Below are 144,179 nucleotides of genomic sequence, written 5' to 3'. Positions count from 1 at the left end.
TGTTAAACATTTCTTGCATCTTCTTGATCTTTGCCTCCATTCTTTCTCTGAGGTCCTAGATCATGTTCACTATCATTTTTCTGAATTCCTTTTCTTGAAGATTGCCTATCTCCATTTCATTTAGTTGTTTTTCTGGGGGTTTTTATCTTGTTCCTTCATCTGGTACATAGCCCTCTGCCTTTTCATCTTGTCTATCTTTCTGTGAAGGTGATTTTTGTTCCACAGGCTGCAGGATTGTAGTTCTTCTTGCTTCTGCTGTCTGCCCTCTCTCTCTTCTACTTCTTATGAGGCCACCAATTCTATTAGGCAAGGACTTCCATCCTTATGACCTCATTTAACCTTAGTTGCCTCCTAAAAGCCCCATCTCCAAACACAGTCACATTAGGAGTTGAGGCTTCAACATAGGAACTTGCAGAGGACACAGTTTAGTCCAAAGCAAAACGTAAGCAGCTCCTCTCTCTTCTCTGCATGGAACTTTCAATTTAGTCACCAGAGAACCGGTAATGCATGAAGCAATAACAGTGAGTAAGGAAGGTAGAATCCAAAGCTCAGAAAGAGGAGGGCTGGAGTACTCAAAGAAGACTTTATAAACCTGAGACTCCCTTGGGATCTTCAAGCTTACTTGCAGATTTTCTAAACCCTGAATTCAGTCAGGATTCCCTTGCTCAATGGCTTCCATTGCTCTAAAGAAAATGTCCAGACTCTTTTAGCACTGCCTTCCACCCCCCCAGTTCTACCTTCTAGCCTCTTCTCTTGCCACTCTCTGATGCAATACCACTGAGCTGCTTTCAGTCCCAAGTAACTCTCCTTCACCTTTAGGACTGTGCCCATGCAGTTCTCTCTACCTGGAAGACATCCACCCAACATCTCACATCTCATCCTCTTACATCATTTTGTACCTGCCAGCTCCTCTCATCCTTGAGGTCTCAGTTTAGAGGACACTTCCTCAGAAAACCTCAGAGAGAACAGCATCATGAACCCTCAAACACCTGTCATCATCTGCATTTGGTAATGGAATATCATCAAATATTCTGCCAGTGTTCAAATTCCCCTAATCATCTCATAAATAATTTTAATAGTTTATTTGTATGAATCAAGATACAAAGGTCACACTTTGCAAATAATAAAGTTATTCCACTGAATTATTACATATATAATATTTATCCTTTGCCCATCCCTTACCACATTGGTTGAACCACAAGTTATTATCTGCCTCTGAACACACACCCCCAGGCCACCTACCTGGGATGAAAAATTCCAGTTCACATTCATATCTACAGAGCTAACCCCTAACCACAAACTACTACTGACATAATCCTCACAAACCTAACTCACCCAAATTAAGAGACAGCCCAGATATATCTCCAATATGTCATTTTCAGCACAATCTGACTTCACTGTAGGGTTCTTCAAGAACTAGAAAATTGACAATTGCTCTAAAGGAAAAGAAAGGAAAGGATGTGTGATGCTCCAGTTGGCAGCTCTAGGTTCTACCAGCACGGGCTTTGAGGACATTTACTATCAGAAAGTTTATAATAAGCCAGATGAAATGTTTGTGCAATGCACCCCGTGATACTTACTGTTCCAAAAGCTGAATCTAAGTTTAGGTGGATTCCAAATTCTTTCCCCTCCCGAAATCCTCTAAAAATAGCTTCTCTATTACTTAGGAAATCTGTCTTGCTCCTGAACACAAATATGCTTTGATTTGATTCCAACATAAAAAGGCATTACTGACCAAAAGAAAAACAGAGATCTTATTGAGGGACATGGATGGGTAAGGAACTATCTGAACTATTTACTATTTATTGTCCTTGTGTTTTAGAATGTACAGAATGCTCCCCTCCCCCCATTTCTGTGTTCTACATTGAAACACAGTGGAGAGGGGGCTTTGCCAATGAAATTTGGTGAGTGTAGGAGGAGGGAGGTACAGGCAGTGTACCAAGTCCAGCTTGGTACACAGAACGTGCTGGAGAGAGAAATGCTGAAAAACAGAGAGAATAGGGGAGGATTTATATTTCCATGTTGGCAGTTGATCACATTCAGTCTTATTCAGTGAAGCTGCTTCAGTGGCTGTTGCCATGGGAACCAGACATGATTAAGTAGTTTATTGGATGCAGCTTCCATGGACTGATGTTCTAAATCTGGGTCAGGGTTTCACCCTCACTTTAGGTGTTCCAAAGGTACCAAGGTATTTTCTTCCAACAGGTGTGTTTATTTCACTATCAATGTACACCCAAAACATCTGAGATAAAATGGCTAAAATTCATGAACCTAATATTTGTAGGATTTTGGTTATTTTGTCAGGAATAAAATAATTTAGTGTATTTTCCAGAAGGAGGCTGTAATTGTAAATTTTACATGTGTGCATGCTGAATTTTGCATCACAATGTAAAAGGGATCATCTCACTTTGTAACATCACTAAGGCCATCACTGATTTGCAGTGTTTTCTTTCCGCACTGGGCTGGTTCAGAAAAACATTCATCAGTGTAGTGACATTGTAGTTACCTTTCTAAGATCTCCACATCTCTCATTTGTTTAAACCGGCAGTTTTCTAGTGAGAGTCTGGCCAGACATCTCGTCTCCCCAACCACCTAATGAGGTGTAGCAACATTGCTTTTCTCCTCATATTCAGCTCCCTTAGTTACTCACATGACACACATGGATAGGAAGCTGACAGATACTGTGTATCCGGGATTCTTTCCAGAAACACTCTACAACAGTCAGTGTGTGGAAATCAGCACACACCGAACAGTAGCAAATAGCTGGGAGCTGGGGCAGTGCTTTCTAAAAGGCTGCGTGCAGACCTGGGCTTTGCTGCTTAGAAGCTGGGTGACTTGCTTCCTTTGCCACAACTGCTTCAGAATTACTGGGAGGCACTGCCCAGATTCCTCTTCAGACCAAAAGGACTCCCAGCTGCTGGAAGTGTTTACAGCTAACAGCCGGGACCCTCTCCAGAAATTGCCTTCTCCTAAAAAGAGCGAACCCCTCAGGGCCATGCTTCCTTCCTGGGTATCTCACAAACATCTGGTTCACGGAAGGGCAATGGGGAGAAGGGGTGCTATGAAAGCCTGGGCCCCTCACTCCCACCCACCTTGCTCCAACTCCAGACCCCTCTGAAGGTTCACCCATCTAGCACTGATAATACTAGAATCTTTCTCATAAAGATGTTTTGGAGAATATATTATCAGCGTATCCAGCACATCAGAAGTACACCATGGATATTAGCGATTCACATGGCTTTCAAAATCCTTGGCTGGGGCTTCCCTGGTGGCGCAGTGGTTGAGAGTCCGCCTGCCGATGCAGGGAACACGGGTTCGTGCCCCGGCCCGGGAAGATCCCACATGCCGCGGAGCGGCTGGGCCCGTGAGCCATGGCCGCTGAGCCTGCGCATCCGGAGCCTGTGCTCCGCAACGGGAGAGGCCACTACAGTGAGAGGCCCGCGTACCGCAAAAAAAAAAAAAAAAAAAAAAAAAAATCCTTGGCTGATTTACATGATGGAAGGCATTGCATTTCCCTTAAGCATGGGTTCCTCATAGGTACAAAGGTCTTTATTGGACAATATCTGGGACTGTCCTTCAACCTGTAGTTTGAAGTTTGATCCAGAGCTGAGATTTTCAATTTGAAAGCAGTGGAATTTTTTTTTTTTTTTTTTTTTTTTTTTTTTTTTGCGGTACACTGGCCTCTCACTATTGCGGCCTCTCCTGTCGTGGAGTACAGGCTCTGGACGCGCAGGCCCAACGGTCACGGCTCATGGGCTCAGCTGCTCCACGGCATGTGGGATCCTCTTGGACCAGGGCACGAACCCGCATCCCCCGCACCGGCAGGCGGACCCCCAACCACTGCGCCACCAGGGAAGCCCAGCAGTGGCATTTTTAAAAACTGAAATCTCACGTGGAAACCATAGGTATGTATACACATAATAATAATAATAAATAAAAAGTATAGGGCACTTGCTATGTGCCAGGTACCATGATTAGCACTTTACTTTTAGGATATATGTGCATGCTTGTGCAATAATGAATTCACTGAAACTTCCCAACAACCCTGTGATGCATACACTACTATCATCTCTTGTACTTCTTGCAAAACCTCTCCAGTGCATTCAACATAGTACAAAAGATGGTGGAATTTGATGACTATGACTATTTTCTCTGAATAATGGATACTTTGAATGCAGCTTTGGGTCACAAGATTTTTTTTAAAAAGCAGTAAATAGAATATGTGTAGCACAAATAATCTAAAGTAATAACCACACACACACACACACACACACACACACACACACACACACACATATTCATTCGAAGCTTTAGCTGTGTAGCTGAGAACAGTTGTTGAGAAATGCAACCGTTCTTTCATATTCCAAATAGTCCTGAGAAAGCAATTTGAAAGGGGAAGGGGAAGGAAGATTAAGGAAAGGAATGCATACTACTTTATACAAAAACATGAAATTTTGTATTCATTGGAGAGAGAATTACAGGGTGTGTTAGGAAAATGGTTTACTTCCTCCTTTTGGGTTTAGACTGTAGGGACAATTAATGTCTGTCATTGGGAGACTGTGTATTTCTGTTTGCGTGTGTATGAGCTTTCAGTTCCCTAATGGGCAGCTAGGAAATTAAGAGATTTTATCTGCAACTACACTGGTAGGGAGATTGGAGTTCAGGGTTAGGACTTAGGGATCCATGGCCATTCTGGACTCTTCAAAGAGACCTAGAATACCAAAACCTCCAAGAACTGAGCTGACACTCATGCCCCAAAGATGTTGACCCAGGCCAAATAAATCATCCTCTGGACCATGTACCACTCAGGGAAGAACACTGATGATGACCCAAAAATAAGTCCTAGGGGCAGGGCCTGGGGTTTTGAACAAGCAGAAGAGCTATGCATGGCAGCAAAAGAGAATCTTTTACAAAGAGTAGAATATGAGTTGGTGGGATGGATTTAGGAACTGGGGTGTGCCAACAAGAAATCCCAGTGAAGAATTAAACTTTTCGGAAAGATTTTCCATGAGCTAGAGGAAAATTCTTAACCTCATTATAAATGGCTTCCTTCTTATGTGGTCTAAATTCTCCTCAGCAGTGTAATAAAATCTGATATACCTACAAACCTTGAGAGTTGTAGTGATATGGGGGCACAAGATGTGGGAGAGAGACAGAAAAAGCATGTGGTGGTCAAAGGCAGAGAAAAGAAGAGCAGGCCTCTCAGACTTAGCGGGCTGCTGGGCTCCAGTGATCTGGATGCCAGGAACTTCTTGAGGGTCCTAAAACAAAAGTGGTTGCCCTTAAGGGTCCAAAACACTGACCTTGAGTTATAAGTAGGTTTGGTTAAACTTTTTTTTTTTTAGCAGAGAGTAATTAAGGGTCCATTCTAAATATTGCTATACAGAACTGAAAATATTTGTTCAATATTTCCTGTGGTGAAAATGCGAAATGATTTTAGCGGTTGATCATAGAAGTTGTGGAAACTGTGTATTTCTTAAAGAGAGAAATTTACTACACACGGGTCCAACATCACTATCTGGAAGCGTTCTTTATGTACCAGTTCAATGAAATCCAAGTATATTTTTTGGTAGATATTGTTGTGTGGCTGGGCGTTTAGTTAGCAAGAAAGAGAAGTGATGTGGGATAGGAAGCCAAGAGCTACAACTTCAACCCACCACCAGCCAGCAGGGTACTCTCGGGCATATCTCCTTGGCCTCTTGGAGCCTCAGATTTCTCTTTAAAATGAGCTTTGAAAATTCCACTATTAGAGATTCATTATTTTGGCCTAAAGTGTTTCTTCCTGCTAAAATACACATACTCCTATGAGTGTTGTCAGAAACCACTATCAGGTATTTATGGTAAAGTGAATTTATTCAAGAACAGGCTTTGGAAAGGGTTACTGATGTGGAGAAAGAGCACAGAAAGGGGAGGACGGTCAAGCCAACATACATTTTTCATTAGAACTAATCAGCTAAGAGGGAAAAAAAAATGAAGAGTTTTGACAGTGTTGCCTTGTCAAGGTAAGAGGGAATACATGTCACCACAGTAAGAGTTGAGTTTTACTAAATATTTGTCCCACTGAAAAGCAATTGCTAGCTGTGCTGATTAAAATCCCGGAATACAAAATTATCATCCTTGGGTTTCTTCCTGGGTTGTGGTGTGATTGCCAGTTATGCTTCAGAGTAGGACAATTAATTCTTTTCTTTCAGATTTCCCCTTTAAAAGGTATGTCTGATGATCATTTTCTAATTAAGTCATTTATTGAGAATGTAAGAAAGTTCTACAGTGTTTTATCAACTCCAAAGTAAAAGATTGGTCAATGATTTTTTTTAAAAATGAGAGGACTTCCCTGGTGGTGCAGTGGTTAAGAATTCGCCTGCCAATCGCCTGTCAATCCCTGGTCGAGGAAGATCCCATATGCCACGGAGCAACTAAGCCCATGTGCCACAGCTACTGAGCCTGCATTCTAGAGCTTGTGAGCAACAACTACTGAGCCTGTACACCACAACTACTGAAGCCCATGCACTTTAGAGCCCATGTGCCACAACTACTGAGCCTGCATACTGCAACTACTGAAGCCTGTGCCTCTAGACCCCGTGCTCTGCAACAAGAGAAGCCACCGCAATGAGAAGCCTGCGCACTGCAACGAAGAGTAGCCCCTGCTCGCTGCAACTAGAGAAAAGCCCAGGCACAGCAATGAAGACCCAGTGCAGCCCCCCACCCCCCAAAAAAAGAGCATTGAGGATGTAATCCCTTAGGTCTCTTCCAGCTCTGAAATATTTTGGTTGTGTGTCATGCCTTACTTCATGAAAGTGGAGTTATTTGAAGGAGGTCATGCCCACAGGACCCAGTTAAAGGAAGAGGCACCGAGCTCAGGGCTGGCCAATTTGGCTGACCCATCAAGAGCAGAAATGCACCCTCTCTGAATTTTTTGAGCAATAAAAGGAGAGCTATGTCTTATAATTAGTAGCATCTCATAATTTCTTCCAGAAGTTCAGCAGACACTGTGAATTAGAGATGGAACTGATGTAATTTTCTACATAGAAGTTAAGCTGGGCAACTCAATGCAGGGCTCAATATAAACAGCTCCCTTTAGAAGCAGCCAAGAATATGGTCTTAACAGATACAGCATGCTTGGATCGTTTAGGACAATCTCTTAGATCCTTATAGTTAAAAAACCAAACAAAACTTCTTCTCTTGATATCATATAAATTTTTTAATTGAGTCTTGAATAGAGACTAGTAAATTGTCAGGAGAAAATATAAAAGGTATTTTAGCTCTAAAACAAGCTTTATTCCTCATAGAAACAAATGTGAACAACTGAGAACATTTCCTCCTCATGGTTTCCTCAGGAACAGATGAACCTGGGATCTTTGACCCTTGTGGTATCTGTGACTCACTCTTTATATTCAAAAAACATTTTAGTTGTCTGAAGAAGATTTTCCAATACAGGTCTATTCCCTGAAAAGTAGATTTCTTCCCAGAGAATTTTATCTATCCACTCACTGTTTTATGATTTATTTTGAAGGACTTGAAACAGTTTTGGTTCCTTGGGGGATGATTTGAATTCACTTAACAGAATACAGGCCCCTTTGTGAGCTAGAATTTCAGGATCTGTAACTCAGTAAAAGTGATTTATGGCTTTTATGAATGTTGGAAAGTAGGAGCTTCAGTGGATTAAATTCTACTGAAAACTTGCTGGTGATTTGTGATTTATTAACAAAATAAAAGAGAAGCTGTTTAAGGTATTAGAACAGAATTCAAATTCCTGGGTAAGTTTTAGCCATGTAAATGATAACTTCAATTGCACAATTATTAGAAGATCTATTTTCAGCTCAGTGTATATGATGACACAAAGTTTTGCCATAGACATAAAAGTGAGAAGTTTTACTCTAAAGACTATAGTTTCTTAATGTTGATATTTTCTATGAAAGTAAGAATTTTAAAGTGCCAAGATCTAATCTGGAGTTTTGTTCATGTGCTCATACAGAAGAATTTGAGTTCAAACTTTCTTTTCCTACTCCTTCAAGACAATGTCCATCTCATGGGATTTTGGTCTTAGAGGAGGAAAAAAGAGAACAATAATAAACTCCAATGAGAAACACAGGAAATGAGATGTCGTGAGAAAATCCTTCCAGTCCCTGCATGTTAGGTTGACTGCAGCTGTGTCACAGAGGACCATGACCACAGCAAAACAGGAACTGTTTTGCTAAACACTTTCCACTGAAGAGGTCCCAAGAATGTCCTTACTTTTGGTTTCAGATGTGGAGTCACTTTATCCATTTTCAGATATGGGTGCTATTGTGTGGGCTTGGTCACATCCAGCAGGATCCCCAGTTAGGAGAGAAGTAGTTCATTGTTTATGTGGCCTCTGATTTGTTTCAAATCTAACAAGTTGCATAAAAGTCTTCCAATGTCCTCCTTTTGGAAAAATTGGGCTGGCATTATAACTATGGGAATAACTGTGATGGTGGAAAGGAAAAAGCTGCTAAAAAGAGAATAAAGGGAACAAAGAGGCATACTTCAGGTAGGATAGTCAGGGGAAGCCTCTCTGAGTGGACAATATTCAGTTAATACCTAAAGGAAGAGAAAGCCAGAATAAGAAAAGTATGGGAAGAGCTTCTAGGAAGAAAAGACAGCATATGCAAAGATCCTGAGGCTGGACAGCCTGGTGTAATGAGCCAAAGAGAGAGTGGTTTGAAATAAGCTTGGGAAGGTGGGTGGGAGCCAGGTCCTGTAGCAGATTGGAGGGCACTGCAAGTTTATATTTAATTCTGGGTGTAGTAGGAATCCATTGAGGGAGGTTAAATAGACCATGACATGAACAAATTTTTATTTCAAGATGCACCTATTGTCTTATGTAGAGAATGGGTTGTCTAGGGCAAGGAGATTGGGTGGTAATGAAGGACAGGTTGATAAAATCAACAGCACTTCCGGTGAACCAAATATAGAGAGCGAGGAGAAGGATGCATCAAGATACAATGAAGTTTCTCGCCAGGGTGTCTAAATGAGAGATGATGCAATTTACAAGACAGGTAAGGCTTAGGTTGGGGCAACAAGTTGGTAGGAGAGGAACCAAAAGCACCAGGAGATACATTGTGATATCTCTGAAATTCTCTAGTGGAAATACCAAGAAGGCAGTTGGATATAGGAATCTTGAGTTCCAGGAAGAGATCATTGCTGGAGATATTAATGTTGGCATCTAGATGGTATTGGAGCCATGGTACTGGATAAGATTATGCACAAAGAGTTCAGAAAAACAAGAGAAATAATCAGGAACTCCAAAATTTAGAGGTTGGATATTGGAAAAAGAACTTACATAGATGGCAATGAGATGGGAAACAAGGAGAAAATGATATCCTAGAAACCAGGAGGAGAGTATTTCCAGAAACAGTAGGGTGGTCAACTGGGTTATGTTGCTTAGAGATCAGTAAGTACAAAAACAGAAAAATGTCCATCAAATTGGGCAACAAGGAGGTAGGTTTGATGAAATGGTGGGGGCGAATCCAGGTCAGAGGGAATGGGGGAGGTGAAGAAGTAGAAACAGCATGTAGAGGGCATTTTTCCAAGAAATTTGACTCTGTTGAAAGTAGTTTAAAAACTCTTTGCTTCCCTACATATTATGAAAGAACAAAGCTCTAAGGTTCTTGCCACATTACAATCTGCTTTTCCCTTCCTGTTTTGATTGCAAAGTTCTCTTTGCTTCAATTTTCAATTAGCACTGACTGGAAAGTCACCACCTTTCAACACAGCATGAAACCTGGACATTATTGTCCTGTAAAGTAACTACTAATTACACTGGCAAAAGTAAACTTCCTGAAAGACTGTGTCCTTGCTGAATAAAGATGTCATTTAGGCAACCCTGATTTCTTGTTAGAAGCTTAAAATATCTTTCTGTCTCAGAAAACCAATTAATTATTCAGAAGAAATATTCCCCTTATAGTTCAGCCAAGAAATTGAAAATGACCTTTTAAGGTCATGGAGCAGTTTGTCTCCTGTTGTTGGTGCAGGAATAACTTTGGAAGAGAAGAAATTGGTCATTCTTCTAGCTTCTGTTCAGCAAGATGTGTCAGGGACTATCTCAAGACTCCCTACCCCATTCCCAGCTCCAGGATCCAATTATTATTTGACATTTCCTTAAAATGCTCTTGGTTCTAATATTACATATCTCCTTTGTCTCTTCTTTTCTCCTTTGAACCTTATTTTTCCTTTGCTTAACTGAGCTCAGTTTCTAAGATGACCCCAAATGATACCCCACCTCCTAGTATTCATACTTGTGTGTAGTCTCCTCTCTCACTAATAAGGCTGACCTCTGTGACCAATAGAATATTATGGGAACAACAGAGGATGACTTCCAAGGCTAGGTCACAAAAAACATTGTGGCGTCCACCCTTCCTCTCTCTTGGACTGCTTACTCGGGGAGAAGGCAGCCACCACGTAATGAGAACAGTAAAGCAATTCAGGGAGATGTCCCCATTGGGAGGATCTAAAAGTTCCTGCCTATAAGCAGAGCTATTCGAATGTGCCATCTTGGAAATGGATCTTTCAGCCCCAGCCAAGCCTTCAGAAGACTACAGCCCCAGACAACATCTTGCTGCAGCCTCCTATGAGACCTGGAGTCAGAACCACTTAGCTAAGCTGCTTCTAAGTTACCCACCCACAAAACTGTGGTATAAAATTGTTTTACAACACTAAGTTTTGAGTTTACATAGGAATAGATAACTAATGCATCACTGAAACTGAATTACTGAATCCACTTTCAGACAACAGAAAAAGTACAATGAAAGATTTAAGGCAAGGAAAAAGGAGAGAAGATAAATTTTCTGGGCATATGTATGTTTTGGGAAATAGGAGAGGGCAGAAGATACTAATACATAGTTAAGTAGGTCCTGATAAACTGCTTTTAGATCAAACCTCTAATAAAACCTGTACTTCTTGTCAGAGCTTCTTTCCTTCCTTCCCTTTAAAAAAATATTTCATTGAAGTAGATTATCATGGCAGATTAAACATAGTCTTTTCTAGGGAAGTCAGCCACCATGTAAGGTGTCTGACTACCCTTAGACCACCATGCTGGGAGGAAGCTCAAACTATCTATCTGAAGAAGTACTTGAAAAGAGAGAGGTGCCTGAGCTGTTCAGTCATCCCAGCTAAGGTGCCAGACACGCGAGCAGAGAAGCCATCTTGGATATCTGGTCCAGTCAGCCTTTCAGCCAACTCCAGCCCCAGCTGCCAACTGACTGCAACTGCATGAGAAACTCTGAGCAAGAAACTCCCAGTCAGCCGACAGAACTAGAGAGATAATAAAATGGTTGTTTTAAGCCACCAAATTTTGGAATGGTTTGTTCTGCAGCAAAAATAATTAGAACACTGAAAGAGGAAATTGATCAGAGAACACTAGGAATGCCTGTTTATTCTGGTGATCATTAGTTTATAATGATGCCATTTGTCTGGCTGTGTTACTTTCTCTAGCTCAGCTTCTTAGTTTCAGGAAGAGGGAATTGATAGTAGCACTTATGCAAGATGATTATGATAATGATGGTAAAGATGATGATGATTTAGTAGCTAAAACAACAATTTATTATTATCTTCTAGAATTTTGGGCCTGATGTGCTCAACAGGGCAGTTCTTACTTGGAGTGTCTCAGATGGTGGCAGTCAGAGGGCTTCTTTTTCTACCCAATCTCTCCACATGGCTAGCTTGGGCTTCCTCACAGCATAGTGTTTCAGGGTACTCAGATTTCTTACATAACAGCTAGCATCCCTCAGAGCAAACATTCTATGAGACACAGGCAGAAGCTGCAAGGCTTTGCAAGATTATTATTTTGCCAATGGCATGAAGAGACATTAAACACCGAAGGAGTGATAAATGGGCACATAACAAGACTCGGTTTGATTTTAAAAGGAGAAAAGGAATCCAGAAAATGGAGCTGTGGTGCCCAAAGACTTGTTGTCTAGAGCCAGTGTTGCCCAAAGAATTAAGTTATTTAAAAAAAAAGTGCACACTGCTATATTTTAAAAATAAATAAAACTGTGCTGAAAGTAAAATTTTTTTTTAATAAATAAGATAAAATCTTACAAGATTTACAGAAAAAAAAAAAAGCTAGTCACAGACCATTAGCATTTCTCTTCTGAACTCTTGTTTCATCCACACTTCTGTGTCTTCTATTATAGTTACTTGGGCACTTGAGTTATCCCAGCTATGAAATGGTGACATCCAATAGGACAAGGGCTGTCTTATTCTTTTGAACATCATAGTAGCTTCATGCCCTATGCTTTAAACAGGTCTTCAACAAAAGTTTGTAGTGCTGCTAGGTATTTGGTCTTTAAGAAGAAACATCAACATGCTCTTATTAATATTTTTATTGATCATGAAGCGGAGTGCTGGAAGCTTTCAAAACAACTAAAGATATGCTTTCCATCACTGTCATTGGTCACTATGATGACTTTTCTTGGTCAGGTTAACTTCCTCAGTCTTGAGGTAGCTCTTGACTTTGGTGCAGACTTTTAATGGAAAATACTTCAGACTTGGATGTTAAGTATACCACTTAATAATGAAAATGCTTATTCTTCAGGGAGGTAGGGAAAGGCAGGATGGTTTTTATCAATATGAGCCTTTGGCAGGGCCTCTGGCTGGCAACAGGATGGCCCCTGAGAGGTTAGTGAAGGAGTTTTGGAGCTAAGTGTCCCTAGGCTTATCAAGTGGATGGTTTCTACTGGATAGTCAAGAATAAGGGGGGTTATTATCAGAACATGCACGGACATGCTATTGAGAGAGTTCATAGGACTGAAGTTTATTTTCTTGACTTGTACCACCCACTATTTTGAGGGTGTTCTACTTGGAGAACAAAGTGTGAGACTCATTGTCTGGTGTTTCTGTAGAAGCAGTCTGTGTTGGCAAATAAGTTACAAACTCCACAACAACCACTCCCAAATGATTAAAACAGGCCTAAACCCATCCTATCTTGCAAGTAGCTACAATTTCACAAAACAAAAGTGAGAAAAGTAAATGCAGACCAAGCCCAAGCTTTCATCCTATGACTGTGTTGACTGGGCATAAAATAAGTACTACAGGTGCCTACAGAGCTGGGTTTTTAATCTCACTAAATACCCAGAAACTCAGAAAAGATTTGGAGCAGAAACAATCAAATGTAAATACCTTACCACATCCACCAAGAGCTTAGGGGTAGAGAAAACTGGCTTTCATTTCATTAAAAAGGTAAAAGACAAAACGTTATTTTCTACATACCTTGAAAAAAGTTTTTATAGATAACTTATCTTGAAAACCAAATCAACCATAATTCTATAATCTCAGATAAAATAAATGTGTAGGATATTTTGTGACTCTCTCATTCAACTTGGAAAACTTTGTGTTTTGTCATTTAAAGAACACTTTAAAGATGTACCAATATGTCTCTTCCATATGTAGTTTTTAGTAGCTTTTAATCCTTTTGTTATTGAAAAAAGTGGCATTGTGAAATTAAAACAGGTAGATTTTTATCATGTGGGGAAGGAAAAATACTTTTCCCTCTACCCTTCTACATTCTTGGCTGAGACATCCCCTGTAATAAAAGAGAGATTAAGAGGAGAAAAACAGATTTAATTTAACTTTGTACATAGGGGGAGCCCAAAGATAAGAGACCTTCTGACAGTCAGGCTATGGAGGTTTACATGCCATCCTGAGCTAAGGAGAAGGAAGTAGGGGTCTGGGACTTCAAATGGGAAGAAAACAATTCACAGAAATATGGGAAGAGCAAATGTTTGGTAAACCACCATGCCATGCATTTAAGTCTATTTTAAAATTTTTTCTTCCAGTTTTATTGAGATATATTTGACATACAGCACTGTATAAGTTTAAGGTGGACAGCATAGTGATTTGTCACACATACATCATGAATTGATTATCACAATAAGTTTAGTGAACACCCATTATCTCATATAGATAAAAAATTAATGAAATAAAATTTTCCTGTGATGAGAACTCTTAGAATTCACTCTCTTAACTTTCATATATAACATACAGCAGTGTTAATTATATTTTCATGATGTACATTATATCCCTAGTACTTATTTATCTTCTAACTGGAAGTTTGTACCTTTGACTGCCTTCATCCAATTCCCTCTTCCCTCAACCCCACCTCTGGTAACCACAAAGCTGATCTCTTTTTCTATGAGTTTGTTTGTTTTTTAAGTATAATTGACTTAAAACATTATATTACACAACATAGTGATTTGGTATTTCTATACATTTCAAACTGATGACCACTGTAAGTCTAGTTATGTCTGTTACTATACAAAGATCTTACACAATTATTGACGATATTCCCCATACTGTACATTTCATACTTGTGACTTACTTATTTTGCAACTTACCCTTAATCTCCCTCACCTATTTCTTTCTTCTCCTCTCACCCCTTTTGTCTGGCAACCACCTGTTTGAATTCTGTATCTATAACTCTGTTTCTATTTTGTTTTATTTTTTTAGATTCCACATGTAAGTGACACTCACACATTATTTGTCTTTGTCTGACTTATTTCACTTAGCCTAATACCTTCTAGGTCCATCCATATTGTCACAAATGCCAAGACTTCGTTCTTTTTCATCTCTGAGTAATATTCCTGTGTGTGTGTGTGTGTGTGTGTGTGTGTGTGTGTGTGTGTGTGTGTATCACATCTTCTTTATCCATTCATCTGTTGATGGGCATTTAAGTTGCTTCCATATCTTGCCTATTATGAATAATGCTGCAATGAGCTATCTTTTCTAATTTTCATTTTCTTCAGATAAATATCCAAGAGTGGAATTGATGGATCATTATGGTAATTCTAGTTTTAATTTTTTGAAGAATCTCCATACTGTTTCCCGTAGTGGCTGCACTAATTTATATTCCCACCAACAGTGCATGAGGGTACCCTTTTCTTCATATCCTTGCAAATACTTGTTATCGCTTGTCTTTTTGCTAATAGCCATTCTGACAGGTGTGAGATGATATCCCATAGTGACTTTAATTTTCATTTCCTTGAATGCAAGGAAAGGAAGTGATGCTGAGCATCTTTCCATATGCCTGTATGTTTTCTTTGGAAAAAATGTCTATTCAGACCCTTTGCTCATTTTTTAATCAGGTTGGTTGTTTTCTCAATTATTTTTTTGTTTTTTAATTTGTATGAGTTCTTATATATTTTGAATATTAACCACTAATCACACATAAAGTTTGCAAATATCTTCTCTCATTCAGTAGGCAGCCTCTTCATTTTGTTTAGTTTCCTTAGCTGTGCAAAGGCTTTCCAGTTTGAGGTAGTCCCATTTGTTTATTTTTGCTTTGTTTCTCTTGCCTGAAGAGACATATCCAAAAACTATTACTAAGACCAATGTCAAAGAGTGCTCTTCCTATGTCTTCTTCTAGAAGTTTTATTGTTTCAGGTCTTATGTTTAAGTATTTAATCCATTTCAAATTTATTTTTGTGCATGGTGTGAGAGATTAGTCCAGTTTGATTCTTTTTCATGTAGCTGTCCAGTTTTCCCAACAACATTTATTTAATAAGATGTCTTTTCCCCATTGTATATTCTTGCCTCCTTTGTCATAGATTAATTGCCCAAATAAGTGTGAGTTCAGTTCTGGGCTCTCTATTCTGTTCCATTCATCTATGTATCTGTTTTTGTGCCAGTACCATACTGTTTTAGTTGCTGTAGCTTTGTAGTATAGTTCCAAGTTGGGGAGCATGATATCTCCAGCTTTCTTCTTCTTTCTCAAGATTGTTTGGCTATTCTGGATCTTTTGTGTTTCCATACAAATTTTAAATTATTTGCTCTAGTTCTGTGAAAAATGCCATTGGTATTTTGATAGGAATTGCATTGAATCTGTAGATTGTCTTGGGTAGTGTGTTCATTTTGACAATATTAATTCTTTCATTCCATGAGCACAGTATATCTTTCCAACTGTTTGTGTCATCTTCAATTTCTTTCATCAGTGTCTTAGAGTTTTCTGAGTAGACATCTTTTACCTCCTTAGTTAGATTTATTCCTAGGTATTTTATTCTTTTTGATGTGATAGTAAATGGAATTATTTTCTTTATTTCTCTTTCTGATAGTTCATTGATAGTGTACAGAAGTGAAACAGTCAGGATCTAATAAAAAAAAATGCAAGAGATTTCTGTGTATTAATTTTGTGTCTTGCAACTTTACCAAATTTAATGATGAGTTCTAGTAGTTATTTCGTGGCATTTTTAGGTTTTTTATGTGTAGTATAATGTCATCTGCAAATAATCACAGTTTTACTTCTTCCTTTCCTATTTTGATTCCTTTTGTTTATTTTTCTTTTCTGCAGTGGCTAGAACTTCCAATACTATGTTGGAATAAAAGCGGTGAGAATGGGCATCCTTGTGTTTTTCCTGATCTTAGAGGAAATGCTTTTAGCTTTTCACCATTGAGTATGATGTTGGCTCTGGGCTTATCATATATGGTCTTTATTGTGTTGAGGCATGTTTCCTCTATACCCACTTTCTTGAGGGTTTTTATCACAAATGGATGTTGAATTTTGTCAAAAGTTTTTGTGCATCTATTGAGAAGATCGTATGATTTTTATTCTTCAATTTGTTAATGTGGCATATCACATTGATTGGCAGTTATTAAACTATCCTTGCATCCCTAGGATAAATCCCACTTGATAATGGTTTATTCTCCTTTTAATGTATTGTTGGATTCAATCTGGAAATATTTTGTTGAAAATTGTTGCATCTATATTCATCAGTGATATTGGCCTATCTTTTTTTGTGATATCTTTGTCTGATTTTGATATCAGGGCAATGCTGGCATTATAGAACAAGTTCAGAAGCATTCCTTCCTCTGAAGTTTTTTGGAAGTTTGAGAAGGATAGGTGTTAACTCTTTCTAAATGTTTGGTAGAATTCACCGGTAGAGTCATCTGGTCCTGGAATTTTGTTTGCTGGGTTTTTCTTTCTAATTCAGTTTCTTTACTGGTCATATTTTTTATTTCTTCATGGTTCAGTCTTGGGAGATTGTACATTTCTAGGAATTTGTCTATTTCTTCTAGGTTGTCTATTTTACTGGCATACAATTGTTTGTAGTATTCTCTTATGATCCTTTGTATTTCTGTGGTATCAGTTGTAACTTCTTTTTCATTGTTGATTTTATTGATTTGGGCCCTCTATCTTTTTTTCTTGATGAGTCTGGATAAAAGTTTATCAATTTTGTTTATATTTTCAAAGAAGCAGATCTTTGTTTCATTGCTCTTTCTATTGCTTTTTAAGTCTCTATTTCGTTTATTTCTGCTCTGATCTTTATGATTTCTTTCCTTTTACTAAATTTGGGTTTTGTTTGTTCTTCTTTTTCTAGTTCCTTTAGGTATAAGGATAGGTTGTTTATTTGAGATATTTCTTGTTTCCTGAGGTAGGCTTGTATCACAATAAACTTCCCTCTTAGAACCTCTTACGTTGCATCCAATTGATTTTGAATAGTTGTATTTTTATTTTCATTTGTCTCCAGATATTTTAAATTTTCTTCTTTGATTTAGTCAGTGACCCATTTTGTAGTTTAGTAGCATATTGTTTAGCCTCCACATGTTTGTGTTCTTTGCAGTTTTTTTCCTGTAGTTGATTTTTAGTCTCATAGCATTGTGGTCAGAAATGATGCTTGATATGATTTCAGTTTTCTTAAATTTACCAAGACTTGTTTTGTGGCCTAAGATGTAATCTATCCTGGAGAATGTTCTATGGGCACTTGAAAAGAATTATATATACATATATATAAAATCTCCATCTAGGCCAGTTGTTTTACTGTTTCCTTATTGATTTTCTGTCTGAATGATCTGTTCATTGATGTAAATGGGGTGTTAAAGTCAGCTACTATTATTGTGTTACTGTCAATTTCTCCCTTTTTTTCTGTTAATATTTGCTTTATGTATTTAGATGCCCCTATGTTGGGTGCATATATATTTACAACTGTTAAATCTTCTTGGTTTGATCCTTTGATCATTGTGTAATGTCCTTCTTTGTCTGTTGTCACAGTCTTTGTTTTAAAAGTCTATTTTATCTGGTACAAGTATTGCTACCCCAGCTTTCTTTTCATTTCCATTTGCATAGAATACTGTCTTCCATCCTCTCACTTTCAGTTCTTGTGTGTCTTTAGATCTGAAGTGAGTCTTGTAGGCAGGTCTTGTTTTTTATCCATTCAGATACTCTATATGTCTTCTTATTGGAACATTAATTCATCATTACATTTAAAGTAATTATTGATAAGTATGTACTTATTGTTGTTCTGTTAACTATTTTGGGATTCTTTTTCTTTTTTCCTTCTTCTTTTGTTCTCTTCCCTTGTGATTTGATGACTATCTTTTTTTTTTTTTTCTGCACTGCACAGCATGTGGAACTTCCTTGACCAGGGATCAAACCTTTGCCCCCTGTAGTGGAACTGTGGAGTCTTAACCACTGGACTACCAGGGAAGTCCTTGATGACTATATTTAGTGTTATGTTTGGATTCCTTTCTCTTTTTGTGTGTGTATCTATTATAGATTTTTGGTTTGTGGTTACCATGAAGTTTATATATAACAATCTCTATGTATACATGATTATTTTAAGTTGCTGATCTCTGAGTTTAAATGCATTTTAACAGGACTGCATTTTTACTTTCCCCTTCCACACTTACTGTTTTTGACCTAATATTTTCTATTTTTTTGTTTTGTGTATGCCTTAACTACTTATTGAGAATACAGATGATTTATTCCTTTTGTCTTTTAACCTTCCTACTAACTTTATATGTGTATGATTTACTACATTTACTGTATATTTGCCTTTACCAGTGAGATTTTTTCCTTTTCATAACATTCATATTTCTAGCTGTAGCCCTTTCTTTTTTGCTTAGAGAGGCCTTTTAACTTTTCTTTTAAAGCTGGTTTGGTGGTGCTGAACTCTTTTAGCTTTTGCTTGTCTGTAAAAATTTTGATCTCTCCATCAAATCTGAATGAAATCTTTGCCAAGTATAGCAGCCTTGCTTGTAGGTTTTTCCCTTTCATCAATTTAAATACACCATGCTACTCCCTTCTGGCCAGGAGAGTTTCTGCTGAAAAGTCAAGTGCCTTGGGGGTTTTTTTTTAGATGTTTAAAAAACTATTTATTTATTTATTTGGTTGAGCCGGATCTTAGTTGCAGCAGCCAGGCTCCTTAGTTGCGGCTTGCTGGCTTCTTAGCTGCAGCACGTGAGCTCCTTAGTTGCAGCAGGTGGACTCCTTAGATGTGGCCCACAGGCTCCTTAGTTGTGGCATGTGAACTCTTAGTTGTTGCAAGTTCCCTGACCAGGGAACCTGGGCCCCCTGCATTGGGAGAATGGAGTCTTATCCACTGCACCACCAGGGAAGTCCCTCCCTTGCTGGCTTTTAATATTCCCTCTTCATTTTTAAATTTGCCATTTTAATTACTATGTGCCTTGCTGTGTTCCTATTTGGGTTAATCCTGTATGGAACTCTCTGTGATCCCTGGACTTGGATGTGTGTTTCCTTTCTCAGGTTAGGAAAGTTTTCAGCTATTATGTCTTCAGATATGTTCTCTGCCATTTTTTCACTCTCATCTCCTTCTGGGACCCCTATAATGTGAATGTTAGTATGCTTGATCTTGTCCCAGGGGTCTTTTAAACAGTCCTTATTTCTTTTTATTCTCTTTTCTGTTTTCTGTTCAGCTTGAGTGGTTTCCAGTACTCTGTCTTCCAGCTCACTGATCTGTTCCTCTGTATCATCCAATCTACTGCTGATTCCTTCCAATGTATTTTTTATTTCAGTTACTATATTTTTCATCTCTGTCTGGACCTTCTTTATATTTTGTAACTCTTTGTTAAAAACTTCTAACTTCTCACTCTGTTCATCCAATCTTCTTCTGAATTCTTTCAGCATCTTTAGAATCATTACATTGAACTCTTTATTGGGTAGATTGCTTATTGCCACTTCCCTTTGTTCTTCTTCTTGCGTTTTATCTTGTTCCTTCATTTAGAACATATTCCTCTGTTGCCTCATTTTGCCTAATTTGCTGTTTTTATTTCTATGTATTTGGGAGGTTGGTTACATTTCCCATCCTTGGAGACATCTTATGCATCTCTGTAGCACACTCCTCTCTAGTCAGTAGAGCTGTATGCTCTAGGGGTGCCCCTTATGTGGACAGCATAGGTCCTTTTGTTGGGGTGGGTTTACTATTGTGGGTGGCCTGGTAATTGTGACTGGCCCTTGGTCTGATTGGTTGCCAGGTCCCACCTTCTGCAGGAGCTGCCAAGCACTGGTGGGCAGGGCTGGGTTATGAGGCAGCTAGTTGCAGAGCCCGGGGGTGGGGGCGTGTCCTGGGGCTAGTGCTGGCCTACTGGTGGGCAGAGCCAAGTTCTGGGGTGGGTGGTTGTGGGGCTGAGTTTCTGGATCCAGTATCAGCCTGCTGGTGGGCAGGGCTGGTTCCTGGGGGCACTGACTGAGAGGTCCAAGTTTTCTCAGAGCTGGTATTGGCCTGCTAGTGTGTAGGCTTGTTCCTGATAGGGCAGGCCATGGGGCTGCTGTTGTCATGGTGAGTGTGGACGGGTCCTTGGCCTAGTGCCAGCCCACTGTGAGCAGAGCTAGGTTCTGGGTTCTCTGCCTAGAGGGCCCAGGGGTTCTGCAGCTGGTGCCAGCCTGCTGGTGGTCAGGGCCAAGTCCCAGGGACTCCTGGAGCTACTGCCAGCTCATTGGTGTATAAGTCTGGTCTCAGGGCTAGGTCCAACCCACTGGTGGGCAGAGCTGGGTCCCAGGATCTCTGGATGCTGGGCGCTAGGTATCCTGAAATTGATGTATTTATTCACTGGTGCATGGGGCATGGGGCTGGTGCGTGCCCACTGGTGGGTGATACTGGTTCCAGGGCTAGTTCTGGTCCACTGGTGAGTGGAGCTGGGTCCTGGGATCTCAAACTCTAGGGCCCTGGGTGTCCAGGAGTTGGTATTGGCCAAGTGGTTCATGGGACAGGGTCCCAATGGCTGGCTGCAGGATTCTGGGGGAGTCCCAAGGATAGTGCCAGAGGACTGGTGTGTGGAGCTAGGTCCTGGGCCCTCTGGTACACAGGGCCAGGTCCTGGGGTGCCTGTGGTTTCAGGGGGTCTTAAAGCAACTAACCTACTGGTGGGTAGTGCTGTGTCCCTGTCCAACTATCTGCTTGACCTAAGGCATCCCAGTACTGATGCTGACAAGCTGGTGGGTGGGGCTGGGTCCAGATACTAATAAGCTAGAGGGAGGATTCCAAAATGGTGCTTCTCAGGATCAGTGTCCTTTCGGTAGAAAGAGTTCCCAACAATGACTTCCACCAGTGTTCATGTCCCCAGTGTGAGTTCCAGTGTGAACTCCAGAAGGCATGTGCTCCAAGATCAGCAGGTGGGTCTGACCCAGGTCCTTTCAAATTATTGCTTCTGACCTGGGTTTCAGAGTGTATGAGTTTTGTGTGTGCCTTTAAGATGGAGTCTCTATTTCCATAGCCCTCTGGCTCTTTGAAAAGTAAGCCCTGCTGGTCTTCAAAGCCAAATATTCTGGGGATTTGTCTTTCCTGTTCAGGACTCCCAGACCCAATGTGGGACTTAGACCCCTCGCTCCTTGGGGAGAACCTCTGCAATTATAATTATCCCTCCATTTGTGGGTCACCCACCCAGGGTTATGGTTCTTGACTATACAATGCCTCTGCTCTCCTACCTGTCTCATTGTGGTTCCTTCTTTAAATCTTTAGTGTTAGAAGATCTTTTCTGTTAGTCTTCTGGTCTTTCTTATCAATAGCTGCTCTATAAATAGTTATAATTTTGGTGTGCTCATGGAAGGAAGGAAGCTCAGGGTCTTCCCACTTTGCCATCTTGGCTGCTCTCTACAGTTAAGTCTTTATGATGAAAAAATTTTAAAGTTATGTTTGGTAATAACACTCTTCCTGGTACAGGCTCTCTATCTAAATTCTTTTATGCAGTTAAGGAAAGGTATAAAGCTGTTCTTGAGTCTGCTGGGTCTTGATTGCCTTCAGATCGAAAAAATCCATATGGCAAAGTGGCATATTCTGGAGTGGCCTGCCCAGAACCACATCAATGGCAATAAGCACAAATCAGATAAATACCTCTGGAAGCTAAATATCCTCATTAATTAAAATGAATCTTAATAGTTATGAACTAAATGTTCAAATAAAACTTCACCTAATTAGCTTTCCATTTGTTTGAGCAATAATATTTTTAACACATTACATTGCAATTGTTTAGATTCTAAGCTATGATTATACGTTTTTTTACTGTATAGAAAATCTTATATTTTATTTTTTATTAAAGTATCGTTGATTTACAATATTATCTTAGTTTCAAGTGTATAACATAGAAATTTTTAATAGATTATACTCTATTTAAAGTTATCTTTAAATATTGGCTATATTCCCTATGCTGTACAATATATCCTTAGAGCTTATTTGTTTTATAATAGTAGTTTGTGCCTTTTAATCCTCTACCCCTATCTTGCCCCCCATCATCCCTCACTTTACTGGTAACTACTAGTTTGTTCCCTATATCTGTGAGTCTGTTGCTGTTTTGTTATATTCACTCATTTGTTTTATATTTTAGATTCTGCATATAAGTGATCACATACAATATTTGTCTTTCTCTGTCCAACTTATTTCACTAAGCATAATGCCTTCCTGGTCCATCTGTGTTGTTGCAAATAGTAAATTTTCATTCTTTTTTATGGCTGAGTAGTATTCCATTTTGTGTGTATATATGTATACCACATCTTCTTTATCCATGCATCTGTTAATGGGCACTTAGATTGCATCCATATCTTGGCTGTTGTAAATAATGCTGCTATGAACATTGCGTAACGTACATCTTTCCAAATTAGTGTTTTGATTATACACATTTAATGCAAATAGCTATCCTTTTTAGCAACTGAGATTGTAAATAGGAGGACATTTTCCCCAAATAAGCAAGATGTATGGGATCTGCAAGCTCATATCAAAGATTTGTGTAGGTAAAAATGACATGGTATAATTTAGTTCACCCTAATTTCTACTTGACTTGGGAAATTTATAGAATTTATCTCTGAATTTGTGACTTCTGCATCCAGCTCTTACAATTTTTTTTTTTTTTTTTTGGTGGGAGAGGGAGAGCACAGAACCCACTTGCTTCCAACATCTTTGATGGGTTGTAAATATCATTTTCTCTGCTTACTAGCTATAGAAATAACATAAGAAGTTAGGTGATTTATCTAAGTTCTCCACAAATGTAATGTGGGAAAAAGTAAATGAAATTGGAAGCAAAGATATTGAATACAGTCCTGATATTTGTTATTTACCTTCTGTGTAAATATTTTCCCACATTTTGTTTGCTTTCATGAGTCATTATGCTAAGGTGACTGCATAACAGTGGGGTGTGAATTATCAGTTAGTCTCTGCCTGCAGGGAGGCAATTTAAACTCAGTATTGCAGCACCAGGTCATGTGCAGTGACAAATTGTTTTGTTTAAGAAATGACCCTACAATTTTAGGTGCATGTAATTTTTGATGACTTGTCTTGGTTTCACCTTCAAGTTCTGTGAGTGTTCTACCATCTATTGATAGAACTCCTGAAAATATATGAACTAACCCAAGAACATCAGATGAGAGATGGATCACAGATGCCAAAGGCCTACAGAATGATGTATTCTTTGAGCATTGATCCACTGTGTCTAGACTGTGGTGAGCCTTGCTGATCAAAGAGTACTTGCTACTCAAAGAGACTGGTAACATCAGCATCCCGTGGGAGCTTGTTAGAAATTCAGAATCTCAGACCCCAGACCTGCTGAATTAGAATCTGCACTTTAACAAGATCCCCAGTGATTCAAGGGTAAGTTAAAGTTTGAGAGGCACTGCTCTAGGTCCTAGATTCTAGGGCATTCCATAATTATATTTGATTTCTGCTAATTATCCAAGTGACCCATGACAATCCTCTCTCTCTCCCTTCTACCCACTTCTCTTTTGTTCTCTCCATCTCTTCCTCTTCTACCTCTTTCTCCTCCATCTTCTTTTCCTCCTCTTCCTTCTTCTCTTCCTCCTCCCTCTTCTCCTCCTCCCTCTCTTTCTCTCTCTTCCCCCTGCCACCCCCATCCTCTTTCTCCTCTTTCTTTCATCTATAGAATATATGCTAGGAAAATAGAGACTTTTAACTCACGCATACATATGCATATTCACAAAACCAAATAACTCAGCTTATATGGAACATGAATCTGTAAAGGAGCTGAGACTGGGTCTTGGAAGAGTGGTGAAGAATGTGGGGTTATATTTCTTACCACTGAGTTTGAGATGCTCTCTCTTCAGTGCAACAGAGTGAGGAAGGAGAATGACAGGTGGAAGCCAGAAGGTGTGGGGTTTGCCTCCCTTCTTTCCCAGCCCTGAGGTAGAAAAAATGTGGGCTTCAGGCTGGACTCTTACAACTAGCCTCCTATTTGTATTTCCTGAGACAGAAGATAGGTGGGCTCCAGGTTAGGCATTTACAATGAGCCTCCTGTTTGCTCTCCGAAATGGAAGTAACAACAGAAACAGGGTAAATAGCCAACCTTTGTCTCCTATGGACACCTTAAGATAGCCATCATGGCAAGGGCAAAGAGGGACAAAACCTTGTTTGAATAAAGGATCAAGGGATCTCTACTTCCCCCCTCCTTGAGGCAAGGGAGACACTACACATGCACAGAAAGGCTCCTTGGGGATCAAAAGTCAGGGGACAATGCCAGGCCGTAGTGAGCCTTGCTTCCCCCAGACGCCTTCATGTCAAGATTTATCTTGGCTGAGAGGTGCGCACCTAAGGGGAAGGTCCTGAGACAAATTAGCAGGGAGTGGGGGAGGTGTGGGGGAGGAAACAAAATGATTGGCCAGAAGGAAGACAAAGACCCGGAAAATTGCCTCCTTATAAAGGATTTAAACTTCCTAAAGGCACAACTCTCTCTCAGGGTTAGCCTGTGCGTCTTTCCGCATGTACACTGCTTTTCCAATAAACTTTTTACTTTTCTCATTACTTTCTGCCTCCTCGCCTGAATTCTTTCCTGACAAGCCAGGCAAGAACTGGGGGTTTAGGCCCTGGCCGGTGGCCTCCGTGGTCTAGCAGTTAGGACTCCCTGTCCAGGAACTAAGATCTTACTTCCAGCTACTGCTCGCTGCTGCTTTCTGCAAGCTGCCGCTTACTGCTGCATATGTCCAAAATCAGCCTGAGGTCGGTCACTGAGGTCTCATCACTTACTCAAGCTTTTGAAGAGGAGGCTAGACATTGTGACTCTGCCCCCCTTGCTTTCTTTTGTTACTATTTTATTTTGAAATAATTTCAAACTTAAGGAAAATTGCAAAAATGATGCAAAGGACTCCTATACATCCTTTATTCAGATTCACTATTTTTAACATTTTGCCATATTTGCACACTCTCTCTCTTTCCACACACATACACATATATGCAAATTATTATTATCTGAACCATTTGTTAGCAGGTTGAATCCATCATGCTTCTTACCCTTTCATACTTCAGTGTATATTTCCTAAGAACAAGAAGATTCTCTTCAATTTGGCTTAAATAAAATTTTTCATTTCTTTCCTACATGGACTGATTAATTTTTTTGTCAACACTACATATGGGAGCCCCACAAAGATATAAGACTCAGAGAAGTGACCACAGCAGGACTACCTTTTAGACAAAGAGACAACAAATTTGTGAAGAATTGACAAGACAAAGGGGTTTGGCTTTGGGTAGTAAATCGGTGAAGAAGTAACAATTTTTTTAATATAGGCTTTCATCCCTAAATTCCCTATCTCTGCTGATAAGGATGCCATCTACCCTCCTGATAGAGGGAAGGTGTCTTTCACAGGGGAGATTCATCTCTTGCTTTCAGGGGGACAAAGAAGAGTGTCCTCCTTGCACCACCGTTTCTCAAGTACCTTTAATTCAAAATAAAGCAGCATATTTTGGGGTGCATATACTATTATATTTGCATGGTGGAAATACTGTATAATGTCCTCAGTTATGCATCTCATCCCAACTCAACATTCAGTCATGTTGCACAGGTAGATGAAAAATGGCCATGGTGGGTGAGAGTATTTGTACCATGGAAACTGGCAAATGCTACAAATCAGAATTTTTTTTGGAGAACCAACTGTTAAAGCACTGACTTATATATTCTTTATTGGCTTTTCTCCCTCCCCTGTCCCCTTCCCCCTCCCTCACAATACTTTCTGAGATCACCTTGCAAATAAGCCATTCGCACACAATTCTTTGTCTCAGAGAAATGCAAACTAAAATAATAGGAAAGAAAAATCAGGTGATTCCAAGCTGACACTGCTGTTGGAACAATGAGCTATAGTCAGGGAGGCTGGCCTCTTAGCACAGAGCTGGCCATTGAATATCCACCCTTATAGATGAGTGCAGTTTCTAAGCAACAAAGAACTGTCCTGAGCCCCATAGTCACTGCAAGGGAACCTGAAGTAACTCTCAGCCTGGTGAAAATTTATATGAAGTGAGACATTTTGGGGGAAAGAAGCTGATGTGGAATTCATCAGAGAAAGGAATTGAATCTCCTACTCAGTAAAGCTTGTGGATGTTGTGTGTTTGAACTTCACGGGCTTCAGTGTGCTTTAGGTCAGTGCTTATCAGACTTTTAGAAATTTTGATCTAACAAAGTAAATTTTTAAAAATTCTGGATTTAGACAGAGGATTGCCATTTTATCATTTTGCCCCAAAGAGAACTTTATAAAATGAAACAAACTCTTGTTTTTTCAAAGGATGTTTTAACCTTTAAAAAGTAGAAATAAATGTCATTCATCACAGGATATGTTTTTATGAGATAAACTTGGCTTCATGAAGAACTAATGACATTTCCTTTGCATTTCTCACTTTTCTTGTGGCTGGTAAACATGTCTTCAGGAATCCACATGGACTTTGGGGCAATCTCTCTTCTCATCAAGGTTCTGAAGGTTTACAGTATAGAAAAAGAAAGTCTCTCAAGTGAACAAAAACAAAGGAGGGGGGACTTCCCTGGTGGCACAGTGGTTAAGAATCCGCCTGCCAATGCAGGAGAAACGTGTTCAAGCCCTGGTCTGGGAAGATCCCACATGCCAAGGAGCAACTAAGCCTGTGAGCCACAACTACTGACCCTGCATTCCACAGCTACTGAAGCCCGCATGCCTAGAGCCCGTGCTCCACAACAAGAGAAGCCACTGCAATGGGAAGCATGAGCACTGCAATGAAGAGTAGCCCCTGCTCCCCACAACTAGAGAAAGCCAGTGTGCAGCAACAAAGACCCAACACAGCCAAAAATAAATAAGTAAATTAAAAAAAAAAACAAAAACCAAAGGAGGGAATGAATGAGTTAATGGAAGGGATGCAGTGGAGGCCATACTGTCCATCTTTCAGAGATTGTTCCCTTTGTTTCCCTCTTTATATCTGTTCTGCCTGTGTCTTCCTCTTCCCATTGCCTTCCCCTGTTGACTCATCTCGACTTGGCCTGGTTATTTACAAACTCCTGGCCTACAGATCACTCACTGAGGACTTCCTTCTTAGTATCTGTTATTGGATAAACTGTGTCCCACAGAAAGATATGTTCAAGTCCAATTCCTGTATCTCTGAACATGATCTTATTTGGAAATAGGTACAACCAAGCTAAGATGAGGTCATTAGGGTGAGAAATCCAATACGACTGATGTCCTTAGAAGAGAAGAAGAAACAGAGATAGATGCACACAGAGGGAAGACAATGTAAAGACAGACACACAGGGTTAGGATGATGGCAGCAGAGATTGGGGTAATGCATCTACAAGTTAAAGAATGCCAAGGATTGGGACTTCCTTGGTGTTCCAGTGGCTAAGACTCCATGCTCCCACTGCAGGGGGCCTGGGTTCGATCCCTGGTCAGGGAAGTAAATCCCACGTGCCACAACTAAAGATCCCATATGCTGCAACTGAAAAAAACAAAGATCCCTCATGCTGCCTCTAAAGATCCTGCATGCCTCAATGAAGATCCAGCACGCAGCAATGAAGATCTCCCGTGCCACAACTAAGACCCGACACAGTCAAAAAAAAAAAAAAAAAAAAGGAAAGAAAAGAATGGCAAGGATTGCTGGCAACACCAGAAGCTAAGAGAAAGTCATGGAACAGATTCTCTCCTAGTGCCTTTTGAGGGAGCATGGCTCTGCTGGCAACTTGATTTTGCACTTCTGACCTCCAGAACTGTGACAGAATAAATTTCTGTTCTTTTAAGTCACTAAGCTTGTGGTACTTTGTTACAGTAGACCTAGGAAACATGTGGCATCCTAACTGAAGTTGCTGAGAGAAGCTTGCCTCTGATTGGGTGCCTAACCCTAGTCCACTTAGAGGCCAGCCTAGCTTTGCTTCCCAGCCTAGGTAACTATGAGTGGGAAACTCTGACCTACATGTCTAATACAGGAAAGCTGGCAGGACTCATGGGAAAAAGGCCAGTGAAGGTGCCCATTCCTGGACGACGTAGAGGGGGAAGCAGGACTTACCTTCAGTAACCCCTTGGGTTGAAGCTTGAGTTTCAGGAGGGCACAGTGAACTCCAACAGAAAGTTTCCCATTTCTTCAGCCATAATAAAGTAGTCTCATTATTTTATCCTGGAGGAAAGGGAAACTTTCTGGGGTCGAACACCAACCACTGAAATAATGTTGACCAATAGTGCCTTATTTTGACGAAATATCTCAGTTTCTCCATGCCAGCCATTCTTGCAAGATATGGTTCTACAGAGGAAGAAACACTGGTTAATGACTACTAACTACTACTTAGTTAGTTAATGACTACTACTAACTACCCCAAGACACAAGTATGCCAAACAAAATGGGCTATTCATAAAATTATTAATCTGGGACCTTTATGGTAGTAATAAACAGAATAGAGATTTAAAAAACCAAAAAAAACCCACACCAACACCCAAAGATGTGTCTGGCATATTGTGTTTTCCTAATCAGATTGAAACAGCTGAAATGGGAAAAATCACTTTCTGGGGATTTTTTGCCGTTCTTGGAATTCCCTCACACTGCAGCTGGGAAAATAGGCCTCATGACTTGCAGATCCAAGTTATGAATCATTCCCCCTACATAAATAAATAAAATCTGAATTTGAGCCAGACCAGTAACTCCATTTTCTTTCAATCTGGGAGCTGTGGTGTGGTGTGCTGGTAAATAACCCCAAACCAGTTCTCCTGGGAGAAAGGCCCTGATTTGCAGCATTTGCTGGTTTCAGACTCCCACCGTGGCTGATTTCAAGTCACCAACCTGAAGACAGTGAACTTGAAGTTGGGAGATGTGTACCACCTACACACAGCTAGCTCCTGCACAGGATTCCTTAGGGGGTTGTTTAATAGTTGTACCTGACATCTTTAGAGAACTTAAAATAATTTGTTTTCTTTCTTTTTTTTTTTTTAAGTATTTATTTATTTATTTTGGCTGCGCCAGGTCTTAGTTGCAGCACACGGGATCTTTTAGTTGTGGCATGTGGACTCTTAGTTGTGGCATACATGCAGGATCTAGTTCCCTTTCCAGGGATCAAACCCAGGATCCCTGCACTGGGAGTGTGGAGTCTTACCCACTGGACCACCAGGAAACTCCCAGAATTTGTTTTCTTTATACCAGGTGTCTCACATAAGAACTCCTTCACAGTTGTCATTCTTTTAAAATTCTTATACTTGATGAGGTAGATACTATCTTAGTTTTATAGGCTATAAAATTGAAAGCCTAAGAGAATGAGTATAAAGTCAGGTAAGGATGTTAGGCAAGTTATTTAACCTCAGTGGTTTTTGTTTCCTTTTCTGCAATGTGGGTTAATAATAGTACCTCAAACACAGTTGGGAGGATTTTCTAAGATGATGCATGTAAAATTCTTAGCACATTGCCTGCTGTGCAGTCATTCTCTATTTCAAATGCAATAAATATTCAGTGTGGAACATTAAAAAGTACCAATATGCAAAAAAGAAGAAAATTTAAAATACTTCTCACTGTTAGCAATCTTGGTGCAGAATTTTGGTTCTGGCTTAATATGATTTATGAAGGGCAATCCAAGCATAGAAAATACTTTTTCAATGATGAAACATTTGAGCAATTATTAAGTGCAATTCTGTTTGGATCATGATGGAAGCTTAAGTTGCATATGAATGTATGCAAATTACTTCTAAAAATAAATTAGAGTAAGAACAATAATGTCATTGTCACTCTGAGTATGATATGATGTTCTCTCTGGAGTGGGAGTCCTAAGAAAGAACATGAAGCCAAGGTCCAGGCCATGTAATAACCATGGATGGGACATCCATGGGTGCACATGGTGGCTGTAAATTATATCCCTGGTGAATGCTGCAAGAAAGATGGGGAGAGAACTGAGTCAGACAGATTCACAGTTAGGGAGAGCTAATGTGTTTCTTCCAAGCCGAGTCATTTGTGAGACCTCCCTGGAGCACTGTGTTGGAAAGGATAGTGGAGCCTCTCCTCTGGGGGTGGTGGGGAGGGGGTGCAGGGGAGCTGTGGGCTATTTTCAAATCACAGTTATCTTCCTGATTTGACTGAGGATTTTCAGTGGATTTCAGGGGAAACAAGAAGTGATTTTTTTTGGCTGCACCGCAGCAGCATGAGGAACTTCCCAACCAGGGATCTAACCTGTGCCCACTGCAGTGGAAGTGTGGAGTCTTAACCACTGGACTGCCAGGGAAGTCCAGGAAGTGATACTTTTTTTGTTCTGAAAATTTCACAATTTTTTTTGTGTTCAAAACAAATTTCTTGGGACTTCCCTGGCAGTCCAGTGGTTAGGAGTCTGTGCTGTCACTGCTGAGGGCATGGGTTCAATCCCTGTTTCGGGAACTAAGATCCTGCAAGCCATGTGGTGCGGCCAAAAAACAAAACAAAACAAATAAATTTCTTATTTTATCTGTGTTACCACAATTTGTTTCTGTAATTCAGTAGAAGATGAGCTTGTAGTTTAGTTTGCTTGTTTGTCTTTTCTATTGTTCTCAGGCATGATTAAAAAATTAACACATATTCACATAGAATATTTGAAAAACTGAGAAACACACAAAAAAGCAACAACATCACATATTTCCACTACTTTTTTGTGCATTCACTCAGCCTTTTAAAAGTAGTATACCAAAAATATATTTCTATAAACACATATATACATACATCAACAAATACTTTTATTAAAAAGTGGGCTCATACTATATAACCTAGCACTTGCTTTTTTTACTTAACAATAGACTATGAGGGACTTCCCTGGTGGTGCAGTGGTTAAGAATCCACCTGCCAAAGCAAGGGACACTGTTTCGATCCCTGGTCCAGGAAGATCCCACATGCCACGGAGCAACTAAGCCCGTGTGCCACAACTACTGAGCCTGTGCTTTAGAGCCTGCAAGCCACAACTACTGAAGCCTGCACACCTAAAGCCTGTGCTCCACAACGAGAGAAGCCACCGCAATGAGAAGCCCACACACCGCAACGAAGAGTAGCCCCTGCTTGCCGCAACTAGAGAAAGCCCTCACGCAGCAACAAAGACCCAAACGCAGCCAAATAAATAAATAAATAAACAAAAAAACCACAATAGACTGCGGACATCTTTTTACGTGGGTACATAAGGAATAATCAAATTCTTTTCATGGCTGTTTATTTCTCATGTAAATAAATGAGCATTGTTTATGCAACCATTGTCAAACATCCCATTGAGGGATGTCTACTTTGTTTCTACTTTTTAAATTTTTGTTTGTTTGTTTGTTTTTGTGGATTTGTGTGTGTGTGTGTGGCAATTTCAAGCTACGTTACATGAATACTCTTGGTATATCTTTATATGCCTGTAAATATATATTTCTAGAAATATAAATTCTGGGTTGGTAGCTATGCACACAAATTTTTCACAGCTATGATTCAAATACTCTCCAAGAGTGTTATCAATGAACACCCTTAGCATTAATGTGCCAGATTATTCATTTTCTCACATCCTTCCAAAACTGGGTGTTATAAATTCTTACTTCTATTATTGATAAGTTCCTGTGATTTCTCCTTATTAAGGATTCTTGGAAACCCAGGAGGCTGAAGGTCACAGAACTAGATGTGGTGGAATGGATTGCTCTGTTGGCTGCTAGGAGAGTTTTGGCTTCAGAGTCAAAGAGGGCCATTCTGGGGTCTGGGCAGAAAGAGACTCATGCTTGCCCTTAGACCAAAGGATTATACAGAGTGTAAGCCTGTGGTGGCATAGTAAGATGGCAGATCCCTTCATTTTGGCTCAGGCCAACATCCTTTCTACTAGAAACAGGATGAGGAGGGGTTGCATCTCTAAGAATAATTTAGTGCCAAATTTAAAAAGTCATGTGAGATTAAAGATGTGTGATTCTGAAATCCCTTCAAACTCTACTAAGGATTAGATGGCCCTTCAGGTGGCTGAGTCTAATTACAAGAAAGAGTGGGCTTTAGAAGTCAATTATTTATTTACTCAGGCAACAGAAGTTATCAAGTTCATTTGATAGGCATCATTCTAGACACTGGGCTTCCAAATAGAATAAGGTAAGATTCAGTAAATTCAAGGAGTTTACAAATTAGTTGGGGAGGGTGGGGGAGACTGAAAACCAAAAGCTATACCAATCAAGTTGTGGTTGACATTTGCCTATGCAAATTTACCCATGTAAATTTTTGTCACACCCACAAAAACAATAACTAAGATGAAAGCAGGAGGAAAGAAAAGCCTTGTAAGGAAAGGCTTCCAAGATAAGGCAGATAACTTGATGGCTTCTTGAAGCTAATTTTATAGTGGTTCAAGTGGGTGGGTATGGGCAGAGGAGAAGGCTTCTCTGGAGCAGATCTTTTTAAACTTTGTGTTCAGTGAACCCCTAGTAATCTTGTTAAAATGCAGATTCTGGTTCAACAGGTCTGGGGTGGGGCCTCGAGACTCAGCAGTTCTAACATGCTCCCAGGAAACATCAGTGCTGCTGGTTCAAGGACCACACTTAGAATGGCAAATTTCTAGGCTGAGGTGGCCCTAAATCCTTTGGTATAAGTGGGAGGGAAGGGGGTGGCTTGTATCAGAGATAAAGCTTTAGTGTTAGGTAGAATCCAGCTAATTGTGGAGAGCCATTGGGATACTAAAAAGAGGAGTGCTTAATTGGGGGTGGTGTTGAAATCTAATCCAGAAAGGCAGAGTATGAGAATACATCTCCTACCCTTTCCCTTTCTTTGTCTTCTCCTCCTCCTCTTCCTCCTCATCTTTCATTTAAGTCATAAAAGTGGAGAATTACATGAAGCAAGCAAAGAGGAAGGCTCCTCTGTCTTGAAGACAAACAGAATTTCTGGCTATTACAGAATTCTTAGGTCTCTGAATTCCTTAACATTTCCAAGATGAGTTTTGATCTCCTACAAAAGGAATTTTGGCTGTTTGCCTTATAAAGTGGGTGCCTGCTTTGGCATTAATGTTACTGAAAGAGAAAGTTACCATCCTCTACCTGGGTGGGACCCTTAGTTCCTACAGAAGAACTCAAAGATATATTGTTACGTATATTCCTTAAGGAGGAACCAGGACCCTGCCCCATCCCTGCACTATTGTTTCTTGATTGCCCTTCCTTTGTTCCTGCACTCCCTCCCTTAAATGGATATGGGACTTCCCTCGTGGTGCAGTGGTTAAGAATCTGCCTGCCAATGCAGGGGACACAGGTTCAAGCCCTGGTTCAGGAAGATCCCACATGCCACTGAGCAACTAAGCCTGTGCACCACAACTACTGAGCCCACGTGCCACAACTACTGAAGCCCATGTGCCTAGAGTCCATGCTCTGCAACAAGAGAAGCCACCGCAATGACAAGCCCACGCACCACAACGAAGAGTAGTCCCCACTCGCCGCAACTAGAGAAAGCCCGCGTACAGCAGTGAAAACCCAATGCAACCATAAATAAATAAATAAATAAATAAATAAATAAATAAATAATAAATAAAAGGGATATGGAAAGGATTTGTACCTGGGAGTGCCCCACAGGGTCCTGCTCAATTCTATGATTTGAAACATGCATTGATGACTTGACAGTGGATTCTCTGGACAGGGATCTGGGATCTAAAAGAATAATGACTGATTTTAATAAGTTTTATGAGACCATGGTGCCATTTTCTTAAAGAACCTTTCTGTAATAATCTCCCAACTGGGAACTTCTCTCCCCAAATCCAGTAAAATAAACATCTCTGAAACCAACTAATTAGTTGTATTTACTAATGCTCATTTCTTTAGTTGGCTGGGTAATAAAATAACTTGGGAGATTATTTCCATTTCTGATGGACTTTGGTTGACTCCACACACTATAACTGAGTCCTCTAACCATGAATCATAGATATAATATTTGTGTTAAAGGTCATTTATTCAGATTTTTAAAAAAATACCTGGTAGTTAACTAAATCTGGTGAAAAAAAGATGGCCTCAGAATTCTACCATCATTTTCATAGGTCCTTGGGGTTTTCTTCTTTTCCTTAAGGAAAGTATTTTGATTACTTTTATTTTTCTTCTTATTTTTTGATTTATTTTTTATTCTTGATGTCTTAGCATTTTTATGTATAATCACATTAATTGATTGCATGGCCATGTTGATGAATTCCAAGTGGATGATCTCCACCCTCTCTCCATGCCCCGTGGGTTGGGATTTACATTTGTTCTTTTAGCAGGAAAATGCAGTAAGGAGCATAGCTATGGCATCCGCCTCTTTTCATAAAAGGAAAATAAGGATCTCTTTAACCCAGCAGGACTAGGATAATCAGTAGTTCGTTTTGTTGTCCTGGAACCCAGACTCCAGGCCTATCTGGGCCAGGCAGGACATATGACATGTCTGATTAGTACAGTGGGTGAGTAACAGGGAGTTGGCTCTGTGTTGGGTTAGGGTGTGCATTCAAAATTAAATTTAAAAAAATCACTATATATCTACAGTTGTGGGTCAAATATATCATATGACTAAATGTCATTATTGGTAACTGGACACGGTGATATGGCTGCAAGGGGAGGTCATGGTATGGAACATGTAGCAGTGAGTCCCTACTTCTCCAATGGGTACACGTGACATTGTTTATTATAAAATATTGACATCTGCCTTGACAAACTAATTAATATTTTTTCCTGAATTTTTCAGTTATTCCTATAAGCATGTTTATACCTGCTATGTGCCAGGCATTATGCTGGGATCAATAATTCTTGCTCTGGAAGGCCTGATTACAGGAGAGCAAAACAGAAATGCAACAGATAAAAGCAATGAAGTGTTAGTTCTCAGGCTTGTTTTCATTTTATAGGTAAAATAACAAAGGTATGGTGCGAGATAGCATAACAGGGAGTAGAATCATCACCTCTAAATCACTCACATAATAAATGCACCACCAATGCCAAGAACCTCTGCCTTCCTGACTCCAGTTCCAGCATTCTTTGGCCTGTTGCCAGCCTGAAGTGAGCAGCTGGGCTTGTGAGCCTGGTGTGTGGTAGTAGTACTGTTAGTGTTATTTTGTTCAGAGTAAGAATATGCCCTGAAAACAGCAGCTTATTCTGTGGAGAGTCATCAATATTTTCACTAAAATGATGATACCCAGTCAAATGTGGAACAATTTGAGCAGTAAAGGGAACTCCTTTGGGGCATTCATTTTAGAGCCAAATGCACAAGACTGAGAGTCATTTGGAAAGACAAAAAATAGTAATAAGTGGAACAGGCTGAAGACAAAATGTTCAGTGTTTTCTGATATAATATTTTTTGTGTGTATTAAAAAAATTGAGGGACTTCTCTGGTGGTACAGTGGTTAGGAGTCTGCCTGCCAATGCAGGGGATGCGGGTTCAAGCCCTGGTCTGCGAAGATCCCACATGCCGTGGAGGAATTAGGCCCGCATGCCACAACTACTGAGGCCCACACGCCTAGAGCCCATGCTCCGCAACGGGAGAGGCCACTGCAATGAGAAGCCCGCACACCGCAACAAAGACCCAATGCAGCCAGAAAATAAAGAAATAAATAATTTTTAAAAAATTGAAATACAGTGTTAGTTCAGATGTAATACATAGTGATTTGACATTTGCATACGTTATGAAATGATCACCATGATAAATCTAGTAACCATCATCCCCATACAAAGTTATTACAATATTATTGACCATATTCCTTAAACTATACATTAATATCCCCATGGCATATTTATTTTATAACTTGAAGTTTGTACTTCTTAATTCCCTTCACCTATTTCATCCCTACCCTCCCGCCTTCTGAATCTATGAGTCTGTTTTTGTTTCCTTAGTTTTTTAGATTCCACATATAAGTGAGATCATACAGTGTTTGTCTTTCTGTCTGACTTATTTCACTTAGTATAATACCCTCCAGTTCCATCCATGTTGCCGCAAATGTCAAGATTTATTTTTTCTGTTTTTAAATGGCTGAGTAATATTCTGTTGTATGTATATATATCACATTATCTTTATCTGTTCCTCTTTTCTTAAAATTTTATTTATTTACTTTTATTTTTGGCTGTGTTGGGTCTTCTTTGCTGTGCATGGGCTTTCTCTAGTTGCGGCGAGTGGGGGCTACTCTTCATTGCCGTGCACAAGCTTCTTATTGCAGTGGCTTCTCTTGTTGTGAAGCATGGGCTCTAGGTGTGTGGGCTTCAGTAGATGTGGCATGCAGGCTCCATAGTTGTGGCTCACGGGCTCTAGAAAGCAGGCTCACTAGTTGTGGCACATGGGCTTAGTTGCTTCCCGGGCCAGGGCTTGAACGTGTGTCTCCTGCATTGGCAGGCAGATTCTTAACCACTGTGCCACCAGGGAAGCCCCTATCTGTCCCTCTCTTGAAGAATGCTTAGGTTGCTTCCATATCTTGGCTATTGTAAATAATGCTGCTATGAACATAGGAGTGCATGTATCTTTTTGAATTAGTATTTTTTGTTTTCTTCAGGTAAATACCTAGAAGTGGAATTGCTGGATCATATGGTAGTTCTATTTTTAATTTTTGAGAAACCTCCATACTCTTTTCCACTAATTTACATTCCCACCAATGGTGCACAATGGTTTCCCTTTTTCCATATCCTAGCCAAGACTTATCTCTTGTCTTTTTGATAATAGCCATTCTGACAGGTGTGATGCACTATTTCACTGTGGTTTTGCATTTCCCTGATGATTAGTGATGTTGAACATCTTTTCATGTGTCTGTTGGCCATCTGTATGTCTTCTTTGGAAAAATGTCTAGTCATGTCCTCTTCCCGCTATTTAATCGGGTTGTTTGTTTATTTGTTTTGTTTTGATGTTGAGTAGTATGAGTTCTTTAAGTATTTCAGATATTAACCCCTTATCAGATATATCATTTACAAATATCTTCTTCCAGTCAGTAGGTGGCCTTTTTGTTTTGTTGATAGTTTCCTTCACTGTGCAAAAACTCTTTAGTTTGATGTAGTCCTGTTTGCTTATTCTTGCTTTTGTTTCCCTTGACTGAGGAGATAGATCAAAAAAATATTGCTAAGACATATGTCAGAGGTACTGCCTATTTTCTTCTAGGAGTTTTGTGGTTTCAATATGATATAACTTTTGCTACTGAGCTTTACAAGGTATTAACTCCTGAAGATTCCATAGGACAGAGGACTTCCAGAATTACAATTATGTTACACATGGTAATTTTTCTTTAGAGATTGCTTCATTATATCCAGTTTTAGCAATATGCTAGTCATTTACAAACAGTACTTCACTACTCAGGATGTTTCTGTAGCATACTACAGTAGCTAAACATGAAAATTTGAACTAATCCTTGAATGGGGTTGCTGGCCCACAGATGACTTATTTATGGATGAAAAGTTAATTTAGTCAAAATCGAATGAAAGACTTTCCCAGTCATTCATGAAAAAATGGTTATTCTACTGTCCCTTTTTGTGGAGGAGACTCTATGTAGTAATTGACAAATCTTTCTAGATGATTCCTCCATTAAATTAAAAAAGATTTTTTGAAGCTCTCCCTTTTTGATTACATACATTTAAAATATGGATAAGGAGGGCTTCCCTGGTGGTGCAGTGGTTGAGAGTCCGCCTGCCGATGCAGGGGACACGGGTTCGTGCCCCGGTCCGGGAAGATCCCACATGCCGCGGAGCGGCTGGGCCTGTGAGCCATGGCTGCTGAGCCTGCACGTCCGGAGCCTGTGCTCCACAACAGGAGAGGCCACAACAGTGAGAGGCCCACATACCGCAAAAAAACAAAAAAAACAAAAAAACAATAAAATATGGATAAGGAAAGCTAATGGGTAAATAATAGTATCTATCTAAACAATTAGCTTAATTGCCACAATTCTGTGAGTTAGGGTGGACATTACCTTATTTCATCCATTCTACCATCCCCTTTTTAAAATATAACCTCTCAAATCACTGATGGCCAGGCAGCAGCCCTGACATTGTTGTCATGCCTTAGACACACTTGAATGCGGTTGTTTTCCCTGAATACCATTTGTAGATGGAGTAGGTGTCCAGGCTATTATCTGTAGACCTTTGTTGATAACTTCTCTTAGGATCAAAAATAACAATGGCATCAAAACTTGCCCAATGGCTATCAGTGGTTTATGTCCTAGAGATAATATCTGAGCACTTAGAAAAATGTTGTGTCACTAATGTTATTGGATAATATTGTTTAGAAAACAAGGGCATTACAATATTATTTATGGTTGAACTATAAATGTGAAGAAGTTTGAAAAATACCTAAACCATTTATTTCACTTATATTTTCCTTCTCATATATATGCACAAGAATAATATGTAATAAAATTTATGTCTAAATAGGTATAAAAGAGCCACGTAGTGGCTGTGGGCCAAGGTCTTTGTTGACAGGACAGTACCCAACTATCCTGTTGCAATGTGAAAGCAGTCAAAGGCAAAAAAAAAAAAAAAAAAAAGTATAAAAGGACACTTTCAGTAAGTAAAATGAAACATTATAAAATATAAGTATTTTGGCATAGTTTAAAGGGCAGCACTTTTTGATTCTTAGTATTGTCTTACAAATCAACTTTTTAGGTTTGATGAAATTGGTAGTTCTTTCATAGAATAGAGGCACAGAGAAAGTCTAGGAGGGACACAGGCATTAGGTAACAGCAGGTACTGTGTACTGTGTGCTGGGTGCCTTCTCAAACTTCATTTGAAATAACCTATGGTACTTAAATTTCCACTTCATTGATGAAAAAACAGGTCAAAGAAGGCATTTTGAGCTTCCCATTTGAATCTTTCCCACTACAGACATTTTGATCTAATGGTACAGTTGAGAGCTTGGAATGTATACACCACAAAAGCTGCAGCCAATTTGAAATTGGTTTAAAGGTTCACATTTGCAGCACTTAAATTTCTTTGGAAATCAGCAATTTCCTTGGTTTCCTCCATGTAGGGTTGATCTCATATGAAAGAAAAATTAACAGCAAAAATGAACTATAACAATTGTGTCACTTATATGATGAATAAGTGGCACCTCCTATAACTTGGGAATTGCTCATGGACTCATGTAGAGGGAATGAAAGGCATGGACCTTACCTTTGAGGAACAGGGCCACCGGTGAGGTGAATGAAACACAAAATTGATAGCCTTTTGAGTCTGTAAAAAGATTCTGACAGTACAGCAATTGTGAAGTATCTCAGGAGAATACTCATAATATTTTCATGGGTTGATCAAGAGATAAGTACAAATGAAATGATCAGTCTTTTATCCAAGTCATAATGAGTATTTCTGGGAGAAGGCTCAGCACAAAACAAAGCTGTTTAAAATCACCAAAGTAAAATGTGCTTTAATGTAAATATTGTTGGAGGAACCAATACTTTGTGACAAAAATATAGGCTTGCAAAACTAGACTTGGTAAAATAAGGGCCACAAAAGTAAACTCACAATGGTAGAAGCTATAGCTGGTTAAAAACAAAAAAGAAAATGATACCAACATAAAGCATTTTTTTTGCTGTAAAATTTATATGAAAAAAACTGAACCCAGGGCTTCCCTGGTGGCGCAGTGGTTCAGAGTCTGCCTGCCGATGCATGGGACATGGGTTCGAGCCCCGGTCCGGGAAGATCCCACGTGCCGCGCAGAGGCTGGGCCCGTGAGCCATGGCCGCTGAGCCAGTGCGTCCGGAGCCTGTGCTCCGCAACGGGAGAGGCCACAACATTGAGAGGCCCGTGTACCGCAAAAAAACCCCCAAAAACAAAAACTGAACCCAATAAAAATAATTTCAATAAAATAAAAATGGAACTAGCAACAACTTAACTCTACCTTCTAGAAAATTTAAGTAAGAAAGTAAATGGGCTTAATAGAGTTTTCTCCAGAATAAAGCCTCAAAATTCGTCAATAGTGGTAAAAATTTTTCCAAAGACTTATATTTAATCACAGATAGTGAGGGGTAGGATTTACGTTCAAGTCTGGGACCTAAGTTTAGAGGTTTTTCCACCAATGCCACTACCACCTTTAAAAAATGAAGGTATAAAGTGAGATCATGCAGCTGATTTTAGACAAATGAGATAACATGTTTCATTATTTAATCAAATAAGATAATGTAAAATATTTTTAAATGAGGTAAGATCCAATTTAATCTCATTAAACATTTCTCGGAATAGTTATGACATTCCACAGAGGTAGGAAGAAGGAATTTATTGTTTATATTTTACTCCAATATCTCAACCAAACAGGGTATACATGATATAATCTAAAATATATTGCATTATTAAAGAGTTTTTAAGCAAGGCTGTGTAAAGTGGCAGCTCCAGGAGTCCCTTCTTCCCCTGCATGGGTCCAGGTTTCTCTGTTCTCATTTTTTCAATTATCCAATGCTGCTGGCTTATTTTATATCTTCTAGAAATTCCTCAGTTTCTGGCCCTCTGATAGCAACTTTCAAATATGTGTAATTCTCCTGCTATTTCAATAGGATTTGGGGAAGGAGCATGGATTAGATCATCAACTTGGACTATAAACATTAGGCAAATAATAGCTTGATTAAATGGTGATTATAGGAAAATAAAGATCTACTATAAACATTTAAAAGAAGCAAACTCATGTGAAAGAAATTCATCACTGAAGTGTGACTAACAGCAGAGGAATGAAATCAACTCCAAGCTCTTATGAAATGTACAACAGCAGACTTTATAGTACAAAATTGGGAGGAATTTTTCTTTCTTTTTTTTTTTTTTTTGTGGTACGCGGGCCTCTCACTGTTGTGGCCTCTCCCGTTGCGGAGCACAGGTTCCGGACGCGCAAGCTCAGTGGCCATGGCTCACGGGCCCAGCCGCTCCGCGGCATGTGGGATCTTCCCGGACCGGGGCACGAACCCGTGTCCCCTGCATCGGCAGGCGGACTCTCAACCACTGGCCACCAGGGAAGCCCTGGGAGGAATTTTTAATTCCTTAAGAAATTTGGGATTAAAACGAGTGCCATCAAGAAACCATTGCATTCTGTGCCTCGCACAAAGCAGGCACTTAGTAATTATTTATTAACTGAATGGATAACAGACATGCTCTGGGATCTAATCCAAGCTCAAATATCAAATTCCGTCATGAATGATCCGATTTATAAAACTAGAAGCTGTCTAAAAGCTAGAGCTTATCTAACTCAAATGCCTTTTCAATAGGACCACAACTTGCTGCTCGAGCTATCTCTTAGAGTCCTTCAACATCTCTTTTTAAATTTTTAGTATCTCACTCGATTTAAATGAAATCTGATAACAATCTTCTATTACGGGTGAACCAGCAGTTAACCTTGATACTGGAAAGTAACAGTTTAATTTGGGTGAGTAGCAAATGCTGATTAATTTTTTTGGAACCGTCAAAGGAGAGAACAACTCTTGCCTTTTTTTTTTTTTTACTTGGTAGGGCCAATTTTTTTCCCAGAAAATAAATGACTACAACTTTTGCAGAGAGGTTCTTTCTAGCTTCCAGAAAGCTTCCTTCAAACTTTACGTACAAATAACCTGGGGATCTTGTTAAACGCAATTCCAATAGACAGGTCTGAGAGGGTCCTGAGAGAGCAAATTCTGATAGCCTTCAGGTGATACTGCCGGTCCGAACACCATACTTTGCTTAGCAGAGGTATAAACTCTCAACCATCTTAGGTCACCTAATTCTCCTTCTTAACGCTAAAGATTTGATCCAAGTGTGCTTGTTATTTTGTAACGAAAGAAAGTTTCCACAGAACGTCAGGCCTGTTAATTTCCCTCGTTTTCCAATGGGAAAAAAACGCAGTTCAGGATCGCAGCTCCACCTTCCAAACTAGGTTGTCCTAAGACGGCTTAGGGGACCAAGGTAGGCATCTATGAACCCAGGGCAGGTCTCTGCGACGACTCCCGGCCAAGCGAAAAACCCAGCGCCGGGTATCGCGGGGAGGCCCGGCCGCCCTCGGCCTCGGACGCAGGCCCTTTCCAGGAACGCGCGGGCCCGCCCCCCGCACGCGGCCGCCCATTGGCCCAACGGCGCCGGGCGTGACGTCAGTCCCCGCCCCGCCACTTCTCCGGCCCCGCCCCGCGGAGTGGCCTGGCGGTTTGGTCTGGAGCAGCTGAAACCGGTTTGAGCGGAGCCGCTTCCTGCCGCTGAGCGCCGCGGTTGGCCGCCTGGGGGAGCGCTGGCGAGGCGCGGACAGCGGGCGCCCGGCACCTCGGCCCGCGGCACTGCCTCTCGGGCGCGGCGTCGGTGGCGGCGCGGACCCGCGGACCCGGCAGGTGAGGCGGGAGGTCGGGGGGCCGGGCGCGCGGTGCGAGGGCCGTGGTGGCCGCTCACGTGGCGGCTGAGTTGTCAGGGCGACCCGGCTGGGGGACGCGGGCGGAGTGGGGGGCGAGGCATGGGCAGGGTTCCCCAGCCCGGGCGGGCTCTGCCCGTCGGGGAAACAGCGGCCTGGACGTTCGCCCCGGTAAGTCGGTGGGTGACACATGTTTATTGTATTTATCCTTTGCTGCCGCGATTCCGCTGGGCTGCTGGTGCTTCGTTCCCCTCCAAAAATTTTGCAGCGTTTTCGATATACGAGAATGCATAAACCGTAGGACCACCATGAGTATTAAAAGAAACAAGTCTCGCTCACCACCACTCTCTGGCTTTATCCATAAGTAATTCATAGTGTTTTGACAACTGCTTATTTTCTGAAATTGCCTAACCAAGTAGTCTAGGGTGTGCTTGTATAATTCAGTTATTCCAAGAAACCGAAGTGCCTTAGTCTCTTAGGAAAAGGTTCCAGGAACAGTCATCAGTGCCCTTGATACAATTTTAAGACAGTTTCCCCTTCTTATAAAGCTCTTCTTTTTCCAAAGCTCTTCAAATTGCCTTGATGACTTCTGGGAGAAAGCCTTCATCAGTTAGGTGCTTCATCGGCCCCCTCTTATCCCACTGCCCGGTTAGAAGGAAATTAGGCGTGAATTCAGCCACGAATTGTAGAGAAATCTTTCATCATTGAGGTAGCTGCCTAGTCTGTAACACATAGAGGAACTGATAGAACGAAGCAGGATGTTTGGACTTGATGTTTTCTTCATACTCTTCTTTAGCCCTTCCTATTTCTGCCCAGTTCCTATCCACTACTCCCCCCCTACCCCCTTGTGTGTCTTGCTACGTTTCTGACAGTTGTGACTTAGCTAAGAAATAAATACAAATTATCAGTCCTTTTTCCAACTCCTAACATTCTGGATACAAATAACACAAGATAAAACAAACAGGTAAAACTACACGGTGGTTCAGTGGTTCTCAACTTCATTAGGGAGAACCAGTATTCTAGACAAAATAAGATTAGGAAAGTTGGACTCCAATAATGACCACAAAGGAAATCTCAGTGTCAGAGTGAGTAAAATTTGATATGTACAAAAAGTAAGTTGATGAATCAAATCTTTGTGTATAACTTAACCAGGAAAAATAAACGAAATGCATATGAAAATAATATCAAGATGAAATGGAAAAAATTTGGAATAGTTTTATGACATTGTTTAGAAAGGTGATTAAAGAATTAACCGGCTTAATGAAATCTCCAGAACTGCTTTCTTAATAAAAATCCATTCATGTCTGTGTACATTTGATTAAAATACTGGCTCAAAATATACTGGGGTCTGAATAGTGGGGTCATAATGATCCTCCAACAGGATGAGCAGGAATTAACTCAGGAAAATACAGGCATTTCATATATTGTTTTCCTATAGTCAGTTAGGCTGTTGGAGCCTAGGAAAGAGCAAGGAGAATTGGAAACAGCTTTTTTCTTTGAAAAAGTATTTGAAGGAAAACAGTGGAATGTTTTTGGCTAGAAAAAAACACATTTTAGCTGAAAATATGTGTGACTTCAGTTTAGCTCTAAAGTAAATGTTCCTGTACCTTTGTTTGCTTAAATCTCCCTTTTGTTCCCCAAGCTGGCAAACCAGTAAAGGAATGTGTTGGGATAGTTTACTTGACAAAAAGAATCGAGTAAAACTTATTTCAGGTAGTGTAAACTCTGAAATATTTTTTAAATGTAAATTACAATGTCATTTTGCAAATTATGTGAGTCCTTAAAAAAGTTAAAAGTAGTGTAAAATGCTATTCAAAGTCCCAGATGAGAATGCTGTTTAATGCTTATCTTCAAAAAGCACAAAGTGGAGGTTATGTTTAAGAACCAGACCAAACCAAAAACCTATCTCAGAAAGTCTGTACGTGAGGTTATAGGTGAATTGGTTAAATTACATATGCAGTCAGCTCATGTATGTAAAAATGACTAGCATTTTTCATCTTATTCTTGTTGTATGTATATCTAGAAGACCTCCCCTGTCCAAGTTGAGATTTTCTTTGCTTGTTTGGAAGAAGAGGAAGTGTTGGTTGTATAAATTTTTCGTTCCACAACAGAACAGTATTTTACTTTGGTGGTAGCAGGGTGCCAAAATTGTACGCTTCAATTCTGCACCAGAATTTTGGCCTCTGTCCACGATCAAGTAAACTGCTGTAGGAGCAGCTCTGCAGGCTCTTATTTGGTACGGTATTAAATTTGGGCAATGGGGGGAATGGAAATTAACCAGATTATATGACTTAAGGCAATCCAAGTTGGAGATGATGCTTTGTTGAGGACTGGGGAGGTTGGGGGGGGGGCGGTAATTTTGTGCTTGTGTATGTAGCTTTGGTGTAGTAAATACTGGATACTGCAGCTGGTTCCAGTCAAGTTACTATAGCCACTTTTACAAGCAACCTTAAGAATGAGAAGCTCAATTTTAATCAGTTGATTTCCTTTTCATTAAATTTACATGTTTCACATTTAACACAGTAGAAATTTAGAGATAATTTTGTACTAGGTGTTGATTTTAATACATAGGAATAATTACATCTGATTTCCCTAAAATTGGTTAAAATAGTTACTTAAAATTGATCAACAAATAACTGAACACCAGCTTTTAATTATGTAGATGAGATTGCTCTTAGTAACTGTGGCAGTAAACACTGGGTGAAAGTACAGGTTATATGTTGAGATGGTGGTTGTTTATTAAGCAATTTGCTGGATGATAGGGCTTTTTGCTGTGTCTCAAAATTAATTCAGTAACTTAAAAAACCAAGCTTTTGCTAGCCTTAAGGTTTCTTCTTGATATGATTGATACAGATAAATTAAATGTAAGATATAGATAAATGTAAGATTGCAGTGCTTCAATGAATCATTTTATTAGGAAAGGAAATAGTCTTATTATCTTAGGGTTATACTCAGATTCATATCAGATGTCATATTAAAAGACAACTATTAAGATATTTGGGTTAAATAGGTAAAAGGTGAGGTAACAATCTAGAGCTAATTTTAGATTTGGAACATTCTTTGGCCATGCTACAACTGGATGTATATGCTTTAAATAGATCATGTTTACTCTTAGACACAGAAAGTAGATTAAGGTATCAAGGACAGGTGTTTTTTCCTCCAGTGTGGAATCTTGGGTTTTCTAACTGAAATGGTAGAGTCGCCAGATACGGAATTCTTTAGCCAAGTGACATGAAACCACATTGACTGGTGTTCTTGCTTAGTATATATACTGTATTTACACTTTGTAATTGATGTAGGTGGGATGATGCATAGTTTATAGCTAACATTGGCTATAAACTATGATCCTCGTTGCAGCCCCCCTGTGGTTAGATATTAGAGATTCCTCATCCTCAGCCCTCTTGATATTTGGAGCTGGACAATTATTTGTGGAGAGCTGTTCTGTGCATTGTACGGTGTTGAGCATCACTCCTGGCTTCTACCCACTAGATGCCAGGAGCATCACCCACAGTTGTGGCAACCAAAAATGTCTCCTGACATTGCCAAATGTCCTTTAGAGGACAAAATTGCCTCCAGTGGCAATTGCTGCTATCGATCTATCTGCCTTGACTTGGAAGCGTGGTTAACTGTGGGTATTAGTGTTCATTAAATGACCATTGCAGAGTTGTGCATGTGTTCACAGGGAGGGGAACATAGCGAAAATGGAAGAAAGAATAGCTAGGAAAGGTACTTGAGGATTTTTTTTTGAATAAAATAATGTGTAAATGAAGATAAGCAATTTCAGTTGGTAAATTAAAGGAAATGATGTAAAGACATCATTGGAATTATTTTAGGAACATTGATGGATTGGGGGTATGAAAGTTTTTTTGGAGGTGTTGGAGTAGTTATGTACAATATGATGTGACCTTGTGTGGAGTATGTATTCTTTCTATATTTAAATTCTATAAACTGCATGAGAATTGATGTACATTAATTTTTTTAAAAAATTTCCTATCTTGGGACTTCCCTGGTGGTCTAGTGGTTAGGACTCCGTGCTTCCACTGCAGGGGGCATGGGGTTCCATCCCTGGTCGGAGAACTAAGTTCCCGCGTGCTGTGGCCAAAAATAAATAAATAAATAAATAAAACTAAAAACAATTTTAAATTTCCAGTCTTTTCTTAAGTACTTAAATTAAGGGATAATAAGGTGAATAGGTTGGTTAGGCTGGGAAAAACAGTGAAGAAATGAAAAGTAAGCTGGAGAGAAAATGTGGATAAGGAATAAAGGACATCAAAGACTTCGGGATTTAGATTTCTATAAGTAATGGAAGTGATTCCAAGCCAGGGATGTGAGGGATATTCTAATTGACATAAAATGTATTGTTGGGAAGCGATCGAGAAGCCAAAATATAAGTAGGAGACTTAGGGTTTTTAATGAAGTTTAAACTTAGAAAGAAAGTCATGTATATAAGATCAATTAAAATCTACAGGATTTGGTAATGTTGACTTGGCCAAAAATTCATTCGGTTAATGAATATGTTGTTCAATAAAGTTCTTGGTGAAAATGAAAAATGGCAGACTTCCTGCTGGCGCAGTGGTTAAGAATCCGCCTGCCAATGCGGGGGACATGGGTTTGAGCCCTGGTCCGGGAAGATCCCACATGCCGCAGAGCAACTAAGCCTGTGTGCTACAACTACTGAGCCTGCGCTCTAGAGCCTCTGAGCCACAACTACTGAAGCCCGCACGCCTAGAGCCCGTGCTTCGCAACAAGAGAAGCCACCACAGTGAGAAGCCTGCACACTGCAGCGAAGAGTAGCCCCCGCTCCCAGCAACTAGAGAAAGCTCGCCCGCAGCAATGAAGACCCAATGCAGCCCAAAATAAATATATTAAAAAAATGTCTACTTAAAACGCACGAACTTTTTGGCCAACCCAATAGATTGCAGAGTTGAGACTCTAAGTTCACGTCTGCAGAACTACAGTAATGATGGGCCTGTGGTTAATAAAGAGAAACTTGAAAAGAGTGATTTGTGAGGGGGAAGGGGTTTTTGTTATTGTATTTTTTAAGCCATTGGTTAGGTCACTTAGAAGCAGGTTCTCAAACTTGTTTCAGAACTTAACTAGTTTGTTTCAGTGGGTGGTACTTAAGTTCTTTGGTTGTTTTCTTGTTATTAAAATTGGAACCTTCTTAATTAAAGTAGAAATGCTCTCTTGAGCCAAGTTTTTTTGTCTCTAGTTGTTGGTTGTGTGTGTTTCCCTACACTATAAACATGAGCCTGGTCAGGAAAGATAGGTTGAGTTCAGAACAGCTGCTTATTAGAGGAGAAGGTATATGACAAGATAATCTTGAATTCTTAAAAAAAGTTTGGACACACTTGTTTTGCAGATTTTTCTGGTCCATACATTCTTACAGAATAGGTTAGTAACACTAGGTCCTAAAACTTGCTAGATACTTCCTAAATAATTCTATATATAAGGTATCTGAAATCTTTTGCTCACAGTTGAGATTCATTTTTGTTTTTGTGTGTTTTAACTTGTTTCTTGGTGGTAGCTATCTAGAGCTGATATTCATGTACTATAAATGACATCTTTTTCTTTCTAGCACAACGTCCTAAAATAAATCCATCAGAATGACACCTTCTCAGGTTACCTTTGAAATAAGAGGAGCTCTTTTACCAGGTATTGTAAAACTTTACTTTTAAACATTTAAAAAAAAATAAATGAGTGTTTTTCTTATCTGGATTACCTTAAATATAGAGTTGTTACTAGAGTGAGCCTAATTATTAGATGAAAGTATCTTTAGGACATGCCTGATAACAGAAATGTGCTCGGAGCATAACAAATTCAAGAAAAAAAAACTTCCCAAATAGTAAGTGTCTTAGTCTCATGTTTTCCAGGAAAGCTGTGAATTTTGAACAGGACAGATAATTGAACCGTAATTTGTTTGTTTGTTTGTTTTTTGGCTGTACTCCGCAGCTTGTGGTATCTTAGTTCCCAGACTAGGGATTGAACCTGGGCCCTCGGCAGTGCGAGCGTGGAGTCCTAACCACTGGACCGCCAGGGAATTCTCTGAGCTATGATTTTTAAGTCATGAAAATGAAGGAAATTTTTCTAGTGTTGAGGAGTTGGTGAAATATTTGGTGAAGGTAAATTTTCCCTTGTACATCTATTTTTTTAAGCTTTATTGTATTTTTTAACTGTCTACTGAAGCAGTGTGAAATAATTTTAGTGTAAGGTAACATGTCAAAACAGTATCACACCTTGCTACTTACCTGGTTAAGACTCCTCCCTTCTGCTGCAGGGGACACGGGTTCGATCCCTGGTTGGGGAACGAAGATCCCACATGCCGCACAGTGCGGCCCAAAAAACAAACAAACAAAAAAAACAAACAGTATCACGCCTGGGTTAAAAATTCCTTGTTTAATACACTCTGGCTATGCTGGCCAGTTCCTCAAATCTTTTGCATTCCTTTCCTCCTTTGGGGCTTTCTCAGATTGTTTCCTTTGTTTAGATCTGTGCCCCCACCCGCCACCCCCCTAACTCTCCTTATCCCAGCTTCCCGTATTCAACTAGGTTAAGGTCCCTGTGAAATTCAAGGTTCTTTTTTGTAGTACCTCTTATGAGTTTTATGGAGTCATATGAGTAATTTTTCTTGTGGACAGATTGTAAGCTCTATGAAAAAAAATGTGACTTTATCTTATTCATGCTGAATTCCTGTACCTAGCACAGTGCCTGGCTCAGAGCAGGGGTAAGTATGTGTTCGAACAATGAATGAATGATTCATTCTGTATGTCAGGCATCTTTGATACAGCATCCATCACAGCACCTGACGGTGTGTGTTTGTCCAAGTTCAGATTCTTAGCCAAGATGATTTTGTACAGCTCCACCTCTAGGCAAGATTCTGCAGATTGAAGATTGCTAGTCAGTTGATGGGGTTGCTCCCTTATGTCTAGTACTCACCTCTTGTCCTGTGTGTAACCTCTTCTGTGGAGAGAAGACTGCAGACCTATATCATACTTTTGTGCGTAGGCAGTTTAAGCTAGAAGGAGCTGGCCACATCAGGCAAATGTGGTGACCACAGAATTAGCCACAGAAGGGTCAGCTTGACAAGGTGGAACTCCTTCTCAAGGACTAGTGGCAGATGTGAATGTAGGTGGGAAGGAAGGGAGGTAGAGGGACAGGGAGGGGATGTTGGGGTGGATTTTCACCTCCCCCCCAGATCTCATGTCACCTTGATTTCCTCCCCAAAGCAAGGAGGAAGTGTTCTCTGCTGAAAGTGGAAAGACTGCAGAGAGAAGTGAAGTAAGAGGGAACAAGTAAAAAGAATATTTGGGGGTGCTGTTTGCAGATTCCTTTAGTTAGCATTCAGGTCTTTATAATCTTCAATAAATGAAATCCAATTAAAGAAATAGGTCTGTTCTGGTAAAAAGTTTCCCGTTTTTCCTCATAGAAACCATATTCAAAGGCAATCAGCAGAAAGACAGAGTAACATTGCAGGAGGGAATTGGTAAAATGCAGGAGCACTTATATAGAAGGAAAGTAACCACAGATTGTCCAAGTTTCACTTTTTCCATGTGGGATACATGTTCTTTCCAGAGCAGAGAGTAGCTGCTGTTTTGTATGGGGATAAGAAATAACTGACTCCATGAGGAAGGTTAATGAGACTCTCCTTTACAAAGGAAGTATAACCGGCCTGAATCAGTGATTTGATGGTAATCTGTATTTTGAGCTAGGAGCCACTGCATATGCTGTACATATGCAGAGCAACATATATGATCTTGAGAATAAATATTTGTGCCTTGTATTTAGCAAGTGTTTATCTTTTTTTTTTTTTAATGCGAAGAGGTAGTGATAACCTAAGTTAATTGCAAAAAAAAATCTGGTTACTTTAAAGGATTGGTGAGTATTTTAACATGAAATCTTTATACATAACCACCTTATGCTTTTACAGACATGTGTTTAGAACCCTGAAAACTCCTGAATGACTACCACATTTGGGATTTTAGTTAGGTTTTAGACAGTCCAAGCATATAAAATGCCATGCAGGTGGCTAAAGCCAATTAGAACTCTAGTCTTACTATAGTAGTGCCCAGAGCTTGGAAACCAAGCTACTCTCAGAGTGTGGAGGAGTTTGTCCTGAAGTTTGTTCACTTGGGCTCAGTTTCTTGTTTTTTTCTTTATGGATTTTAATTATAGTAATTCAGAATGTGTTGATATATAAGTTAAAGATATCTGCATACTTATATTCAAGAAGTTGTAGACTTTTGCTAAATATATGGAATTTAGCAAATATAGGTGATGACTATATGTTGGTTTGTGTGTTGATGACAAGTGTTCAGATGAAGTGTGATAGTCTTTATTTTAGTAAGGAATACGAGATTTTTGTCTAGTTTTTCACTAGTCTTTGTTCTGGGGACTTTTTTTTCTTTGTTTGTTGTTGTTACATTGCTCATATCCCATTGATAATTTTCTTGATCTTTAGCTTCTTGGTAGCTACTGTTTGAGTTCCTGGAAAATATCAGGTACTGGTTCTGTAGGATACTTATATGCTCCTTTAAATTGGAAGCTGCCTTGAAGGCAAGGACTGCCATTTGATCACTTTGTCTTGGTACTCATTATTGGCTCAGTAAGTAGTTGAAAAATGAAGAAAAGTCTGTCCCTGTACATTCTTCCTTTTCTCTGCCTTTGGTTCTATAGAGGTGGGTCAGGTTAATAACGTAGGTGCTAGTGTGAGTGGCACCTGGGTCCAAACCCATTTCTCCACGGAAGCTCTTCCATCTCCACTGAAAGGGACTCTGCATCCCATTAAATTAGTGCAGTTTCCTAAAACTAAAATGAGATGTTCCTACTTAACCCACTATAACTCATTATGTTTCTTTAGGAGAGGTTTTTGCAATATGTGGAAGCTCTGATGCTTTGGGAAACTGGAATCCTCAAAATGCTGTGGCTCTTCTTCCAGAGAACGAGACAGGTGAAAGGTAAGCATGGGCATGTCATAATACTGAATAATTGTGACATTCAGATTATAAACTTGGGGGTTTCTAAGATACCTTGGTATATTTTTCTTTTAATTTTTATCAAACTTATCACATATGTATAAAGAGTGAAGTCATTTTACAGAGTTTGCTGTGAAAAAACAAGTTCCTCTGTTTCTCAATTTCCACCTCGCAAAAAGTCATTTTCAACTCTCGGCTCTTGGCTGGTTCTTTTGATGCTTAATACCATATTTCTAAACAGGCTTATATTGTTATTTCTTATTTTAAAAAAATTAAGGCATTTTTTTGCTTCTCAGTACTATTCTTGATAAAAGATCTAATTTTTGCTTTAGCTTATGAAATAATTTTCTTGAGACATATATTCTTTTAAAAGTAGCAGAGGGTGGAACACATCCTTAGAAATTTTAGCTAATGTAATGAAATAAGTTTACTACTGACATTAAATACAGCACTAAACTTAGCATGGGTGTGTTGGTGCATTGGAGTGGGGAAAGGAGGATCTGGGTGCCAGTTTCAGTTCCGCAGTTAGCTGTGATCTTGGGCAGATCTCACATCTCTAAGCCTTGGTTCCTTTATCTGCATGGTAAAGGGGTTAGGATAGAATCAGTGTTGTCAACAAAGGTGGTCCTTCTCTGTATGGATATTTTGAAGTGTTATGGATTGTCAGGATGTATGCGTGGGGGTAAAGGAAAGATGAGGAGATTCTAAATAGTATACAAATACATGCAGTGCCCCCAGGGAAAAACATCAGATTAGATGATTGTTAAGCAGTGCTACTAAAAATGTGGCCTGTGGACTCAGTGCTAGACAAAAAACATTTTTTTATCAGTGCACGATGTGAGAAATACAAAGATTGAGAGCAAACATTTAGAAATGTTTATGACAGTTTGACATTGCTGGGATACCCATGCATGTCATGGACTTATCTCATTGAACTGGGTACATCATAGACCAGAAGTATTGGTCATGGGACAAGTAGAGTAACACAAGTAAACAGAAACTGGTCCTTCACAGCAGACAGTTTGAGGAGCACTGATGGCAAAGCAGAGGGAAGTAACAAGGAAAGTAAAACAATACCATAATGTAAGCTCAGGAAAAGAAAACAAAAAGCATACATAGAATACCCGTTTCTCTATTTGTCATTAGTGTGACACATTTTCTCAGCCAATTCTCTTCTGTTTTTATAAGTTAAGTTCTGTTGACAAATGATATTGGGATCACAGAAAAACGAGATGTTTATTCTCTTCTAGTGCCTATTTTTTCCTTGATTTGTGGATTAGTCACTCATGTCTGAAGTGAAACCTCATGTCTTTCTAAACTTGTTTACCTCTGCTCTGAACTCTTGAGCTGCCCTGTTACCTGTCTTAAGTCCATTCTAGCCAACCTGGTCAAAGTGATGTGAACAGAATGAGAACAGTTAACTTCTTAATTTTAAGGAAGCAGCCATTTTGACATCGCTGTACAATGAAGTATAATTGATTCATATATGGCAGATAAACAGTGCTTCACAAAGAGAAAGGAAGTAGATGACACAGTTGATATAAGTAGTTGATACAAGATGATACAAAAGGTAAACAAATCTGTTTGCCTGTAAACAACAGTCTCTTGGGGGTTTTTGATTGGTTGGTTTGTTTTTGACAGCGTGCTGGATCTTAGTTCCCGGACCAGGGATTGAACCCTTCCCGCTGCAGTGAAAACTCAGAGCCCTAACCACTGGACCACCAGGAAATTCCCCAGTCTTGTGTTTAGAACTGTGTTTCTTTGGGATTTCAGTGTACTCTGCATTTAAGTCCTCTGTTCCTCCTTTTCAGTCTCTTAAGTCTCTCTGTACCTACAGGTTTGTGGTGACAAGAGCTCTGTTGGAATTTTTTTCTTACAAACAATTTGAAGGTTGTGGTGTTATTTCCTAATAATGCAGAAAATGTGGGTCACTTATGATTTTATTTGCCCTTCTTGGAGATTTCATGGTATTTTTGTGGGGAGGATATTAGGGCAATTCAAAATTAGACAGGTGCACTAAACCTTCTCACTGCCCCTCTTTCCTGGTTTTTCTTCAGTTTCATCAGGTTACGTTCATTCTTGATGTCACTGAACAGTTCTGGTACATTTTTTTTTAAGTAATTTTATTTATTTATTCATTCATTCATTCATGACTGTGTTGGGTCTTTGTTGCTACACTCGGGCTTTCTCTCTAGTTGCACTGAGCCGGGGCTACTCTTTGTTGTGGTGCGGTGGCTTCTCTTGTTGTGGAGCGTGGGCTGTAGGCCCATGGGCTCAGCAGTTGTGGCTCACGGGCTCTAGAGCACAGGCTCAGTAATTGTGGCGCACAGGCTTTGTTGCTCCGTGGCACGTGGGATCTTCCCGGACCAGGGATCGAACCCATGTCCCCTGCATTGGCAGGCAGATTCTTAACCACTGTTCCACCAGGGAAGTCCCTCTGGTTCATTTATAACTTTGCTATATTTGCTTAGGGAAGTAAAGTAAAAAGACTCATTTTATTGCTCTCACCATCTGATCTTTTCATTTGGTGGTTCTTAACCAGGGGAGCACATTGCAATCACTTTAAAAAATGATTTAAAAAGCACTTTAACTGGTTTAAAGCACTTTAAAAGGGGGCTTTTAAAAAAATGCCGAGACCCTGCTCCTGTAAGATTGATAAATAGTGCACGAGAGAGGGGCCCCAGCACATTTTTAAAGCTTCCCACTAATTCTACTGTGCACATCTGGGGCTAGTTTCACATACTCTGGCTGGTTTTATGGGTGAAATAATACTGGAAATTTGCCTTTTTCTTTTTGGGTAGCAGAGATGGGAAATAAATTTCATCTCAGAGTTGGTAGAATCTGCCTGGAGCCCTGTGTTGAAAAGGATTCTGAGGCTTATCAGGGAGAAGTAGAAGGGCACATGTTCCGAGCATTTAGGCTGTCCTTGTTGTGCAGCAGTGTTTCTCAACCAATCACATATGTCCAGTTTATCAAACTCCACGAGACAAAGCTCCACCCCAGACCTATGAAACCAGAGTTTCCCAGGGTGGAGCCAGGGCATATGTATTTTATTATTACCAGGTTAATCTGATTGTTGAAGCTAGGACCAGGGGTGACAGCTGGTTGTGGATATTTTGTTAGAAACCAGAATTGAGTAAGAGTGAGGATAATGCCCTAAGTCTGTCTTGGCAGAGCCAGGTGGGGAGCAGTGCTAGCCATCTGGTATCATGGAAGAATATTTGGAGCTGCCTTTTAGTCACTGAACTATTCATGCTGAATTAATGTTTGGGTAATGGTCTATGACATGGGCTCTCAAACTTGTGTTCATCATCAGAGTCACCTGGACACTTGTTAAATTACAGAGTGCTTGGGCCCTCCCCCAGAGTTTCAAATTCAATAGGTCTAGATGTGGCGTGAGATTTTTTTTGTTTGTTTGGCTGTATTAGGTTTTCGTTGCTGCATGCAGGCTTTCTTTAGTTGCGTTGCGCGGGAGCTACTCTTCATTGTGGTGCGCAGGCTTCTTACTGCAGTGGCTTCTCTTGTTGTGGAGCATGGGCTCTAGGTGCGTGAGCTTCAGTAGTTGTGGCATGCAGGCTCAGTAGTTGTGGCACATGGGCTTAGTTGTTTTGCGGCATGTGAGACCTTCCCGGACCAGGGCTCAAACCCGTGTCCCCTGCATTGGTAGGTGGATTCTTAACCGCTGCGCAACCAGGGAAGCCCTGGCCTGAGATTTTGCATTTCTAACAAGCTCCCAGTTGATACTGATGGTCCTGGGACCACACTTTGAATACCATTGGCCTATGATTTGAAGCTAAAAATCAGTTATAATCATGAATTGTAGTGAATTCTTTCACTGTTGAGTCTACGCTTTAGAATTAGCATTAGAATATGTAGAATGACATAGTTCAGAGGAAGATGTTGAGTAAGATACAAGTACAAGTAAGATACAGACACTGATTGCTTGGCTAGGGAAATAGCCAGAGGCTGGGCAGGACAGAATAAGGGACAGTTGGGAACAGGCATTTAAGTTTGTGACCTTGGCCTCAAAGCCTCTTAGCAGCCATGTAACATCCCTAGCTAAGTGGAAAGTGAGAGGAGATTCAGAGGTCTGCACTGCTTGCCTTTTCTGTTTGGAATACTACTTCTGCTTCTTTGTATGGCTCATCATTTAGGTCTCAGCTCAGACAGTTCGTTCTTGTTGAGATCTCCCTCCAAAACTTCTTGTCACCTCAGAAAGGTCAGCTAGCCCTTCCTATGTATGCTGTTTGCTTATATATTTGTCTATCCACATAAACAAGCAATCTCCTTGAAGATGGAGCTCTTTCTGCCTTATTCATCACTGTGTTCCCAGTACCTGGTTCAGATTAGGCCTGGAGTAAAATTTTGTGTAGGAATAAATAAATGGTATTGATCACAGACCTTACTTGAGGGGTTTTATGAATTAATGAAGACTTTATGAATTTTAGTTTGATACTGATGCTGCTACTTTAATTCTTTTTTCTCACAGCATGTTATGGAAAGCAACCATTGTACTTAGTAGAGGAGTATCAGTTCAGTACCGCTACTTCAAAGGGTGCTTTTTAGAGCCAAAGGTATGTTTTCTTTATCTAGTTTCCAGTTTCTTTAGAAGACTTCTTTCAAAAGCAACTAACTTAAGTTTGGAAACATTAAAAGTAAAATGAGTTTGTTTAGATCAAATAAGGAAAAAAGAACTCTAGCTTAATAATATTTTAGTACCAAAAAGAAAGGAAGTAGCCTCTTCAGAGGCAAATAGTGTGTGCAATGGAATTTTTAAAAGACTAATAGTAAGTATGTTCTGCAATATTCTTATCATGAAATTGGTTTTAATGATAAGTGTTCTTGATAGGTGTGCATTTTCTATAACTTTTGTAAACTAGTTAGTAACCAGTAGTAAGGGTTTTTCTTTTTGTTTCATTTTTTTAATTCATCTGTGGTAAAGATATATTTAGAAGTGTATATAGCCAACTTTAAGTGAGTAACTTCGAAAAAATTATTTCAACGCAGCCATCTCTTAGTGGCTGCATTAACTCCTATCAAAACTGAAGTCATTCCTTTTAGATTTTTTTTCAGTGACAGTGTTGATAGACCAGGATCTTTTCTGAAGGCCTTTGGAATATCAGTTAGATCTAAATCTGCTTGCTCACAATGATTTATTTATTATTTTGGGAACATTTTCATATTTAGAAAAGTTGATTCTTTATTTTAAAGATACTTATTTGCTGAAAGGATTAGTTTCCTTCAGATTTTTACCTTTGAGCACACTTTGGGCTGCATGTGAACAAGGGCTTAGGCAGGAGTCTAGGAGGCAAACATGGATTAGATCTTTTTAAAAATTTATTTCCCTTTGGGGTCCTTGAATACTTGTTACATGTAAAAAAAAAAATTGCAAGCAGCCACTGTTACCTCAGTCTCTTAGCCACCATTATATAAAAGAGAAAAACTGACAAACCCACTTCAGCTGTCTTTTGCACCTATTACGTTTCTTATTCCAAGAATATATTGTGAATATACTCAGTAATTAAAATTAAATTACATTATAGTTGATCATTATGTTGGCTTATCTTGACAATAGTCTCACTTTAATGACTAAGGAAAAGATCATTTATTTGGCATAGGGGTTGTACATTGTGGCAAAGTTCTTTAGTATAAAGTGAACATTTGTGCAGAGTTATGTAGATCATAGCACTTGTGAGTTTGAAAGCATATTTGAGGATCCTGGTATGTGAAATTAACTAAATTTTACTTACGGGGGCATTTGGACAAGAAAAATCATGAGTCCTTTGGGCGTAGTTTCCTAAAGTAAGACTGTTGTCAACACAGGTCAAATTAAGCCAACCTACAGTATTTTCTCTTTTCATTGAAAATGTAACCAAAAGCAGCAAATCCTTCCAAAATGCCTTTTCCAAAAAATTGGCACGAAGTCTGCTTACAGTAAGAAACAAGTTTTTCCCCTTGTAATACTTGCAAAAGTTTACAGTATGTGTTGGTGAGTGTGTTTCTTTAAGTAGGTGCTCTGTATCGTGTACACATGTACCGTGTGATGCAGGGGCTGCCATGGTAAGTATGTTTTTCATGGAATAGAGTAAATAGCCACATAAAATCCCATGCATATGGCTAGAGGTTTTTTTTTTCCCACATGCCAGCTTAAAGTGACACTTCTTTTTAAAGTTGGTGGCGCTTTTTAAATGAATCATAATTTTTAATAGAATTAGAAACTTTGTCTCAATTGTGCATTGTCAAATGATAGAACTAATGTGCAAGGAATCTTAAATCGTGAAATGATGTAAATTATTGGAGTATATATTTTATGAATATAAAGAATGATTGGAAAGCAAAATGATTATGAAAGCATTGAAAAACTGAAATGGGTAATAAGGTTAATTTTACTGGGTCAAAAGTTTTAGGTTATCCAAGCAGTTGTAGAACCTAAGCTAAAAATCTTGTGATCTTGTCACTTGACCTTCAGAATTCAGCTTACTCATCTATAAAATGAAGGGTTTGAACTATAGATTTCTTACATCCCTTCCATTGCTAAAATTTTTCTATGAATAAAATTTTACCATTCATAATTTCTCTTCCGTAATTTGCTCTTTCTGGCATATTCCTTTTAGTTTAGAAGTTAAAGACTCTTGAAGTCCTTTTTCTCTTTAATTTCTCACAGCTGTATCTTCTTATGCTTTGTAGAATTAGAATAAGGTGTTAATATATTAAATTGTAAAATAATTTTTTACAGGTGACAAATATTATCTTATTTAAACATAGCAAACAAAAGTAGTAGATATTCCTGGAATGGAAACATTGCTGTGAGTCTGCAGATAACCCATTAATTTCATATCTTCACCAAAGATAATTTTTGAATTAATGTGTAATTTAAACATTTTTTAATCCATGTTCACCCCTTTTTATTTGTGGCTGGAATTAGGGATTGTTGTCTCATACTGAGATGTTAGCCACTTTTTAATTATATTGTCTTTGAAATTTTTCATTCATTTCAGTGAAATAGCTTATTTTTCAGTAACATCTGCTTTTAATTTTTACAGGTGTTAACATTCACTCATAATTAGATTCATTACAAATTCTTTTACCTTGTTCTTAACGTCCCTTGATTTTTATTTAAATCCTTTAACAAAAGAATCAGTCATCTGGTAGGCAGACAATTGTTTATTTTCGTAATAGCCCAGGTTGTCATTTTGTACAGTGGTTTCTTAATAAAATTCTTCTGCATGCTAAATACCCTCAGCTGTTAACTATGAATTTGAACCATCTGAGAGATGTATGTCGGCCTAGCCTTCTTTGCTTTACTCACTCCTAAGTGACCGTTTTTCTTCCTGGTCTTGTTAAAAATAGTGATTTTTAACTAACTGGTTCTGGCCTCTGACATAGATTAAAAATTCAGAGCCCCTTTCACATGGGCATTTTTTTTCCATTTTTTTCAAAATCGTAGAAAGGAAACAGTGAAATTTTTACAGTTTACGCTTAACAGTTTTTATGATATTTGAAAGCAGTGATATTCCATGATAGTGATAGTTTTGCTTGGTGGTCTGTTAAAAACAAAAACCCCAGTCTACCTCTTATATAATCTTGTTTCTTTTTCTCAGTGCTTGATATAGCTGAGTGATGTCAATCAATAACTGTTTAAGAAAGCAGTCATTATGACTTTTTTGTAGAAACAGGTTTTTTGTATGAGAAACAGTCCAGCAATCTTCTGATTTAATACATGCTAAAATGTGAAATAACTCTACCAGTCCTGTTAGTGGAGTACTGTCTTGGACTGATATTGTTACTTTTGTCTCCAAAGTGCTTAAAATTGTGGCAGTCTTACAGAACGGAACTCTTGTTTTTTGCCTAAGATCTTGAAGAATGACTTACTGCATTTAGCATATTAAAAAGGATTGCATGTTTTGGAATCATTGCTAAGATCTTTAATTTCCCAATGCTCAGGTGTTAAGGTTTTTTTTTTGTTTTAAAGAACATTGGTAAGCTAAAATTTAAGATTACCTACTAAAGTTTAATAAAGTAGTCACAACAATTTTGGAAATTCAGTGTGTTTTAAAACTTGGTTCATTTGTCAATATTATCACATTTTATGTACCAACCATGAATTTGTAGTGTGAACGCCAGTAGACACAGTTATAAGCCATCTGTTGAATTGACCCTTTGGACTGCTCCTCAAGACTCCATTCTGTTCAAGCCTAGTTAGCTTTATGCTATGGTTACTGGGTTTGTAAACAGGAGTGGAGTTTTAAAAATTACTGCTAAAATATGTTCCCTCTCAAGTGTTTAATCCACAGGACTATTCTTACATGATTAAGTATAGATACTGTAATCAACACTTTTTGTGAAATTCCCCTGATACCTGAATTAAAACAAAAACTTAAAACAAAAACAAAGTCTCTCCTTTCTTCTACCCACTTTTAATCCCTGCTGATATTTACTATTATGTTCATGGCACCCTTTCAAGTCACATTTGATTAGTAACTTTTATAAGAATATGGATCTACACCACTTTTGTAGCAAAGAGGATTTTTTTTTTTTTTTGAGGGGAGTGCAGGGGACATGGGAGGGGTGGAAGAAGGGAATAGATTAGTTATTTCTGGTTGCCCATTATTGCTAAGAAACATTCCTATTTTTATTATATACATTTGTATCTTTTGAGGGTTAGAAAGTTTGATGTGTGAAAACAAATTCAAAAAAGTGACAGCAAAAAGTTACAGTAAAAAACGTCTAGCAGATGCAGGATCAGATGTTTCTTGTTTTTTTAGCGTAATTCACCATATTTTAAGATTAGTACTTTCACATTTACATTTTTAAAAATGTCTACACAGTTTATTATCAATTCACAAGTGAACCCTTATAACAAGGATGTATTCAGCTAGAGAAAATGAGTTCCTGTATTATCCCAGGATTAAGGAATTGAATGTATATCTAATTTTAGTTTTCAATCTTCAAAAGTTTGCAAGTTTTAAAAAAAGATTTTAACCTCTGGTTATTTTAAATGACAGAATTATCTCTTGCCTAATTTGTTACATACTTATTTGTTATCATTTGGCTCATTTGTTATTAAATAAAATCAATATTGAAATCCTATAAAATGTTATAGAAGAGTATTTAATGTCATCTACAGATGTAATAAAGAGAGAAGCTTATATGTTCCAGACTTAAGAGTATATATGTGCCTAGACAAGGGTTTAAAGATAAGTGAAAATATTGATAGTGATTATCCCTAAGTAGTGTGATAATGGGTGATTTTTGTCTCTTTTTGCTTCTCTGTATTTTACTAAATTTCTTCAGAAGAAGAAAAAAAATACCTTGTAAGGATATAGTTTGAAAATTTTCTTTTAAAATATGTATTTAAGGATTGTATTTTGGCACATAAGTTTAATTAGACAAGTGTAGGGTTTTTTGTTTTGTTTTAAATACTTCAAGGAAAATTAGGAAACACTTCATATACTTCAGTACTTTAGGAACACACAAGAGAATTCTTGTGGTAGTTCATTCTTGCGTTTAAATTGCTGTAGACATTATCAACAATACATAAAGCTTTATTTTCTTTTTTAGTAAGAGAATTTGATAACAGAAGACAGTATTAAAATTTTTCACACTGTATGAATTTATAAACTTTAAGGCAGTAAGAGTAAAACTGGATGTTCATTCCCCTTTAATCGAACTTGTTCTTCAGATTTACCCATGCATGTGTCCTTTCCTAAAGGAAAGGGCTTCCTGTGCTCCTTAGAAACACTGGTTACTAAAATACGAGAATCTAATATTCTTCCTGTTACCTACTTACTAGTTAAATATATGTAATGAAGGACTTAATTATGCCCTCTAGTTCCTTGAGTAACTTGTGATAATTGATCTTGAAGTATTTGTTCTCAGTATTTCTACTATCAGAGAGTTTAGGCTTTTTCCGAACACTTGAGGAGTTACTTCAGTCTTCCAGTAATACTTCATTGACTTCCGACATACCAAACATAAAGTATATTTGCTGTTAACTTTAACTTACGACAGAGTATCAGTTAAAGATTAAAACTGAGTATTGTAGGCAGATTTAAGAATGGGTTTTAAATGGTTTTATTTGCCAGTTCATCTTATTTTTGTTTACTGCCTCACCCTCATTTTCTTCCAGCATTCATCATGTTTTTTGACCTGGTACATTCCTGATTTTTCGCATATAATATTGATATTAACAAGATGAATCTCTTGGTTTCATAATTAGTATAAGACTTAGGCCACAAACATCTAATGGCATCATGGGTAGAAAATAAGATACAAGAAATTATTGCAGACGTTTAACTTTTAAATTGCAGACTATCGGTGGTCCATGTCAAGTCATAGTTCACAAGTGGGAGACTCATCTACAACCACGATCAATAACCCCTTTAGGTATGGGCATTAACTGCATCTGTTTGAGGCATATGCATAAAGTTACTAATATGCTGCACAATGGCTTAGTGGGATTTAATAAATATTTATTTTAAAGTTTAAGGTCAATGCATTGTCAGTACTACAAGTTTCACTGAGCATATCATGGGTCTTACTTTCAAAACTAAACAGTTCTTAATTGCCTTTCTTCATAAACTTTATTAGAAATGCTTGCCTAGTTATTTTTAATTTCTTGAATTAGATGGGTTTATGGTGGAATATATATTTATATTTGGAGTAGTTACAAAAGTTTATAAAATAGCATTTTTTTTAACTGAGCATCCATCCGTGGCTTTGATATTACTTGCTCAGAGAACTTAGAACATTTGAGGAAAGAATTAATCCAAAACAATGATTCTTACATTTTTAACTTTGAATAGTAATAGAATAAGTTATTCTATTTGTGTGTGTTTTTTAAACTAGTAAATACTTGAATAAACTTGTATGAATGAATTCAGATTTCTTGGTTGTAGCAGACATTTTCCCCCAATACCCTGCTGGCTATGTTAAAGTTGCTATTCAGATAATTTTTGTTTGTTTGTTTGTTTAAACGTTATTTAGTTTTCTTGTGCCTAAAAATGGCATTTCTCTTCATACAAGTATTTTTGAATTTCCTTTTCCATACTGAGATTAAAATTTGAAGTTCTTTTCACATACATTAAATTACCTACTTGGTTTCATCTATAAATTGACTTAGTGCTGAAAACTCTGTTTTAGTTTCCAGAGAAAATTAGAATTTAAAGAATAAATGGCTTGTTATTTACTAGCTTAGATTAGAAAGTAGTGAGAGATTCTGCTTTACCCTGTATATAGCAAGGACACATCTTGTTTAAACAGCTATCTCATTCCATCCTCTTTATTGGATTTTCTTTTTGTATATACATTTTTGTAATACATTTTTGATAGTATATTTAGAATTTTTATGTAGTGTACTTTAGAATTAAAAGAGTGCCATACTGAGGTTGGAAATTATTAGGAATTGAATATTTAAAAAATTGCATTTTGAAGCATCTTGCAGTTAAATATATTTTCTTATTTTGAGAAAGTAGGATGATTTTGTTTCTGGTCTTTTTAATAAATGTATTTTATACTTTTGGAAAATAAAACTTCCGAACTTAAGAACTGTGTGAAATATACCAGAGAATCTTTATTGGGAACTGTCACACTTATTTTAACAAATTCAGGTTTATGTTTAAAGTAAACTGGGAAAGGAAATAGCAGGGAAGATAATTAGTATTTTACTCAGAGGGTGGGGCTTAACAGCTTTTCTCATTTAGTTGAAATTTCTGTTAGGAGGCAATGTGCAAACACTTACTTTTTGGTAATTCCTCATAGCTCTATATATACAGGTAAGTTTATGCTGTTTAAAAAGCTTTTAGTTGGCTATAGAGAATAGTTGGGGTTTGAGGAGCATTATATTTTAGGTAAGTTCAGAATACGCACTATGTAAGAATAAGCATTTTAATTGTGCCAAGACCTTTGGTTTGAAAAATCAACCAGGAGATATTGTTGTCCAGCAACTTGTCAGTCTCATGCATTGGTTGGTATAAACATTTGTCCCAGTGCCTCTAGAGCACCTCTCTGAGGAGTTTTCTTTCTCTTCCTTACAACATTGTGAATAATCACCATGAATATAAGAACCATTATTGTTTGATAGCCTCCTTAAAAGGGATTTCTTTATTGAGGGCTACAATAAATATGCTTATTCACTTTGGGCTGCTTTTAAATTCTAAATTAATTTTTTAAAAAATCCTTAAGGTAGGTAATTTCTCAATTGTTCATTCTGTATATACATCATGAATTTTAACTAGATTTTCTATTTTCCTTCAATTTTAGAAAGTGAAATTATTATTGACGATGGACAATTTGGAATCCACAGTAAGTGAGACTGAGTTTTGAAAATTTTTATTCACATGGTTGAGATGTTACCTTACATTTCATTAGAAACAGCACAGGGAAATATGACAGTATGATATTGAAAATAGAGACTAGAAGACTAGATCCAAAAAACAAATGCATTCTGTTAAATAATAGTTTCCAGTATTATTATTATTATTTTGGGCCATGCCACGTGACTTGTGGGATCTTAGTTCCCGAACCAGGAGGATTGAACCCACACCCCCTGCAGTGGAAGCAGAGTCCTAACCGCTGGACTGCCAGGGAATTCCCTCCAGTATACTTCTTATGCTTTAAAATTTTATTTATTTTTTAGTTTTTATTTGGCTGTTGACTTTAGGTATATGAATTAATATAATCAATTTAAAAGTATTGTACTTAACTGTTACTATATCATCACTTAACACTACTATGTTTGAAAATGATGTTAATTGTTCTCAACATTTAAAGTGTGAAATGTTACTCATAAGCTATGTTTGTGCATTTTGTGTTTGTATGTGCATTTATAGTAAAATCAAGATTAAGTAGCAGAATGTTCTAGTAATTATGGCTGAGTATTTAAACAATTAATTTACAGTGGAATATGCATTCATATACTTTCTGCATCAGTAAATACTTTATCCTAAGGATTCAAGTTTTTTCTTCAATGGCTGGAATTCTCACAGTGTATCAGCATTATCATGCTAAACTGCATTTTCATTTTAGATACTATACTGTAGGAGTCAAAAGGTGTAAAGGGGGTGGACAGAATGTGTGCTTGCATTGACTGTGAACCAGAGATAATTGCTCATAACCAGTTTGCATTCCTGTTGAGTACAGGAAGGAATAGGGCCTGAATGTTTTGGTTGTGGTTTTACTAAGTACATATGTTTATCCACTTTAGAAATGTACATGCTTTTGCAGTATTTGGGCAGGAATTTAACTTATTTTTCTTGATTTTGTTTGGGATTATTTATATCACATCATAAGGTAGTCTAACATACTCGAATAGTTTTATTTAGTGTTTTAGAGACTACACAAAATTTATGCTACATGTTTTGGAGAGCTTTTTTAATGAAGAAGTTGTTTTCTCATTTCTTCAACTGTAATGATGACATTATATCCTTCTATTATATGTTAGTTACTATGCATGGTTATAAACGGATGGCATTTCTTTCGTCATCTGTTGCTGTTGTCATCATCTTCCTAAATTCAGCGTTAGTTGGCCTTCAGGATAGAAAGCCATTTCTCCAACTCTGTCCATTTCTGAAAACAGTTTAAAATTAAGAGATGGTAGTGGTTTCTCTTCATGTATGAAATTTGATAGTTATGAAATCATACCTAAGGAGAAAAGCTTCTTGATTTTTTTTTTGAAGTTCTCTTGATGAAGAACTTAGGTCCAAAACAGTTGTCAGCTCCCTGGTATTTATGAAAATGTTATTACCTTTGTTAGTAAGAAACTTCAAGTTAAACAGTGCTAACAGTGTTATCACAATCATGCAGTTTATCTATGGCAGAATATGTAAACAGAGAATACATTTGTTTTGTTATTACCACCTCATATCTACGCTGCCAGCACTAGTGGAATAACTAGTTTCAGCTGAATATTTCATGTGAAACTTTGGAAGTGTAGTAGTGATCCACTGCCAGTGGAACAAATGCTAGGTGAGAAGCCATCTTGCAATATGTATTCTTTCTGAGATAGATTTGTATTACTTCAATAATATATTCAACAAGAGTATTTTAATTTACTTTAGTGCTAAAGTTTGGCTAGTTGTTAATGTTCATTTAACTTTTCCCTCTTACTTGATATAAAAGTTCTTTTTCAATGACAAGTAAGACTACTTATATATTTGCTTTGGAGAGAAATACCAGTGATAGATAACCTGAGTATATTAAACGGAATGTGAACTAGAATTGTCAATATATATTGTACTTATTGGATTGGCTTTAAAAATATGTATATTAATTACTGTTCTTCATATTTACTTTGCCAGATGGTGTTGAGACTCTGGATTCTGGATGGCTGACGTGTCAGACTGAAATCAGATTACGTTTGCATTATTCTGAGAAACCTCCTGTCTCAATAACCAAGAAAAAATTAAAAAAATCTAGATTTAGGTATGACCATGTGTATTTGTTACTTAGCCTATTTATTTTCACTAATGGTGTAGATTTCTGATCCATCTGGTTATAGCCTTTATGTGTATAAACTAAGAAAATAAACACAGATAATGTCACATTTTCTAATAAATGCGGTGTCTTGTGAGAGTGAACTGCTTCCCTGCCTGAAGATTGCTACAGTTAAATGTACTTATGTTAGTCTTAATCTCCAAATTGGAAACAAGAAAATTTTGTTTTTACTTAGATAAGTGATTTCTAGGCTTACTATCTTTGTAGTTTCTACCATTTAAAATTTCTTAGTGTAGCAATAAATATTTTGTTTTAAAATTAACATAACGAAATGATTTTGAGCTAAATGAAGGGAGAATGGCATGAACAGAGAAAAATGATTGTTGGAAATATACTTCAGTGTCCTAAATTTTCCGGTGGCTTGAAAACGAGAAACTTTTCCGTTAAGAAGGTCACAGTTACCATAGCAGTTCCAGGTTAGTTTAATTTTAATCTTAATTTAAGAAGATTTAGGTGTCAAGCTTTGTATAAATAACAGAATAGTAAGTAACTTAATTTTTCTGTAATGTCACCATGTATATGTGGGGCTTTTTTGTGTTTTTTTTTTTGTGGTACACGGGCCTCTCACTGTTGTGACCTCTCCCGTTGTGGAGCACAGGCTCAGGACGCGCAGGCTCAGCAGCCATGGCTCACGGGCCCAGCCGCTCCGCGGCATGTGGGATCTTCCTGGACCGGGGCATGAACCCGTGTCCCCTGCATCGGCAGGCGGACTCTCAACCACTGTGCCACCAGGGAAGCCCTACCATGTTATATCTTTGAGTGAACTGATTTCTCAACGACAGAGGCAGCCCTATCATTTGAATTTTTATAACTTTGGGACTGAGAGTTCTAAGTCTTGATACGTTATGCAGCTTTTTCTGACAAAATGTCAGGGCTGGGTTGAAAGGGCCATTTTCAGTAACTGAAGTAATTAATAGTAATACTTATTATCTTCAGAATAAAATTGATAATGATGTTGCAGTTTGTAAATCCATAAATGTTTTACAATAACTGCTGAAAATATTATAGTACTTACCTATACCAGTAATAAAATACATAAGGGAAAGGGTGGGTAACACTTCACAGCCCTTTCCATTGGCTATTCTGTGAGTAAAGAGTGTTGGGTGTACCTTGCCTCTGTTCATTAGCTTTTCTAGGCCTCTGCTTTGCTTCTGAAAAACCTAGGTAATTGGACCACGTGGCTGATCTGCAAGATCCATTTGATCACAGAGATTCTCTAACCAGTTAGTCATAAATAACTGAATATTTTATTTACATGTTAAAAGAAGCAAATAAATTGTGTTAACCGCTGTAAAGTGTTTTATTAGCATAAGACCTTGAAATAAAGGTAGCAGTAGAAGATAAAGCCTTGGTTGGTTGGGCTTATTAGGATTTATTTTTTCTTTGACTATAAGAAATTAATAGAGGGAATTCCCTGGCAGTCCAGTGGTTAGGACTCTGTGCTTCCACTGCAGGGAGAACAGGTTCGATCCTTGGTTGGGAAACTAAGATCCTGCATGCTGCGGTGTGGCCAAAAAAAAAAAAAAAAAAAATTAATAGATAATTAATGGGGTTCTGATTGCATTGTACATGCATCCTGAGTCCTGTACTGTTCTTGTTTATATAGTGATTGATTATATTATTGTATTGCTTAAGCTTAAACTGGAAGATTTTTATAACCATACTTAGTTGGGCTCTACAAATTAAGTGACTGATTCCTACTGAAATAATTGTGCATAGCTAGAAACCAATGTTGTTTTGACCATCTTTTTCCCCCAAAATTCATATTATCAATAGGTTAAGCCTTCAGTGGCTAGAAAATAAATTTATCTGCAGGTTTATCAGGACTTTTAAAAACTTAGCAACAGCATTTAAATTTTAAATAAAACACTAGACATGATGTTTTATCTCATTACCACCACATTTTCAACAACACAAGTTTCTCTTTCGCTTGATTCCACCAGAACTTGGAAAGCAATGTTACTTATGATAGACTATAACATTTATATAGCTATTTGAGTAAAACCTTTAATGTTTAGTCCATTTAGAACTAAATTCTTTCATAGATCCCTTTAAACTTGATTTTTTTGGGGGGGCATAGATGCACATTGCTATTTGTAGGTTAGCCTTTTTTGTGGGGGGGGGCTATGGCATGCGGGATTCTAGTTGCCTGACCAGGGATCGAACCCCTGCCCACTGTTTTGGGAGCGTGGAATCTTAACCACTGGACCACCAGGGAAGTCCCTGGAATAGCCATTTTTAATCTTCCATTTCTTCCTTGCTTGTTCATTACTATCCACTTGTGGTCGCTTTTCATATGTCCTGGTAGAGAATGTTTGTTCCTTCAGGCTGACCAACAAAATCAGTTGTTCAGAACTGTTCCTAAAAGTTTGGAGAGAAGAGATGATCATTTTTGTTTGGATTATTAAAGTGGTGCTGCTTTTGGTTTTACAGTATGATTACGGAACCTTATTACTAATTGAATAACCTGTGTTCATATCCCCTCTGGAAGGTTTCAGAGTGTGTGCCTATGAGGCAAGTCTGCACGGTGGTTGAAGGCAGCAGCGTCATTTGGAGAGAGCAGGCCTCACTAATACAGTTCTGTTACTTGTATTATTAAGTGGATCTCATTTAAATCTAGAATGAAAAGTTTTCCTAGCGCAGCTGTATTCTGTACAATAACGTTGCTTCTACATCACTGGTATTAAAGTTGTTTAATCTATGTACATTCCAGTTGGTGCAAGAAATATTCTAGAATTGAGTTGACTGTTTGGCATTACAAGTGCTGTGTGCAACTAATCGCTTCTCATTGGGAGTAAACTAGTCTTTGTGACCCAATAGCTTGGGTAACTTGTATTTTGTTTTCATTGCTGTGGAGTCTGTAAGAGTTTTAGACTCTTGGTTTATTTTTTTATTCATTTGTTTCATTAAAAAGGTACATACATATAAATATACATACATAAAAACCATGAATACATGCAAATATATATATTTAATACAATAGTTTTCTTTAATGATGTACTGTTCACAAAGTACGTGGACTCACTGTGGTGAGAAGAAAGAGGAAATTTAAAAATTTACAACTACGAACTCTAACAGTCTTTTAATGCACACTAACAGAATATGGTTCAAATTTGTACTTGTTTTATATATATATTTGTGAAACTTCTCATAAGAAATTGAGATAGCCAATTATAAATGGATAATAGTAAATGCCCTTTTAGATTCATTTTTAAAAACCTAAAGAATTAATGAAAACAGCCTTAGGCATAATGAGCATTTATCTCATTTTAATACTTTGCAGAAATGTGTGGAGATAAAAAAATCACTATTTTATAAAGTATAACTAATGCCTTAACCTGTAGTATGTGTAGTCTGCGTAATATTTTTATTTGAGGGTTTAGCATATACAAGGAGCATTTTTAAATTTAATGTTTTGGTAACATTTATATGGATTTTCCTTCTTTTTCACTTTTTGCATTTCATTATTTTTTCCTTTTATGTAGGGTAAAGTTGACACTAGAGGGTCTGGAGGAAGATGACGATGATAGGGTATCTCCCACTGTTCTTCACAAAATGTCCAATAGTCTGGAGATATCCTTAATAAGCGACAATGAGTTCAAGTGCAGGCATTCACAGCCGGAGTGTGGGTATGGCTTACAGCCTGATCGTTGGACAGAGTATAGTATACAGACAATGGAACCAGATAACCTGGAACTAATATTTGATTTTTTTGAGGTGAGTATATTTCACTGAGAGGGGTGAGAGACAACGCAGACAAGAGCTTATTTTTACATATGCTTTGATTTTTATCATAGGTTAATTTGTATAAATGCATGATTCATACAACTTTTTAGATGTTACTCCTCTATACATGTTAGCAGATTTTAAAAACGCAAGAGTTGACAGATTCAGGTACTATTAAAATTATAATTGAGAACTTCAGAACTGATGTTTTCAATAATTTTTCTTTGTCTTTAATTTTTGTCAATTTGATTACTATGTGTCTCGGCATGTTTCTCCTTGGGTTTATCCTGCCTGGGACTCTCTGTGCTTCCTGGACTTGGATGGCTATTTACTCTCCCATGTTAGGGAAGTTTTACACTGTAATCTCTTCAGATATTTTCTCGGGTCCTTTCTTTCTCTTACCTTTCTGGGACCCCTATAATGTGAATGGTGGTGCATTTAATGTTGTCCCAGAGGACTCCTGGGCTGTCTTCATTTCTTTTCATTCTTTTTTCTTTATTTTATTCTGTGGCAGTGAATTCCACCATTCTGTCTTCCAGGTCACTTATCCGTTCTTCTGCCTCAGTTATTCTGCTCTTGATTCCTTCTAGTGTATTTTTCATTTCAGTTATTGTATTGTTCATCTCTGTTTGTTTGTTCTTTAATCTTCTAGGTGTTTGCTCTTTAATTCTTCTAGGTCTTTATTAAACATTTCTTGCATCCTCTCGATCTTTGCCTCCATTCTTTTTCCGAGGTCCTGGATCATCTTCACTATCATTATTTTGAATTCTTTTTCTGGAAGGTTGCCTTTCTCCACTTCATTTAGTTGTTTTTCTGGGGTTTTATCTTGTTCCTTCATCTGGTACGTAGTCCTCTGCCTTTTCATTTTGTCTATCTTTCTGTGAATGGGGTTTCATTCCACAGGCTGCAGAATTCAGAATTGATGTTTTAAATCAAGACCAGATGTCTTGATGTCTGTGTCTATTCTAAATATAAATGAATTGTATCCAGAGGAGCTTCCAAGGATAGAGAGAAGTGCAGGCTGTGTAACTTTTGGTGGCAAACTGATGTAACTAGCATGATTGAGTCCTTTATGACTGAAGTCTGTGGTTTATTGAAGCATTTTATAAGAATTCATTGTAACAGTGGACCCATTTTTGCAACTTTACTTGATAGTATAAATATGTAAGAAAAAATAGTTGCTATGAAAATTGTGCCAGGTTATTCAGAGTCTGTGCTGCCAACTTTCCAGAGCTGCTTGTGCCACTTTACACTAGAGCTCTCTGCTTATGGGCTGTTCAGCTGCTCCTCACGAATAACACTGGGTCCTCCCCTAAGGTCCTGGCTCTTTGGTGTTTCCACTCTCATTTCCACTAGATTAGAGTTTAGCTTTTTGAGAGTAGGGAATATTCCTTGCCCAACAGTAGCACCTAGCCACTGTTTCTTAAAAAAGCAAAATTCAGGATGGATTAGAATCCAGTAAGTAACACTTATAATAAAGTTATAACCTTATAATTAGATCTTGCCTAATTAATAAGATCTGGGAGACTTTTATTCTAAAAATATGAGGTTTTGGTTGAACATTTCCTTGTTCTTTTAGTACCTACCTCTTAATAATCTCTCGAGCAGCCTAACTTCCCTTTCATTTGGTTAGCAGTTTTGGAAATACAAATTTATTCATAGACTAGGTGGATGAAATATGCTGTATAATCTCAAAGTTGAGTATTTGGTGTCCTATCCCTCTGTGTCATCTGTGTAGATGCATTTTTAAAGAATAAAATATACATTAAAAGTCACTACAGGTATATCTTAGTCTTGGAATGTAAAAGTACTTAGAAACTTTCAGTCTGAGCTTTATATTCGCCTAATACATGTTAGAGTATCAGAAGTGCAAATCAACAGTTTTGATCAATAAAGTAACACATAAAATCTTAAATATACTATATACTAAATATCTTTATATACTAAAAGAAAATGTGTTACTCATTACAACAAAGCTATCTAAAGTACCTGAATATAAATTTGGTTGTGTTTCATACTGATCTTCCTCCATAGATTCTGAGTTGATTTTAAAGGATGTCTTTTGATCTTTAAATGGAAAATATTGAAGTATAAGAATTTGGGTTATTCTTAACCTCATTTTTCAGGAAGATCTCAGTGAACACATAGTTCAGGGCGACACTCTTCCTGGACATGTGGGTACAGCGTGCCTCTTATCATCCACCATTGCAGAGAGTGGGAAGAGTGCTGGAATCCTTACTCTTCCCATCATGAGCAGAAATTCCAGAAAAACAATAGGCAAAGTGAGAGGTAAGCCTGGAGAAGCAGAGTGACCCTTTACAAATAAGCAGATTAAGTTAGGATTTCAATTAGTTTCAAATTGAGCTTTTGAGAATGGTAAAGAATTAATAAATTGTTTTAGAATATTAACAAATACAGTAACAATAAAGACATATCTAATTTTCTGGAAGCTTTAATTTGAATGCGTTTTGACTTGATTTCTTTCTATTTGATCGATTGATAAAGCTGTTTTGAGTGGTTTTTAAGTGTAATTGAGCTCATCATAGCCTTTTTAATTGTCTTTATTTCCCTTCCCCCTTTTTTCATATGAAAGTTGACTATATAATTATTAAGCCGTTACCAGGATACAATTGTGACATGAAATCTTCATTTTCCAAGTATTGGAAGCCAAGAATACCATTGGATGTTGGACATCGAGGTGCAGGAAATTCTACAACAACTGCTCAGTAGGTTGAATATTTGAGTAGTACTAGCATTTGGTAGCTCATGCTTGATAAGGTTAAATAGGTTTGACCAACTAAAAGGTCAAACGATCCTTTTAATTATTACCCTGGGATTTAAATGTAATTTGGTAATTGGGGTTTCCAGTTCAAATTAATTAGAGACTAACTCTCTTGTAAGAGTCTGGTCAGTCTTTTTAGTATTCTGCTGAATTGATGAGAGAGACATTAAAACTAGAAAGCCAGGAGGGGAGAGCTTGATGCAGTCAGCCTGATGATATCAGTGTGTCTGTGTTGTGGTCCTGACTTTCAGCATGTTGTTCTCTCAGGGTCTTAGTTTCCTCACCAGTTCTCAGTACAGTTTCCGTTCTTTCACCCTGTTGGTGTGTCTGCCTTTTTCCACCCTTCCCTGGTCTGCCAGTATCAAGTCACCTGAGGCTTCAATGCAGGGAGCAAGTTTCTCCACTACTTCATGCCCATTGCAAAGGATTGTTTTCCTTAACTGGTCACCTCACTTGGGGAGGTATGGGGTGGTATAGGATATATCTGTATTCAGGTTGTAAATACCTAAAATTGTTAGAGCTTGATTTATGGAATGAATGCACACACCAACTAAGTCATGGTCACAGTCTTATTTTGGGGATGGCAAAGTTAGCTTCAAAATAGAGAATAAGTACTATGTCCATTGTTTAAAATGTAGTTGACTTCTTTACTAAATTTTTTTTTTCTATAGTAATGATAACTATATTTCTATATATTTCTTTTCTTGCAGGCTTGCTAAAGTTCAGGAAAATACTATTGCTTCTTTAAGAAATGCTGCTAGTCATGTAAGTGAATCTGTCTTTCTTTAAACAACTTTGGACTGATGGTCCAAAGGTAGAAAAGTAGAGAAATGTAGGCCTGGAGAGCTTCCTTCAGTCTGCATTAATAGGTTAAAAGGGAGAATATTTATGCTTTTTCTGAATATATTTCTAAGTGAAGGTAAAGTATTTCTAGGCATTTTTATTTAGATTCATGGTGAAGATTGAAGTTAATGGAATCCTAAGCATCCTCTTAAAAAAATTAATTAATTTGAAGTATAGTTGATGTATATTATATAAATTACAGCTATACAATATAGTAATTCACAATTTTTAAAGATTATTCTCCATTTATAGTTATTATAAAATATTTGCTGTATTCCCCATGTTGTACAATATATCCTTGTAGCTTATTTTAAACCTCATTGTTTGTACCACTTAACCCCCTACCCCTTTATTGCCCCTCCTTCCACCTTCCCTCTCCCCACTGGTAACCACTAATTTGTTCTCTATATCTGTGAGTCTGTTTCTTTTTTGTTATATTCACTCGTTGTTATGTTCTTTAGATTCCACCTAAGTGATGTCATACAGTATTTGTCTTTCTCTGACTTATTTCACTTAGCATAATACCCTCCAAGTCCATCCATGTTATTACAAATGGCAAAATGTCACCCTTTTTCTGTGGTTGAGCAGTATTCCATTGTGTGTGTGTGTGTGTGTATATGCGCGCGCACGCGCACACACACACACACACACACACACACACACATACACACACACACACACCCCTTCTTTATCCATTCACTTAGGTTGCTCCCATATCTTGGCAGTTGTAACTAATGTGCTGTGAACATTGGAGTGCATATGCCTTTTCGAATTAGTGTTTTTGTTTTCTTTGTATACTCTGGAGTGGAATTGCTGGATCATATAGTAGTTCTGTTTTTAATTTTTTGAAAAACCTCCATACTGTTTGCCACAGTGGCTACACCAGTTTACATTCCCATCAACAGTGTAGGAGGGCTCCCTTTTCTTTGCATCCTTTCCAACATTTGTATTTGTGTTCTTTTTGATGATAGCCATTCTGACAGTTGTGAGGTGATAACTCATTGTAGTTTTGATTTGCATTTCCCTAATGATTAGTGATGCTGAGCATCTTTTTTTAAAAAAAATATTTATGTATTTATTTGGTTGCACCAGGTCTTAGTTGCAGTAGGCAGGCTCCTTAGTTGTGGCATGCGAACTCTTAGTTGTGGCATGCATATGGGATCTAGTTCTCTGACCAGGGATCGAACCTGGGCCCCCATCATTGGGAGCACGGAGTCTTATCCACTGCGTCACCAGGGAAGTCCCTGAGCATCTTTTCATGTGCTGTTGGCCATCTGCATTTCCTCTTTGGAAAAATGTCAGTTCATTTCTTCTGCCAGTTTTTTACTTGGGTGGTTTGTTTTTTTGATGTTGAGTTGCATAAGCTTTTTATATATGTTGGATATTAACTCCTTATGAGTCATAATCACGTGCAAATATTTTCTCCCATTCAGTAGGTTGTCTTTTCGTTTCATTGATGGTTTGCTTTGCTGTGCGAAAGCTTTTAAGTTTAATTCTGTCCCATTTGTTTGTTTTTTAAGCATCCTTTTTTTTTGAGATAACATTTTAAGTGTTTGAGGCATGAAAAACATTCCGCATTAAGCACTGCATTTCATCAATTGAATTACTATGCTTATTTAGATACTCACTTTGGAAATAATGTTTACAGAAGGATTTGATAGTGATTTTTTTTTTTTTTTTGTGGTATGCGGGCCTCTCACTGTTGCGGCCTTTCCCGTTGCGGAGCACAGGCTCCGGACACGCAGGCTCAGCGGCCATGGCTCATGGGCCCAGCCGCTCCGCGGCATGTGGGATCTTCCTGGACTGGGGCACAAACGCGTGTCCCCTGCATCGGCAGGCGGACCCTCAACCACTGCACCACCAGGAAAGCCCTGATAGTGATTTTATGTAACACTTTTTGAAGTCTGTCAGTTTGCATCCTGTATACCAACTTGATTATGTTGAATTTCTTAACTCCTTTTATGTAATTATTCAGAGATAGTCCTTTTTTCTTTTTTCAGCTTTTAGTTTTTTCAGCACCTGAAACTTGACATTTTTAATCAAGAACCTGCATTATTTCCCCCCACATTCCACTGTACCTCAAGTTAAGCCTCATGTTCTCAAGTTAAACTAAGGGAAAAATGGAGGAACATCTCATTTTATTTTGTTTTTTTTTCCCAGTGTCCTCCACATGCCTTAAACTTAGCCTTTTTTAAAATAGTTCACCAAATAAATTTGATTTGTCATATGTTTAACTTTATCACTTATATGAGCAAACATCTATTCTAAGACATACTTTTTTCATATTTTAATATCTCTAAAATTGGGATAGTTTTACAGCTGTTTTAGCTTGTCATGGTTTGATTGGCATTGTTTTTTCTCCCTCTTAGTGGTATATAAAATAATGATGCTTTTTATATTTCATGACATATTAGATTGATTATCATAATTATTTTGATATTTAAAAATGTTAATAGTGGATAGTTCTGTTTTTGTATTGAAAGGATATTAAATCTGTGAGTATGTTGTGCTGTAGGTCATTATTTGGAACGAGTTTTAGTTCACTGTAGCTAAGTAATCTAAGCGTGGTTTTATTAGCTGTCAACACATGAAGATCCCTGATAAAGAATTTTTAGGGTCTGTGCTTTTTTGTTTTGTTTGCGGTATGTGGACCTCTCACTGTTGTGGCCTCTCCCGTTGTGGAGCACAGGCTCCGGACGTGCAGGCCCAGCGGCCATGGCTCACGGGCCTAGCCGCTCCGTGGCATGTGGGATCTTCCCAGACCGGGGCACGAACCCGTGTCCCCTGCATCGGCAGGCGGACTCTCAACCACTGCACCACCAGGGAAGCCCTAGGGTCTCTGCTTTTTGAGAGAGGATTTCATTAAGCCCTTTTCTTCTGTCGAAACCCTTTGTACTTTTATGGATCTTATGTTAGTTATGAAAATCTGGTTTGATTTTAATGTTAAAGACATCTTTGAAGAGATTTTGGTTATTATTGGCTTATTTCTTAAAGCTTGCTCACACATGATTTTTTTCTTTTTTTTAAAATTTTTGGCTGCACTGCACGGCATGCGGGATTAGTTCCCTGACCAGGGATCGAACCTGCACCCCTGCAATGGAAGCGTGGAGTCTTAACTACTGGATTGCCAGGGAAGTCCCTTACACATGAATTTTGAGATCAAGTTTTACCTCTTAGTAAATTTATCTTTCTAAAGGATGGTGATCATGTAAAATTAAACTTTTAAACTGGAAAGCTATAATTTCTTTTAATCATTGTAACTATTTAGGGGACATAGGGTTTGTTCTCTTTGGTAAAAATGATTTGTGTCATTGTCTTGTTGACAATAGAAGGAGCTAAGCTTATTTCCTGCTTCAGAAGTCATTGAGGAAGTAGGCTCCTTTTGTTCTAGTCGCTGATCCATACGTACTGAAAAGTTGAGCATCTTCCTTGACCTAAAGCTAGGGTAAGGGATGGAAACGTGTCCATCCATTCTTATACAGCACTTGTCTGGACCATAGACACATTACAGAATCCTCAAACCTTGTATTCTTTGATCCCAGCTGGCTTTCTTTTAGTGAATGCACAAATTTGTATGTCACTTTATGTTCTCAGCCTTTATTTGGATTAATTCATATGTCATGATGGATCTGACTTAAGTCTAATTTGTGTCCACCTTTCTTCTGTTTAGGCTTCTATTAGGAAATTTGGCATATGCATCATTCTTGTTGCCCATTTCTGCTTTCTCTTTCTTTTCAGCAGAAGTTACAGTTTCCTCTTTAATCTGATTATTGAGGTTTTATTAAGAAAGGTTGTAAAGTGTACTGCTCAAGTGCACCAAGGAGCAGAGCTAAGAGACTGAAGCTTATTCTTGTTCCCACCTCACCGTTGAGGTTCCCCTGTCCATCTGAGGTGTGTAGGGACAATGAGGTGCGAGGTAGCCATGCTCCAGGCGCCATTTCTGCTAATAGCAATAGCAGAGGTGACACTGGTGGAGGCTGTCCACTGCCACAGAAGGGCCCCAGGGTGTGTTCGAGTAGGATCAGAACCCATTTTTTTGCCAGGAAAAAATTGGTGTGCTATTGCAAAAAAGAAATTATAATTGTTTTAAAAGAAGAAATTACCTTTTAGAAAAGCTTGAAGTATAGCATTAAATGATTCATGAAGAAGTTTTGTGTGTACAAGTCTGTAATTTTATGGTGAACAATAAATTTCTCATGTTCTTATAGTTTTAGATGTATCGTGGGCCAGATAATATTTTTCAAATACTTGTTTCTTCTATTTCTGTCAGGGTGCAGCCTTTGTAGAATTTGATGTACATCTTTCAAAAGATTTTGTGCCTGTAGTGTATCATGATCTGACCTGTTGTTTGACTATGAAAAAGGTATGTAGAAATTCCTTTATTTTAAACTCTTACAGTTAGACAGTAGGTTTTAAAACTAGGAAGTTTTGTATACACATACTATGCCATTTTATATAAGGGACATGAGCATCTGTAGATTTTGGTATCTGTGAAGAGTCCTGGAACCAATCCCCTGCAGATACTGATGGATGACTATATATTTAATTATTTATTTAATAGAGTTGGTTAGTTCATTTTCTTAGGGAATTACTGCCAGTTCTTTCCTCTCTCAAGCTCCTTCCTACAACATCAAGAGAGAGGGAGGAGTCAGGAATTAATTTTCTAGAGTATTTTCTCTGTATGGCTGAATTTTCTTTTTTTAATGCTATTTAACAAAAAGGATATTACACGTGGTTTCTGTATCATTCTGCCACTGTCCCTCTGTTGAGGCAGGAAAGGAAGCTATCAGAGTGTTTGTTTTCAGGCTCCTTTCTCTTTTTGCTTCAAGCTTTTTCTCAAGTTAATAAGCTTATATGATTTGACTAGTGGTAAGAGCCACAGTGAAAAATAAAATTGGAGAAGTGCTTCGGAGCCAGATAGTGGAGAGCCTCAGGGGTTTAGACTTAGGAGCTAGGGACTTCTTTTGAAAGACTTTTGAACCAAGTAGGGAAATGTTTTAGAAGTAAACTTTCAGATGAATATTTTGATACCTGATGTAAGGACAACTTAAGAGGACAGAGACTAGAGACAAGGGGAGTGGAAATGTGGGCCAAACCTTAAGACAAGCCAGAACTGGAGTAGAGACAGTGAGAATGGAAAAGAGGGCATGATAGAGGAGAAAGTCCAGAAGGAGATTTAAAAAGCATATAATTTCTTTAAAATTATAATTACTGTTGTACGGAAATAATTGTAATAATTATATAGCATCTGGACTTCAGTATACAAGTTAACCAAGTGATTTCTCAGGGACTTAAACTAGGAGGGTCCTTTAAAAACCCTTTTCTTTGGCATTTTCTTTAAAACTGTGTTGGGTATCATTTTCCGTTGTGTTGATCTAAAGTTAAGGCTGGGAAAACTTGACAGCTGCGTGTGGAAGAATGAATTAGAACATTCTCTAACACCATATATAAGAATAAACTGAAATTGGATTAAAGACCTAAATGTAAGACCAGATACTATAAAACTCTTAGAGGAAAACATAGGCAGAATGTTTGACATAAATTGCAGCAAATTTTTTTGGATCTTTATCCTAGACTAATGGAAATAAAAACAAAAATAAACAAACGAGACCTAATTAAACTTTAAAGCTCTTGCACAGCAAAGGAAACCATAAACAAAACAAAAAGACAACCTACTGACTAGGAGAAAATATTTGCAAATGATGCTACTGACAAGGGATTAATTTCCAAAATATACAAAGAGCCCATACAGCTTAATATCAAAAAAAAAAAAATCCCGATCAAAAAGTGGGCAGAACTAAATAGACATTTCTCCAAAGAAGACATACAGATGGCCAACAGGCACATGAAAAGATGCTCAGTATCTCTAATTGTTAGAGAAACGCAAATCAAAACTGCAATGAGGTTATCACCTCACACCAATCAGAATGGCCATCATCAAAAAGTCTAAAAATAATAAATGCTGGAGAGGGTATGGAGAAAAGGGAACCTTCCTACACTGTTGGTGGGAAGTAAATTGGTGCAGCCAGTATGGAGGTTCCTCAAAAAACTAAAAAATTAAGTTACTATATGATCCTGCAATCCCAATCCTGGGATGTCTGGAGAAAACTATAGTTCGAAAAAATACATGCACCCCAGTGTTCATTGCAGCACTCTTCACAATAGCCAAGACATGGCTAAATGTCCATGGACAGATGAATGGATACAGATGAATGTGTAAAGATATGCACACATACAATGGAATACTACTCAGCCATAAAAAGAATAAAATAATGCCATTTATAGTGACATGAATGGACCTAGAGATTATCATACTAATTGAAGTAAGTTAGAAAAATAAAGACAAATACCATATGATATCACTTACATGTATAATCTAAAATATGACACAAATGAACTTATTTACAAAACAAAAACAGACTTAGAAAACAAAGTTATGGTTACCAAAGGGGAAAAGGGGTGGCTGAGGTATAAATCAAGAGTTTGGAATTAGCAGATACAAACTACTATATATAAAATAGATAAACAAGGTCCTGTTGTACAGCATAGGGAACAATATTCAATATCTTATAACCTGTAATGGAAAAGAATCTGAAAAAGAATAGATACATAATTACTTATATATGTATACACACATATATAAAAGTATAACAATCACTTTTCTGTACACCTGAAAGTAACACAATATTGTAACTTAAGTATACTTCAAGATAAATAAAGTTTGATTTGCTAACATGTATCAGACACTGCATTGGTGTAGTATGCAAGGCACCTATGACAAGGCACCTAGCTCTGCCTGCTAGTGGATTCTAAACAGTCGTATCAGTTTGGATTATTATCATTTATAGAAAAGGACCCTTCCCTTTCTGTGAAAGGGTATTAGGAGAAGGAAGGAAGGTGATGCACCTATTTGTTTGTTTAAATTTATTTATTTATTTGTTTAAATTTATTTATTTTTGGGGGGCCACGCTGCGTGGCTTGTGGGATCTTAGTTCCCTGACCAGGGATTCAGCCTGGGCCTTTGGCAGTGGAGAGCACTGAGTCCTAACCACTGGACCTCCCGGGAATTTCCGAGGTGCACCTATTTAGATGACAGAAGTAGAATTACTTAATAGAATTGGGGCAGGTTTTTTTTGCTGTGGGGAAATGTTAATGCAAAGCGAAATGAGAAGGAATGGAGTGGTGAAGGAACTCACTAACCAAGATTGAGATTAATGACTCTAGCTGTAATTTCTAAAAATCCATGAGGGCTAATTGAAGAGTATAACTGATCCCCAGTTTTCACCAGAATTCGTCCTGCTCTTAAGTTGAACCTGGTTCAGTTAATTGCAGAATGAAAGCAATAAATTATATATTTTTTAGTATTAATTTTTAAGTTGGTATTTTCCTTAAAAAACCAATTTATGTTCATTTATAAAATTATAAGTAGTTCAGAAGATTATGAAATGAAAAGTAAATCTTCCTTTACTTTTTCTCCTTGGTGGTACTCCTTTCTCTTAATAGTTTCTTGCGTGTCCTTCCAGAAGAAATTTATACGTATATAGCCTCATACTATATATACATGAATGAATATAAATGTAACGGATTTTAATATATTTGTTGGATTGATGATTTATTGGTGGTACATTAACTCATTTTCTTAAGATAGAAGTGCCTAAACAGTGTGACATTTGATATGATATTAAAATCTAATAAAACAGATTTGCTCCTTGGGAAAGCATTTATAATAGATTAGGGTTCCTATTAAATATTACTACTTACAGCTAACCAGACGATTTTTTCATGAAAGTTGATTTCTGTGGCTGTTTTTAACCAAACTTCAGTTTAAAAGGTTTAGAAACTTACTGATAGAAACTAATCCTTAGATCCTGCATGCCTGTTGATTTCCTAGTCCTGTAGCATGGATATGTGTCAAAGAAAATGTATACAGCATGACAGGAAATAGGGGAAATGACTGACTTGTGGCTTGGTTCTCAGTGTGTCTTTAGTGCTACAGCTTCTTCCCAGCTGTTTTCTTCCAGGCACTCCCACCTACATTAAAAACAAAAGCCAGAATTTAAGCTGGGAGGTGGTGTTCGGTAGCAAGGGCTCCCCTGCATGGGCTCACTGAGGCCACCAAGCTGTTATTCTCATCAGTAAATTGAGATATTAGGCCAGTTTAGAGTAAACATTCAGTAATAACGTGGGGCCCAATTTTCTCTTTTAGAAATTTGATGCTGATCCAGTTGAATTATTTGAAATCCCAGTAAAAGAATTAACCTTTGACCAACTCCAGTTGTTAAAGGTAGTAATAATAATGTAAAACGTAAATTATCTTTTAGTTTTAGGACTATTTGTACTTGTTTGTATATAGTAATGTTCTCTTTGTGCATGGGGATGACTAGATACATACAGCATGTACTGAGTCTGTGCTTTGGTTTTCTGTTCTGTTAGGAAGAATGGGTTCGTGCTCATCCATCTGTCTTCTTTAACAGTTTCTATGGACCCCATCTTTTTTTTTGCTTTTTTGAAGGAGATGGGCTATAAGTCTTTATAGGCCATAGGGGCTAGCCATAATCTTAGGTTGTCTCTGGTCTGCTTTAGCTCTTTTTTATTTTATACTTAGCCTTCTATGCTATTGTTGATTTTTATAGCTATGCTACTATCTAAAATCCTCCTGTATTTTACTATGTAATTTTACATGATCCCTCTTCTTATTCTCATTAGATACCTAAATTATTGGTTGATTGAGTATAAACAGTTTCCTAACCTAATAATTTTTATATTCTCCCCTACTTGGGTATTTGATCATGGTCTTATGCATATGTATGTAAATATAAAATATGTACAGTGGTAAGTGCTTATTCTTATTAAACTGATGATTCTACATTTTATAATTTCTCCTAACTTGCTAGCTTTTCAAGTTATAGTTCTATTAACCATATCTTCATAAACTAAGGCCTTTTTTTCTGATTACATTTTGTGTGTGTGTGTGTGTGTGTTTTCTAGCTCACTCATGTGACTGCACTAAAATCTAAAGAACTGAAAGGTATGTACCAATGTGAAAACACTGTTTTCATTTCATAATTAGCATCATGAATTTCCTTATCCATTTTAAGTTACTCTTGGTGACTTTAATATAATACTGGGTTATATAAATGTAATTTTATAGACATGAAGGCTTTATATGTATTAATTGCCAAATGCATACATGTCATGTATAGTAAGCATGATTTTTCACTTTTATGAATTTTCTTAGCTTGATGATCAAAAATTCTTTATAATTTTGTACCTATCCATTCTTTTTTATTTAATTAATTAATTTGGGTCTTAGTTGCAGCTGGTGGGCTCCTTAGTTGCAGCTCGCCGGCCTCTTAGTTGTGGCATGTGGGCTCCTAAGTTGTGGCAGGTGGGCTCCTTAGTTGTGGCACACAGGCTTCTTAGTGTGGCATGCGAACTCTTAGTTGCAGCATGCATGTGGGATCTAGTTCCCTGACCAGGGATCGAACCCGGGCCCCCTGCATTGGGAGCACGGAGTCTTAGCCACTGTGTCACCAGGGAGGTCCCTCTTTCCACACATTCTTAAGCATTACAAAGTACAGAATGTATCAAGTATAGAATCTGGCTCCAGAGCCAGGAATTTGAAACCAGCTCTAGCATTTACCAACTGTGACCTCGGTTACTTTATTTAACCACTCTGTGCCTGTTTCCTCAAAGCTTGTCCTACCCACAAAATCCCTTTGTAATTCCACTTTACTTTCTACTTCCACAGAATTTAGTAGTCTTTGACATTCATTTTAGCCTTGGTGTGTCCTTTCTTTAACCCTTTATTTTTCTGTATGTCCTTTCTCTTCCTCCAGGATGTAAACCTCTCAAGGGTGGGGGAAATGTTTTTATATTCCCTGAAACATTTACAGTACTCTGGTTATAGTAGGTACTCATTAGATGTTAATCTGCATTTAGGATAACAGGATAGTTGGAATGCCTTTATGAAGAAATTAGTGAGGTGCCAAAGACTCCAAAGATTATTCTCAGAGCGTAAATATGACTTTACAAGCTTGTAAATAGTTCATAACTATTAGTAGTAAAATCAATTTTACCTTTAATTTATTTGACTGGAAAATTTTACATGATTTAGTTTTTGAATTTGTAATGCACTAGGGTTGGTTATTTTTGTTGTAATTTTTGTTTTGCTTTTTGTTTGTTCCTGGGTGATTTTTCTTTTTAATCTTGATATAAAAATTTTTCTCTTTTGGAAAAAAATTCTTGTGCGCCTTGAGACATAATCAATTTTGGATTAAATGGTAATGCTACCTATAGATTCTCTTAATTTCTAACTTGATATCTCAAGTAGAAGTATTAGCAAGATTACACAGCCCTTAATTTCACTGAGAAATAACAAATCACTGCTTGTGACTCCTTTCTTAAAATTATATTACAGTTTTTATAAGAAAATAATCACTGTTGAGGTCATAAACTGTGATGTTCCTACTAAATGTTGTAAACCAGTCTTCATAAAGGATGCTTATTTTGAAAATGGGGGTTTTAATGGTTAAAATTAATAAATACAGGAGCCTTCAAAAATACTATATATGAAAGGATCTCATAACTACATCTTTTTTTTTTTTTTGCCTTCAGAATTTAGGAAAAGGTCTTAGTGATAAAATGGCATTTATCTACTGAGTTTTTGTAATTTAAATTTTCAGAATCTGTGGTTGAGGAGGAAAATTCCTTTTCTGAAAATCAGCCATTTCCTTCTCTTAAGATGGTAAGTTCCTTAGGAAAACTAGGGCAGGCTATCATTATTCTGTTATATCTGAATAATTTATTATGGTCTTTTAAATGGGCACTAAAAAGGCTGTGTAAAAGACAACATTAATGTAAACTTATGTTTGATGCTTTTTAGAGAAGATACATTCTTGTGAAGTGTGCCTATGGTGCCTTTTTTTTTTTTTTTGAGAAACTTATTTGCTCAAATGAATAAAATTCCTACCTCATTGGGTTAATTTGGTAAGAATAGGAAATTCACATATTTCTGTATATAAACAGGAAGGAAAGGGCACAGAAAAGGGGTTGGGGAGTGTGACGATGGGAGAGACATTTTTACAATATGTAAGGCTGGTCCTTAGCTTTTAGAGAGAAATTCCCCAACCAAAGAAAATAAGTACCCTGGTTACTTAAAATGAAATACAGATTTCAAGTATTCACTCTGAAAATGTGTAGCAAAAACTGGCATGAACATTTAAAAACTAGACCCAATTCATAGAGGAATTCCTTTGACAGCGTCAGGCAAGCCTGCGCGAATACCAGATACCTTCTTTGGCCATGCTGAGTCTCATTTTCTTGCTGGCTCCATTTCCTAATTTTTTCTCTTCTCCACTGTCTTTTTCTGGTGATGTGTCAGGTACAATAGACTTCTTAGGCAAAAATAGGTAATTTCAGTTTATCATGATTATTCACCCTCCAAAAAGGATGCTACAAGAGAGCCCCTAAAATAGACATTGTCTTAGTGAATTTAGAGCATGATTTGTATAAATTTTCAGATATTTATGAAGCCCAGCTAAGTCATTCCTTCTAGTCCAAAATTCTGAAATAGTTTGGTTCTTAGAAATTCCATGATTTCTAGACTTGTGATTTCATAGAACAGAAAAACAGGCTTTAAAAAAATTGTTTATCAAAGGTTTGACAACTTTCATTTAGCCAAATAAACACACATTTATTCATTCACTTTGCCATCACTATAATTTAATCAGAAAGTTTGAATCCAAAGAAAGGCCAAACGCAATCTTAGTATAAAGGGGAATCCTGCAAATTTGATGTATACCAATCTCAACACTAATATACACTATTGTCCTTATTTTTCTGATTTTGCATTAGTCCAGTAAAATTGTGGAAGGTATGTTAACTAAAAAAGGCTAAACGTATCGGAGAAATTCGGAGAAAGTCAAAAAGCCCCATAGGAGATTGAGTACAACCTGTTTTAGGTACTGTACTTTTCATGCAGCAGGGGCTAGATCCCAGGTCACCAGAGTCCCAGGCTGTGTTCTTACTCTGTTAGCATTCTTTTATTTGCTATTATAAAATTAAATACCATATATATTATACATGTTAAGGATTTCTACACTTTGAAATACTGACTAAACCAGCTGATTGTAAGTTAATAACCAAGCTTCATTTTTTTTTTTGCGGTACGCGGGCCTCTCACTGTTGTGGCCTCTCCCGTTGTGGAGCACAGGCTCCGGACGCGCAGGCTCGGCGGCCATGGTTCACGGGCCCAGCCGCTCCGCGGCATGTGGGATCTTCCCAGACCGGGGCACGAACCGAACCCTTGTCCCCTGCATCGGCAGGCGGACTCTCAACCACTGCGCCACCAGGGAAGCCCCAAGCTTCATATTTTAGATTGGATTTTCTAGTTATGCTGCCCAAGTGGTGTTATTGCAAAGTGTGTAGATAATTTAGTTTTTATTTTTTAATAAATTTATTTTATTTATTTTTGGCTGCATTGGGTCTTCGTTGCTGTGCGTGGGCTTTCTCTAGTTCCGGCGAGCGGGGGCTACTCTTCATTGCAATGCGCGGGCTTCTCATTGCAGTGGCTTCTCTTGTTGCAGGCCACAGGCTCTAGGCGTGTGGGCCTCAGTTGTGGCTCACGGGCTCTAAAACGCAGGCTCAGTAGTTGTGGCGCATAGGCTTAGTTGCTCCGTGGCATGTGAGATCTTCCCAGACCAGGACTTGAACCCGTGTCCCCAGCATTGGCAGGCAGATTCTTAACCACTGTGCCACCAGGGAAGTCCAAAGTTTCTAGATAATTTAGATATATTGACACTATATTATTTGTTAATTTATATAGATATAGACTTATTTATTTATGAGCCTCTTTAATTTGGAGTTAACATCTTTCCAGGAGGTTATCACTGTGGTGTTAAGCATCACCACCTTCACAGCAAGCTAGAAATCATGGTATTTCATATAACCATATCTTAGTAAAGTAGACTGACATACCTGAATGCAATTCAGAAAACATGACAAATGTCTTTTTAAATTCATGAGGCTGCCTATCTTATTACTGCTCACTTTAGCTGTTCAGTAGTGATGGTGAAAAGGATTTTAGGTCAGGATCATCTTTGCGGTTAGTAGTGATCGATTATCACAGATATTGCTAAAGACTACTGCCTTTGCTATTTAATTTCTTTTGACTTTCTTATTCAACTTAATCATCAACCAGGTTGTCAGTTTGAGTATAAGAAAAGATAGTGGTTTTTGCTGAAGGCACAAAACACTTTATCCTTACTAGTGATATGTTTTCTTATAGTTTGCTTTTTGTAATTAATCCATTTTTCTTTTTTCCTTCTTATTCTACCATTCATCTCACCAAAAATGAAACAAAATTTACCACCAACAAACACAACTCTAGGTTTTAGAGTCTTTGCCAGAAGATGTAGGGTTTAACATAGAAATAAAATGGATCTGCCAACAAAGGGTAAGTCATTTTCCATGTGGCACATTCTTCGTTCCTCCCTCCCCCGTTTCTTTAAATGCATTCATTCCTGTCTCTTTGTTTTAATGGAATAAATGAAACTGAAATTGTGGCTTCTTCCAGCAAGCACAGTGCTTGTTGGAACTTTGAAGTAAAGTATATCTTACACTTACACTAATATTTAAGTTCTTAAAAGTAGTGATGAATGTATTATAGTAGAAATTCTAATTTACATGTGTCTCATGTGCACATTAATATGGATGGTTTCTGGGCACACTTATAAAGTGAACAGTGAGAACTGTGGCCAGTCAGAACTTTATAACTCTGATTAGTTTTTTGGTTTTTTTTTTTTAACCCCCGTCTCAATATATACCTTAAATAAGTGCCTAAGCAGTTTTCTGTTAAGTGGCAGTAGCTAGTAATAATTAATCAGGAAAAGAAATTTCTGCAGACATGTTTTAAATCACTCTGAAATTTAGTCATTCTTTTGTTCAATAATTATTGAAAAGCTGCTATGCGCCAGGCATTTTCTGAGTTCTGTGCTTACGTAGTGAAGAAAACAGAATAAAGCCTTGCCTTCCTGAAACTTAACAGTCTTTTAGTCGAGGAAAACAACTTGGATGTATCAGATGGGGATATGTGTAAATGGATAAGGCTGCATGGTAAGAGGGCTGATTGGGGTGGGGGGACATTGGAAGTAGTTAATCCAGGCATCATGATTGGGCAGTCCTGGTATTTGTTCTGGTCAGAATAATCTATAACTGCCCTTAAAGCATGTCTTCTATGTAGCTATTTATGATAAGCCGGTCCTGGCTAACATATAACATGCAAGTGCACAACCATGATTTTTCTAGTAGGTGATTTTTAGTTTTCAGAACTTTTAGAATTATTGTAATGACTAATACTTAAAATTTTTAATATTTGAATATCAATAGGGCTCTTGGTATCTTAGCTATAATTAGAAAATTATTTTTATTATTTATTGAGGGCACTTGATATGCCTAAGACTCAAAGAATGAGATTTTTAACTGGTAATTCTTAATTACCAGGGTTTTTGGGGTAGTGAGTTAGCAAACGAAGTGGAGTCTTTTTGTCCACTTATAGTTTATGAAGATAGCATAAAAATATTTTAAAGTCATGGTAGATTTCAAATTTCCAGAGTTTTAGTTTTTATTTTGTTAACCTTATTAAAGCAAAAGTCTTTTGATGTTATAATTGCTTTGTATATAAGTGTCTCTATACCTGATTATGATAATAATTCACACAGGCCTTTGCTTTCTCATCTGTAAAATAAGAGTTGGACTAAATGTTCTCGAGAATTTTTCCTAGCACTGTGATTCTAAGGTATTTAATGACTTTTGTTTTCCTATTCTTCTATATAGGATGGAATATGGGATGGTAACTTATCAACATATTTTGACATGAATCTGTTTTTGGATATAATTTTAAAAACTGTCTTAGAAAATTCTGGGAAGAGGAGAATAGTATTTTCTTCATTTGATGCAGATATTTGCACAATGTGAGTAATTCAGTTTTTTTCTCCTATATGCTTAGACTGTAGCTAGGACTAAGGGCACAGAGATTGTAGTTGGAGGTGGGGAAGTTCCCAGACTTCACCCTTGATTTGTCTTCTCAGTCCCATTGTATATATTCTCTACTGGGATGGCCTCCACACCCGCTGGGTTATAGCACCTCATGCCTTGTGTTTCATTTTACAGATGTATAATATCCTCCTTACCAAATTGTAAGCCCTCAAGGGATTTCTTTTTGCCCATTTCTGAGAATATTTTAACTCTTGTATAGAATAATTTAAATTTTTCTTTTTTTGACTAAAAGGCAATACACATTAATGGTGGTTATATCTCAGTAATGAGTATGCTTTTAAAATTTTGTTTCTTTATATTTTTAGTATTTTCTAAAATTTCAAAACAATATGTTATGGTTATCTCCCCAATGAAAAGTATTTTTTAAACTGTCTTTTTCAGGGTTCGGCAAAAGCAGAACAAATATCCCATATTATTTTTGACTCAGGGGAAATCTGATATTTACCCTGAACTCATGGACCTCAGATCTCGGACAACCCCCATTGCAATGAGCTTTGCACAGTTTGAAAATCTACTGGTAAGCTGTGGTTGAATATTTTAATATTTGTTTTTTAAAAATGTTTTAGAGCACTAGTAAATAAAGTTATATATTAATTTAACATCTACTTGGTTAGTTTTGACCTATGTATAATGAGCAGGTAGCTCTACTTAAAATGAGGATATTAAATCTCAGACTGAAAAGCAGTTAAATGATCACCACCAACAAAGATTTTCTTGCAGGCCTAGGTTAAGTAAGTTTTGTAGTTTAGTTTTCTGAGTGGGTTTTATGAATCATCTAAAACGGTTAGATTGTAAACTTGTTTGATCGCATAAATTGGAAGAAAAAATTCTAACGTTTTCTTTCCCTGTCCATTCTGCTTTGCAGCAGGTTCTTATTAGTTATGTATTTTATACATATAATAAGTTTCTCTTTCATGAGTAACTTATCTTTCTTCTTTTAGGGGATAAATGCACATACTGAAGACCTTCTCAGAAACCCATCCTATATTCAAGAGGCAAAAGCTAAGGGACTGGTCATATTCTGCTGGGGTGATGATACCAATGATCCTGAAAACAGAAAGAAATTAAAGGAATTTGGAGTTAATGGTCTAATTTATGATAGGTATTTGTTTTTCATGAAAAATTTTAATGGATTGTTAGAAAAAAAGTAGAAATATCTTAACATTTGTCAGTGGGATTTTTCAAATTTTGAAGTTATACCACAGTCACTTGGGAAGCTTGTTTAAAAATTCAGATGACTGGGCCCTAACCCAGATGTATTGAGTCATCTTGCGGGTGAAGGTGGCCGCCCTAGACCTCTTCTCTATCTACACCAACTTTCTTGGTGATCTCATCCAGTTCTGTGCCTTTTCCTACTTTTGTATATCCCCAACTCAAGCTTTTCCCCTGACCTCTAAACTTTTATATCCATCTATCAACGCCTATTGTTCCTATAGACTTCCTGATTTCAGTATAAATGACAACTTTCTTTCCAGTTTCTGAGGCCAGATCCCTGGAGTCTTTCATGATTGTGTTCTTTATCTCATACCCAAATCCAATCAGACAAAATCAGAATCATGTTGATTCTGTCTTCGAAATATATCCTGAATCCTTTACTGTTGTCACTCTCCACTAAGCCACATCGTTTCTCAGGTGGATTATGAAAGTAACCTGCTTACTGGGACTGCGTCCACTCATACACCCTGCTGTCCATTATGGGGGCGGGCAGGACTGAAAACTGAAGTCAGATCATGTTACTGCTTAACCTTCCCCCCCTATTCTGTGTCTCCTAGTGTAAAATCCCACATCCTTACAAGGCCCTAGGTGAGATGATCCCCGCCCCCACCCCTAATTGGCCTCCTGCTGTTTCTCTTCTGATAAAGATGTCAGGAAAGACTAAAATGTCACCTTCTTAGTAGGGCCTTCCCCGAATATCCTAATTCAAATCAAAACCTCTACTCACAGTGCACTTCCTGACTTTTCTCCATACATTTACCACCACGTGATATATCCATATACATACTATATTTTACTTATTTTCTCCCCAACCTCCTTTCCCATCCCACCCCCAACACACCCCCAAAAACAGAAGCTCCATGAGGGCAAGACTTTGCCTGTTTTGTGCACTGCTGTATCACCAGAGGTTAGATGTAGAAGCTCAAATATTTGTTGAACTAATCTTTTCTTTTTAAATAAACTCCCTGGGTGTTTAGGATGTAAGTCTGAGATCTCAGAGAGATGAAAAGGTTGCTCAGCGTAAAGAAATTTTGGGTTAGAGGGAATGTCATTTGTCCTGCTGAGGGGATTAATGGGCTTGCTAATGCTTGAGCAGCATCATACAAAGAGTAAGTGATGAAATTGTTACCAGGCCTGCTTTAAAAAATACAGTCGTTGGATTTAGTTTATATTACTGTTTGTTCTATAAAGTTATATCACTTTCTTAATAAAGCTTTTCCCCACCCCAACTTTTTTGTCTGAATTAGTCTGGTTTTAAAACTGCCACCCAGATAATGCCTGCCTTTTAAAGTGTTTGGTTAATACTGCTTTAAGTGGCATGATTCATAGCTCTTTTTAATAGACGTTTCCAACTTATTAAAGGAAAATTAAAATTTTTAAATTACAATTTGATGGAAGTGCTTTATTTAGCAAATTTTGGGAGAATATTTCTTTCTTGGAGGAGGAGGAAGGGATGATTGCAAATATTTTCAGGCAAGAAAAGTATATTGTGAGATTATACCAGGTATGGCAGTTGTAGGGTATACAAATTTTAGTTAGATCCTTCACTAAAGGGCCTTACTTGGTTGTAGCCAAACACTGACCTTGCAGGGAGAACAGGAAGATACTATGTGATACAAAAGGCCCTAAAGAAAGTGAGTTCTTCCTGGCTCAGGGTCAACAAGAATAATTTTAAAGAGGAAGGATTGAGTTGGATTTGGGCAGGGGTGGGGTGGGGTGGGGGGGTTAAATCAGCTTTGACAGGATTTGCGTTTTAGGCAGAGGTGCAAGCAGGCACCAGGGCAGGACTGTGTTGAGGGTGTGGAGGATGTTGAGGAGGCAGCCCAGCACTGGCCTTCTGTTCAGACCTGATGAGAGGAGAGGTGGACTGTGTTAGAGTCAAGTCAGTCTTTATTATCCTTGGAAGTTTTTTCTTCTTTTTTCAATTTTAGTCAAAGAACTACATATGTATATATAATCAGCCACACTTATGTGTGTGTTGTGTGTGTGTGTATATACTTCAAATAGTTCTACAAGACTAACAGTAAAAACCAACAGTCCTGGGAATTCCCTGGCGGTCTGTGGTTAGGACTCTGTGCTTTCACTGCTGAGGGCCCGGGTTCAGTCCCTGGTTGGGAAGCTAAGATCCCACAAGCCGTGAGGTGCAGCCAAAAAAAAAATTTAAAAAAACAAACTAGCAGTCCCTTACACCTATCCCTTCCATTGTCTCTAGCTGAATTCCTGTGCCCTAATATTTTTTGGAACTATTTCTTGGTACTTAAGGTGCTTATGCTATTACTTTTTCATTACCAAATTTAGACCTATAGAAGGTTTGAATGATAGTGATTCAGAAGAACCTTTGTTTCATTTTACATGTGGGAGCATTGTGATGTGTTTTAGTTTATCAAAAACCAATTTGTTCTCTTTTACAAAGGCATTAACACAGATTTTGCATTTAATCATGGTTTTGTGATATATTATAAGCTGCTATGCTTGATTTGCTGATATTTGGAATTTCTGCATTTGTAGTAATGAGTAAGGTGGCCTTTAATTTACCTTTATCAAATGGTTGTTGTCTAATTTTGGCATGAGGATAATACTTGCCTCGTAGAGTAAATTGAGCAATGTTTCCTCTTTCTATACTGTGTCTGCTCAAATTATTTTTAAAAATTCAGTAACAGACACCCACATTTAAAGAACATTATTATTAGATTTGAACTCCCCTGTGTTCTCCTCTCTAATTCTATGCCCCTACCTCCTCCCATAGATATAACTGACAAGCAAGCAATTACTCTCTTTTAAAAGTTTTTAAATTCTTATATCTATCGCTAAACAATATAACATTTAGTTTTTCATGGCTTTAAGCTTTATTTATACTCTTTTCCTACTTGTTATATTCTTAAAATCAATCCATTTGTTACGTTTAGCTGTACTTTATTCATCTTCCTGGCTGTATGATTCTACCACAATTTATTCTACTATTGGAGAACACTGAGGTGGTTGCCAGGTTTTTGTTTGTTTGTTTTTGTTTTGCGGTATGCTGCCCTCTGACTGTTGTGGCCTCTCCCGTTGTGGAGCACAGGCTCCCGATGCGCAGGCTCAGCAGCCATGGCTCACGGGCCCAGCCACTCCTCAGCATGTAGGATCTTCCTGGACTAGGGCACGAACCCGTGTCCCCTGCATCGGCAGGTGGACTCTCAACCACTGCACCACCAGGGAAGCCCTTTTTTTTTTTTTTTTTTTTCAGGTTTTTGCTATTACAGTGTTTGCTGTAAACATCGTTGACCAGCTGTCCTATGGTACGTGTATAAGTTTCTTTAGGGCAGTGACTTAAACCTTTTGACCCCAAAATCAGTTAGAAATGCATTTCACGTTGCAGCCCAGTGCACACATAGATATGTATATCTACAAGTGTGTACCTGAAACTAAATTAAAAAGATAATGCCCCTTGAATATTTTACTTATATGTGTGTGCTTTTTAAATGATTGTGCCACTGGCTCACACCTATTTCAATGCTTTTCTTAACTTTCTGAACTGATTTTGTGACCCACTAGGTCTCTAGCTCAGCATGACAAGACATCCGTCCGTGGGTCAGGCATTGGAAGTACAGCAGGAATATGGGTACATGGAGTGGTCTGTTCAATGCTCATTGGAGCCTCCTACCAGTTCTCAGGAGTAGGCCACCCATAATAAACCTGTCAGGTAGAGTGGACACTGAATCAACACATGTTAAATGGCTCAGGGCACTCTGTCTGTAGGTTTCAAAGCTGGTAGGGTGGGCAGGGGCCCTCCTGGAGTGATAGCCCTGAGCATACCTGCCCACCCATGCAGGCTCCTCCAGTACATATTGTTTGACTTCTTTGGGCACAGCTGCCATGCTGAGCTACAGTTCTTGTGTCAGACCTTCTGTGTCCTGTAGTCCAAATCTTTTTCTTTTACTTTACTGTCATTTTTATGGAACACATCCTTCAGTATCTTCTTGAGAAAGGATGGAAAGTAAATGTTTTTGAGGTCTTGTGTGTCTGGAAGTATTGTGGCCAGGCATAAAATTCCATGTTAGAAATCATTTTCCTTTAGACTTTTAAAAGCATTTCTCCATCCTCTTCACAATTCCATTGTGCTGTTAAGGAATGTGAAACCATGTTGATTCCTACTCCCTCACATGTGATTTCTTTGTTTCTTCTCTGGAAGTTTGGAGATTCTTCTCATCACCAGTGTTCTAAACTTTCATAGAGATGGTCTTGTGGGTCTGGTTTTACCCATCGTGCTGGACACTTGGTAGCCCTTTTAGTCTATTGATACATGTCCTTGAAGATGTGGAATAGTTAGTGAATTATTTCTTTGATTTTTATTTCTTCCATTTTTCTGAGTTTGTTTTTTTTTTCTTTATAGAATCCTTTTGTTGTATATTATACACTCCTGGACGAGACTTAAAGTTCTTTATCTTTTCTCATATTTTCTATCTTTGTCTTTTCCACTTTCAAAGATTTCCTCAAACTTATCTTCCACTCATGCTATTGAGTTTTTCATATCTGCTATTGTGTTTTTAATTTTCAAGAACTGTCCTTTTTTCTCTGGATTCTCTTTTTTCTATATATAGTTAAAAAATCCTGTTCTCATTTGATGAAAGTACTATTTGAAGGCATTAAGGAACTTTTTTAAAAAAAATTTTCTTTTGCTTACTACCTTACCTGTTAGAAGCTTTCCTCAGATATTTAGAAATTCTTGGCTGCTTCTTACGATAAGGAATTAAGATCTAAAAAGCTTGTTGGAAGCTCTGAGCATGTGAATAGGGCTTATGGGGTTTTACTATGGGGTGATCTGGGTGACCTGTTTGGTCATACATCTGTCAGTAGATTAAAAAACTTTGCTTTTTGACTAGTCAGATTCCTCGTAGAAGACGCTATAATATATTCTTAGAGGATACAGGTCTGGTTTCTTGGAGTCAAGTGTGGGAAGAGAGATGGGGGAAGGAGGGCATGTCTGTATTTAGCATGTGTTGTATTTGTACCATCTCTAATATCCCTGATGCTGATGGCCATTTTATAAAATGCCCCAAACTCTCTAACCTGGTCTTGTCCTCCATTCCAGATTTCCTGTTTAATTCTGGAAATAAACCTCAACCAAGTGGGGTAAGAGCAGCCTCCACAGCAGGGAGTAAGAGGAAGGGAACCACTTGCTGCTGCTCAAGCCTTCATCTCATTGTCCCTCTTTGAGCCCCTTCCTTCCCCCCCAAGATCTACAGAAGTTTGGGGCTGCTTTTAACTCACCCTTTTCATTTTTTCAACTACTGGCTTGTGGTTTGACCTATCCATTCTGCTAACTGAAACACTTTGTTATTACTTAATCCATCTGTTTTCTAGCTTCCAAAATTCTGTTGTACTGTCTCTTTGGTTCTTCTCATGTTCAGTGAATTTTCTTTTAATACCTTTATTTTATTTTTTTTAACACAATATAGGGGGTGAACTTAGATGCTTTTGTTCCGTCTGATACCTTGACCCAGAGGTAACTTTTCATTCTCTTATGTATGTCTTTAACAGAAAGTCTTTATATTAGAATAGTCAAATACTTAATAGAATCAGTACTTTAAAAATCTTGTTTAAGAAATTATTCCCTACTGTGAGGTCATAAAGAGTTAGTTCCTCACATAAATTGTCTGGCTTTCACATTTAAAGCATGAAAGACCTTCCTTTCTCTGCTGATAGGCAATGCTAGTGCTGCCATTGTCACTTGGGGCTTTTTCTGGACTCTCAACTCTAGGTACACCTGCCAGTACTGCATAGCTTTAGGATAATTTTCACACTGGTGAGAAGTCCTTTATTTTATTTTACTTTATTTCATTATTATTTTTTTGACGGCACCGCATGGCGTGCAGGGTCTTAGTTGCCCAACCAAGGATGAAACCCGTGCCCACTGCAGTGGAAGCTTGGAGTCTTTTTTTTGCGGGGGTGGGTATTTTATTTATTTATTTCCTTATTATCTATTTTATACATATTAGTGAATATATGTAAATCCCAATCTACCAATTCACCCCCCTCCACCCTGCTTTACCCCTTGGTGTCCATACGTTTGTTCTCTACATCTGTGTCTCTATTTCTGCCCTGAAAACAGGTTCATCTGTACCATTTTTCTAGATTTCACATATATGCATTAATATATGATATTTGTTTTTCTCTTTCTGACTTAACTTCACACTGTATGACAGTCTCAAGGTCCATCCACGTCTCTACAAATGACCCAATTTTGTTCCTTTTTATCTCTGAGTAATATTCCATTGTATATATGTGCCACATTTTCTTTACCCATTCATCTGTCGATGGACACTTAGGTTGTTTCTATGTCCTGGCTATTGTAAATAGAGCTGCAGTGAACATTGGGGTGCATGTTTTTTTTTAATTATGGTTTTCTCTGGGTATATGCCCAGTAGTGGGATTGCTGGGTCATATGATAGTTCTATTTTTAGTTTTTTTAAGGAACCACCATACTGTTCTCCATAGTGGCTGTATCAATTTACATTCCCACCAACAGTGCAAGAGGGTTCCCTTTCTTCCACACCCTTTCCAGCATTTATTGTTCGTAGATTTTTTGATGACCATTCTGACTGGTGTGAGGTGATATAGCATTGTAGTTTTGATTTGCATTTCTCTAATTATTAGTCACGTTGCACATCCTTTCATGTGTTTGTTGGCAATCTGTATGTCTTCTTTGGAGAAATGTCTATTTAGGTCTTCTGCCCATTTTTGGATTGGGTTGTTTGTTTTTTTGATATTGAGCTGCATGATCTGCTTGTAAATCTTGGAGATTAATCCTTTATCAGTTGCTTCATTTGCAAATATTTTCTCCCATTCTGAGGGTTGTTTCTTTGTTTTGTTTCTTGTTTCCTTTGCTGTGCAAAAGCTTTGAAGTTTCATTAAGTCCCATTTATTTATTTTGTTTTTATTTCCATTTCTCTAGGAGGTGGGTCAAAAAGGGTCTTGCTGTGATTTATGTCATAGAGTGTTCTGCCTATGTTTTCCTTTAAGAGTTTGATAGTGTCTGGCCTTACATTTACGTCTTTATTCCTTTTTGAGTTTATTTTTGTGTAGGGTGTTAGGGAGTGTTCTAATTTCATTCTTTTACATTCAGCTGTCCAGTTTTCCCAGCACCACTTATTGAAGACACTGTGTCTTTTCTCCATTGTATATCCTTGCCTCCTTTGTCATAGATTAGTTGACCATAGGTGTGTGGGTTTATCTCTGGGCTTTCTGTCCTGTTCCATTTATCTGTATTTCTGTTTTTGTGCCAGTACCATATTGTCTTGATTACTGTAGCTTTGTAGTATAGTCTGAAGTCAGGGAGTCTGATTCCTCCAGCTCCATTTTTTCCCCTCAAGATTGCTTTGGCTATTCGGGGTCTTTTGTGTCTCCATACAGATTTTAAGATTTTTTGTTCTAGTTCTGTAGAAAATGTCACTGGTAATTTGATAGGGATTGTACTGAATCCATGGATTTCTTTGGGTACTACAGTCATTTTGACAATATTGATTCTTCCAATCCAAGAACATGGTATATCTTACCATCTGTTTGTGTTGTCTTTGATTTCTTTCATCACTGTCATATAGTTCTGTGAGTATAAGTCTTTTGCCTCCTTAGGTAGATTTATTCCTAGGTATTTTATTCTTTTTGTTGCAGTGGTGAATGGGATTGTTCCCTTAATTTCTTTCTGATTTTTTCATCATTAGTGTATAGGAGTACAAGAGATTTCTGTACATTAATTTTGTATCCTGCTACTTTAACAAACTCATTGATTAGCCCTGATAGTTTTCTGGTGACATCTTTAGGATTTTCTGTGTGTAGTATCATGTCATCTGCAATCAGTGACAGTTTTACTTCTCTTTTCCGATTTGGATTCCTTTTATTTCGTTTTCTTCTCTGATTGCCATGGCTAGGAATTCCAAAACTATGTTGAATAAAAGTAGCAAGAGTGGACATCCTTGTCTTGTTCCTGATCTTAGAGGAGATGCTTTCAGTTTTTCACCATTGAGAATGATGTTTGCTATGGGTTTGTCATATATGGTCTTTATTATGTTGAGGTAGGTTCCCTCTATGCTCACTTTCTGGAGTTTTTATTATAAATGGGTGTTGAATTTTGCAAAAGCTTTTCCTGCATTTATTGAGATGATCATATGGCTTTTCTCCTTCAATTAGTTAATATGATGTGTCACATTGATTGATTTGCATATATTGAAGAATCCTTGCATCCCTGGGATAAATCCCACTTGATCATGGTGTATGATCCTTTTAATGTTTTGTTGGATTCTGTTTGCTAGTATTTTGTTGAGGATTTTTGCATCTATATCAGTGATATTGGTCTGTAATTTTCTGTTTTTGTAATACCCTTGTCTGGTTTTGGTATCAGGGTGATGGTGGCCTCATAGAATGAGTTTGGGAGTGTTCCTTCCTCTGCAGGTTTTTGGAAGAGTTTGAGAAGGATGGGTGTTAGCTCTTCTCTGAATGTTTGATAGAAGCCATCTGGTCCTGGACTTGTGTTTCTTGGAAGATTTTTAATCGCATTTTCAATTTCATTACTTGTGATTGGTCTGTTCATATTTTCTGTTTCTTCCTGGTTTAGTCTTGGAAGGTTATACCTTTCTAAGAATTTGTCCATTTCCTCCAGGTTGTCAGTTTTATTGGCATATAGTTGTTTGTAGTAGTCTCATGATGCTTTTTATTTCTGTGGTGTCCGTTGTAACTTCTCCTTTTTCATTTCTAATTTTATTGATTTGAATCCTCTCCCTCTTGATGAGTCTGGCTAAAGGTTTATCAAGGTTGTTTTATCTTCTCAAAGAACCAGATTTTAGTTTTATTAATCTTTGCTTTTTTTTGTGTGTGTGTGGTATGCGGGCCTCTCACTGTTGTGACCTCTCCTGTTGAGCACAGGCTCTGGATGCACAGGTTCAGCAGCCATGGCTCACAGGCCCAGCCGCTCCATGGCATGTGGGATCGTCCCAGACCGGAGCACGAACCCATGTCCCCTGCATCAGCAGGTGGACTCTCAACCACTGCACCACCAGGGAAGCCCTTTGCTATTGTTTTGTTTCTATTTCATTTATTTCTGCTCTGATCTTAATGATTTCTTTCCTTCTACTAACTGGGTTTTGTTTGTTCTTCTTTCTCTAGTTCCTCTAGGTAAAAAGTTAGATGTTTATTTGAGATTTTTCTTATTTCTTGAGGTGGGATATATTGCTATAAACTTCCCTCTTAGAACTGTTTTTGCTGCATCCCATAGGTTTTGGATCGTCATGTTTTTGTTTTCATTTGTCTGTATGTATTTTTTGATTTCCTCTTTGATTTCTTCAGTGATCTCTTGTTTATTTACTAGTATTTAGCCTCTGTGTGTTTATGGCTTTTACATATTTTCCCTCTAATTTCTAATCTCATAGTGTTATGGTCGGAAAAGATGCTTGATATGATTACAGTTTTCTTAAATTTACCAAGGTGTGATTTATGACCGAAGATGTGATCTATCCTTCAGAATGTTCCATGTGCACTTGAAATGAAAGTGTAATCTGCTGTTTTCAGATGGAATGTCGTATAAATATCAATTAAATCTATCTGGCCTATTGTGTTTCTTTATTAATTTTCTGAATGGATGATCTATCCATTGATGTAAGTGAGGTGTTAAAGTCCCCCACTATTACTGTGTTACTGTTGATTTCCTCTTTTATAGCTGTTAGCAGTTGCCTTATGTATTGAGGTGCTCCTATGTTGGGTGCGTATATATTTGTAATTGATCTTGGATTGATCCCTTGATCATTATGTAGTGTCCTTCCTTGTCTCTTGTAACATTCTTTATTTTAAAGTCTATTTTATCTGATATGAGTATTGCTCCTCCAGCTTTCTTTTGATTTCCATTTGCATGGAATATCTTTTTCCATCCCCTCACTTTCAGTCTGTATGTGTCCCTAGGTCTGAAGTGGGTCTCCTGTAGGCAGCATATATATAGTCTTGTATTTTTTATCTATTCAGCAAGCCTGTGTCTTTTGCTTGCAGCATTTAATCCATTTACATTTAAGGTAATTATCGATATGTATGTTCCTATTACCATTTTCTTAATTGTTATGGGTTTGTTTTTGTTGGTCCTTTTGTTCTCTTATGTTTCCCACTTAGAGAAGTTCCTTTACCCTTTGTGTAGAGCTGGTTTGGTGGTGCTGAATTCTCTTAGCTTTTGCTTGTCTGTAAAGCTTTTGATTTCTCTGTCAAATCTGAATTAGATCCTTGCTGGGTAATCTTGCTTGTAGGTTCTTCCCTTTTATCACTTTAAACATATCGTGGCACTCCCGTCTGGCTTCCAGAGTTTCTGCTGAGAAATCAGCTGTTAACCTTATGGGAGTTCCCTTGTATGTTATTTGTCAGTTTTCCCTTGTTGCTTTTAATAATTTTTCTTTGTCTTTAATTTTTGTCAATTTTTAAATTTTTAAATTTTGTCAATTTTTGTCAATTTGATTACTATGTGTCTTGGCGTGTTTCTCCTTGGGTTTATCCTGCCTGGGACTCTCTGTGCTTCCTGGACTTGGGAGGCTGTTTCCTTTCCCATGTTAGGGAAGTTTTCGACTATAATCTCTTCAGATATTTTCTCGGGTCCTTTCTCTCTCTCTTCTCCTTTTGGGACCCCTATAATAAGAATGTTGTTGCGTTTAATGTTGTACCAGAGGTTTCTTAGGCTGTCTTCATTTCTTCTCATTCTTTATTCTGTTCCGCGGCAGTGAGTTTCACCCTTCTGTCTTCTAGGTCACGTATCTGTTCTTCTGCCTTAGTTATTCTGGTATTGATTCCTTCTAGTGTATTTTTCATTTCAGTTACTGTATTCATCTCTGTTTGTTTGTTCTTTAATTCTTCTAGGTCTTTGTTAAACATTTCTTGCATCTTCTGAATCTTTGCCTGCATTCTTTTTCCAAGGTCCTGGATCATCTTCACTATCATTATTCTGAATTCTTTTTCTGGACAGTTGCCTGTCTCCACTTCATTAAATTGTTTTTCGGGGGTTTTATCTTGTTCCTTCAACTGGGACATAGTCCTCTGCCTTTTCATTTTGTCTGTCTTTCTTTGATATTGGTTTTTCTTCCACAGGCTGCAGGATTGTAGTTCTTCTTGCTTCTGCTGTCTGCCTCTTGTGGGTGAGGCTATCTAAGAGGCTTGTGCAAGCTTCCTGATGGGAGGGACTAGTGAGCTGGGTCTTGCTCTGGTGGGCAGAGCTCAGTAAAACTTTAATCCACTTGTTTGCTGATGGGTGGTGCTGAGTTCCCTCTCTGTTGGTTGTTTGGCCTGAGTCCGCCCAGCACTGGAGCCTACAGGCTCTTTGGTGCGGCTAATTGTGGGCTCTGTGAGGGCTCACACCAATGAGTACTTCCCAGAACTTCTGCTCCCAGTATCCTGTCCCCGTGGTGAGCCACAGCCACCCGCCCCGCCTCTGCAGGACACCCTCCCAACTCTAGCAGGTGGGTCTGATTCAGTCTCCTGTGAGGTCACTGCTAGTTTCCCCTGGGTCCTTGTGCGCACACTACTTTGTGTGTGCCCTCCAAGAGTGGAGTCTCTGTTTCCCCAGTCCTGTCAAAGTCCTGCAGTCAAATCCCGCTGGCCTTCAAAGTCTGATTCTCAGGGGATTCCTTCTCTCGTTGCCAGACCCCCAGGTTGGGAAGCCTGACATGGGGCTCAGAACCTTCACTCCAGTGGGTGGACTTCTGTGGTGTAATTGTTCAGTTTGTGAGTCGCCCACCCAGCGATTATGGGATTTGATTTCATTGTGATTGAGCCCCTCCTACCATCTCATTGCAGCTTCTCTTTTGTCTTTGGGGTGTCGTTTTTGGTGAGTTCCAGTGTCTTCCTGTTGAGAATTGTTCAGCAGTTAGTTGTACTTCTGGTGCTGTCGCAAGAGAGAGTGAGTGCACGTCCTTCTCCTCCACCATCTTGAACCAATCCGGAAGCTCGGAGTGTTAACCACTGGGACTTCCACGGAAGTCCCGGGCAGTCCTTTTCATCTTGATCTTCAGTGCTTTGAAGTCAGAACTGGATATGAATTCCAGCTCTACTGTGTAGTAACTTTCCTTCCGTCAAATGAGGCATTGCTGATTGATTAACTTGGAGAAAAGATACTTGAAGAATCACTAATAAGCTACAGATTTCACATTCTATCAATTTATAATCAGCTCTTTTGCTTCAGGGGTACAAAAGGCAGTGATGCTATTCTGGATTATTGGAAAGACTGGGAGAAGAGAAATATTTTTGAATAGAACTGATGCTTATATCTTTTAAAGAAAAAATAAGAGGACTCTGTAGTATAGGTGTTTTAGGCATTCGGTAAGCAAATTCTCCTGAAAAAGTTAAGCCAGGTCCTAAGTAAACCATAAAATTACCATATTTTATGTTTTGTGTTTTTTTCATCACAGGATATATGATTGGATGCCTGAACAGCCAAATATATTCCAAGTGGAGCAGTTGGAACGTCTGAAGCAAGAATTGCCAGAGCTTAAGAGCTGTTTGTGTCCCACTGTTAGCCGCTTTGTCCCCTCGTCTTTTTGTGGGGAGCCTGACATCCATGTGGATGCCAATGGCATAGATAATGTGGAGAATGCTTAGTGTTTATTGGGCGGAGACCATTCGGGGCATGCATCGCTGTTCTGGGTATTCACTTTTCATCACTGAGCATTGTTTATCTATGCCTTTTAGGTTTTCAGTCCAGTGAAGCAATAATGAAGTATTTTAATATTTCACTACAGTTCTTGCTAGAATTTCAAGTATTCTATTTAAATCACTTGGCCAGGTATAATTACCAGTCAGTCTCTTTACAATGAAAAACTTTATTGGTTGGTAAATATTTTAAACTAAATATGTAAGTTATAATGTTAAACAAATATTCATTAAAAACATAACACTTTGAAATTAACTATACAAATATCTCATATTTACACTTATTACAGCTTTTCATTTGATCAGGTCTGAAATATTTAGCACTCAAGGAACATGACTATGCATAATTATACCTGACCATGGGAAAAATAAGTACCTCAAATGCATGCATTTGCACTGGTGATTCCAACTGCACAAACCTTTGTGCCATCTGTGTATTTTTGACATGAATTGACATTCACACCATTTTCATTCAGTATGAACCTTGAGGCTGCTGCCATTTCCCCACTTAACCAAACCAATGCCTGTGTAAATAGCCTAGAGGTGATCCTTGAAAACTTGTTTCATAAATCTTTCAAAAGTTGTTTTGCATAAATACTAAAATTTCAAAAAGCTGCAGGGTAACTTAATGTATAAAGTATTAAAAGAATGGATTGAAGACTTAGTACAGTAGATGATAATGTATAAATTCTGTTGAATGCATGCTTTTTGTTTTAAGCATGAGATAGTACACGTTTACTGTAAGTCCTTGCATCTGTGGTGCTAGGTGAGTGTGAGAAGGTGTCAAGGACAGAAAAATAATTTGTTGCCTAAAAAAAAAAAAGGAAAAAAAAAGCCTATTTGTAGGCATTTTAAATATGCTTAAGTGTCTCTCACTACCTGTTACACACCGTTGCTTTATGGGTTTGTTTTGTGTGTGTGTTGTACGGTAGTTAAATCTCTGTGCAGAAAAATAAATGTCCTGAATTCTTATATCGGTATTCTTTATTGGTTAATGAATATCATGCATGTAATTTATTTAGAAATGCAGAAGATTCTATTAAATGTATATGCATGTTGTTAGGATTATACCAAGGTTTCTTTCATTAGAAGCAGATTGTTTTGGCATAATTGTAACTTATGAATGAATGTTGAATAAAATACACAGATTTATTTTCTTCATTATAAAATGAAATTTCAAGAAGGTGTTACTTTTATAGCATTGGTTCTATATTATTATTATGAGAAATTGGAATTTAGTGTCTACTCTGCAAGGATGGCTTATTTGCATATACCTTTTATTGCATGTTCCTCACTAGGCAGTTTATTCATGTATTGACATGATTTGGTAGTAGCTGAGAACCTGAAACTTGGATTATATATTTGTATCTTTTTATTTTTTTAAGCCAAGCAATGCAGCTTTGGTCAGATCTAAATTGTGTGAAGATAGGCTTTAAAAGCCTATGGTATTGTGTTTGTAACACTGATATTTAATGGAAAATAGTTTAGGAAATGGAGTCTTCTGCAGGGGTTTTATATACTTTTCTCATGTTGAAAGAGATTTTCCATCACTTGATGTGAATTAGGCACTTTTAGAAAACTCCTGAAAAAGAATTACTTTTCTTGATCTGCAGACCTGGTACAGTACAATTACCATTACCTTACAGTAACTTGATTAGCCATATGTGTATTTCAAGTCGTGTTTGTTTGCTCCTCCCCTGTGCCTTTCCAGTTCCAGCTCCATTTTGAAGACCTGCAGATCATGAAAAAACAGGAAAGGAAGTGATGTGGGGGTCAGTTTCCTGAACTGTGTAATTTGCTGAGAAGAGCTTACAGCCATTGCTTCTGACAAGGACAGGACCTCACTGCTCAGTTTCTTTCCTGTCTCTTCCTGACCTTATAAACACCAGGGTTAGTGGATGATTAACTCATAGCAAGCAGTGGCTCTCGCTTTTATAGGACTAGGTCCTGGCTTCCATATCACTAGCTATTGCCTTGTATACTCTGCTCCAGCTACACTGTACCTGTGCTAGGCCTTAGCCACGCCATATTCCTACACTACTTCCTGTCTGTAGCCATGTGACCTCTGCCTGGTAGCCTTCTTTTTCCTTGATACTTTCTCCCTGCCAAACTCATTTCTCCTTAAGCCATTCATTGACCTCTCTCCGCTGCACCCTTGCCAAAACTTAAGAAGGGATGAATCCACCTTTTCTACTCCATGGCCCAATGTTCATTCCTTGATCATGCCATGTATCATAGCACACTTTAGGTAGACATAGTTGAGGTTTGTCTCACCAGGCTGCAGGCACTTCAGGGGCAGGGACCTTGTCTTACAAATTTTTATTTCCACAGTGCATGAAACATAGTAGAAACTAAACTTTGGAATTGTGGGGATAATTTGTATCAAATGTCTTTTTGAATTAAGAGATTTAGTTATGTTTACTAAGAATGTAAAGTTTGAATTGGTTTACATTTGGCAGTTGGAACAGTTTATTGATGTCAGTTTTAAATGTAGAGGTATAATGTTAAATTATTTTATATTTTCTGGAAACTGAGTGAAATGTTTGATAAAATGCTGCCATTGTTCTCTGATAATTCCACTGTCCGGAATTACGTACTGTAACCGCCTGGATGTAAATGTGAGGACTACAGCTCATTGCTGTGTCAGTGGTGCCTGAGGGCAGCCACAGCCACCCGTGACCTCACTCCCATTGCTCCTTGTGACACTCGTCTTTCTTCTCCCCTCTGAAGCCCATGCTTAGGCCTACCTCAGCACCGCTTTCCTTGTCTTCCTTCTGCGTTCAGCTCAGGTGCCACCTCTTCCAAAAACCATTCCTCAGCTCATGATGCAAACAAGTACAGACAGCCTCTAAATCTTACCAGTTTTATTTTCAGCCTGGGTTTTAAACCCAGACAAGTTAACTGACTTACCGGGTTGGGACTAGAACTGGGCTTTGTGACTCCTAAACCCGTGTTCTTATACAATGCTGCCTTCTGAATTTTTGTGGCATTCTTTAGCATATGCTTTCTTGTAGTCCCACTTTTTATGTGCCTGTTATATTTCCCTAATAAGATTGTAAGCCCCTTAAGGGCAAGGACTTCATTGCATTTCTAGCACTACCATAGTGTTCTATACTTAGTTATGAACTAGATAAATAAATGGTGGTGAATACAATCCTAGTTTCTTAACTCAGATTGTTTCACAATATACATATGTTTTCATATGGTGTGCGTGGCCGTGTTGTCTGGAGTGTGTGTGCTTGCATGTGCATGTACGTTGGCGTGTTTACACATGGAGTTCTCACTCTACCCGTTTCTTGGGGTCACATAGTTAAGGGGTTACCACAACCAATTTTCTAGTCCATGCTGAATGGGGACAGTCACAGGAATAAGTGGCAGATAAGGTACAGTTTTCCCCCAGGCCTTGTCCCTTTCTAGGGCAGTACACCTAAATCCTGCAGCCGGTGCCCCTTAAGTAAAGCAGGTACTGCCTCAGATAGAACTTGTGTGACCTGTGGGGGGCGCTGTTTCATGAGTCTTGAGGGAGCATCATTGTCCTTTGTGCCTTGACTCACCACATCTTGACTGCATTTTGTTTTTTCACATTATTCCTGGTTTGGTACTCTAGGTTGACAGTGGAGTCCTGTTAATTTAGATTTGGATACAAGTGATTTACTCCTTTATCTTTTAGGTTTGGATCATGTGCTTTTGGGGTAGAAAGCAAAGTATGCATATTAGAAATACTGCATTATTTGGTGTGCATGAGTGAAAATTTATTGAAATATAATCTCAGCGGGTTTATATAGTTTGAGAAATGGATGTGAAATGTTTAAAAAAGTAAGAGAGCATATGATTAACATCACAGGAGTATGTGTTGGAGGTAAGAAGGAGAGCTCATGGATTGGAGCAAAGACTTCATGAGGCTCTCAAGCCCTTGCAGAATGGGGTGGAGGTCAGAAGTTGTGAAGCCAGTTTGGGGCACAGCCTTTGTAAATTCAGAGGCCAGAGTAGTATTGTGTTCAGAGAAGATCAAGGGGCCATCACAACAGTGGAAAGGATTTTGGGATGTCAGAGACTTTGCATCCTTGCAGGAGATAAAATTTTATTGGTGATTTTAAAGGAAAATGACATTAAGATGAAATGTGTTTTCAAATAATGAAGAAAGTAATATTAGTACAGGAATAATAATAAAAGAAGTACAGAGATTAATTTGTCTAGTCCTCTACTAAATTGATCCAAACGTACGTCTACCTGTTTCCTCAGATAGAAAACAGAAACGCAGGTGGGATGGGTGAACTTCTGAAACTTACTTGCAAAGCCAAATTATATAATTTCACAGAAAGAAAACTAAAACCTAGTAAAAGTTCCATGGCTTCCCATGATTTCAAATGTGTCTCTCTGCAGCCCAGACCTCTCCTAAGCTCCAGATTCATATATCCAGCTGTCACCACTTCTCTACTTGGAGTTCTAATGGGCATCTCACATTTAATGTACCTCAACAAAGCTCTTTTTCCCTCCTTTCACCAAACCTGCTCCCATCCCACCTCCTCTAGTGTTCTGTATCTCAGTAAGTGGCATTATTTTCCTATTTCCTTGTGATTAGTACAACTTTTAACTATGATATGTAATAGGTCGGTGGTCCATTTATCCTTTTTCAATTTTTAAAAACTTCACATATTTTGTTTAATAACACAAGAATCACCTTTTCAAGCCAACAAAGTCCCCTTGAGATCTTGATCAGTGTTGGATTGATTTTCTAGATTAATGTGAGGGAAGGATTAGTATTTAAAAATATGACATCTAAATATTTAGAGCACAGGTGTGTTTCCATTCAGAATTTTTATGTCCTCCTGTAGGTGTTGTATACTGTTTAGGTGTTGTATACTTTTTTAAAGTTTATTTTAAACACTACTTTCCTTAAATACGTTCTTCACTAATAATTAGCAGTTAATTTTTGTTTATCTTATCTAGCTACTTTGCTGAATTCAATTAGTCAAAATAGTTATGTATTAAGTCTCTGGGATTTTCTAAATAGATAAATTTGATCTGCAAATGTGTTTTTCTGATTTTAAGTAACAGCTCTTTATCTTGCCTTGTTTCGTTAGCTAATAACAGTTGGAGGCCTCCTTGTTTTTTTTCCTGCCTATCATAGGAAGTAAGTATGATGGCTGCTGAAGTTTCTAGTAGGTGACCTTTATCAAGTTAAGAAATGTTCCTTTTCTTCTTAGTTTGCTAAAGGATCTCTTCCCCCCCCCCACCCTTGACCCCCAAGGGATACGTTTTGAATTTATCCAGTGAGTTTTTGAAGATTTAGAATATAATTCTAGTTGTTATTTGTGAATTTTAATGTAGTGAATGATGCTAATATAGTTTCTGAATTTGGATTACCTTTCAGTAACTAGTATAAATGTATTTATGAACTTCTAATTTGCTAGTTTGTTTAGGATTTATTATCTACACTCATAAATGAGATTGACTTAGTTTTCTTATGCTATTATGTCTAGTTTAAGAGACCTTTGGGATAGCCTTATAAAATGAGTAAGCTCTTCAGGTTTTCTATTTTGTCAAGCAGTTTATATGTTGTGAGAGTCATCTATTCATTGAAAGTTTAGATAAACTCTCCTATGTGCATATTTTCAAGTGTTTTTTACTGCCGTTCCAGTTTCTACTTTAGTTATTGCCTGTTCATTACTGCTCTTAAATTTAGTTTTAAAAATTCTACCTAATTTTGATTTATTTATACCTTCTTGAGTTGAATCTACCTCAATATTAAATACAATGGAATAATAGAACTGATCTTAGACAAATACTGTTTTAATGGAAATGGAACAAGAACTTTATTTTTTAATTTTATTTATCTATATTTATTTATGGCTGCGTTGCATCTTTGTTGCTGTGTGTGGGCTTCTCATTGCGGTGGCTTCTCTTGTTGCAGAGCATGGGCTCTAGGCATGCAGGCTTCAGTAGTTGTGGCTCACAGGCTCTAGAGTGCAGGCTCAGTAGTTGTGGTGCACGGGCTTAGTTGCTCCACGGCATGTGGGATATTCCCAGACCAGGGCTTGAACTCGTGTCCCCTGCATTGGCAGGTGGATTCTTAACCGCTGTGCCACCAGGGAAGTCCCAAGAACTTTAATTTAAAAACAAAGGAAAGAAAAGTATGTACTCCTAAGAGCTGATGTTTCTATAATAATGGAACTATGCACTGTATATTGTATACACTATATAAAGTGTAAATCTTTTTAGTTTCTAACTAGTTTGCTTGCATTGAATTTCCTTATATTCATATTCATAACCAAAATCAAATATTTGTTGAGGGCTTGGGCAGTAGCATAAAGTTAGCTTCTGTTTTCAGTATGCTAATTATTTAGTTGAGGTAATATATATTTTAAAAAATGCAAAATTGTAGTAGTTGTCCAAGAGAACAATAGAAGGAAAGTCTCCAAGCTATATCCTAATGCTCATTTAGCGACATAGATCAGTCCTACCACCTCCACTTTAACTGGAATGGCTCTGCTTTGACAACTTTTATTTCTTCTAGTAGAGATGTGATTTGAAGATGTGATTTGGCTAAAAATATTTAAGATGCCTATTATACATGTAATTTGAGAGTTGTGTATGTTGCATTTTGGGTGATTTCCTCAGTGTTGTCTTCCAATTCACTCATTCACCCTTTCACTATATCCAGCTTACTCAGTTAATTGTATTTTAAATATTAAAACATATTTTTCATTTGCAAGAGTTCTAATTGATTCTTTTTTTTTTTTTTTTTCCTTTGCGGTACACGGGCCTCTCACTGTTGTGGCCTCTCCCGTTGCGGAGCACAGGCTCCAGACGCGCAGGCTCAGCGGCCATGGCTCACGGGCCCAGCCGCTCCGCGGCACGTGGGATCTTCCCAGACCGGGGCACAAACCCGTGTCCCCTGCATTGGCAGGCGGACTCTCAACCACTGCGCCACCAGGGAAGCCCCTAATTGATTCTTTATGTCCATCTGATGTTATTTCATTCCCTTCCATTTTTATTAAATAATTTAGAGTTCTTTTTTAAATGGAAGTGTAACTTCCATTTAACTCTTTGAACATTTTCAATCTATTTGATTATACTATCCTTTTCCAGCTGTTCTGGAATGAACTCTCATTTTGATTTTATCGGCTTTTTCTTAGCTTTGAGTTTCCTCGTGCCTAATGCGTTTTGGAGTTTTGGTATGCAAGATCATGTTTCTGTGTCTTTCCTTCCTTCTTCCAGTCTCTCTGCTGGTCTTGTGGCTGCCTCCCTTAGGGGCTCCAAGACCTCAGTCTAGATCCAGGTATATCATGGCACCTGACAGTTAATGCCTGGAAGGACACTAGGGACATTGCACCCCACCCTAGAGTCACCCAGCAGCATCGTTTTGATTTCTGGTCCAAGAAGAATTTTTTTTTTTCTCTTTTCTAGTTGCTTGCCTTGTATACTTATGTGTCTGTGAGTCCAGGATATAAACAACAAGATGTTGCTTTGATGGCTTATCAGAGAAGCTTGTCCCAGTGCTTTATACACATATACTTGCCTTCTGTCTTTTGAGTGCCCATCAGGGAATTATATCTGTGTTACTCTATCCATTAAGGTAGCAGATCCCACACGCACACAGGAAATTTATTACCTGGTGCCAAAGATAGAAACCAGCTGCCCCCAAAAGGATTTGACTCCACTCTCACCTCAGAAACCTGCTTATTGAAACTTATAGTATGTAACTTCCTTCCCAGCATCTCTAACCCCTTCCTCCCTTATGGCCCGTCACTTTCTATGCTAACTTTTCCTGTCTTCCCACCTCTCCCTGGTACTGAGAATCTTTGTTGCCCCTCTAGCAGCTGATGATTAGAGAGGGGACAGCATCATCTAACTTGTGTTAGCCAATGAGTAACAACCAATGGCTGATTTTTTCTATGGCTGACTCTAGTTCTTGAGCTGTCAGAAACTTTCTTGAGAGTTGCAATTGGAGAGACTGAGGTCCTGCATGTCCTCAACTCCTGGAACCTGGACCTCTGATCATAGAGCCACACCCTATGGGTGGCTCCTAGAAATGCTCTGTTTACATGTATATAGAGAACTTTTTAAATCCAGTTTCTTGCTTTGGTAGTGAGGAAACTCAGATACTTTAATTTCTGAGAACTAATAAAAGCCAAAATCAGCCTACATCAATTAGAGGTGGTAACAGTCTCTCTTTTTTAAATTAACTAAATTATTTTTTTTAATTTGCATTGAAATATAGTTGATTTACAATGTTGTGTTAGTTTCAGGTGTACAGCAAAGTGATTCAGTTATATATATATATATATATGGTACTTTTTAAGATTCTCTTCCATTATAAGTTATGAAAAGATACTGAGTATAGTTCCCTGTGCTATACAGTAGGTACTTGTTGGTTATCTATTTTAGATATAGTAGTGTTTATATTTTAATCCAAAATTCTTCATTTATCCCTCCCCCCCTCCCCCGTAATAGTCTCCTGAAAATAGAAAATAGATTTCTCAAATGGTCAGGGGCCTACCAATATGTCCATATTTAAATATTTAATACTTTTTATAACAGGTGAAATAGCTTCATAATAATCTCACCTAGTTAATATCCATAGGAAATGAGCTGAATGTATGAGGTCTCTGGGAAGAGTTACTAATCTGAAGGTGACAACGGTAAATGGCTGCTTTAGTCTACTAAAGACTGAGAAGAAAAGATGTAAAGATTTGGAGGTAGGGTTTGTATTGGCAGTTAGGAAGGTTTCCTGTTGTAAGTTATTGGATCTGAACAGGTAGCAGTTTTGTGTGGTTTGTTTTTTTTTTTTTTTTTTTTTAGTTAGTGTGCTACTCTGGGCTGAAATGGAAAAAAATCTCATATGACCTGTAAGAGAATGAACAATGACTTTATTTTTATTTTGACCTTATGTGTAAGCCGTTTTCAGTTTTTAAGTTAAATACACACCTACCATACAACCAGCCATTCCACTCCTAATTGTTTACCCACAAGAAATGAAAGCCAATGTCTATATAAAGACTTGCATGTGAGTGTTCATAGCAGCACATTTGTAAGAGTCCCAAACTGGAAACAAACTATATGTCCATTAACAATTGAATGGTTACAAAAAAAAGGAACAAACTATCAATACAACAGTGCAGAAGAATCTCAACAATAATTTTACTTAGTATAAAAGGCAAGACAAAAAAGGATTTAATGCCATAAGAGTTCATTTATAAAAAATTGTAGAAAATGAAAACTAATCTAGAGTAATAGCAGATCAGTGCTTGCCGAGGAATGGGGGTGAAGTGGGGAGAGAGGAATGAATTATAAAGGCATGAGGAAATTTGGGGGAGTGATGGATATGTTTAGTGTCTTGATTGAAAATGTTTATTTGAAAAAATTTTTATTTGTACTGCAGCTCCATCTGAATAAAACAAACCAGATGTGTTTGGAAGATAAGCCAGGTCTCAAATGAAAGGCTGTTAGAACTGATCCTCAGACTGGAACATGTTGCTGTAGGGTGGGAAATATATGTATATGGATATATATATCTCTCTCTCTCTCAATACTCTCTCAAGAGTATCCATCGTATCCATACAGGCAGATGGGGGTTACTCATGTTTGTCGGGCTGACTAGCCCACTTACAAGTGTCATTTGTCAGTGGTGGCAATCACAGAGGGCCTACACCTTTGTCCAAGATACCAACTTTTCTCCCCTATGGTTCCATTGATTCCCTTGGGCAGAAAGAGCCCAGGGGATCCATACCTGGAAAGTAGGGGCCAGGACACAAATCTGTTAAGTATCAGCTTATCGGGAGTTTTAAAAAGCACACTAAAATAAGGATTCAAATGCTATTCGGTGTTAGTTGAATGGAACCCATACTCCCGTTTCAAAAGTGAACATAACCTGGGGTGCATCATATGAAGGGAAGACAGTAGTAGAAATCAACTTGTAGGAACATGACTTTATTATTTCCAAAGTGACACATGTTCATTATTTTAAACATGGAAAATAGAGGTAAGCAAAAGTAACATAAATATTATCCAGAAGTCTACTACCCACATATTACCATTATTATAATTTGGTATTTTTTCTAGGCAGATATGTTCTATTTTTAACAAAATTGTGGATCTTACTGTATTTTCATTTTTTGACTAAAATGTATATAATGAAAAATTGAACTTCTTCCAGAAAGATGGAATATACATACTTCCCATATTCCTCCTGCCAGTACAGCTAAAACCCCTGAACATTTTATGAACAATTATATGCAAAACAAGCATAAAAAGACTCAAAGATGAAGAGAAGACAGACTAACTAGGAACCTCAGGACTCAAGGAACAACATGTGGTGAGTTCCCTGGGTTTTCTTATCTGCCTCATCTATCCCAGACAATACTGGTGAAGTTGGCAACCAGGAAACACCAGTAGGTATAGGCAAAAACCAAACCAAAACAAAACAAAAAAACAGCAAAAGCCTGCTCTCTCCAGGTAAAGGACCAGGAAAAAGGCAGCCTAAGAAGGCAGAAATCTATTAGACAGTAACTGCTCTATTCCAATCAAATACCTCAGGAAAGACTGCAACCCTATCCTCACCCCCACAAGTTAAGGCTAAGGGGAGAGCCTAGATTCCACTCAAGCAGGCTTAAACTTAGCACCTCAACCCTCTACGAGGATGATGTCAGAGGAGGTCTAGTGAGGAGCCTGGACTCCATCCTCCTTGCTTTCTGGGATGGAAGCAGAGGAGACCCCATGGAGAATCAGGGTTTTCACCACTGCACAGAGGTAACAAAGCTGCCTGCACTGTAGTGTCAGTGGAGACTGCACAGGGAGGCTAGACTTCATCCCCGTCCTGCAGTAACAAGGTGCCTCTCCCCCTGCCCACTGGGTGGTGTCAGAGGAGGTCTAGGGTGAAGCCGGAACTCCCAGCCTTTCCTGTCCCCAGGTGTCAACAGGAACATTCTCCTACCTGGCAGTAATGAGGCAGCGCTGTGGTAGAGGGAGCCTGTTAAAAATACAAGACTTAAATAAGATTCAGAGTCTTATAATACCAAAAATGTCCAGGTTTCAATTAATAATCACTTGTCATACCAAGAACCAGGAAGATCTCAAACCATGTGAGAAAAGACAACACAGATGACATAGGTGTTAGAATTATCTGACAAGGATTTTAAAGCAGCTGTCAGAAAATGCTTTGACAAGCAATTAGAAACATACTTGAAACAAGTGAAAAATGGTCTCAAGTGAAGATATAAGGAAGAACCACACAAAAATTTTAGAATGAAAATGAACAAATTTTAAAAGTCAGTGAATGGGCTCAACAGCAGAATGAAGAGGACAGAGGAAAGAATAAGAGAACTTGTAGATAGAAAAAAAATTACCTAATCTAAACAGAGAGAAAGTAGACTGGGGGGAAAAATGAGCACGACCTCAGGAACATGTGGGACTAAAACAAAAATCTTGACATGTCATCAGAGTTCCAGAGAAGAGGAAAAATAGGGTGGGGCTGAAAGATTGAAGAAAAAATGGCTGTAAATTTCCCAAATTTGGGGGGAAAACTAACTTGTAAACCTAGAGATTTAAGAAGCTGAGCAAACCACGAACAAAATAAACCCAATGAAATCCACACCAAGACACATGGTAGGTCAGCTTCCGAAAATTAAAGACAAAATCTTGAAAGCAGCTAGAGAGAAATGGCCCATTACCTATAAGGGAAAAACAATTCAAACAACATGTTTCTCTTCAGAAACTATGGAGACTAGAAGGATACGACATTTTTCAAGTGTTGAAAGTACTGCCAAACCAGAATTCGATATCCAGCAGAAATAATATCCCCTAGAAATGAAGGGGAAATCAAGGTATCAGATAAAGGAGAACTAAGAGAATTTCTTGCCATCAGACCTACCCTGAAAGAAGAGCTGAGGGGGAGATCTCTAAAGAGAAAATGGTAAGATGAAATGCAAAAACACAGGCCAATGCAATAGAATTTCTTTATCCTATTGAGTCTTCTAAGTTATGTTTGATGCTTGAGGCAAAAATTATAACACTGCCTAATGTGGTTCTCAGTGTATATAGGGGAAGTATTTGGGAGAGGGAAAAGCATGTAGAGGAGATATTTCTACACTCAAATTGGTAAAATCATGGCACCAGTACACTTTGATAAGTTGTATATATAAAAGGTAATAATAAAAAAGCTATACAAGGAAATACACTCAAAATACTATAAGCAAATAAAAATGCAATTGTAAAAAATGATCAAGTAACCCACAGGATGTTGGGGAAAAGAAAGCAAAGAAAAATATTAGAACAAGTAAGAAACAAAAAATAAAATAGCACATTTAAGCCTTAACATCAGTAATTACATTAAATGTAACTAAACATACCAGTTAAAAGACAGATTTGTAGAGTGAATATGTTGTTGACAAGAAACTCAAGTGTAATGATAAAGGCAGGTTGAAAGTAAAAGGACAGAAAAAGATATGCCATGCAAAAAACCAAAGACAAGTACAACAACTATTAATATCAACTAAGGTAGGCATCAGAGCAAAAGTTACCATAGACAACAAGAGACATCACGGGCTTCTCTGGTGGCGCAGTGGTTGAGAGTCCGCCTGCCGATGCAGGGGACACGGGTTCGTGCCCTGGTCCAGGAAGATCCCACATGCCACGGAGCGGCTGGGCCTGTGAGCCATGGCCTCTGAGCCTGCGCATCCGGAGCCTGTGCTCCACAACGGGAGAGGCCACAACAGTGAGAGACCTATGTACCGCAAAAAAAAAAAAAAAAGACATCACATAATGATAAAAGGGTCAATACACCAAGAAAACAGCAATCTTAATGGTGTATATGCAAAAAGAAAAACCCACAAAAAACAGAAAAACAACAGGATTGCAAAATATGTGAAGCAAAAACTGCTAGAACTGAAACAGATACACAATCATAGTTGGAGACTGCAATCTCCTCTCAAAAGCTGATAGAACAACTAAACAGAAAACAGCAAGCATATGAAGAACTCAACAACATCAACCAACAGGATCTAGCTGATGTTCCAAAATTTGTGGGATACAACAAAAGCAGGGCTGAGAAGGAAATTTATAGTACCTAAATGTGTATGTTAGAAAAGAGGAAACAAATCAATAACCTAAGCTTGCATCTCAAGAAACTAGAAAGAAAAGATCAAAATAAGCCCAAAGCAAGCAGAAAAAAGGAAATAATGAGTATAAATGAGTAAATTTGGAAACAGAAAAAGAATAGAGAAAAATCAATGATATAGAATGCTAGTTATTTTAAAAGATCAATAACACTGACAGACCTCTAGCAAGACTGGCAAAAAAAAAAAAAAGATAAGACAAATTATTAATATCAGGAATAAAACAGGTCCTGTTAACAGACATCAGAAGGATAATCAGGCAATACTACGAAAAACTCTACACATAAAATTGACAACTTAGATGAAAAGGGCCAATTTCTTGAAAGACACAAACTACCACAACTCACCCAAAATGAGATGTATATTGAATAGCCCTATAACTATTAAGGAAATTGAATTTTAAAAACCTGAAAAAGAAATCTCCAGGCTCAAACAGAGAGTTCTACCAAGTGTTTAAATAAGAATTAGGACAAACTTTACAAAATCTCTTCTAGAAAATAGAAGTTTTTCCATCTCATTCTTGGAAGCTAGTTATTAGTTATTACCCTGATACCAAAACCAAAACCAAATGAAGAGAGTACCAAAAAGACAGTACTTTGTTAAAACAGAAAGCAAGAAAAGAAAAAAAACTACAGACCAACATTCCTTATGAATGTAGACACAAAAATCCTTTTGAAATGTTAGCAAATAGAATTCAGCAATATATAAATAGAATTATATACCACAAACAAGTGGAATTTGTTTTAAGGATTCAAAACTGATATAATATTTGAAAATCAAACAATGTAATTCACCATATTAACAGGCTAAATTAGAAAAATGACATGAGCGGGACTTCGCTGGTGGCACAGTGGTTAAGAATCCTCCTCCAATGCAGGGGACATGGGTTTGATTCCTGGTCCAGGAAGATCGCACATGCCACAGAGCAACTAAGCCCATGAGCCACAACTACTGAACCTTTGCTCTAGAGCCTGCGAGCCACAACTACTGAGCCCCTGCACGTCAACAAAGAGTAGCCTGCTCACCACAACTAGAGAAAGCCCGCATGCAGCAAAAAAGACCCAACACAGCAAAAAAAAGAAAAAAGAAAGAAAAATGACATGAGCATATTAATGGATGCAGAAAAAAGCATTTGACACAATTCAACACCATTTGATAAAATCTCTCAAAAGAAAAGGAATAGAGAACTTCTTCAAACTGATAAAGAATATCTACAAAAACATACAACTGAAATCATACTAATGGTGAAAGATTGAATGCTTTCCCCCAAGATTGGGAACAGGACAACAATGCCCACCATCCAGTGCTATTCAACATAGTACTGGAAGTTCTAACCAGTGCAACAGATTAAAAAAGGAAAAAAGAAAGAAAAGGCATACAGATTGGAAAGGAAGAAATCAAAGTGTCCCTATTTGCAGATGACATGATAGTCTACATAGAAAAATCCCAAGGAACCTACAAACAAACAAACTACTAGAACTAGTAAATGAGTTCTGCAAGGTCAGAGGATTAACATACAAAGATCAAAAAAAAATTTTAAATCGACATAAAAAAACCACTACTTCTGTATACTAGCAATGTACATGTGGACACCAAAATTTAAAATGTAGTACCATTTACAATTGCTAAAAAAAGAAAAGTACTTAGGTACAAATATAACAAAATGTAGGGCATGTATGCTGAAAGCTATTCAACACTGACACAAGAAACAAAGATCTAAATAAATGGAGGGGTATTCCAGGTTTATGGATTGGGAGACTCATTCTAGTAAACGTGTTGATTTTCCCCACACTGATACACAGTTTTAATGCAAGTCTTATGGTAGTCCCAGCAAAGCATTTTATAGATATACACAAGATTATTCTAAAATTTATATGTAAAGGCAAAGGACCTAGAGTAGTTAAAAACAATTTTGAAAAATAATGAAGTGGGAGGAATCACTCTACCTGAGTTCAAAACTTAATGTAGTTTCAGGAATCAAGACTGTGTGGTACTGTGAAAGGATAGAAACACACATCAATGAAACAGCAGAGAATCCACACAAGTACAAAGTGTGGATTGGCAGTAGCAGTAGCCAGCAATTCATCTTGGAGAAAGGGGGCTATGAGGGATCCTCTAAGGAGAAGTCTATCCCCCAAGTCCTAAATTCTGAGAGCTAGGAGAGGGGCTCCCCGTCTCCTCAGTACTGCACTTGGGGCCTCTGAATGGCTCAGGCCAGGCTTTATTCCTGCCACACTGGTCATGGGATCCCTTTTCCAAAAATGTTGATTGAGTGGGAAAGGACAGAAATTTGGGACTGCCTGCTTCTACCTGGTAATGCATTCTTTTTCAGTCTTTGTTGATGTCAGTTACCAAAACACCAGTATTTCTAGAAGTATGGAGGAAAAGATGTCTTTGTCTCTCTCTCTCTCTCTCTCTCTCTCTCTCTCTCCTTCTCTTTAATAAGTTTATTTATTTAGGGCTGTCTTGGGTCTTCTTTGCTGTGTGCAGGCTTTCCTAGTTGTGGTGAGTGGGGGCTACTCTTTGTTGCAGTGCACAGGCTGCTCGTTGCAGTTGCTTCTCTTGTTGTGGAGCACTGGCTCTAAGCACACAGGCTTCAGTAGTTGCAGCATGCGGGCTCAGTAGTTGTGGCTCACGGGTTCTAGAACATGGGCTTAGTTGCTCCACAGCATGTGGGATCTTCCTGGACCAGGAATTGAACCCGTGGCCCCTGCATTGGCAGGCGGATTCTTAACCACTGCACCACCAGGGAAGTCCTGTCTTTGTCTCTTAGTACTTTACCTCCTCCTTATTCTTCGAATTAATGTCCGATATCATGGCAGCTGACCAGCTGTCACTGAGTCAAACCTGCTTCTCTCAAAGGGACCCAGATCTCTGAGTCGAGGTGGTCTCTGCTGCCTTTGCTGCTAGAGAGAGTGGCCACTCAGCACTGCCCATCAGGGCTGTCTCTGTCCCCAATGGCTCCAAGTGAACTAGCTGGAGGCCGCTGTCTCTCTTCCTGGAAGCCAGTTCCAGGAAAGGGGGATTCTGTGCAGCTTAGCAGGTACCATTGTCTTTTGTAGAGCAGAAAAGAGCTGGCTGCATTTCACCAGCATTCCACAAACATCTTCCCAGCTCTGTGCCACATCAGATCCCATGTCATGCTGAGGACTAATGGTGGACATGAGCCAGCCTCTGCTCAGCACATTTCGGGTCACTTGTGGTAAGGACTGCTACTAGCCCAGTGCACTGCTTTGGAATGAAGCAGTCTGGTCAGATATCAGAGATGCCCGATGACATGAAAAGTAATTGTTCTTGTTTGTTTGACTGATTTAAGGCAGACTGGGTTCACATACACAAAATAATAATAAAAACAATAAATAACTGGATCAAAAAGAAGTAAGCATGCATTAATTTGCTAGTATCAAATAAGTAGGCTTAAGATACAGAATTTTCCTATAGAAGATTACAACATCACAATGAATTCAGAAGCTTGAGTTTTACCTGAATTTTCTTTTTTCTTCTGAGGTCTTTTCTTTTTTTAAACAATATTCACATGCAACAGAAAATTCAAACATACGAAAGTTTGTCAAGGATAACAGTTTGAAATTATACTTCCAGATATTTTTCTTTGCCTCAAATGATCTTCCCTGGCAACTGTTCTGCCATGTGGCCTTACAGAAGGTGTGAGTCAAGGACACTGGGAAAGAAGAAGCACGGGACATCCCTTCCCAACAAGAAAGGAAAGTAAGAGAAAGCACTTCCAAGCCAGCCATGTGTGGGGAAAAAAGAGAGAGGGAGATTGAGCAGGTGAGATTCCAGGGTCCTTGCATCTCACTTCCTCCCCTTGAGGCAGAGTAGGGAGGGCTGCCGAACCAGCCCCTAGATAAGTAGGGAGACTTGCGGAATACTAGTGGCTCCATCGCTGCACACACATGGGATTGGGACAGGTTGCACAGCTCCAGTGCAGGAGACTTGGTGAAAGAAGGGTCTTCAGTAGACAGCCTGAGCTATGCTGCTGGCTGCTGAGGGCATAGCGAGCTCCTGGGAGCAGCAGAAGCCTGGCCTGTTAGAAGGTGGTCAGTGACAGAGGGGATCTTGTGAACAAGCCGCAACACGAACGCTATTCCCTCCCAAAGGCCAAGTGGAGCACGCGTGCAACTGTACCTAGGATAAATTCCTGGAACTAGAATTCTTAGTCAAAAGCCATGTGGATACTGTGGCTATGTTTAAAAAGTTCTTGCCTGTTGGAAATACTGATGCAATTACAGGTAAAATAATACTATGGCATAGATTTGCTTTAAAGCAACAATCCGGCCAAAAATTAAGTGAAAGCTGGGGAGGTGGTGATATGATATGAAACAAGAATGGTAGAATGTTAATAATTGTTGAAGTTGACTGATGGCTACTGTATTCATCTGCTAGGGGTGCCGTAATGAAATACCATAGACTCAGTAGTCTAAACAACGGAAATTACAAGCTTCTTGGAAGCTAGAAGTCCAAGATCAAGGTGTGGTTTGGTTTATCTATCTATTATCTATCAATCGTCTATCTATCTATCTATCATTTATCTATCTATCTATATATCTATCTATCTATATCAGAGGGAAACTTCCATGTCCAGAAATATAGCAGATTAGATACACTGAAACAGCTTCTCACCGCAAAACATAAACTTATTTAAAATAATAAATGCTCTAGAAAGCAAGAAAACCCCACAAAAGACAAAACCAAAATTGAAATTATGGCTACCCTGAAGAGTCTGCTGTTCCAGAAAGCTAGAGAGTGGATTTCAAAGACCCCGGGGAGGGACAGGTCATAATGTTTTTGGCCCATGCAAGATGGAGGATGGAACTGAGACTCTCCAAATGCCAGGGATGCCAAAAGGCTACAGTTTGGGTGAAAGGGTGATCTAGAAAGTTAATGACTCCCAGAAAATCACTGTCAGTGTTTCTCAGGCCTCTGCTCAGGGTTAAGTGGGAGAAAAGTCTTCCCTAAAATTTCAAATCGTAGGTCTGTTAGGGGAAACACTGACTGAAACCGCCTGCCCTGGCCAGGCAAGATAGTAGCCACTTGCATGAGTTATCTTAGAACAGGAGGTCCTGGTAAGGAAGACAGAACTAACAAGCTACCACCAACCTGAAGAATTAGGGAAAGGTCAAAAGGAGAGAGGGGACATCAGTCCATATGTCCTACCAACTCCCCAGAATCCTCCTCTTTGTAATCCATCATGGCTGAGCAATGTGCACACCACCAGAAGGACCCTGAGTCAGAGTGATTGGCCAGAGACAACCCAGAAACTAACCCCACCACCATAAAACCTGAGACTGCGAGCCACATGGCAGAGCAGTCCTCCTGGGTTCCCTTCCCCTGCTGCTCTCCTCCCGGGTGCCCCTTCCCAATAAAGTCTCTTGTTTTGTCAGCATATGTGTATCCCCGGACAACTCATTTCAGAGTGTTAGACAAGAGCCCACTCTCAGGCCCTGGAAGGGGTCCCCCTTCCTAGAACAGGTCTATCCTCACACTGTTTCCAGGTTTGAATTTACACTACCACATGATCAGAAGAAAACCCAGACCGAGAAATGATTTTCAAATACTTCCTTGTTGGTCGTACCCTGGGATACCTTGCAGAAGTAAATCCAAATTTCACTTGGAATAAGTTACTCTCATCCTTCAAATTAAGGCAAGCCAAATATTGGTACACGAAAAAGTTGCCAAACATGCAAGCAAGCCATCATGAGTGAGTCAGCAGAAATGTCAAATAGCATATTTGGACCCCCAAGGACCCCAGACTCTCCTGGTTGGAACTGGAGAAGGTCTAGATGAGGAGGTAGAGATGGCAGAAGCCAGGAACTACTTGGGGCTGACAGGTCAGTGTCTGACTTGCTTGCTTCGTTGAAGGAGGTGTGTGCCACGTCAAGTGAATTTTATGGACAAGACCATGACATTGATCGCTTAACGGCTCTGACCCATTAGGTCCCCATCTGTCCTCCGTGGACTCTTTCCCAATTCCCTGGGATTGAATTGGCCACTTGCTTCCTCCTTTGTGTCTTCATCACCTGGGACAATTTACCTCAGTTACTTTTTGTGTGTTTCTTCTCTTAGACCTTTGAGCGAACAGAAAATATCTACTCTGTAACATTAGCACCAAGCACTGATCCAGAAGTAATGCACACATGTAATATTTACTGAATGGGTGGGTATTTAGCTGAGGAGTGAGAAGATTGTTGCTCTATGTTTATTAAGTGTTTTATTCTTTACAGCCACCCAGTGAGGCAGATACCATTATTACGCCAATTGTCCAGAGAAGAGACTGCTGGTCAATCAGGAGAGAAGTAATGAGGTCTTCAGCATGAGCGCTGGCAGGAGTGATGGGGGAGGAGGGGAGGTTCAGATCTGGAAGATACTGAGTAACAGAACCTGCAGACCTTGGTGTGGCTGCATGGTGTGAGGGGAAGGGCGGTGTCGATCATGACTCCTAGGTTTCTGTCTTGAGCAGTTGGGTGAATAATCCTGCCATGTGCTGACATGAGGGCCTATAGTGATTTCCCCTTTGGGCCTCTCTGGTCTGAAGTGTCTGGGTACACCCAAGAAGAAAGTCCTAAGAGCGGCTGGATATATTGGTCTGGAACTGAGCAGGATGTCAGATAGACAATTCAGAGTCATCATCACATAGATCTGACTGCTACACACACACACAAGCCAGGAAAGTTCCTTTACTCTTCGTTACACAGTCAGAAATTCCAACAGCAGTTTATTAGAGTCATAGACCTATTTTTAAAATGCAAAAACTTCGGGACAAAGTTTTTATAGTGCCTACTATGGAATTCTGGGGACAAAGGTAAGATGTAAGAGGTGTTATACAAAAAAAGCATTCTCTAGGTAAAAGGTTAGGGAGACAGTCCCAGTCCACACCTTTGGAAATTCTGACCGACAGCATATCAGAAGCTCTGGGGAATTAGTAATAAAGAAGAATGTCCAACTTCAAAAAATCACTTGTCTACATACTCTTTCTGGGAAACTCTCTAGTAAGATTTTGATCCAATCAGTCATTTGCATCTCAGTGTGGATTAATTTCTGATGCAGGTGCTGAGGGAGTGGATGTTCTGATTGGCTAGGAGGACAGGCAGATAATTTTGGAGCACAAGTAGGTCTTATCCTGCCCTCTATACAGCAAGACAGTATGGGGGACAAGAGTGCAGGGAAACAGTTACAGGATTTAGAGGAGGGTTGAGAGGATGCCAAAGAGAAGAGAAACTAATAAACGGCACTTTTCCTAGCTTGGCCCCGTACCAGGAAAGGACAAGTCTTTTGGCTTCCTCTACTCTCTCGTCCCCTTGACAAGAAACTCAGACTAATAGTATGTGTCCCGCAGTTCAGCAGCATGCACGTGTGCTGGGCTAGCCTGGGACCCTGCACAAAAAGCTCCCTTCCCTTCCATCTGCATCTGCACCCAGTTTCTGGGCAGCCTTGCCTTCACCATATGGCCAGCTATGTCCCTGCTCCAGGGCACTGAGCAGCTTGCAAAAGAGCAGGGGTTTATCTAGAACTTTCTGGCATCATCACCCCACCTACAGCACTTAGCACATTGCTTTCTACTTCTGATTTATGTGCCCTTTGTCTTAGTCTGCTTGGGCTGACATGACAAAACACCACAGACAGAGGTGGCATAAATAACAGAAATTTATTTCTCACAGTTCTGGAGGCTGGAATTCCAAGATCAGGGTGCCAGCATGATCAGTTCCTGGTGAAGACTCTCTTCCTGGCTTGCAGATGGGCACCTTCTCTTTGAGTCCTCACATGGCCTTTCTTTCTTTGGTGTGTGCTCTTGGAGAGAGAATGAGCTTCTCTTCCTCTTCTTATAAGGGCACTGATCCCATAGCGGACATCTCACCCTCATGACCTCATCTAAATTTAAGTACTTCCCAAAGGTCCCATCTCCAAATACCATCACATTGAGAGCTAGGGCTTCAATGTGATTTGGAGGGACACAATTCAATACCTAGCACCCTTCTCTTCACCAGGACAGAATTTAACCCCAACACTTGGTTCAGAGCCTGGCACTCACTAGGCCCCAGGTGATACATGGACAAATAAATAAAAATGACCAAAGTATAACACATCAGGTCTGTCCCCTGTAGGTGGGCTCAGGCCAGGGCCTTAAGGTTCCTGAATGCCTGGAGTGGGCCCCAGAGAACCTGGCAAGTCTGAGTGGCGGGGTTGGCTCTTTTCCAGGCTTCTCAGAAAAACACCTCCGAGCTTTGGATGAAAGGTACACTGTGAGATACAATCTCATTTTCTTTTTCCTCTTAAAAATGTCTTTTTGATTTGCAACTTTAAGGAAATTTAGAATATAGATAAGCAAAAATCTACAAAATAAAAGTAAAGGCCATTTCTCACATTATCCCTGAGAAATGGCACTGATTTGGTTAGGCTATTTCAGACCTTTCTCTGAACAGAAGAGTGTGTATGCTCACACAGTATATTATTGCTTGTAATTTCCACTGAATTGTACATCTTGGGAATAATAATAACTGAACTGCTTTAGTAGTCTTTTCAGCATCATTTAAAAAGGTCACTTGGCACTTTGTCCTTTTTGCTGCTTCTCACGAGGGCCTGCTGAGGACCTGGGCTAAAATCGGGGGCAAGGGCTTCACTGCCTTTGGGGAGCTGACCATGTGGCCGTGGCCCTGGGAGACCACACTGGGAGATATGACGAGCAGGAAGGGGTGATGTGCTTCACCCTGGTGATGTGCCCCAGCTGCCTTCTGCTCCAAGAGAGCTGCAGAGTCAGCCTGGGACCCACTAAGTCACTCCATGACTCTGTAACCCAGAATGAAGGACCTCCCTTCTTGGGAGCAGGGAGGATGGTGCTCTGTAGCTGTGAGAGATCTCCATTCAGAGCAGGGATGTTGCCCCAGTGTATGAAGGTCACGGCTCTTTCTTCATCCCTTCCCAGCACTGGGCATGTGATGCTCTGTGAGAAACAAGCAAGCTCTGGGAAGGCAGCCTCGGGGGAAGGACTGACAGACTGCTTCTCTTCATCTACTTTGTCTGAAACCCCTGAGAGCCTGTGTCTAGGCTGCAGGCAGTTAGAGGCCACGTGGGTGGGGGAAGCAGTTCTGTTTGGATTCTCCTAAAACACGGAGGAGGTGATGGGGAGGTGAGATCCTTAGGATAAACTTAAAGATCCAGGGACACTTTCCTGCTGCTTGTACCCGGAGGGCTGTCTCCAGCTCCTGATTCTACCAAGAAGACATTTTAAAAAATAAATTTATTTATTTTATTTATTTATTTTTGGCTGCGTTGGGTCTTCATTGCTGCATGCGGGTTTTCTCTAGTTGCGGCGAACGGGGACTACTCTTCGTTGTGGTGCGCGGGCTTGTCATTATGGTGGCTTCTCTTGTTGCGGAGCATGGGCTCTAGGCACGCAGGCTTCAGTAGTCGCAGCACGCAGGCTCAGTAGTTGTGGCTCATGGGTTCTAGAGCGCAGGCTTAGTAGTTGTGGTGCAGGGGCTTAATTGCTCCGCGGCATGTGGGTTCTTCCCGGACCAGGGCTCAAACCCGTGTCGCCTGCATTAGCAGGTGGATTCTTAACAATTGCGCTACCAGGGAAGCCCTGAGAAGACATTGTTTATCCATTCATCCATTTATTCCACAAACCTTTACTGAGTTCTTAATATGTGCTAGGTGCCACAGAGTAAACACATTTCATCTATAGTTTGAGGGTCCTTCACCCTCAGAACAGTGTAAAGTTGAGGTGCCTTAGGGGTAGAAAGGGCCCTTTCCCTTTCATGAGGTGGGATGCTTCACCAACTGTCTTTTTAGATGAGATGACCTTCAAAGCCAACATTGAAATTTAATGAGTGTTTGTTGTAAACACCCATTGGCTTTGTTCTGACCTCATAGTCTAGGCAACTTCTTCCATGGTGTCACGACAAGCTCTGGACTTCCCTCCAAAGTTGGGTGAGCAGTAGGAGGGAGAGAGGAACGAACTTAGTCTGGGTCAGTGACTTCCTAAATGTTCTGGTGGCATCACCCATGTCCCTACTTCAGGCCTCACTAATGACCCAGCCCTGAGATGAGTCACCACTGGGATGTCCCAGTCCTGGCTGCTGGCCTCTCATGGGCCACAGTCCCACAGCTGCTTGCTGCTTTCCTGGAACACGCTCCCTCCATCCCACCACAGATTGTTTTTCCTACCAGCCTTGTGGTCACAATCATCTACCAAAGTCTGGGTAGATGAGTTTATTCCTTGAAGTTTCACTTCCTGGATCATTGTCACTTTCTCTAACACTCCCTAGTCATTACCCTTGGTAAGATCAATATCTTGGTAGATAGTATTTCCAGTACATTGGCCTCCCAGCTCTCCACCAATGATCTTGTCTCCTCAGTTGTTTGTTCCCGTGGTCACACCCCAGACATGTCCTGTCCAGTATTAACACCTCTCAGAAATTTCACGCACCCCACTCCCTCATCACTGCTCACTTCCTCTGGTACCCTCCTCGCAATAGAACCACTAATGCCTCAGTCATCTTCTTTAACTGTAGCCCACCTCCTCTCGTGCTCTCACTCCCTGCCTCATCAAGCTTTCATTAGATGGTCAATTGTTGGAATCCCTTGTGCCCTCAAGGCCCCTACACTGTCTTGCTTCATCACACCCCTCTGGTTATGTCCACCTTGCCTCCAAGTCTGTGTCTGTACCCACACCTCTGGATATGGCTGGAGAAGAGCAAGCAGCACTTCTAACTGGCCTCACTGCATTCATGGCCACTAAAAACTCAGCTGATCTGCAGTTCCCTGTCCAGTCAACCTCCCATTCTCCTGTATGACATTTTACTGCCCCTATAAAGGCACAAAAGACTTCCACTTAACTAAATGCATTTTTTCCTAGGTATGTCACTTAGGAAAGTTACATGATACCTCATTTTCCTATTTTATAAAAGAGAGATAATGCCCAAACTACAGGGTTAATTTGAAGGTTTTATATAACTTTACATAACTTATATGTCACATATATCAAAAGTGTGCATGTCAAAAATTAGAGACATAATTTTTAGGGGAAAACTGCATGCCAAATTGCTCTGATAGGATTTGGCATTTTCTTTCTTTCTTTTTTAAATTGAGATATAAGTGACGCAAACACGACTTATTGATATAAGTAAAAGGATAATAAAGTTTTAGAGAGAGGATGAGGAAGGAGAGATGGATATATTAAATCTTCATCTCTTACAACATTATACATTCAAAAATTGCTCTTTTCTTTTTATTGTGTCTATATGAGATGATAAATGTTAACTAAGCCCAGTGTGGTAATCATTTCATTTCACGATATATGTAAATCAATATGTAAATGCTGTATACCTTAAACTTACACAGTGACGTGTGTCAATTATTTGTCAATAAAACTGGAAAAAACTGAGATATAATTGACATATAACATTGTATATATTTAAGGTTCCCAATGTGTTGATTTGATTCATTTATAGATTGCAATATGATGACCACTGTAGTGTTATCTAACACCTCCATCATGGCACAAAACTATCATTTCTTGTTTGTAGTGAGAACATTTAAGATCAAGTCTCCTAGCAACTTTCAAGTACAATACAGTGTTGTTAACTCTAATCACAATGCTGTGCATTAGATGGATTTAGCATTTTCAATTTAAAAAAATGATAGGGGCTTCTGATTTCCTATTTACATTATCCCAAATTGAATCTTGTTTCCCTTTCCCCAATAAGTCGGTGCCTGAGTCAGGAGGGGGAGTGTGAACTGCTAAGCCTGGCATGGCAGTGGGAAGCAGGATTCCTCATGGGTATTCTCTATGTAGATGAGGTATACGTGCCTCAAATAGACTTTACCTGTCTCCCTCCTACTTGCCTGCCCACCTGTCTTTTCAGCCATTCACCATTATATTACTTGAGTTCTATTTAGCATCAAGTATATTGATCGCCTCCACCCATGGTCATAAATAGGAATTGAGAAAAGCCAACTTTCAAAAAGTTAAAAAAAGATATAACCATCCATGACAAACTATTTCACCTGCCCCCTGCCCAACACCAAACTAGCCATGTGGCTGGAAGTGTGCCATGCAAAATCAGCTGTATATGCTTGCCTGCAATCTGTCACTTCCGTGAGTCATTGGTCAGTTGATGGCATTTTAGGTATCAATGTAATTTAGTCCTACAATTATTGATGTGGGAAAAAAAAGCCCAACAAGTAACCATGTAAAGAATCTTATGAATCTTTTTCTTGATATTAAGTTGCTAGTTACTATTCTCACTATCCCAAGCTAAAGGCTATACTCAGTTGGTATTAGATTGAACATATTAGTTTCAAAATATTTTTTTCCTTCTTCCAGGTTTATCGAGATATAATTCACATACAGTACTATATAAGTTTAAGGTGTACGTCATAATGACTTGACTTACATACACCATGAAATGAATACCACAATAAGTTTGGTGAATATCCATCATCTCATATAGATACAAAGTAAAAGAAAAAGAAAGAAAATCGTTTCTCCTTGTGTCAAGAATGCTTAGGATTTACTTTCTTAACAACTTTTATATATAACATACAGCAATGTTAATTATATTAATCATGTTGTACATTATACCCTTAGTACTTATCTTATAACTGGAAGTTTGTACCTTTTGATTGCCTTCATTCAATTCCCACCCAGTCACCCTCCACCTCTGGTAAGGACAAATCTGATCTCTTTTACTTTGAGTTTGCTTGTTTGTTTTTTGAAGTATAATTGACTTACAACACTATGTTAAGTTTCAGGTGTACAACACAATGTTTTGATATTTCTATACATTACAAAATGATCACCATGATAATTTAGTTACCATCTGTTGCCATAAAAAGATATTACATTATTATTCACTGTATTCTCCATACATTTCAACCTTATGGCTCATTTATGTTGTAACTGGAAGTTTGTACCTCTTAATCTCCCTCACCCATTTCACTCATCCTCTCATCCACCACCCGTCTGGCAACCACCTGTTTCTTCTCTGTATCTATGACTCTGTTTCTGTTTTGTTATGTTTGTTCATTTGTTTTGTTTTTTTATATTCCACATATAAGTGAAATCATACAATATCTGTCTTTCTCTGTCTGACTTATTTCACTTAGCATAATATCCTCTGGGTACACCCATGTCTCAATGGCAAGATTTCATTCTTTTTATGGTTGAGTGATATTCCATTGCATGTGTGTGTGTTGTGTGTGAGAGACATCGTTTTTTATTATTATTCAAACAGAAAGTCACAAAAATTATAATCATCCTCATCAGTTCACTCAGTCCCATGTAATTAATTTTTTTTCATCTTGATCTTTTGTTAGCACTTTCATGAATTCATCAGTTTTCCATTAGAGTTCTGAAAATGCTTATTCATTCAGTTCAGCAGTATAGTCAGTTACCAGAAACCTGTACTTGTCAGAGTCTTTTCCATGGATTCCTTGAAGATGAAACCCTTTTATAGGAACATTTTTGCAAAAGCATCAGAGTACACCCAGAACTGTCTGAAAATGACAAAAGACAAAAATGACCACAGTTAAAGATTTGATGAAAGTTCATAATAATGCAAATGACAAGGAAATTTAGTTGTTTCTGAGATATACATTTTAAAATAATAACTAGAATTATGACTTATAACATTATACAAGAACATATAAGATTTTTAGAAATTTCATGTAATGTCTGAAACATTTATATTAACATATTTCCATACAAATACAAAAAGAAAGTTTAGTAGTAGTTGATTTTGTTTGTTTGTTTGTTTGTTTTTATACTGCAGGTTATTAGTCATCAATTTTATACACATCAATGTATACATGTCAATCCCAATCGCCCAATTCAGCACACCACCATCCCCACCCCACCACGGTTTTCCCCCTTGGTGTCCATACGTTTGTTCTCTACATCTGTATCTCAACTTCTGTCCTGCAAACCGGTTAATCTGTACCATTTTTCTAGGTTCCAAATACATGCATTAATATACGATATTTATTTTTCTCTTTCTGACTTACTTCACTCTGTATGACAGTCTCTAGATCCATCCACATCTCAACAAATGACTCAATTTCGTTCCGTTTTATGGTTGAGTAATATACCATTGTATATATGTACCACATTTTCTTTATCCATTTGTCTATCGGGCGTTTAGGTTGCTTCCATGACCTGGCTATTGTAAATAGTTCTGCAATGAACATTGGGGTGCATGTGTCTTTTTGAATTATGGTTTTCTCTCAGTATATGCTCAGTAGTGGGATTGCTGGATCATATGGTAATTCTATTTTTAGTTTTTTAAGGAACCTCCATACTGTTCTCCATAGGGGCTGTATCAATTTACATTCCCACCAACAGTGCAAGAGGGTTCCCTTTTCCCCACACCCTCTCCAGCATTTGTTTGTAGATTTTCTGATGATGCCCATTCTAACTAGTGTCAGGTGATACCTCATTGTAGTTTTTTTGTTTGTTTGTTTTGTTTTTTTGTGGTACACGGACCTCTCACTGCTGTGGCCTCTCCTGTTGTGGAGCACAGGCTCCGGTCACGCAGGCTCAACGGCCATGGCTCACAGGAGCAGCCGCTCTGTGGCATGTGGGGTCCTCCCGGACCGGGGCATGAGCCCACGTCCCCTGCATCAGCAGGCAGACACTCAACCACTGCGCCACCAGGGATGCCCCCTCATTGTAGTTTTGATTTGCATTTCTCTAATAATTAGTGATGTTGAGCAGCTTTTCATGTGCTTCTTGGCCATCTGTATGTCTTCTTTAGAGAAATGTCTATTTAGGTTTTCTGCCCATTTTTGAATTGGGTTGTTTGTTTCTTTAATATTGAGCTGCATGAGCTGTTTATATATTTTGGAGATTAATCCTTTGTCCGTTGATTCGTTTGCAAATATTTTCTCCCATTCTGAGAGTTGTCTTTTCGTCTTGTTTATGGTTTCCTTTGCTGTGCAAAAGCTTTGAAGTTTCATTAGATCCCATTTGTTTATTTTTGTTTTTAATCCCATTACTCTAGGAGGTGGATCAAAAAAGATCTTGCTGTGATTTATGTCGAAGAGTGCTCTTCCTATGTTTTCCTCTAAGCGTTTTATAGTGTCCGGTCTTACATTTAGGCCTTGAATCCATTTTGTGTTTATTTTGTATTGGTGTTAGGGAGTGTTCTAATTTAATTCTTTTACATGTAGCTGTCCAGTTTTCCCAGCACCACTTACTGAGAAGACTGTCTTTTCTCCATCATATATCTTTGCCTCCTTTGTCAGATTAATTGACCATAGGTGCGTGGGTTTATCTCTGGGTTTTCTATCTTGTTCCATTGATCTATATTTCTGTTTTTGTGCCAGTACCATATTGTCTTGATTACTGTAGCTTTGTAGTATAGTCTGAAGTCAGGGAGTCTGATTCCTCCAGCTCCGTTTTTTTCCCTCAAGACTGCTTTGGCTACTCGGGGTCTTTTGTGTCTCCATACAAATTTTAAGATGATTTGTTCTAGTTCCGTAAAAAATGCCATTGGTAATTTGATAGGGGTGCATTGAATCTGTAGATTGCTTTGGGTAGTATAGTCATTTTCACAATATTCATTCTTCCAATCCAAGAATATGGTATATCTCTCCATCTGTTGGTATCATCTTTAATTTCTTTCATCGGTGTCTTATAGTTTTCTGCATACAGGTCTTTTGTCTCCCTAGGTAGGTTTGTTCCTAGGTATTTTATTCTTTTCATTGCAATGGTAAATGTGAGTGTTTCCATAATTTCTCTTTCATATTTTTTATCATTAGTGTATAGGGATGCAAGAGATTTCTGTGCATTAATTTTGTATCCTGCAACTTTACCAAATTCATTGATTAACTCTAGTAGATTCCTGGTGACATCTCTAGGATTTTCTATGTATAGTATCATGTCATCTGCAAACAGTGACAGCTTTACTTTTTCTTTTCCAGTTTGTATTCCTTTTATTTCTTTTTCTTCTCTGATTTATTCATTCATTTATTGATGGACACTTAAGTTGTTTCTATATCTTGGCTATTGTGAATAATACTGCAATGAAAATAGGGGTGCATATATTATTTTGAATTAGTGTTCATTTTCTTCAGAAAAATACCCAGAGTGGAATTGCTGGATTGTATGGTAGTTCTATTTTTAAATTTTTTAAGAAGTTCCATACTGTTTTCCACAATAGTTGCACCAGTTTACATTCCCACCAACAGTGCATGAAGGTAACCTTTCCTCCATATCATCACCAACACTTGTTATTTGTTGTCTGTTTGATAATAGCCATTATAACAGGTGTGAGATCATATCTCATTGTGGTTTTGATTTGCATTTCTCTGATGATTAGTGATGTTGAGCATTTTTTCATGTGCCTATCGGCAATCTACATATCTTCTTTGGAGAAATGTGTATTCAAATCTTCTGTCCAATTTTTTTTTTTTTTTTTGCGGTATGCGAGCCTCTAACTGTTGTGGACTCTCCCGTTGTGGAGCACAGGCTCCAGACGCACAGGCTCAGCGGCCATGGCTCACGGGCCCAGCCGCTTCACGGCATGTGGGGTCTTCCTGGACCGGGGCACAAATCTGCAGGCGGACTCTCAACCACTGCGCCACCAGGGAAGCCCTTCTGTCCATTTTTTATTTTATTTATTTATTTTTTCCATTTTTTAATTGGATTGTTTGGTTTTCTGATGTTGAGTTATATGAGTCTTTTGTATATTTTGGATATTAACCCCTTATAAGATATATCATTTGCAAGTATCCTCTCCCATTCAGTAGGTGGCCTTTTTGTTTTGTTGATAGTTTCCTTTGCTATGTAAAAGCTTTTCAGTCTTATGTAGTCCCATTTGTTTATTTTTGCTTTAGTTTCCCTTGCCTGAGGAGACATATCAAAAAAAAGAATTTGCTAAGACCATTGTGAAAGCATTACTACTTATGTTTTCTTCAAGGAGTTTTATGGTTTCAGGTCTTACATTTAACTCCTTAATCCATTTTGAGTTTATTTTTGTATATGACGTGAGAAAGTAGTCCAGTTTGATTCTTTTACAAGTAGCTGTCCAGTTTTCCCAATACCATTTATTGAAGAGGCTGTCTTTTCCCCACTGTATATTTTTGACTTTTCTGTCATAAATCAATTTACCATGTAAGTGCAGATTCACTTATGGGCTCTTTATTCTGTTCCATTGGTCTATGTGTCTGTTTTTGTGCCAGTATCATACTGTTTTGATTACTGTAGCTTTGTGGTATAGTTTGAAATCCAAGAGTGTGATATCTCCAACTTTGTTCTCCTTTCTCCAGATTGTTTTGGCTATTTGGGGTCTTTCATATTTCCATGCAAATTTTAGAATTATTTGTTCTAGTTCTGCAAAAAATGCCATTGGTATCTTGATAGGGATTGCCAAGATATTTTTGGTGGAAGAGAAAGAAGACACCTTCAGTTAGAGTATTTGTCCTAGACTTCAGCCATCATGAAGCAGTAAAAGCTTAGACATGAGCACCACCTGGAGGAGTACTGGGGGAATGTTGGGAAGTTCATAGGATTAAGGGTGCACCTCAGTCTTTACTAGCTCTGTTCCATTACCAAGATTCTTAGTGGCTCCAATAGTTAGTTTTCCCATCTGTAAAATGAGGATAACAATTGCTACACCAGACAGCTGCAGTAAAGTTTAATGCATAATGCACATGCCCAGCATCAAGCTAAATTCTCAATAAATGAACAGTAGCAATTATGAGATGCAGGGATAGTGTATGGCACAGCCAGCCTCGAACCATGAACCCAAGAGGGATACCTGTATCGAACAAATCCTCTTAAATGGTCCGAAGATCTAATAAACATTTTTCCAAAGAAGACATACAGATGGCCAACAGGCACATGAAAAAATGCTCAACATCACTAATTATTAGAGAAATGTAAATCAAAACTACAATGAGGTATCACCTCACATAGGTCAGAATAGCCATCATCCAAGTGTCTACAAACAATAAATGCTGGACATGGTGTGGAGCAAAGGGAACCCTCCTACACTGTTGGTGGGATGTAAATTGGTATAGCCACTATGGAGAACAGTTTTTAGTTTCTTAAAAAATACTAAAAATAGAACTAACATATGATCCAACATTACCACTCCTGGGCATATATCCTGACAAAACTCTAATTCAAAAAGATATATGCACCCCTGTGTTCATTGCAGCACTATTTACAATAGCCAAGATGTGGAAGTGACCTAAATGTCCATCTCAGATGAATGGATAAAGAAGATGTGGCATATATATATATATATATATATATATATATATATATATATATATATATATATAAAATGGAATATTACTCAGCCATAAAAAACAATGAAATAATTCCATTTGCAGCAACATGGATGGACCTAGAGATTATTATACTAAGTGAAGTAAGTCAGAGAAAGACAAACATCATATGATATCACTTATATGTGGAATCAAAAAAAAAAGATACAAATGAACTTATTTACAAAACAGAAATAGACCCAGAGACATAGAAGACAAACTTATGATTACCAAGAGAGAAAGGGGACAGGAAGGGATAAACTAGGAATTTGGGATTAACATATATACACTCCTATATATAAAGTAGATAACCAACAAGGACCTACTGTATAGCACAGGGAACTATGCTCAATATTTTATAATAACCTATAAGGGAAAATAATCTGAAAAATAATAGATACATATATATGTGTGTATAACTGAATCACTGTGCTGTACATCTGAAACTAACACAAAACTGTAATCAACTATACTTCAAAAAAAAAAAAAAAACCTTTTATCTGGTATAATTACTTTCTGGCTTCAGGTGCAAGAAAGATACTTTTCGCCAAAAGGTGAAGAATTCTAACTACACGATCTCTTGTCATCCTTTGAATCTATGTTCCTACCTCAAAATTCTTCATGTTTGTGGGCTTCCCTGGTGGCGCAGTGGTTGGGAGTCTACCTGCTGATGCAGGGGATGCGGGTTCGTGCCCCGGTCCGGGAGGATCCCGCGTGCTGCGGAGCGGCTGGGCCCGTGGGCCATGGCCGCTGGGCCTGCGCGTACAGAGCCTGTGAAATTCTTCATGTTTGCAACACATTATCATAAAAATATACTTCATCATAAACCTTTTTTTTTAACATCTTTATTGGAATATAAGTGCTTTACAATGTTGTATTAGTTTCTGCTGTATAACAAAGTGAATCAGCTATAATGTATACATATATCCCTATATCCCCTCCTTCTTGCATCTCCCTCCCACCCTCCCTATCCCACCCCTCTAGGTGGTCACAAAGCACCGAGCTGATCTCCCTGTGTTATGGAGCTGCTTCCCACTAGCTATTTTACATTTGGTAGTATATATATGTCAATACTACTCTCTCACTTCATTCCTGCTTACCCTTCCCACTCCCCTTGTCCTCAAGTCCATTCTCTGCATTTGCATCTTTATTCCTGTCCTGCCCCTAGGTTCTTCAGAACCTTTTTTTTTTTTTAGATTCCATATGTACATGTTAGCATACAGTATTTGATTTTCTCTTTCTGACTTACTTCACTCTGCATGACAGACTCTAAGTCCATCCACCTCACTACAAATAACTCAATTTCGTTTCTTTTTATGGCTGAGTAATATTCCATTGTATATATGTGCCACATCTTCTTTATCCATTCATCTGATGATGGGCACTTAGGTTGTTTCCATCTCCTGGCTATTGTAAATAGAGCTGCAATGAACATTTTGGTACATGACTCTTTTTGAATTATGGTTTTCTCAGGGTATATGCCCAGTTGTGGGATTGCTGTGTCGTATGTTAATTCTATTTTTAGTTTTTTAAGGAATCTCCATAGTGACTGTATCAATTTACATTCCCACCAACAGTGCAAGAGGGTTCTCTTTTCTCCACACCCTCTCCAGCATTTGTTTGTAGATTTTCTGATGTTGCCCATTTTAACTGATGTGAGGTGATAATTCATTGTAATTTTGATTTGCATTTCTCTAATGATTAGTGATGTTGAGCATACTTTCATGTGTTTGTTGGCAATCTGTATATCTTCTTTGGAGAAATGTCTATTCAAGGGCAGGATTTTCCAGGGTGGCAGGGGTATTACCGGAGGACAGTTTAATTGCAAAGTTCTCTGGGTGAAGGAGCATTAACTGCTGTGTGCATGTGCTGCCATCTAGTGGTCTTTTGAGGAACATTTCTCTGATGTGTTCTGGCGCTGTTAGCTCACTTGGTGAGGTCTAATCTTTCTGAGCATTGCATACTGCATACTACATACACATACCTCTTACATTAACACCCATAAATCCCCACACAAAAATTGTGTTCCAAAAAGTGGGCCACTTTTCCCATGAAGTTATTCACAGGTTTTTCTAAATTTAGGAGTACAGATGACAAGACACATCTCTTCCAAAGAAGGAAAACCACATGTCCCTCCGTAGGCCTAGGAGGCTGCCCTATTGAGTCTCTGTTTCCTAAGTGCTTTGGACTGAAGCAGATCTGGGAAACCTAAGGCCTTAGAGATGTAGTTCAATATTTACCAATTATAGACTGAAGTATTCAGTTCTGCTAGTGTGTCATCATTGTTCTTTCCCAGCCTCCCAGCACACACCCTAACTCTGGAAAGTCACAAACAATCCAAGTCTAAACTTCTGCAGTATCTGCCCTCAAACTTCTCTGGACATTCACCCACTGAAGGACATCTGGATTGCGCTATTAGGTTGGGGCTATTATGAATGAAGTTGCTATCAACATCTGTGAACATAAGTTCTCATTTCTTTTGGGTACCGTAGCTTTGTAGTAAAGTCTGAAGTCAGGGAGTATGAACCTCCAGCTTTGTTCTTTTTTCTCAAGTTTGCTTTGGCTATTTGGGGTCTCTTGTTGTTCCATATAAATTTTAGGATTATTTATTTTAGTTCTGTGAAAAATGTCATGGGTATTTTGATAAGGATTACATTAAATCTGTAGATTTCTTTGGGAAGTATGGTCATTTTAACACTATTAATTGTTCCAGTCCATGAACACGAGATATCTTTCCATTTTTTTGTATCATCTTCAATTTCCTTCATCAATGTTTTATAGTTTTCAGAGTATAGGTTTTTCACCTCTCTTGTTAAGTTTGTTCCTAGGTATTTTATTCTTTTTGTTGTGATTTTAAATGAAATTGTTTTCTTGCTTTCTGTTTCTGATAGCTCATTACTAGTGCATAACAAAGCAAAAGATTTCTGTATATTAATCTTTTATCCCATGGCTTTACTGAATTCATTTATTAGTTCTAATAGTTTTTAGTTTACAGACTTTAGGGTTTTCTATTGTGTTATCTGCAAATAGTGACAGTTTTACTTCTTCCCTTCCAGTTTGAGTGCATTTTATTTCTTCTTGTCTAACTGCTGGCTAGGAATTCCAACTCTATGTTAAATAGAAGTAGTGAAAGTGGGTATCTTTGTCTTGTTTCTAACTTTGAAGGAAAAGCTTTCACCTTTTCACATTGAGTATGATGTCAGCTTGGGTTTGTCATATATAATCTTCATTATGTTGAGATATGTTCTCTCTATAACCACTTTGATGAGAGTTTCTTTTATCATGAATGGATGTTGAATTTTTTAAATGCTTTTTATGCATCTGTTGAGACGATCATGTGAGTTTATCCTTCCTTTTATTAATGTGATGGATCACGTTGATTGATCTGCAGATATCAAACCATTCTTGCATCCCTGGAATAAATCCCACTTGATTGTGGTGCATGATCCTTTTAATATATTGCCAAATTTGTTTTCCTAATGTTTTGTTGAGGATTTTTGCATCTATATTTATCAGAGGTATTGGTCAATAGCTTCCTTTTTTTTTTTGTAGTGTCTTTGATTTTCATATCAGGGTAATGGTGGCCTCATAGAATGTATTTGGGAGTGTTCCCTCCTCTTCAGTATTTTCTGGAATAGTTTGAGAAGAATAGACATTAGCTCTTCTCGACATGTTTGGTAAACTTTCCCTGTGAAGCTTTTCAGTCCTGGACTTTTGTTTGCTGGCAGGCTTTTTTTTTTTTTTAATTATTACTAATTCAATTTCACTACTAATGATTGGTCTCTTCAGATTGTCTATTTCTTCCAATTCAGTCTTGGAAGAGTGTATGTTTCTAGAAGTTTATCCATTTCTTCTAGGTTGTCCAATTTGTTGGTATATAATTGTAGTAGTATTCTTCCATGATTTTTTCTTTCCCTGTGATGTTGGTTATAATTTCTCTTCTTTCATTTCTTATTTTGTTTATTTGTGTTCTCTCTCTCTTTTTTTTCTTTTCTTTCTTTTTTAAAATATGGAATGCTTCATGAATTTGCATGTCATCCTTGTGCAGGGGCCAAAATGGTCTTAAATAACACATCAGACCAGTTGAACTTAATAGATATGTACAGAACATTCCATCCAAAACAGCAGAATACACATTCTTTTCAAATGCACATGGAAAATCATTCCAATTTTAGTATATGTGTTGCCAAAGCAAGTACTCTCTTTTTTTTTTCTTAATGAGCCTTGCTAAAACTATCTTTTCAAAAGAACAGCTCTTTGTTTCATTGATATTTTCTCTTTTTTTTTTTTTTTTTTGGTCTCTATATTACTAATTTTCTCCCTTTTGCTGATTTTGGACTTTGTTCTTCTTTTTCTAATTCCTTTAGATAGTTGGTTAGGTTGTTTATTTGAGATTTTACTTGTTTCTTGAGGTAGGCCTGTATCACTATAAACTTCCCTCTTAGAATTACTTTTGCTGCATCCCATAGATTTTGGAAAGTTGTGTTGTTATTTTCACTTGTCTCGAGGTATTTTCTGATTTCTTCATTGACCCATTGTTGTTGCTGTTTTAGTAGCATGTTGCTTAGTCTCCACATGTTTGTGTTTTCCCCGTTTTTCTTCTTGTAATTGATTTCCAGTTTCATACCCTTGTGGTTGGAAAAACTGCTTGATATAATTTCTATCCCTTTAAATTTATTGAGACTTGTTTTATGGCCTAGCATGTGATCTATCCTGGAGAACATTCCATGTGAATTTGAAAAGAATGTGTATTCTGCACTTTTTGATGGAATGTTCTGTAGATATCTATTAAGTTCAGCTGGTCTGATGTGTTATTTAAGACCACTCTTTCCTTATTCATTTCTATCTGGATGGTTTGTCCATTGATGTTAGTGAGGTTTTAAAGTCCCCTATTTTTATTGTATTATTGTCAATTTCTCCCTTTATGTCTATTAATATTTGCTTTGTATATTTAGGTGTCCCTATATTAGGTGCAAATATGTTAATGAATGTTATATCTTCTTCTTGTATTGATCTTTCAATCATTACACAATGTCCTTCTTTGTCTTTTGTTGTATTTTAAAGTCTATTTTGTCTGATATGAGTATTGCTACCTTAGCTTTCTTGTCATTTTTATTTGCATGAAATTTTTTTCCCATCCCCCTCACTTTCAATCTGTGTGTGTCTTTACCTCTGAGTCTCTTGTAAGCAGCATATAGATGGGTCTTTTTTTTATTGAGATATAATTGATGTACAATATTATATAAGTTACAAGTATACAGCATAGTAATTCACAATTTTTAAAGGTTATACTCCATTTATAGTTATTATAAAATATTGGCTGTATTTCCTACGTTGTACAGTATATCCCTGTAGCTTATTTTTTACATAATATTTTGTACCTCTTAATTCCCTACCTCTGTCTTCCCCTACCCTCTTCCCTCTCCCACTGGTAACCTCTAGTTTTTTCTCTACATTTGTGAGTCTACTTCATTTTTGTATTCACTAGTTTGCTTTATTTTTTAGATTCCACATATAAGTGATATCATATAGTATTTGTCTTTCTCCAATTTATTTCATTTAGCATAATACCCTCTAAGTCCATCCATGTTACAAATGGCAAAGTTTCATTATTTTTTATGACTGAGTAGTATTCCATTTAGTGTGTGTGTGTGTGTGTGTGTGTGTGTGTGTGTGTGTATATCTTTATCCATATAATTTGTTGATGGACACTTGGATTGTTTTTATATCTTGACAATTGTAAATAATGCTGTTATGAACACTGGTGTGCATGTATCTTTTCAAATTAGCATTTTTGTTTTTTTCTAATATGTTCCCAGGAGTGGAATTTCTGGGTCATATTGTACTTCTATTTTTAGTGTTTTGAGGAAACTCCATACTGTTTCCACAGTGACTGCACCAATGAACATTCCCACCAACAGTGTACAAGGGTTCCCTTTTTAACACATTCTTGACAACATTTGTTATTTGTGTTCTTTTTGATGGTAGCAATTCTGACAGGTGTGAGGTGATAGCTTGTGGTTTTGATTTTCATTTCTCTAATGATTAGCGATGTTGAGCATCATTTCATGTGTCTGTTGGCCATATGTGTATCTTCCTTGGAAAAATGTCTATTCAGGTCTTCTGATCATTTTAAAATTGGGTTGTTTGTTTTTTGTTGTTGAATTATATGAGCTGTTTGTATACTTTGGATATTAACCCTTTATTGGTCATATCATTAGCAAATATTTTCTTCCATTTTGTAGGTTGTCTTTTTGTTTTGTCAATGATTTCCTTTGCTGTGCAAAACTTTTAACTCTAATTAGGTCCAATTTGTTTATTTTTGCTTTTGTTTCCCTTGCTTTAGGAGGCAGATCCAAAAATATATTGCTATTATTTATGTCAAAGAATGTTCTGCCTATGTTTTCTTCTAGGAATTTTATGGTTTCTGATCTTACATTTAGGTGTTTAATCTATTTGAGTTTATTTTTGTATATGGTGTTAGAGAATGTTCTAATTTCATTCTTTTACGTGTCGCTGCCCAGTTTTTCCAGCACCACTTATTGAAGAGATTGTCTTTTCTCCATTGTATATTCTTGCTTCCATTGTCATAGATTAATTGGCCGTAAGTGTGTGAGTTTATTTCTGGGCTCTCTATTCTGTTCCATTGATCTATGTGTCTATTTTTGTGCCAGTACTCAGTCTTGTGCTTTTAAATTTGATCAGCCACCCTAAGTCTTTGGATTGGAGCATTTAGTTCATTGAAATTTAAAGGGATTATTGATAGGTATGTACTTATTGCCATTTTGCTACTTGTTTTCTGGTTGTTTTTGTAGATCTTCTCCTTTTCATTTTTTCCATGTAGTTCGATGACTTTCTTTAGTGGTATGCTTGTGTCCCTCTGCCTCTAGTTTTTATGTATCTATTGTAGGTTTTTGATTTGTAGTTACCATGGGGTGCATATATGTTGACTATATCTACTTGTTTTAAACTGATAATCATTTAAGTTCAAACACATTCTAAAAGATCTACATTTTTAATCCCCTTCTTCATGTTTTGTGTTTTTAATGTCATATTTTACTTCTTCATGTTTATCCCTTAACTGTTTATTGTAATTATAGTTGATTTTACAATTTTTATCTTTTAGTCTTTGTACTAGCTTATTCAAGTGGTCGATCCACAGCCTTTACTATATAGTTGCCTTTACTAGTGGGATTTTTCATTTCCTATAAATTCTTACTTCTTGTAGCCTTTTCCACTTAGAGAAGCCCCTATAACACTTCTTTTAGGGTCAGTTTAATATTGACAAACTATTTTAGCTTGCCTGAGGAATTCGATATCTCCCTTTCAATTCTGAATTATATTCTTTCTGGATAGAGTATCCTAGATTTATGATTTTCCCTTTCAGCACTTAAAATATATCATGCCACTCTTTTCTGGCTACAGATTTTCTATAGAAAAATCAGCTGATAGCCTTATGGAAATTCCATTGTATGTGACTCTTTGTTTTTCTTTTGTTGCCTTTAGAATTCTTTATCTTTAACTTTTGCTATTTTAATTATGTTATGTCTTGGTGTGGGTCTCTTAGTTTCATCTTGTTTTGGACTCTCTGTTCTTACTGTACCTGGGTATCTGTTTCTTCAGGTTCAGGAAATTTTCAGTCATAATTTCATCAAATAGATTTTTGACCCCTTTCTCTCATCTCCTGGGACCCCCTATAATGTGAATGTTAGTACACTTGATTTTGTCCTAGAAGTCCCTTAAACTATTCTCATTTCTTAAATTTGTTTTTCTTCTTGCTGTTCTGATTAGATTATTTCCACTATTCTATATTCCAGATCACTTATGAATTCTGTATCACCTAGTCTGCTGTTAATTCTTTCTACTGTATTTTTCATCTAAGTTATTGTATTCTTCAGCTCTGACTGGTTCTTTTTATATTTTCTAGTTCCTTGTTAAAATTTCCACTGTGCTCATCTGTTCTTTTCCCAAGTTAAGTTAGCATTCTTATCACTAATACTTTGAACTCTTTATCTGGTAAATTATTTCTCTCTGTATCATCAGTTGTTTTTTCAAGTTTTTTTCCTTGTTCTTTCATTTGAAACAAATACCCCTGTCTTCTCATTTTGTTTAACTTTCTCTGTCTCTATAAAATTAGGTGAACCAGTTACCTGTTTTGGTCTTGAAGGGGTGTCTTTGTGTGGGAGTGTCTCTATGTAGTCTACAAGTGCCCAGTGGCTTTGGTGGGAGAGCTTGATGTGAAGTGAGCATGGGTTGCATCTTCTCCTAGGGTGTGTTGGCAGCTATCACCTTGGTGAGAGGTGGGGCTAGAGAAGGAGGAGCTAGAGCCAGAGCCAGGTGGGAGCCAGGGCTTCTCCTTTGCTCAGCAGCATCACCACCCTATTGGGGGCAGGGGTGGTTTCCAAGGTATTGGAGCAGAAGCCCTGAGGGTCATGTTTGAGCTAGTTCCATTCCCTCTAAGTGTACACTTTCCCCCCCTTCCAGCAATAGCACCTTTGCCCAAGGGGGGAGCAGTGCTGGATCAAAAGGGGCAAGAGTGTGTGCCCACTGTGCATTGGGATGGTCCCAGAATTCTAGTCAGAACTTGGGACAGCTCCCTTTCCACCACCTCTGTGAGCACCAGCAATGGTCCCTTGCTCCATTCAGATGCAGTCCCTGCTTTGTCCCCTTGAACTGTGTACTCTCCTCAGCAATGGCAGCCACCCTAGCAGGGAGCTGTGCTGGAGCCAGAGTGCCTTGAGAGGATGCTCATCATGGGCTGGGGACACACTGGGGTGGTGGCAGGAAACCAGCTAGAGCCCTGGGCAGTTTCATCTGTTTCTTGGGAGTAAGCAAGTAGGTGCATGAACTTCATGAGAAAAGTCTAGGTTTCTTACAGCCCTCCTCTAAGTCCCACTGGTTTTCAAACCAGTGAAGAGGACTTGTCTTCTGTGTGTTGGACCCCAGGACTGGGTTTCCCAGTATGTGGTTCTAAATACTGACTCCCTAGGGAGGATTATCAAGCCTGTGTAGTCCCCCTCCTCTTCTGTGTCTGCTGCTAGGGACTCAGGTCCTGGCTGATCACTTCTCCCTTCCTACCCAACTCTGTGTGGGAGCCTTGGTTATAGAAGTCTTTCTGCCAGTCTCCAGTTTGTTTTCAGTGAGAATTGTTCCACATGTAGAGGTATTCTTGATGTGTTCATGGATAGGTGAGCTCAGCCTCCTCCTACTGCACCATCTTGATCTCTTCCTGTCACTATTTTTTATTTTAGCTATTCTGATAACTATATAGTGATATCTCACTGTGGTCCTAACTTGCATTTCCCTAATGTTTCATAATGTTGAACATCTTCTTATGTGTCAAGTTGCCATCTGTATAGCCCCTTCAGTGAGTGTGTCTTCTGCCCATTTTGTAATTGGTTTGGGTTTTTTTCAAGCTATTGAGTTTTTTTTCTGGGGGGGGGGGGCTGCGTTGGGTCTTCGATGCTGCATGTGGGCTTTCTCTAGTTGCAGTGAGCGGCGTCTACTCTTCATTGCAGTGCATGGGCTTGTCATTGAGGTGGCTTCTCTTGTTGCAGAGCACAGACTCTAGGTGCATGGGCTTCAGTAGTTATGGCACACGGGCTTAGTTGCTCTACGGCATGTGGGATCATCCCAGACTAGGGCTCAAACCTGTGTCCCCTGCACTGGCAGGTGGATTATTAACCACTGCACCACCAGGGAAGTCCCAAACTATTGAGTTTTAAGTGTTCTTTATATAATCTAGATATGTCATTTTTTTCAGATATGTAGTTTGCAAATATTTTCTCCCTATCTAGAGATGCTCATCCTCTTTAAAGAATTTCTTGCACAGGAAAAGTTTTTAGTTATGATGAAGTTAAATTTATGATTTTGCCCTTTATTTATCAGGATTTCGGTATAAAATTTAACAACTCTTTTCTAGCCCTAGATCATAAACATTTTCTCTTGTGTTGTTTTTCTTCCTGAAAGGTTTATAGTTTTGCATTTTACATTAAAGTTCATGATCCATTTCAAGTTAATTTTTGTATAAGGTGTGAGCATTTGGTCAAGGTTTATTCTTTGCCTATGGATGCCCAGTTGTTCTACCACCCTTTCTTGAAAAAGGCTGTCTTTCCTCTATTGAATTGCTTTTGCACCTTTGTCAAAAATTCATTCACTATACTTGTGTGGGGCTATTTCTGGGTTTTCTATTCTGTTCCTTTGATCTATATCTTTATTCCTCTGCCAATACAACACAGTCTTAATTATAGCTATATAATAAGCCTTGAAATCAGACTGATTTCTCCCCTTTATTCTTATTTTTCAAATTGTTTTAACTATCATAGTTCCTTTGCCTTTCCTTATAAATTTTTCAATAATATTTTCTAAATCTACAAAAAAGTCCTGCTGAGATTTTT

The 144,179-nt window shown here is 38.3% G+C and overlaps 1 protein-coding gene across 5 annotated transcripts; it reads left to right on the top strand.

The window, feature by feature from the left end:
- The first annotated feature begins 42,449 nt into the window (after positions 1–42,449).
- GPCPD1 (glycerophosphocholine phosphodiesterase 1) lies at positions 42,450–105,530 on the top strand. Of its 5 annotated transcripts, XM_079945295.1 has the most exons (20): positions 42,450–42,626; positions 48,222–48,298; positions 51,501–51,597; positions 56,105–56,189; positions 61,926–62,001; positions 63,877–63,918; positions 65,913–66,036; positions 69,594–69,825; positions 71,961–72,123; positions 72,428–72,560; positions 73,327–73,381; positions 77,730–77,822; positions 81,666–81,743; positions 82,448–82,487; positions 84,145–84,206; positions 86,850–86,915; positions 88,295–88,431; positions 88,898–89,033; positions 89,458–89,618; positions 102,136–105,530. In XM_079945295.1, exons 2-20 carry the CDS (start codon positions 48,250–48,252, stop codon positions 102,323–102,325), a joined length of 2,019 nt encoding a protein of 672 aa, XP_079801421.1. In that variant the 5' UTR covers positions 42,450–42,626; positions 48,222–48,249; the 3' UTR covers positions 102,326–105,530. The 5 variants fall into 5 exon arrangements, with proteins under 5 accessions (XP_079801421.1, XP_079801423.1, XP_079801422.1 ...); XM_079945297.1 differs by lacking the exon at positions 77,730–77,822; XM_079945296.1 differs by lacking the exon at positions 81,666–81,743.
- The last annotated feature ends 38,649 nt before the right edge of the window (positions 105,531–144,179 follow it).

The sequence above is a fragment of the Stenella coeruleoalba genome, assembly GCF_951394435.1.
Source record: "Stenella coeruleoalba genome assembly, chromosome: 15".
In the NCBI taxonomy this organism is placed as follows: Eukaryota; Metazoa; Chordata; class Mammalia; order Artiodactyla; family Delphinidae; genus Stenella; species Stenella coeruleoalba.
This window is presented reverse-complemented; position numbering and strand designations above follow the sequence as displayed.

Excerpts from the sequence above, each read along its gene's own strand:
- GPCPD1 (XM_079945295.1), top strand. The coding sequence starts at position 48,250 with ATGACACCTTCTCAGGTTACCTTTGAAATAAGAGGAGCTCTTTTACCA. Across the intron at positions 51,598-56,104 it reads GAGAACGAGACAGGTGAAAG|CATGTTATGGAAAGCAACCA; the intron begins GTAAGCATGGGC and ends TTTTTCTCACAG. Across the intron at positions 56,190-61,925 it reads GGTGCTTTTTAGAGCCAAAG|ACTATCGGTGGTCCATGTCA; the intron begins GTATGTTTTCTT and ends TTTAAATTGCAG.